This window comes from Strongylocentrotus purpuratus, unplaced genomic scaffold (genome assembly GCF_000002235.5).
Source record: "Strongylocentrotus purpuratus isolate Spur 01 unplaced genomic scaffold, Spur_5.0 spur5_scaffold_11, whole genome shotgun sequence".
Classification (NCBI taxonomy): domain Eukaryota; kingdom Metazoa; phylum Echinodermata; class Echinoidea; order Camarodonta; family Strongylocentrotidae; genus Strongylocentrotus; species Strongylocentrotus purpuratus.
Window position 1 is genome coordinate 8,840,165 of NW_022145596.1, and position 117,401 is coordinate 8,957,565.

Sequence of the window (117,401 nt, forward strand, 5' to 3'; positions counted from 1 at the left end):
TTTTATAAAGATACTTAAGAATTTAATATTTTAATATGGAAGTAGTTTTGTTTATAAATGTACCTTACAATGAAAGAAACATTTCCTTAAAAATATTTGATACAATATGTTCAGTCTGGGGAAAATTGATGTCCATTCTCAGTAATGATGATAGGGGCTGTATTTGTAGGACTATACTTACAATTGATAACTACAAATATATAAAATCATTAAGGAAAAGTATGATTTTCACAGATTCATCATATGATTCTACTTTTTTTTATATAGTAAAATCTCTTGATCAGGGTTTTATCATTAATAGTTTTTTATAATAATTTTTTTAATTTTCACCTCATCAGAATTGTTTCACAACCATATGTTCCCAACCTCCCTTTTGACCTCTTGTTTTTTAATCAGAATTGTTGCACAACCATGGCTATATTTTGATTGAGTAATGCCTTCAGTCTTAGTGCATTGCCATTTTTATTACTTCGTTATTATAGAGCGCTCGTTGCAGTACTGTTAAGGGCATCTGAAATGACGTATATACCCATACTTATGCGCGAGGGTTCAAGTGTTTTATCTAAGACGAAAAGTTAGAAAAATACTCATATTTCTGACTGAAGCATTGAATTGAACACCGGCCTAGGTGCTTGAGATTGCAAATATCATGATCATTTCTTTTTCATTTCATTTCGTTTATTTCCATTTCCAACAAAATAAATAAAGTACATGGGATTGCATCGTGCATAGTAAAACAATGAAACTTAACAATATATTTGTCATTGGTCCACAGTGTACAACAGGCATATAAAACATATGTGAATATGCTTATATACACCATGTACAGGTTGTTAGTTTACTTGTTTTCATTCCCGATTATTAATACAACTGCTGCGGTTAGTGACGTGGTTGAGATTTGATTGTGTATCCAACTCGGTGATTGATTGCTTGTTTCACCGTGCACACTATGCTGGGTATGAATGTTGTGGTAAAAAGAAAGCTAGCAGTGTAGAAAGCCAAATGTAATCATCCATATGGATATATTAAAAGATTTGCACTTGAGCAGGTATCAGTTTCATAATCAACATTGTTGGTTTCTAAGGCTGAGCCATAAACGATATTACATCTCTGTCCAATCTTGTATTTTGATTTAGTCACTAAAAAGTGCATATTTTACTTTTAGAGGGGAATTGTGTGAAATGTAATGTGTCTTATTCTGCTGCGCCAGCTTTTCAAGGTGGTTTAAAGCCCCACTGCACTACTTATAGCTACTTGCCCCCTCTATATAGCAAACAATGCCTAAGCGGTACCCGTTGGTCCCCCATGATCCCCTTTTTCTTATGTTAATTGAGAGCTGATTTGATGAGATATTCAACCACCTGTCAGTGACCTCGCAGGGAGGTATAATCCCTCCTGGTCAAACTAGTACAGAGGGGCTTAAAGCATCATGCAGGCCTTAAATTTCGTCATTTTTAGGGCAAGGCCAGTTTGGCCTCGAGTACCTCATATTTTTAAGGGCACCAAGGCCAAAATATTTTTACAAAAAGGGCATCGAGGCCAAAATATTTTACAAAAAGGGCATCGAGTATGAGGCCAAAAAAATTGATTCTATTTTTGTTAGATGTCATGTGTATTTTATGAAACTTGTGCAGGATCAATTTCCCATGACTTTTAGCACCAGCTTCTTCACAGAATGTATAGAGGTCTACGGTACATACAAACAAGCAGGCGCGTAGCCACATGCCCCCCCTAAAATTTCCAGGATCGGTTGAAATTTTGTAGACCCCTTTTTTTGACCTCGATCGATTACATGTATGTGCCCCCCCAAACACCAAACTCTGGCTACGCGCCTGCAAACAAGGCGGCGGCCCGCAAGCCTTAGATTTAGCAGCCAGGAGCAAGGGGCAATTTTTTTTTCAAGTTGCCCTTTGCCACGGGAATTTACCAGAGCAAGGGGCAAGTTTCCAAAAACAGATAGGCCGCTTATCTAATCATAAGTTCAAAGAGAGTCTACAAATGTTAATTTCATAATGTGAATAGATCGAACGATCAATTTAATAACTTTTTAATCTTAACAATATGAACAGGAAAGATTGATTAAGAACATCAAACTTGCACATTAAACAGTATTTTAAAGTAACTAAAAATATTGATGAGCAAATGAATAAATAAATTGTCAATTTCACAAACATCGAAAGTCAGAAGGACTTAATTGGCAAGTTTACCGGGCCGGGTATTCCAAATCAAAATCGCACCTCACACACAAACCTTCCGCCACTCTCTCGGTAGTAGGAGCAAATTTGAAGAAATTATCTTTTTAACTGTTGGTCTACATAGGCCTAACTAATGAAATAAGATGTAAAAATGTCCTTATAGACATTCGACAGCTGAAAGTGACACGCTCAGCTCAGTTGCGTAACGTGCATTCACGAAACCAAAATCGTTCCTCGCACACACACTCTCGCCACTTTTGGTGGGAAGCTGTCGGGCTGGAAGTTTGCCAGCGAAACCGATGCACCCTCGGAATTTTACCGGGACTCGAAACGTTCGTCTTGGGAAGCTGGCGGGGTAGCTTTTTGAAGCGAGGTCGGCTGGTGGCAAAATGAGAGTAACTACGATCGAGAACATCGTAGGTGTTCTTAACTTATTAATAAGATAATTCTAAATTCTATTTGAGATAAAATAATAAACTAGGCCTACAAACAAACCTCGACAGATCTCTAATGACTATTTGAATGCTTGTTTATTTCTCCATTTGACGATTTGTTTTCTTGATCCTGGCCTTCGACTTGTACGTACGTGCGTGCGTCAGTCAACAGCATGCACCATATGCATATCATGCGATCGCATAATATGAACGTACGTACGTACGTGCGCTAGCGCATTGCCGAAAATTACGAAGCTAGAAGAGAACTCGTGGGCGGCAAACTGTTCGTGATTCGTGTATTTTTACTGTTCTAATAATTTATGGGCGCATTTTCACGGAAAACACTTGCGCCTTGCCGTCTAGTTTTAGATGATTATGGGCGCAATTGGTGGTTTTATGTGCGCAAATTTAAAATAAAAAGGGCACGTCCAGTTGGAAAAAAAGGCACGTCGGCCAGTTTGAAAAAAAGGGCACGGCCTTTTTGGCCGTGAATATATCTTTTTTTGGGAGGGCACCGCGGCCAGTCATAGGGGCATCGACGGCCTGGCCGTCGATGGCCGTCGATTAATTTAAGGCCTGATCATGTCTGAACCTACCTACCTGAAATTCAGTATAAGAGAATGATCTCTGAAGTGTGAACAACCCCATTGTTTAGCTCTTACCTTGAGTACATTTCAAATAAGGCATTCGCATTTGAGGTTATCATTCTCCTCTTACAAATGCGCTCAATCCTCCCTCACTCGTGAGTATCATTTTGTTGTTGCAATTATGAATTCCATTATGATTTCAAGTGGGTGATGCCTTGAAGTTGATGTATACATCAAATCGTCTGTTTGGAGCCAGAAGGGCATTAACTTGTAACATTCTAACAGAGTTAATGCCCTTCTTGCTCAAAATAAACAAAATGAGACACACAGATGATGACTTTTCAATAACTGTATGCATTTGTAAATGAATTGAAAATGTAAAGGTCGTATTATTGATATGAAGCTTTCTGATTGCATTCAAATGTCATAAACATGTATCATATAGTATTATGATATTCTGGAACTGACATCTTATCTGCCACACTTTTATACTTAGCAAGATTTCAAGGAAAATAGGAAAATGTTAGTTTCGCAATTTAAATTTAGTTTCATTAACAATGTAGTCATGTTGAAAATGAAATATCAAGCTGAAATGATAGAAATTGATTGATGATATGCGTAAGAAAATGAATAACAGATTGGGTAAGCTAGAATGTTTTTGTGACCACCAAGGCTTTATGATTTAAAAATGAATTCAACTTCCAAATCCAAATATTATGTTCTTTTAAAATGTTCTACATGTTCTAAAATGATTTGCTGGCACAGTTCAAAATATCAATATTGTATTGCATCTGTAGGGAACTAGAAAGGGATGATATTGTATTGTAAGCAGAGTTCTGTTTAAATCTATCACATATTAATGGCATTGGAATTAATCTCAACCGATTTTGCTACCTTGATTGTTATTGAAATGGAATTTCATCCGCTCAAAGCCAGAAGGCTGTTAACTCTGTGATTAAAGGCAAAATATACAAAAGCCTAGTTTTATATGATTACTTAATAACTAGTTGCCTAAAAGCCACCACTTCATCCTCTTGGATAGTCTCTGTACCCGCCCGCCTGCCATTACACCGAATCCCCCTCCTGCGAGCCTCTAACGAAAGCTGCATTTATCATCTAAAAATAACTCTCAGCTGAGCTGAAAAACAAGTGGATTTTTTCCCCTCCACTTTCCTTCAACACTCGATCTGCCTCTGTCAATCCATTTTCCCCTTTTGCTTTAAAGACGACGTTGTCCAGTGCTGGTCATGTGAGTGCAGTGCGAGGAAAAAAAAAGGCAAAAGGTTAATGAGGAAAGCAGATTATGTACAACATAATAATTTTGTATTTTGAAGGTTTTAGAATCATCAAAATTGTGATACACAGATCTGAGTATGTGGGACAACACTCCCATATGGCTTAATTTTTTTTCTTCCAAAGCTTTAGTTATTTCTAGTTAGCTTTGAAATACAACGGCACTTCATATTTACTGTTTTCACACTACGCAATGGAGCGTATCGCAGCTGGCCAGATGCGAAGTAAGGAGCCCACTGTCCAATCATAACATTCACGATATCCGGGGCTAACGAATTGCAGTGAGAACAGCGTGAATTTTCTTATTCCGCAATAGGCGCTAGTACGGGACTAAAAACAGTGTGTGTGAAAAGCAAAAAAAAATAGTCCGGGGTTAAGGATAGTACGGGGCTAAGCAAAGTACGGGGTTAAGCAAAACCAGTGTGAAAAGAGTAAAGGAATCCTTATATATATATATATATATATATATATATATATATATATATATATGATTGCTTCTATGAAATTCTTCCATATGGAAATAAATAGGATAAGAAATCTGACAACATATTTTTGCACTTTTACCAGAACCCAACCTTCACTTTAAGGAGACTATAAATGCATGTTTTTAGCCAAACTGACGGTGACCTTATAATGGCAGAACCAGGTATCAGTCTTTAGCGCCCGCCGGAGATCAATATTTCATAGAGCTTATCACGCTTTGGCTAAGGCAATGATGAGGATCGAGTCAATGTGACCAAGATTTTTGTTGTTGTTGTTGGCTGTTATCTGTTCCATGTATAGAGGAGATGTGATGTAAATGGAAATTGAGAGTTGGTTTTATTTTAATCTGCTATTCTACTTAGCTGTCGTACCTTTCCCCCTCCGTTCTTGACACTTTCATGGATTTTTTTTTTGGATTTTAAGGGCAAGTGCTAGTGAGCTGAAAGCTGAAGAGCAATAAATGTGATAAATTGATAGATTTTATAAGGCTGCCCAAAAGGCAACAGAGCTGGAGAGAGAGTGAGTAAGAGAGAGAGAGAGAGAGAGATAGAGAGAGAGAGAGAGAGAGAGAGAGAGAAAGAAAGAGACAGAGAGACAGACAGAAAGAGACGGAGAGAAATAGACAGAAAGAGATAGAGAGAGAAAATGAGATAGAGAGAGAGAGAGAGAGATAGAGAAAGGAAGAGAGAGACAGAGACAGAGAGAGAGAGAGAGAGAGAGAGAGAGAGAGAGAGAGAAAGAGGCAGAGGCAGAGGCAGAGGCAGAGAGAAAGAGAGAGAGAGAGACCGAGAGAGACAGACAGACAGTTCCCAATTATAATCAACTTGAGTAGCCTCTCTTTCCATCCATGTGGTGCCATACACATCTTGAGATCACTTTGACGAGCCTTGATTAGTCTAGTGCCCCCTTGTGGTAACATTCAGTAAATCAAGCTGTTAGTTGCCTTTCCAGACAGCACCACTCGAAGAAGGCTAAATGGTCACTTTGATATTAAAAAGGATATGAGTAAATCATTTATATTGTCATTCAGCTTCTGAGAAGTGATTTTCTTCCTGTTGTTGTGAGCTTAGCTTTGGGTTGCCTTCTTATTTGACAATATGCTTTTTTTCCTCCAATTTCACTTTTTATCTTTCTCTTAACATAAGTCATAAAAAAAAAGAAGATGTATCTGTGCTTTTTTTCATTATGTATATATATAGCATGCCTAGCTTATTTAAAATGATGAAATTAGACGTTTGTGGGAGTGACTACGTTAAGCATCAAAACGAAAAGTTCACACATTATTTGGCTTAAAATTAGACCAATTAATATGTTGTCTGTTGAGAGACAAAAGGTCATTAATAACTCCAAATTAATTAGTGCTTGTATGGCCCTCGGCAAAGTGTGACATGCGACCCTCTCTAAAATGGTTTGCTGCCACCACAGTAATTTTATAAAGTTATTGAGATCTTGAAATCGCTAGTAGATCCCATTGGGGATAGTGTGTTAATCAAATATACTGAATGATTATGTATTTTTCAAGGACAAAATGTCAATTTTATCAGCCCCATTAAATGGATTCCTCGTTAATGAGTTTGGCTGGATGGATGGGTGGATTGATATTTTCTTTGTTTAATTGGAAACATAGAGAACAAGGACAATGACAGATGTGTTATTAGTGGGTTAGTGTTCATGCTATAAGTCATTCATCCGAAGAGCAATTAACAAGATTAAAAAGTCAATTTTTGTAATCACCTCCAAATCAATCATTTTTGTATGTGCAAAAAAATTGAAAATCTCACTTATGAGTGAGTTTCTGATCAGAATTTCAAGTGCTCTATAGACAAATGCTCCAGGCTTTATTTTGTATAATGTTAGGGTTACGCTTGGGTTTTAGGTTAGGGTAAGCATTAGGATAAGGCATAGTGTTTGGTCCACAGTTGAAGTTAGGAATTCTGTTGGAGAGCGTGTTGTATATTGACCATCCTCATTACTGGCACATCTGTACAGAACAAATATTTATGTGAGAATGGGGTTATTGTGGCGTCGCTTAGCATGGGAATGTACATGTGGAGACAAGTCATCTTGATTGGGAATCACAAAGGGGACTGGGTAAAATGAATTATGAGAAGTACTTCTCACTCATCAGCAGACAGAGGTCCACATAAAGTCTGTTTGGAGCCAGAAGGGCGTCAACTAATACACTTCTAAACACAGTTAATGCCCTTCTGGCTCCAAACAGATAATAAACAGGTACTGAGAAAAATTGTCATCCCACTCTCCATTTTGTGATATTCCTCTCTTCTCCTCTCTACCTCTCTCCCCCTCTCTGCCTCTCTACCCTCTATCCCTCTCCATCTTTCTCTCTTTGCCTTTTTTCTTTCTCCCTTTTTCCCCTCCTCTCACTTTCTCTATTTCCTATTCTCTTCTCTCTCTTTCTACCTTTCTCGTTCTCTCCCTCCTCTACCCCCACCATTATCTTTGTCTTTCTGTGGTTCTGTTTCATTACATCTTATTAAGAATTTATCATATAGAAAAATGTTGATATTGGTTATTTATAGTGCACTTTGAAATTAATTGCTTTTAAACAAATTGAGCTTTTTTTCCAATCAGATTTTAAAAAGTGAGATTAAACCTGTTGTGTCAACTTTTGTGACATATGTCAACTTTTGTGACGTTTGTCAACTTTTGTGACATTTGTCAGATTTGGGGGCATTCTCCCTAAATGTCAATCAAATGGTTTTGTGTTAGTCTTTGAGGGTCAAGGTCTCAGACTTCATTTCAAATTAACAGCATGTTTAGACTATAGGAAAATTTTTTTATGAACTTGGTACAAAGAAACGTCACATAAAGAATATTGCATACAGACTAGAAAATAACATCTTTAATAAAAACGTCATATAAAGAATAGAGCGTACAGACTAGAAAATAACATCATCTAAAGAATCGTCATATAAAGAATATAGTGTACAGACTAGAAAATAACATCTTTTATAAAAATGTTGTATAAAGTTTTGAAGAGGATTAGCTGACTAATCATCCATCAATGCATACTCACGATATGATTTTCATATGGTTCAATATGTCCCTGATTCTTTTACCTTTATCAAGCTTTAGTTTGATACGATGCTCAACCATGCGTTTTGCTCTGTTTCTTTTTATGAAGTTCAGACGAGAGATAATCACTTACTTATCGTACAGCTATACAATGAAATTGGGTAGACTGAATGCAGGGCAAGTGTTAACTTTTAAAGCCCCACTGCACTACTTGTAGCTACTTGCGCCCTCTACATAGCAAACAATGCCTAATCGGTGCCTGTTGGTCCCCCATGGTCCCCTTTTTCTTATGTAAATTGAGAGCTGATGTGATGAGATAGCCACCTGTCAGTGACTTTCCTGGGTGGTCTAATCCCCCTGGCCAAACTAGTGTAGACAGACTTTAAGTAGGTTCATTATGACTGCACAGTGTGTTGTTAGTCTGGCAGGTAGACTATATTCCTGCATTCAATCAATGTCAAGTTCATCAATCATTACCCTAACAGGTGGATCCCCCTAAATGGGGCACCTTGACCTTTGACATGTCATGACCCTTTGGAGAGAGACTGCTTGGAGTTTCACAGATTAAAGCTCATGGAATCATTTTTGTTTTAATTCCAGGAAGTCACAGAAATATGATATCTATGGGAACAACAATGAAATGAACTGTGGCTAATAAAAAAAAAAATTTGTGAGTTTTATTTGGGATGGATACACTTTGAAAGCATTTTATTAGCTGGTCACACCTCAACGAAATCAATAATAAAATGCATAATCCTCACTGATTTATGCAAAGGAACTAGCGTTCAGCACTGATTTACTGAGATTGAACATTTCCTATAAGGCCAAATAATAAAAATGAAGTGTTTCTCGTCCCTGTACGCCTCCTTTAAAAAAAATACTTTTTACTATTCAGAAGGAAAAACGCCAAAGAAGCCAACAAAAAAAAGAAGCCTGTGATATACATTTTTGCCTTTTCTGCCCCTCCCCCTATTCATATTTTGTATTCTCTTCATCTTTCCTTCCCCCCCCCTCTCACTCCCTCCACTCACACCACCCCTATCACCACCCCTCTCACCTCCCCTCTCACCTCCCCCTCTAATCTGGTCTCTTAGGAAGGGAAGCCTAGATATTGGGGTCATAGGTTCAAAGTCGGAATGCAGGTGGAGAGGTTTTGATTTGAACATGCTCTTTGGCAGAAGAGCCCCCCCCCCCTTCTCTCTCTCTCTCTCTCTCTCTCCCTCCCTCTCTCTCTCTCTCTCTCTCCCCCCTCTCTATGGATTGTCTGTCTTTTAAATAAAATAACAAAATCACCCCCCCCCCCCCGTTTTCCCCATGTCCCCTCTCACTCACGCGAGTGACTCATAATCTCACAAAAGCCCTCTTTACTGCATTTTCTCTTTCTACCTCTATCTCCATATCTCTTTTTTTTTTCTTTCTATTAACTCTTTCTCCCTCTCAAACTTTCTTTCTCCCCCCCCCCCCTCTATTTTCTCTCGAACTCTCACCCCGCAACCCTCTTTTCTTACCTTTCCTTTCTCTTACTCCCTCTCCTGCCTTCTCTTTCTTCCTCCTCTGGTTCATATTTTGGACGCCATCGGTTACAAATCAGATCAATTTAACAATAAATTGTTTGCAGACCTCACATTCCCGTGTTTCTTATTTACTGGGAAATCTGCGATAACTCTATCAAAACACTTCTCCAGTCGTTCTCTTATTTCCTCCCTCATTTTGGGAGACCGCTTGTGAAATGTCACATTCTCATTGCCATGGCAGACATCATTCTGTTATTTGCAAAATGTTCTTGAAATTCAAGTTTTGGGTCAACGTGGGTGGAATGTATTGTTGAAAGATTTAGGACTGTCACTGCTGTTTACAATCAAGACAAAATCAGATGAGAACTTTAACAAAACAAAAAAATGTTTATAATAGGAATGCATTTCTTTACCAGAAATATTTGGAAGAAATATTGTCACTTGTAGTAGTACCCTCTAAAGTCGTTTTTCAAAGTGATTGAATTCCAATTTTAAAAATGATTTGAAAATAATTTTGTGTGTAGCCATTTAAGTTCATGAGATTCTGTCATTGTTAGGGAATGGATACCAGGCAATTGTAAATGTTGTTCACGACAGAAGATAGCACGATTGATATTGTTCTTCTTTGTTCAAGTTACTTTATCAGGTCATGTCACTTTTTCAGGTCATGTTACTTTTTGACAATGCCATATAAGATTTCTAGTGAAATCACTCTTGTATATATTTATTTCCAATATTATTTACTCTAGGATGGCCGCTTCAGTTATCTACCTGCTACATAACAAAGGGTGCTGGGTAAAAATAAACACATAGGCCTGAATGATATACAAAAACAGAAAAACAAAAACAAACCAGTAAAATAATTATTAACCTTATTAGACTTATTTTAGTAATTTTACCCAAAGTTTTGTCTACAGGCCAGAGAGCTGAGACCCTGGATAAATAAATGACAATGGTTTACTTCCGAAAGTTAACCTTTGGTGTATTGATATCTGTCCAAGGATAGATCAGTTGTCACATAATGCTCAGGAGTGAATTTAGCAGCCAGTAACTAATAGATTTCTAACCTAATCACTTCCTAATCAGCAGCCAAACGACCCAGTTTTCACTCAAATGGCGGCATAATGTAAAAGTCATTATCATTATCTGTTTTTGACACAGTTCTGGAGATAATGAACATTTATGTACTTACACCCCCTCCCCTTTCAAATTGTGAAATATACATGTATATATGTGGGATGATAATGTTTCTGTAAATATCACTTGACATTTCTCACTTTTTTATACAATTTTCCTCTCGTGTGAAAGAGACCTTAAACAGAATGGGGATATCGGTCACGATGTTATTATGGAATGATCTATTATCCTTATTTGATAAAGAGATGTGCGATACAGTAGGCAGAAATTGGTAATTCATTCAAAATGATCAATGTGTCTTTACTGCTAATCGAGATAGAAGCCATATTATTCTGGTTTGCCTAATAAATATCCTGTTGATTGAAAAGCATATGATGACATATGATATTTGATCATCTGTTCAGAGCCCGGAAGGGCATTAATTCTGTGTTAAAGGATCTGAATAAATACCCCTCTGCCTCGCAGCAGACATTTTACACATTATTTGCTTGATTGATAAAGCATAACAAAATGTCAAAGCAACCTTTGTCTGGAAAATAAACATATTAGAAAATTTGTATTCATTATGAAAATTGCATATTGTTGAATTTCTCTGTGGGGGAAGGGGGGGGGGGCACCTGAAAGTGCATTGGCCTTGGAAAGGTTGTTCTCATATCATGTTGTCATGAAGATTAGGTGTAGTATGAATATGGATGTATCATCGTCACAGTTTTTTTGCATTGGCCAACAGCCAGCATGTAGACGTGATGACCACAAGGACGTTGTCGGATGAGGGTCGGATCAACATCTCATACTGCGTAATATATCTGCTGTTATCTGCTTGTGAGTGTATGTCATGCTTAGATTTCAGTGAAATTTAAAACTGCGGAGCCGAAACCAGTCTCACTCAAAATGAAATGATCATTATGATGATCATTTTTACTCTCATTTTTCAAAACATGAACATGATAATATCAAGTGACATCCCCCAAATATAATAAACATCCTCTGTTTTAGACTTGAATGTTGCTTTGATTATCAAATAGAAAGTTGAAGAACATGAAAGGTTTTGTTAAACTTGGCAAATAAAGGGGCAGGGTAGGTAGATTAAAAAAGACATAAATTTGGTTCATGCATACTTAGAAGTCATTAAAATGGCACTTCATACACCTGGATATCATTACAAACAAATATTAGATTATTTGTCATTTTGTATTGAGATGTATGGGTGAAGATTAATACATTTATTGATAGAGTCATACGGAGTAGGATCATGAAATCATTAAAGTCTGCCGCATACGGATAGCATTACTCATTAGATATAAACAAGTACACTCTGTGACACACTAACATGATTTTGAGGTTAATATTGATGTCAAATCTGTGAAACGGTACCCAGATTTATATTTGCTTTCCCCTCAAATACATCTGTCCTGTTTGAGGCTGTTTCCTCTTGACGATAAAGCGCTGCGATACTCAAATGGGGTCACTGCATTTTAGAACTACTTTTTTTCCTCTACGGGTAGAGTGCACTTGAGCTTTCCCTTAATGGCACACTGAGTACTCATGATTGCCCAATAATTTCACCCAAAATTAGCCACGGTCAAAATGGGGATGATGGGAGCAGGAGGTAGGTTGAACACTGCCCTCTATGTGACAGTCGTGCTCTCTAGTCTTGTATGATTCAGACTCCATTATAGAAATAATTTAGAACTACTAGAATGACAAAGAAAGTGTTGATTGATTGGCATATATTGGGTTTTGTGGCTGTAAATAATGAAATATCATATCGTATATTGATAATATTGATGATATTTATAAAATTGGTTATATTGATACATTAAACTGAAACTATTGATGATACTATCAAGGCGAAATGAAAACTGATTTCAAATTTAGTAAATGGGGAATCGCCTCATCAAAGAAAATATCTGTATGAAAAACTAGGAATTAATTTTACTTGCCCTGATGTAGTCTTGAATTTACAGCCTTCTCGCATTCAGCAGTCATTTAAATGATTTTTTCTGAAAAGTTTACTGACTACTACTCCACCCTGGAATGAAAAAAGAAAGTTGTAACAAAATATCTTGTATGGTATCTTTTATCTGATATTACTACATTGGATATCAGGTGGAGAAGACAGGATAGGAAGGATGAGGAACAAAGTGAAGAGTTAAAGATAAAAAGAAATTATAGTATTGAAGATGAGCTGCATGAGATTTATGAGAGGGAACGTCTGTCAAAGTGTATACATTACTACACCTGAGTAAAGTGAAGCAATTATATATAAAAAAAATCTTGTATGGTTGCTTATGGCACGTTTGTGATTATATTCCAAGTCTATGGTATTTTTGTTTATCCTGTGAAAGAGTGAAGATTTAAAAAAAGATTAAAATAGCGAGGATGGGATGGCGATGGGAGGGGATGAAAAGGTTGAAGAAGTTGAGATGATGAAGGAGCTGTCACATTGGAAATAGCTATGAGTGGGAGGAAGAGACACAGGTAATCTTGCTCCCAGACTTGAATGTATAATTTGTAAAATGTCATGTTTATTTTCAGGGAAGCTTGTTCCAATCTCTCTTACTCCAGCAAAATAATGCACAGTGATGGTGTGTGATTGTGCTCAGGGTAGCTCTAAAAAGAGCTAGAGTAAAAAAAAAAAAAAAAAAAAGCGACACAATTCACACAAAAAAGCAACCAGAGTAACAAAAAACAACAATAAATGTATAAAAATGGTATTGGAAAAAGAAAAGAAAAATCAAATTTTTCTTTTTCTATTTACATATTCTATAGAACCTTTCTTGAACAAAAAGGAAAGGAGAAATAAAGAAGAAGAACAAATTATTTACTTTGTCTCAATACAATTATTATATAACAACTGTTACCTCTCATTTCAGATGAATTTGTTAATGGCTCATCATTCATGCCCACTCTACTAATAGTTGTGTGCTCTTAGCGCTCATGAATAAAGAAGATGAAATATCATCTTGGAATAAGCTCATTAGGCACGCCGTTAATGCTAGAGAGATGCGCGTGGGTCTACGCCGCAAGCCTAGGGACAACCCTTTCCTGAAAGCTTAATTTCCTGTATGCCTGAGTATAGCCCTCTTGCTCACTTCCGCTTACGTTTCCGTTCTCCTAGCTGCATCTGTGTTCTGCGGTGGCTGGCTGCATCACTCAAGCTCTCTCTGTTTCTGTCTCCGTCTCTGTCGCTCTCTCTCTCTCTGTCTCTTTCTCTGTCTCTTTCTCTTTCTCACTCTCTGTCTGTCTCTTTCTCTCTCTCTCTCTCTCTCTGTCTGTCTGTCTGTCTGTCTCTTTCTCTCTCTGTCTGTCTGTCTCTTTCTCTTTCTCTCTCTCTTTCTTACTCTCCTCCAGATGAACCACCTTGTTGACATGCTATCTCTTCCCTGTTAGTGTCTATTATTTTGTGCTCTGTTATCCCAATCTATTTTTACCTCCTTGTCTCTTCTTTCTCCCTCTCGCTCTCTCCCTTTCTCTCTCTCCCCCTTTCTATCTCTCTCCCTTTCTCTCTCTCTTTCTCTCCCCCTTTCTCTATCTCTAAATATATGTCTTCCCTTTCTCTCCTCTCTCTATCTTTCTCTTTTTAACTTTCTGTTTTTCTCATCTTCCCTCTATTTCTCTTTCTCTTTCTATCCATCTCTATCTGTCTCTCTCTCTGTCTGTCTCTCTGTCTGTCTGTCTCTCTCTCTCTCTCTCCACTTGTGTTATGAAACTGTTGAGATGCATTCACATATTTAGAAACGCCTCCCTAAGAAGTTACACTCCACCAAATCGTACCAATTGTGCTTCTTTGCTGCTTGTTACTGTCTAAGACTTCATTCACACAAGAGGAAACTTAGTCTAGAGTTGATGTAACAAAATATATAAAGGTTCGTATAATTATGATAACCAGATAGAAAAGAATGGCATACATTCGAGATACATACATGTACATGCATCGTACTAACAAACCTGATGTGTAAAGAAGTGCACAGTTGTGTTTAATTCTCATACTTCAATTCATTCATTCACTCAAGAAACTTTCAATTAATTCTCTATAGCTACCGGTATAGGGTTTTTACACAAACATATATCTGAATGGGGAGGGGGACAGGGGTAATATCTTGTCACACTCACTACCGGTACTCTTTTTGTGTGCTGCAGCCTTCATTTCAGGAAATAAACGTTCTGTTTGGACATTGCTTTTGTGACTGTGAGTAGTTTTCCTCTTAATACACAACAACAACTCTTATTGTGTCTAGACAATGATTATCCTGTTTACAAACCAGGTGGGTCTCTGTGCTATGACTCTCCTTTGTATCATGCTGTGAAGAAAAGGCCAGTAGTGTGTACCTTGAGAAACTGCTATTTTCTACCTGACCACAAAGTAAGGAAATATAATAATTAGATGATTGTATTGGCTACTGAGTTTCAGAACCTCACAAGCATGCTATTTTTATATGAAGTAGATTTGCTTGTTGTTAATTTTACGTTGGATCATAAAACACCAGAGAGTGCTGTAGAAAGATTCTACTGTAAATAATGGGTTTTGGTAAAGCAAAAAAACAAAACAACATACAAAATTGGTATGAAATTGTTACACAGCTAAGTTATTTGAAATATTAATTCTATGTTTCGGTTTCAACTAAGGGGCCTACAGCTTTACATCCTATCCAAGGAACTGGTTAATTTTTAATGATACATGTATGTTTCACATGGGTCTTGGATCACTGACTTTGTTCAATTTAGAACCTCCAGGTTTTAAAGCCGATAAACCACTTACCTTTTGGTACCCAAGTCCATCCTCATTCCAAAAGGATTGTCTTGATTTAAATGTACTGAACAATTTTAATGACTATAATAAATCTGAATAGGCATGTCCAAAGTATTTCACATTCCCTTGACGTCAAATGTTATTGATTTTTTTTCCAGCTGATCCATTGTTCAAGTGTGCAAATAATTTTAATGTAGATATATCATCACCTATAGATCTGTGAGATTCAAACATATGGTGGACATGAAACGTCATATCAACATATTCACATAAAAGTTGGCATTGAATTACCCTTTTGGATAAATAAAAGTGTGAACATGGATCTAGACATATTCACAGTAAAAATTGCATTGAATTGCACTTCTGGATAAATAATAGTGTGAACATGGATCTAGACATATTCACATTAAAGATTGCATTGAATTGCTCTTCTGGATAAATAATAGTGTGAACATGGATCTAGACATATTCACATTAAAAATTGCATTGAATTGCACTTCTGGATAAATAATAGTGTGAACATGGATTTAGACATATTCACATTAAAGATTGCATTGAATTGCTCTGCTGGATAAATAATAGTGTGAACATGGATCTAGACATATTCACATTAGAGATTGCATTGAATTGCCCTTCTTGATAAATAATAGTGTGAACATGGATCTAGACATATTCACATTGAAGATTGCATTGAATTGCACTTCTGGATAATCAATTGTGAACATGGCTCTAACAAATGAGATAGCATCTAGACGGGGTCGTTTGCTCCCTCGTTTAAATGTCTGTTTGCTCCCTCTTTTAAACGTCTGTGCCTTGATCATGGCTAAAAGACGTCATGCCTTATCCTCCCTCGCATTGAAAAGCAACAAAATTGGCTATTCTCTAAGCGACGAGGTAGTGACGTAAACTCTACTGTGACCTACGCGTGGCATTTATGGACTCAAGGCGCAATCAATAATTTCACATTTCAATCCTTTGTGTGGAAGAATAGTCAATTTTTAGCTGGTACATTAATTTCATAATTCAGGTATTTATCACACACACTGTTTGTACTGTGTCCCAGTGCCTATAAATATCATTCAGGAGAAACATAGGAGAAAAGATCTTGCATTACTTATGATCTTATATTAAAAGTAGTGATATTATTTTCATTGCCATGGAAATTCAAAGGTATTGATGATCTGAAATGCAGTATGCTCTCAGCTATTCAGTATCAGATGATATTAGAAAATCTTCGATTATGCTAAAATATAACATACACATTATTTTTTTCTTTGTTTGAATTAGATATACAGTATAATATATATATATAATGATAGTACAATAATAGTGTAATATGGTAATAATGGGATAAACAATAATATCATACACTTATGATAATGCACCAGAATTACTCCCTACTCTATATATCAATATCCGCTATCAATTTACCCCATGGCCTTGTATTGGCAGATTTACAATTCTTTTGTCCAAGCGTGATATCAATTTATTCTTAATCGGCATGATGAAAGTTTGTGGATTGTGAAATTGATAAACGGATGATTGATGCTTTGGATATAGGTCCCTGCTCGTCGTTCTGTGTGTCTTTAGATGCCTTTATGATGGTTTGTTGTGATTATTCATGCATATTTGAACAGATGGTTATGGATCTTTCCATGGATTTCCTTGTCTCAGACATGATCAACTTTTGCATATGATCTGTTATTCTGTTTGGAGCCAGATGGGCGTTAATTCTGTGTTCAAAGATATGACTCAATGCCCTTTTTGCTCTGAGCAAAGGATTTTAAGCATAACGTAGTAAGTTGTATCCCAAACGTACAGAGCAATTTTTATTGTAATCTGTGAACAAATAAGAAGGAAACCTGTGATTGGTCTCCTTTAAAGTAATTCTTCATTACGAAACTAATGTGAGTAATAATAGTTGCTTCTTGTAGGTGCTCATATCTAACAATACATCTTGTTAATGGTACTTAACAATGTTATTTTAAACCACACAGTGTGTGATAAATGGATATAGTATAAAATCATATACCTATATACATGTTTAAGTCCTATCCTAGAGACTTCAGAATTTGGGATTAATGCTACATCTAAGAACATTTTAAGCATGTTGACTTGGGTTCTGAATCCACTTGCTACCACTCCCAATCACAAGACCTATGCGCTAGTACCACTGAACCATGAAACTCCCTGACTTTTTATCGTTCAGATGCATAAGACAAGGACATTTATTCATGAATGTAGCAACACTATAGTGAGATAGACGCACTTCCTTAACATATATGATCTTATGCCCTCAGCATCGAGTTGTATTACATTATTACGAGGTTGAGAGGGAAATTTGATACGTTTCTTGCCTGCATATTTCTTCCTGTTAATGTATCATGCATACACATTTATTTTCATTCTCTCTATTGACTTTCACACTGTACATTGACTATTGCGATCCGATTTTCTGACATTGTAGAATTTGCATCTTAAAGGTAAAGACCAGTATTGGAAATGCCCCAATTTCAAAAAATGAAATGGAAGCTCTTAATACCAATCATGTGAAAGAATATGTTTAGAATAATACATGATGATTAAAATTTTGCCGGGAAACCGCCTACTAGTTGATATATTTTGTAAATTAGTTTATCGGTGTGTGAGAGATAAAAACGCACGTGTGCGTAGTCCCATAAACATCTTTCTGTGTACAGTGCTTGTAACTTTATGAAGACTGGGCCAAATTTCTTATCATTTTGACGATTCCAAAACCTTGCAGTACATCTATGCTAGATGATCAACCTTTACTGATCGATTTCACAACGTTTCTTTCACAATGCAATCGCATGACAATAACTGGTCTTTATCTTTAATATTCACAGTAATCGGGCAATAAAAAAACCCTATTTTTTATCACCTTTATTTCATGTCATATACTCTTTTCACACTGGTTTTGCTTAACCCCGTACTTTGCTTAGCCCCGTACTATCCTTAACCCCGGACTATTTTTTTTTGGCTTTTCACACACGCTTTTTTTAGTCCCGTACGAGCGCCTATTCCGGAAAAAGAAAATTCCTACTGTTCTCACTGCATTTCGTTAACCCCGGATATCGTGTATGTTATGATTGGACATACTTCGCATCTGGCCAGCTGCGATACGCTCCATTGCGTAGTACCGGACTATTTTTCGTTTCTGTTCTCATTCATTTGCTTAGCACCGCAATTGCGGGGTTAGCAGGAGTTAGCACCACAATTGCGGAGTTAGCCCTGCTATTTTGCAGGGTTAGTTAACCCCGTACTATAGGTGGGGTTAGCCAACTTTAGCCCACTTTGGTAAAAACCAGTCTGAACAGAAAGTGGAATAGGCTTAACCCCGTACTATAGGTGGGGCTAAGACCCCCCCTTAACCCCACCTATAGTACGGGGTTAAGCAAAATATTGCCAGTGTGAAAACAGTAATAGAGGACTATATGTGTGTGAGTGTTAAGGGGGGGGGGGGGTCTTCCATGTACTGTACAAACTACAATTCCACATCTGTAATGTGACTTAAAATTTAAGTGGTATATTCATCTTCACACAATTGATAATTCAGTTTTAAAGATCATGTTATTGATAAGATGATTGAATAATAATAATAATAATAATAATTGTGATTTATATAGCGCATAATAATCATCCAAGACAATCCTCTACGCCCTTTACAGTAAAACAGTAAATAGGGTCATGCCATGTCAAATCACCCGATGGGTTTCATCCAACAATTTTTTATTTTGGTGTACTTCTTGGGTGTTAACTCACACCACCAAATCTCAAATTGTAGGTCAATCGGGTGAGGGGTTTAGGAGATACTTAATCTTTTCATGATTTTGATAAAATACTTGTGATTTGGAAAATGGATATTGTGTCATGATGGTCATGATGATCATCAAACGTGGAGCTGAGAAGAGAGCATTTTATCGTGACTTCCTCTCTCTACCCGAGGGTAGAGGCATTCCTGGGGTCTGTCCACTCTGTTAGTGGTGGACAGGTGGAAGGCACCAAGAGGAAGTGCTGTAGGGGGTTTGGAATTTGGCTTCTGTTGTGTCACCCCACAGAACTCAGAGGGTGATGACAGGATATCGGTAATGTAATATAGAAAAAATAGAACCCGAAGGCAGGGATATGGAGAGAGAGAGAAAGAGAGAGGAGAGAGAGACAGAGACAGAGTCAGAGAGAGAGATAGAGAGAGAGAGAGAGACAGAGAGACAGAGAGAAAGGGGGGGGGGGGCGTTGATGATGAGTAGGTCACTCAATTATGGCATCTATTTTTATCTTTAGGTGGTCGCAAGAATTGGTTTATATTGGAATAAGGGCAATTATTATTTGAAGTAGGAGTCTGATCCAGTTGGCCGGAAAAATATAATAGCGGAGGTGAAAATGCTGGATAATTTTGCTCAGAGAAAAAAAAATGGAGATTGAGATTTAGTAGGCCGATATATGCAATGAGAGTTAGAGCAAGTAGGTCCATGGTTAGAGAATGGAGGAGAAAAGCATATTTTATTATTTATGCAAGTGTCATTTGATTGAGTTCTAGGTTCCAATTTGCTTTGGGTGATATTTAGGATAAGCCTTTGTTGATGTGCAGCTTGACGGCATAAAAAATATTCATATGAAAACTCCTTTTTATATATTTCTTTATAATAAGGTGTGAGGTTTTGTCATAACAATGTAATAAACAATTAGCTCATGTATAATTCCTGGACTCGTCGTTGGAAATTGTTTGAAGAGAAATGTACCCGGCAATCTCAGGTTCTCCTGCAGCTGGCCAGCCTTGATTGAACAGCCCCTTTCAATTTCACCATATATATTACATATGAACTCAAGACATGGCACCAAGATCAATGAAGTTTTCCTCTTAAAAGCCTAGGTGTATTATAGGGATATAGGTTGGCATTAACATCAACATGATTAAGAAAGAAAGCTAAGGTGTAACATGACATTAAAACTGGAAGGCATCGTGCCAACTTGGCACACAAACAAGCAGTGAGAGAGACTCCTTTTTATAATTAGATTTAGGAGAACATGTCCTTTCTAGCGATTCCAAAAAGAAAGACCTTTTCATTCGGGCGTAACCACTGACTTTTTTCTCTAAATCAACAAGGGTAGAAGTGTACCAGTTCTTTGTCTGTCTGTTTGCAGTGAGCAAACGTTTGGATAATACCCGCCTTTTTGTAAGCTCCACTTTTTCTTAACTTTTCCCAGGGAGTGATTTTTGTTGGGTGTCATTTGTTAGTGTGAAAACGGTGCCAGATGGTATGATGGTGTGTATTGTATTACTGTGAACGGTAATAAATTATTTATGCTCTTTGAGATGAATGTGAATGAGCGGATTGTGTTTGTAGTGGCTAGTGAAAAGATTGTACTTTACACCTCGTTGAGCAGGAGAATTAGAAAAGCTACTATTTACCCTTTTTAATGCCTCTCCTGGATGGTAGCGAATTCATAATTATCTTTTATTAAAATATTGGTAAAAATTACGAGCCCGTATTGAGCACAAGAAAGGCAGCTCAGGAGAGAATTTCATTTTTTTTCTTCTTTGAAATCACAGAGAAAATGTTCTACTTGAGTTAAATGCAATTTATCTACATGATTTAACTTGTGTTTATTTGTTTGTTTGATTTTTGAATTCATCCTACTTCTACTCTCCATTTTGATTCTACTATTGAGAGTACTCCTACCATGTATACATCTTCATACTCTTATGCTATCCTTGTTATATTAATAACCCTTGGTGTCAAATAATTGTCAATGGTGTAATTGAAAAAAAGATAATCACTTGCAACCAAGTAGGCCCGATTATTAATCTTATTTTCATTGTTTCTTATTTCCCCCTTTTATTTACAGTTTGAGTAATGACCTACAGCTGTCGGATGAAGAAAGTGACAATGAGGAGGTAAGCATGCTTAAATAAGATCATATCGAGGGTTCAGTGACTCAAAGACGTAACTCCATATTTTGCCAAAATGAGTATTTGATATCAGAATGTTCAGAAAACTGGGGGCTTTCCAGGAAACACAAAGACTTAACTCTACCCAATCCCCCATTGAAGTCAATGGCTAGTGAAACATTGACTTAATTTAACTCCTTAAGGCCCAAGTGCTCAGTGACACATAAACCACTTTTTCTCAAAATAGCAAAAATGAAGTTACGTCTTTGTGTCACTGATCCCTCGATTTTAGATCATTTTGACAGGGTTGTGCCTGCAAATTAGTGAGCTCATATGGGGTGGGGGGGGGGGGGGTATACTGAGGGGATTTAGGTCACAAGTTTGAAGTAGGTCTCCTTCAAACGGCGGCAGTCTAAATTCAGCAACACTTGTTCACGTCAACCACTTCAAAAACAAATCGACACATGGAAGTGGGCTTAATGAATTAATTGCTTAATCAAATTTAATCCTGATCCTTTGATAGTGTACAACCTTGATACTCTGTCTCCTTTGCACTAAATTCCCTAATTATACAGTGTGATGTCCAAACACAAAGCTTCCTTCCTGTACATTAGGTACATCAAACGTCGGTCACCGGCGTCCATATTAAAGTTCATGGTAAAATTAACAAGTCAGGTACAGTAGTTAAATCAAGCATTACTCTAATAAAATATATCACATGGTGATCCTGTAAATAATTTGCCCGTAAAAGACAACTTCTTAAGCTGTGCATTTCAAAAGTAACAGAATTACAAAATTCCCTCGAAACAATACTGAAGTGAAATCAAATTCATATTTTGTATCTACAATGTGACTTTGTTATTTAGATTTTGGTTCTTGACCATGCATGCCAAACAAAGGATGCTATTTATCGATTAGAATTTTGATGAAGTGATGTTTCACAATCATTTATAATTTTTAAGGCTTATTCATTATCATTTGCACAAAGTAATATCTTTAGTTCTAGTTGTTTTTTTGGAGAACTTTTTGTTATAAGAAAAGTTATGTATTGGAGTGGAGAGCTATGGAAAACTAAAAATAGCTGTGGAAGTAATAAAGAAAATACAACAATGAGGAAATTTCAATTTGTCTGTAGACATTAAAAAAAAAAGAAGATAATAAGGGCTTCCCACATTTTTCCCACTGTTTTTAAGGAAAGGGGGGGGGGGGGGAAGGAGGGGAGGGGTTCCATATTTAACATTTTTAAAGTCTGTATGCATGATCAATTTGTAATATAATTGACATTTGGGCGATCTGGGCCCCCTTGCATAAAACTTACCATTGATGGTAACTTTGCCATCAATGGCAACTGCCATGGGAACCTTGATTTAAATGGCTGTTGAGCCCTGTTACCATGGTAGTTGCCATTGATGGCAGAGTTACCATCAATGGTAAGTTTTATGCAATGGGCCCTGGACTTATATTTTAGGTGACTATATGTCCCAGGCACCTTGTACTAGTGTCAAGCTCTATATACCATTATTAGCGGTGGAAGTTTGTATATTGATCAAACTAAAAAAGATTCTTGATAGGTTGTTACAAAGTACTTCATAATAGCAAGAAATGTGTTCCAGTGAACTACACAGCGGAAGCCATTGATCTGTCACAGATTAAAACTGAAACAATAAAAGGGATTATCGTTTACTTGAAAAAAGCAGAGTAAAAGTAATTATGAGAAAGATCATTTCAAAGCCAAATAAATTGTGATCATCACTTGGAAATTAAGTATTCAAGAGACAGTTAAACGATATTGGGACCCTGAAATGATAATTAACTTAACACCTAAAGGGACTGCCAAGTTAATGGCATTTGGAACAAAATTGTTGGGAAGCCCTTCTTATTAATTATTGATGGTTTTAGTAAATGGCACTGAATTATGCATGGTTGTGCTTTAATCAGCGGAATCCCAACAAAATTTTTAAAAATCTTGTTAAAAATCATGCACACTAGACTACTAGCTAAGAATTATAAAACTCTCTGTATTACTGGTCTCAGGCATTCATGTCGATGTTTCATCAATGTATAAACAGAATTGGTTCAAACTATTTGTCATTTACAATTGTTTGTTATCGAACAGAACACTTTTTTATGGGTGAGGGGGCATGAACATGCTGCTAGAATCTCTATAATTGAAATGGTAAAACCATTTCCCATTATATTGGAGGAGACCAATTAAAAATAATTGTTATAGACACTTGGTATGAAATTGTGCAGGTATAAAATTGTGCAGGTTGTTGTGCACCTTGGCTAGTTGGTAATACTGACTGTGCTTGGCTTTTGTGAAACATTCAGCCCATACACATGGTGATCCATAAGTACTATGGATAAAATAATTGTCATATTATTTAGAATCCCTTTTCATATCAGACTTGGTCTGCACTCAACCTTCTCGTCAAAGCAGGACAAGATTGATAATAATAATAAATAAATAATAATTAAACTGGTGCTTATAAAGTGCTTACCACCGAAGTCTAATAATGTTACATCTATAAGCGCATTTCATTAGTTATAAAGCACATAAACAAGAAATATTCATAGACAAACAAAGAAGAAGTGCAGAGCAAAATGATGCTGATACTGTTCATACATTATTAGCTCTTTAGGCTGCATCAAGTCCAAACCTGACCCTTTTGGCAGTGAGTATGAAATTGGTATCAGAAACGGGTATAAAACAGTCTGATCCCTTAGCCTAGCATGGCTACATAAAATCAGGGTTGGGAGGAAGTTGGATATATGAGGTGGAAGGGGTTTTGACGAGCAAGCGAGCGACTTGCATTTCAGGCCACATTTCCCAAGATTCACCGCAATTTGCACTAATAATTCCTGATTGTGATGTCATCCCGTTCAGATAGGGTTATGCATGCGTAGATATTGATGGAAACAGGCCAGAGCATGTCGTGTACACAAGGGGGAACCTTGTTTTCATATGTTCAGCGTAGTTAAATCATGGAGGAAATTTGTCATCTATCGGGCTGAATAAATTGGCTTTTTCTCTTCAAGTTGGCAACATTTACATGATGCCGTAAATTTAATACTGAACCTTTTTAGTGAACATTTCAATGATTGAGAGTTTAAATGTAATGGAATGAGTGGAAAAACCCAATCAAACTAACAAAACAACAACGTTACAAATTACAATCGAAACTTGGATAGATATTACTTTCAATTAGTGCCTGGTACATTGAAAATGCTTCAAATGATACATGAAGATATATAATGATTGGTTTGGATTGTTGGGATCATTCAAAGAATCGAATAATACTTGTGAGAGTATTTCAATTTATGTAAGAAAAATTTATAATTTTGTGGATGAAATTAAATGGCAAAACAAGAGTGATACAAAGATTCATATTTAGGACTTCTTACATTTTGTTCCCTTTTTGCTGGTAACTATAGATTGCTGAAGAGAGTAATCATTGTGTTTCTTAAAGAATTACAAGTCTTTGCAGGTTTACTTACGGGGTCAAAATCATGTTGAAAGAAAAGTGCATTAGACATCCATCGCTCTTGTCACAAAATGGCTTTACATATTTATATCCTTCATAAAATTGACACAGTCAAATCTGTGGATCATAAATCATTTCACGGGAGTTGATATGAGAGAGGGTTAAACGAGGAATGTCGATGATTAATGCCCGCCTTTCCTGTTTAGTTCCGGATCACAGCAAGTAAGCTAATGCATGATGTAAAAGTAGTAGCATATCCAGGCAGCATGTGTAATCTGTCTGCTTTTGAATAAGAAATGAAATGGTGTAATTTTTTAATGTTAATGGCTTTAGTAGTTTTTTACGACAAAGATATTGACAAAAATATAAGAGAAGCAAGCATTAAATCAAGCTCCCTTCAAACTGATTCATGAATAATTTTCATTCTTTGTTATCACCATGGTAAACAGTGTAACAACAACATAATTAACAACTTGCATGACATTTAATATTCATGGTAAAATTATCTAGATATGGTAAGAAACAGAAATTTACCTGTTGATGAAAAAAAATAATTCTAGGAGTAAAACATAAATGTCTGTTGCAAACTGAATGGGAAATTACCACAGCGCAATATATGTGAATGCCAGCTTAGCTATTAATCATAAGTATGATACTTCGTTTTTATGCTGATGTGTTTTTCATGCATTAATCAAATATATATTTTGACACATCCTGAGTTGGGGTTTTCAAGTGTTTACATGCGTGTTTTTCAATCCTTCCTTATTGTCCAGGCTATGATATGGACCAGATATTTCCTCATCATATTTTGTCAACAAGTAGTGGTGAACTGTCAACCCCCCCCCCCTCTCCCCCCCCCCCTCCATTTGAATGGCATCATTAGGCAATCTTTTTTGTGTGTGTGGGCTAACAATTTCATAGAAAAAATAGATTGTTTTATGTACTTTATTTATTCAAAAACAAGTTTGAGGTAAAAATATAAAAATATTGATTCCTAGAATATTGCCTGGGAACAAGACTGATTTGTTCATGATTAAGCCAAGGGATTATTTAGGAAGAGGGTTGATTTGAAGGGAAATTCCCCAGATTAATTGTCAGAGCCACTGGTATATAATTTTGTCTTTTATTGTGTTTGAAAGAGGAAAGATTATGGTAAATATCCCTTGCAGCAAATGCTTGAAAGCCAATAAAAAGCTTTCTAGAGCGCTACTCTGTACAAGTATTATGAATTTTATTCATTGCCTCTAATTGATAAATTTGGAGAATGCATTTGTGATATAATAATTTTTATGAAGCGAGATTCCCTCAAGTTAAAAAGTTTCTTTTCTTTTTATTGAGTTGATTAATTCAGTTGCAATCCAGGTAACTTTTTTATGTCTTGGATTTGAGGCATCCTCCCCCCTCCCCACCCAACCCCCACCCTACCCCCACCCTACCCCCACCCTACCCCCACCCTACCCCCACCCTACCCCCACCCCACCCATTAATCTCCTACTTCTCTTTGTATGGTTTCAATTTAACAGAACTGCACCAAATAATTACATGATATTGATCCTTTTAGTTTTATGTTAAAGTATAGGGACATTAATTTTGACATCATTTGTAGTTTGACGAACTGAAAAAAACGGTTATTTGATATCGATTTTGTGTAATGCGATATATTTAACATGAAGTAGTGAAACAGATAGCTCTTCAGTAATGCTATGGTAATTTGTAATTATGGTGTTAGAGTGAAGACTACCGGAGACTGGTCAAATTAGCAAGGGCAACTTCTGTATCGAAATAGACCTGTCTCCCCCTTTATGATAGTGGTAATAGCCCACTTACTTGAATCCAGTTGTGTGGGGTGTCTGTGTATGTCTGTGTGTGTCATTGAATATAGAGACACTGGGTGATAAATCTCTGGCTGTGTGTGTGTGTGTGTATGAGAGAGTGTGTATTTTGTAAGTATGGCTGCCATATTATTTGCATACGGGTTGTGTGTGTGTGTGTAACTTGAGGCCAGCCATTAGTGAACCTTATCTCATTGTCCTGTATAGCACTACAAGCCTATACAGCTGAGTGTGTGTGTGTTTGTGTGTCCATAGGCCATCCATCCACCAGCCACCAAAATCAGAGGGGGTGATAAAAGAAATAGGGAAAAAACTCAAGTATGTTGTGAGTGCATGCATGCAAGGCAATGCCCGATCCAGTATATACAGTTGTCGGAACCGAACCTGGCATGTGTTTGTGTGCGTGAAATAGACAGGGGAGAGAAAAATACATCAAGCGCAGGATCATGATTGCATGCCTTCATGCTGCGGCTGTGTACATGGATCCGTCGACGACTATCCATTCATTTGAATGAGATCGAACTAAGCACCAGCTACCTATAAACATGAACGCTCTTCTGTTTTCTGCTACCATGCCGTCCTTTCACTGGATCTCTGCCCCTCTTTGCCTTTCTGAACGGAGTAACCACAATCCTGGACCCTATTACTGGATTTATAATCGGAATTAACCAGATTTAAGCCGGCCTACAGCCTCGTCAGCCTTGCATTGTCTAGAAAATATTACCAGGAACCCTCACGACCCACTTGCATGGGCTGCTAAAGGGGGAAGGGAATAAACAAAACTCGACCCGATCAGGGAGAGAAGCTGTGTTGACATTTTTACAATGACAGAGCTATAATTATATGCAATATATCATACAAACTTCTGTGTCAAGAAAGGCAAAAGGGACAAGAAGTGCTCAGGACCTGCTTTACCTTGGGTACTTAACTCTTTGAATTCCATAAGATAAAGAGTATGTGGAGAAAAAGCGTGTTTACCCAATTGCTAGTAGTATCTGTATTGAATTACAGCATGAATAATAATGCTAATGATGTCTGCTTGTATACGATGTACAGTAAGCGTGTATGTGTGTGGGTGTGTACGTGCGTGCGTTTGTGTGTGTGAGGTCACAACAAGGACTTATGATGTTGCTTTATGTTGTCTCAAGGTCAATAAGATGCTAGATGTCTGAAGCATGATTTGATGTCATTCAACCATTTGTTTTATGATTACTCAAATTTTCTTATTTTATTTTTTATTTTTTTTTAAAAGCCTTGGCATTGTTTCCCGAAACCTTCATTAGTATGAGTTCACCATCATCCCATTGAAGCATGTAAAATTTAGTTATTTATTTCAATGGTTGTCAGCAAACTTGTACTTTGACAGTTTCAGAGATACCAAGCGTGACGTCACACATTTCGAGGGTATGAAAACGCTCTCACGCACGATGCGTGTGCAAGATTTAGAAAAAAAAACGCTATACATACGATATACCCTCGCTCGCGTGCTTAGTCATGGAAATGTCCCGCATAGCTGATCTTTGAACTTGGCGTCTTTGCAGTTTGCCCTGGTGTTTTTTACAATTTGTGGAAAAGGGATAAATGCAATTATTATGTTTCTAATTTTTGTGCAAGGTTTGCTTTAAAACTAAAAGATTTTTTGTTTATTTTAAATAAGACTTTCAATATATTTGGCATGTTTTAGGTATGTAAATCAAGGGGGGGGGGAGGGGGAGGTCTGATGTTAAATATACCCATGACAACATTAATTTTTTTTATTTGGAACAAAAATCTCAACATGAGCAATGGTCGTATCAAAGATATATTTTTATTTTCAAATTTTAAAAAAATGGATAAAAGACTTCACACCAACATTTTCCAGAATCGCAGACAATAATGAAATTCTGTTATATGGTTTCTTGTAATTAATGACTAAATTCACCCTGAATATTACCAGTAGGTTGTTGTTTAACTTGGAAAGATGGATTGAATGACACTGAGCTATGGCTTCACTTCTTGTCACTTTTCCATTATGTTTTTTTAACATTCAGTATGAGTTTCATTTAATTCTGTGACAAGTCATTTCCTTTATTTAGCTACCAAAATTTAAGACTACCATAAGCTTATACCCATCACTTAGGGGGGGGGGGGGGTATATATAGCATAATTGTATACAATCATCTTTGATAAATCTTAAAATGGTGTTATATTGGTTACCGGAGAAGGATTTGGAGGAACATAAAGAATAACATAAGAATTAGCGTGTGGAACTCAGTCAGACTCAGCTTCTTTGCCGGTCATATTCCAATGTAAGCATGTATGGGTGCGTTATGTAGTCTACCCACAAGTCTACCCACAAGTCACTTTTTATAGTTAATTCAAAGTGTATTCAAACAGCAATATCTCTTTATACAGTGCATCCCAGAAAGAAAACGAAACCTGAAAACAAATGGTTTGATTGCATCAATCCACACATGCTTCATCAAGTAACGTTGGTTTTACAATGGCTTGTCAAAATCCATTTATGCCAGATTTTGGTAACACAGTGAAAACTTTAGTATTACATGTCAGAATGACGTTAGGGACATGTAAGCATTGAAAGATAATCATGCAAGATAACCTTTGTGTGATTATATGCATTTTCAAATAGGCAGTTACTAAAAATAGGGGGGAATACCCATTTCAGGGAAGACAGGGGCGTACAAACCTCAGATTTCCCCCAAATCAACAAATGTACCTTGACCAACAAAATAGTGCCCCTTTACTGATTGAAGTTGGTGCCCATCCTAAGAGGAAAATTACATTCCGGTATTCTGATGGATAATTTTCTGCCTCATGTGCCCTTTAGAATGCTAAAAGCACTGTTTATACATGTAATAAGTGCATTCCCAATGAATTAAAAAACATTGCCCTTTTTAGTTTATACTCTCACCATTGAGACACTAGATATCCAAGATATCTTTTGTTTCATAATGATGGCTATAATATTGCCCCCATTAAAAGAAGCACATGAAATCAATCAGTTCATTTGGTTTTAAAGTTTAGGTTTCGTTCAGGTGATGTTCGGCCATGTTCACGTGTGATGCTAACATTTTCAACCATGTTCACTGTTTCACCCAAAATATGGCAAAAATGATTTATTACTCCTACTTTCTGAAAAGCAAAGAATCATATTCATATAGCTCAACTTTATTTTTTCTGGGATGCACTGTAGAAGTTACTACATGTACTTGAACTCTATTTTATTTGTTTTTTGTTTTGTTAAGTGACATTGAGCATACAGAACAAAATATTTTTGATTGGTAGGCTCTAGTAAAAAAAAAAATTGTTGTCACTTGCTAAGGCTTCTATGAGGGTTGGTCAGAGACGGAGATACTTGTATGTTTTTATGACATGCGTCATGTATATTTATTCATGGGTGTAGTGTAAATAGCAAGCCATAAAGTGTAATATTGAGACCTTGTTTCTTATTTCCTGTTATTAAACTCTCTTATTTTTCTGAGCATCACATGATCAAATGGGCATTTCATCACATTGTCAAAAAAATACCCCCCCCCCCCCCAAAAAAAAAAAAGAAGAAGAAAGAAACAATATGGCTGTCTGTTTCTATGATGGGTTTGCCACATTAATATTGGGTCACATAAGTGGGGCAGTAAATCATAATTATTCAGCAAGTTTGTTTTTATACTTTAACATGCATGGCCATGTTCCTTTCAATGACTAAATCTGTGAATGATTAATAACTATAGTGCACATATAAACATCTTGGCAAAGTACATTAGTCATTTACAAATCTGTATTGTTTTCCTTTACAGACGCAAGAAACCAACAACAGGAGTTTGAATTCCTCGAGCGAAGCTTGTGAGGAAACTTCTACACGTAGCTCTCAAAGGTATGTTATCATTTGAATTCAGTGCATTATTAACTATTTCCATTATTGTTGTTTTCTTATTCATTTGCTCTTGTATTGTTCATGTCACCCCATCAGTATTTATAGATTGTGTTGTATAACCCTTTAGTTTCACTTTGAAGGCAAAACAGTTAATTTAGCATGGAAGCCTGACTATCTGTGTTTGTCCGTTGTTGTACCTTTCAACTTTCAGAGACCATCACACTCATCAATCAATGAAAACCAACAGGAAATTCTTTTGTTTCTGAAGGACGGGGATTTTGATCATAATTCATTTCCTTGTGACTTGTCAATAACATTTCTTTGTAAATGAATTGGTTATCGTTTTTCTTGAAATTCACATAATATCCTGGGTAAATTACAGGAAGTTTACTTTGTCAAAAACCGGACTTAATAGGGTTTATTTCAGTGACGGATGCAATCATGCAAGATAAAATGGCAAGTTGTTGTTTTCGTTATTGATTTAGGTTTTAATGTAGCCACATATCATCTGACTTAGCCCTTCATGTAGCTAAAGACAAGTAAAGTCAGTGAAACCACATTAGATTATTCATTTTCCAATAAAAAAAACAACTTCATTTAGAGATTAGTTAAAACATTGTAAACATATATTGTAAAAGGGTGTCAAACAGAACAAAGACAATTAAGATAAAGTTTATAATTACCAATAAAAGTATTTGAATTTATAGATCTAATGTCCATGCACACTGATCATGGTTTGTGTAATAAATTTGACCCTGGCTTCTTTTTCTCTGAAAGTGCTAAGAGCTAGTAGTTAAACTGTTACAAAGTTAGTTCACCTTGCATATTAAACTCTTTAGAAAGAAAACAAATATGTGTAGCCTTATTACACAAGCTGAGCTATTTATGTGAAAGCCTATATGTCTGGAGAGGACAAAAGTACAAATCATATTCAGTGCATTCATTGTGCATTTACAATGCATGAACAAGGACGGCTTGTTCTACCCCTATAGTTTAACCTACTAAGAATCCATTATCCAATTTGTTGCACAGACATACATGTAACCTCTGTGACCCTGTATAACATAGAATCAATGTATGGGCAGTCAATAGTCTGTACATATCTGATTACGCTTCTTTCACTGGAGCCGCTATTGATGGGGAGGACGAAAGGGCCCTCTTATAGGCCAAATAGGCCATCAATAGATTTTCACCTCAAATTCCTGCCAGAATGCGTCACTGAGGCTTAGCAAATCACTTGTATTGTGCCCAGGGAGCGTTTCAATAAAGTCAAAGGGGTGAAGGGGCCTTCTATTATGTAATCTGTGTACCTTTGAAGTGGTAGATTAGGGGGTATGGAGATTGTTAAAAGGACCAATTGCTACTTTTGGCCCTCTCCCCATTTCAACCCCCTTCCTTGAAATTTAAATTCGGCCACACAGTAAACCCTACATGGTATGTATCATTGAGATATATACTGTTTTTCTACCATGTTTTTACTATTCTTTTGATATGGTTCTTTTGTATGCATTTGTATGCATTTAACTCTTTGATGTTGTTGGTTGAATCAATATAGGGTTGCACTTCTAGCCCCTTTTAAATCTTCCAACAAATTCAACACATTTGTTTTCCAATGAACAAAGGAGATTTGCATCTTGGTTGAATAATTGTTGATATCTGGGCATTGACGCCAGCACTAAAATACAGTTCATGTACGCTTATACTTTATAGACTGTACTTTATCCATGTATTGTAAATGAGTCTAAACAGTTGGATTTGAGCAGGTTTAGAATTCTGAATCTTTCTGTGTGGTCAGAAAAAAACTGGAAAAGAAACCGGTTCACACATGGAGGAAGGTCAATGTGTCACGGCAGTCAATGTTCAACCAATTATTTAGGACAGCGGAAATGCACAGAGAGAGAGAGAGAGAGAAAAGAGAGGGGGGGGGGGGGGGTGGAAGATGGGAGTGGAAGGAGGGTGGGAGGGAGGGGAGAGAAGAGACGGAGAGAGAAAGAGAGAGTAAGAGAGAGTAGGCTTGTCATCATCAGCACAAGATTACCAAATAGCCAGCTATTCCTGATTTGGGAAATAAGCCCGAAGTTACAAATCGCGTCTACATCGGATCGAAATTTGAATCTCAAGCTCGAGATACTTTGCTCAGCGTTCGCGCATAGTGCGAGTCTTTGGGCTGGTGGAGACGCACCGGACAAATAATCGGGATATTTTGCAAATAGCCCAAGATATCTTGGGATGATTATCTCGACCAAATACATGTATCCCGCTAATTGCAACTTCAGGCTAATGAAGACGCAAATTAACTGGATAATTTGCGATCGGGATAGTTCAAATAGCGGAATATTTGGCAATCTCAAGCTGATGAAGACAGGTCTAGAGAGAGAAAGAGAGAGAGAGATAGAGCGAGAGAGAGAGAGAGACTGATTGCCATCTCTTGTACGATTAGCCAGGCATAGCTCCCTGAGTAATTCCCACTCCATGTAGACAACCAGACTGGCAGCTAGCTAGCCAGTAGACTTGACTTTATTGGACGAGTTTTATTTTCAGGCCAAAGGTACTGATGACTAGGAAGTCTTAATTAGATAGCAAGTGTCAACACGATGCGATGGCACTTTACATGAACACATGTTATATATGAACTGCACATAGCCGGAGTCTGTCAGACAGTATGTGCTTTATGACTGCTGCATTCTGTCACCTCTAACCTCATTTAATATTAAACACAATGTTGACAACAACTAGCATTAGACTAGTAAGCTGTTGTATAACACTTTGATAATGTTATCATCCCCCAAAAGTTAGTGTGGAGTCTTGCTTACATGTACACTGTACAATATGCCTGGTTTAATATATTTCTTCTGACCTACATGTTGGCTATATTTACATTTTTTTTGTGGCCATGTTGTATCACTTTAGCGTAGTTGGATGGTTACATCGGAAATGTTACACCAGACGGGGCTCAAGAGGAATCTGGCATAGTTGATAAATTTGTTCCTGCGATAAGACACAGATAGGGACTGGAAGGAAGTGAGCAATTATTTGATGCACCACCGCATAAAACAGAAGAGATATCTTGTTATGCTTCCAATTGTGTTTCTCATGTATCAAGTAACTCTTGACAAGGCTACCTATAACATTTTATGGAGATAGGAAGTTGTACATCCTTTTTTGCTTTGTTTGGAGGGTTTTTATTATCATGCATGTTGGTCTTATGATTGCTTGAAATTTAAGATGAAACTGATTACCGATAATTTGTTTCTTTTTAAAAATATCCTTAAAGTGATCCCTTCCAACAATTTTATTTTGTAATGCTGAGTCAATTTATGACTTTCAGATGTACATGTATATATGCATGATAAGTTTTGTATCCCACATTTGTATTGAAACAGTAGATATAGGGTCTATGGAAAAGAAGGATGCAAGAATGCATACTACTCACTATTAATACATGCATTGGTATAAGGTTTTATTTATATTTACGGGGGGGCTGTATGAATGAACAATTCCCATTCATACAAGAAGCAAGTGTCTCCATTTGAAAGGCAATGAAAGATGAAAACTAGGTCATCTTATATAGGCAACTTTTCAAGTATGATAAAACGACAACCCTTTTTATCAATAGGAGCTACAAACACTATTTGTGGGGCTCACAAAACTTTAATTATGAAAGGGAAATCATGCATAGAGCCTCTTATAATATTGTCCTGTTGTAGACACTGCTGGACATTAGTTACAATGGAGGCGACCGACAACCTGAGAGCAAGACTGTGTTTATTATCCTCCCCCGTTCACTGTTGCCAACTAATGACGCCTGGCCTGGCTGGCATGCAGACATGATGCTTGGAGTCAAGTCTCACATAAAGTGTTTGATGGAATGAATGGCGGGCAGGTCAGTCAGGCAGGCAGGCAGGCAGGAAGAAGGTTGCGGGACATACGGGCTTTCCTCCATGACCTTGGTGTTAGTCTTCAAGGTCAGACTAGATTGAACTTGGAAGTACAGGTACCTTCTGGCAAGCTGAAGGAAGCCGCCAATGAGTTACAATTCTTGTGATAATAGAAAAAGAAATCACTCATGATAATGAAGAGATTTGATAATCTAATTTCAGATATTTCTTTAAAATTTATTCTGCTCCTACTTTCGTCCCACCTTTCAAAAACTTGTCAGTGTCAGAGTTAACTCTATTTCCATTTTTGTTTGTTCCTTGATAAACAATTTAGACAAAAAAATTACTGATGAGACACACCATATTTCTATATGGCTTTCATAAGCGATTACAATAGTATTGCTTGTTTGAATGGATGGGGGAGGGGGGGGGGTAGTTATATTTGTAACGAGATCTCGAGTGGTAATGCATCAGAAGTAACCCTTCGTGAAGCAAGCTGACTTTGTAACGTGGGTCTGAAGTTATTCAGACTAGTTGTTGGGTATTGCCAGGAAAGTGATAAGAGAGGTCATCCAAGGTTTGTACAGGTCTACCTACCAATGATTTGATTGCTCTGTGAGCACTAGCTGCTCTGTAATACAGGATGCTGTCATGTTTACATTTCTATCCCCCAGATGTACTACCCAACTAGAATATGGCAAAAATTCCCACCGTTCGTTGAAATAGACCTTCTGGATTCTCGTTATTTTCTCTTTGTCTGTATTAATGATGATGCAATATTCGTTACTTGCTTTTTTATTAATGGGGATGTGTGCATTAGAAAGGTTATAGTGTTGAAATGCATCCGTTTGTGATGATGCAGTGTAGGTCTACTGTACATATAGATTTGTTAAAAATTATTGCAATTGAATTTTTAAGAGTGAAATTTGGGGCCCACATCTTCTGCTTCCTCATTGAATTAGGCTTTCAATTTAATAATTAGCACAATTCATAGAATGTAATCTAGTAGGTATTCTTTTAGAAAGTCAGAAATATTCTTGGGCAGTATTTGCCACATACAGTACATATGTACATGTATATACCATTTAAACTAAGGGTTGAATACACAGTAATTATTGAATTTATTTCCACAGTCATTGTAGGTTTAGAAAATGCATATCACCACTCCAGAGTCCAGACACTTTGCCCAATTATAGAAATAAACAGATCGTAGTCAGCTGATTAAAAAGATAATATCTGTAAATTGTCACAAACATCAATTTTTGTGTGTATACCGATCAAGTGAATGATATTTATAATGAAAATTTGATTAAGAAGTAAAAACAAAAATTATCACAGTTAGTTGGAAATTAGAAATGATGTTTAGAGATATCATTTTTAGTATTCTATTTTTTCAATCATTTATGAAATTAGATTTGAGTAATCTCTTTGTTTTTACCTTTTGTATTGACACTGTACATGAGTGCATAAATCACATCTTTCGCTTTGCATTCTTCAAATACCTTCTGTGTTAGTTTCAGTCTTTTCAATACATAAACATGTAAATTTCTGGTCAAAGGTTATTTTACAAACTGCATGAAAATAACAGTTAAACGGAGCGAGAAATGCTTAACGGTTTTGATGAATGCGGTCGTTAAACCGTCGGTTAAACTCAGGCTCAGGCTTACATGTGTTGTGAACTTGACATGCAAAGTGCGATGCTCTAATTATGCATGCATGTAGTTTCAGCAAAGAGAGTGTTGGTATCTCTTTGGTTTCACTTACAAGTTAAATGAATACACAACTTACAAACTGTTAATGTCTATGATAAACGTTCCACTTTACAATGTACATGCTGAGCTATTATACAATTTGCCATTGATAAGATAGATAAGCACTCAAATTACAGATACATCTAACGTACATGTAAGCCCTAATTATCGACAAGTCTATCTTTTGAATACAGCAAATGATGAAGGTGAACAAAGCTCATGAGTGCGTGCCTTTCATTGTGAGCAAACCAATCTCTAAACCGAAAGTATTTCCATACCAGCTCTCAGCTCCAAAATAGACCTCCCAAATTGAAATTCAGGGCATAGTTGTAAGCAAGCCTTGCTTGTTGATTCAGTTAGAAGGAAAGCATGCACTTTCAAGGGCAGTATGTTTTCATTGCCTGTCAGCTACATGTATGTATACTGTATGATCGTGGAAGGTATGATTGAAATGAATCATGGATATTATTCTGAGTCAACAGCTTCCAAAGCCCAAGGTCTATCCTGGTATTGCTTTGACTTAACCTACAGTACAAACAGCAAAGCACACAAATGAAGTGTAAAGAGCATGTAATAATGACAAGCAGTAATTGATAGAAAGTTAAATATACAGCTTTGGTGTCTACAGGCAGAATTTCCACAGATATGATGCATTACGTTTTTTTTTTTTGGGGGGGGGGGGAGAGCATGTGGTGCCCCCCCCCCAAAAAAAATAAGAGTATGCCTACACTAAGGTAAAATAAAATAGTGTCTCATATGGATTTTTAGAAAATGAAGAGGAGCTGTTGTATGTAATGTGATGTGATGTTTGACACCCCCCCCCCCCTATACATAAATATTATGGAATCGATTTCAGCAAAAATTTCCTTGACAGAATTTCATTGGTCCATACACTGCTAAGGCTCAAAGCAGGGTGAAATTTTTGTATTTGTTCTACAACTTTTGAAATGTGTAGACTTTCCCAGATTCTGCTCCTCATCAGAATATACAATATTATCAAAAACAAGTAATAGAAAAGAAAGAAGAAAAACAAAAAACAAATTCATCATGCCCATATTCTAAAAAACTCTTCCTTTCAATAGAAATCAGATATGTTCAGTACTGAACAAAGAAGCCTTGTGTCATGTATTCTTAAAATAGTAACTCATTCTCTATTGTTCTTGAAACTGATCCCAACTTTGAAAGTATCATACATTATGACAGGTCTTCTCTAAGGCTCAAACTTTGTTTTTCCTTTGTAAACTTTAGATCAAAGTCCAAAAGTCACACCTGTCACTTGAAGATTAATTATTTGGCTTCATGACTAGAAGGCATATTTTTCTGATCAGGGAGAGGGGTTGTTTTGTTGATATTTTACATTAGTTTGGAAAAAAGTCATAATTCATAAGGTTTTGAAGAGCTTCACCAGCACTTGGTACTTTTCATAGGTCTCCAATTCTGATAAAAAAAAGTTTCCCCCTCTTATTCACCATTGTCAAAAGTGCGATGGATTCCACAAAGTTGAGTCATCCATTGTGTGCCTGTAAGGTGATACATACTATTCATTGACGTGCAGCTTAACCGGTTTTCATTTGCCACATATTTCAATTATGAGTCGTATAAAGCTGACCCTAGATTCATATTTATTTCCTTGACGTAAAGGCCTTCATACATTTATTTTTATCATTTGATCAAAAAGAATCCATGCAAGAAAATTTGTCATACATTAGAGTTTAAAAAAGGTTGTGTATGCGAGACTGAGTGTATGCAGTAGGATAGACTACACAGATAATATGTTCATGTAGTTGCCAAGATGGAGTATGAGATAATGAGCTGCTTTTTTGTTCAACTTACCTCAAAAGCAGCTTGTACATTTACAAAATTACAGAAAGCTGCTGCATGTAGTGACCCTCAATCTCCAACAAACACAGTCACACTGCACCAGTTCTTAAAGCACTCCATACATACGGTATTATTTAATTGAAGGATTGATTGTTTTCCTCAGAAATTTAATTTTCATGCCGTATGTTGTTTCTGACAACCATCATTTGTAACTTACCTCAGACCAAGGAGATACCAGCATAATAACTCCTTGCTGAAACCTATTATTTTATAGAATTCTACCATTTTCAATGTAGCAATATTCTCTCATTCTGACTGTAAATCTTTGCTTTATGAAATATATGTATATCAAATAAGAAGCTTGTGGAGAGAGAATATTCTTGAGTTTTATCTCCCCCATCAATTTGGCTAAAGGATCCCCCTGGGAGTAGATATCCAGACAACCTTTGACCTTGACCCTATTCAGGGGTCGTGACCTCGTCAGTTCATCGATCTATAATGCACATGTGAACTCTCCCTCAGTTCTCCAGGGATAGTCTATGATATGTAGTCACCGTCATCCATCAAGCAACCCAATTTTGTCTGGGAAGAATTTCTTTACAATGGGGTTAGGACTGGATGGGATGGATTTAGGGTTAGGATGAGGATTTTCAAAGCTGTATATCTTATTTTAAGATCTATCTATCTGACATTTACGTTGTTGAACTTCATTTGAAGACAACTGATTTGTGAGGAATTTCTTTTAAAATAAAGGTACATTTTGAAAGAGGTTGCTTTTGTAGACTAGGAAAGTGTTTTATTAAATTTTGGGGATGGAATGTGTCAAGTGGTTTTATGTTTGTGTTCAGTTTGAGAGTGATGGTGGCTGACAGACCCAACAAGACAAAACTTTGACCCTGACATATTACAGCAACCCCCCCCCCCCCCCCCCCCCCCCCCCCCCCCCCGGAAATCACCCTCTACAAACGATGGTGATGGGAGGTTGAGATGTACATGTTTCTCATACAACCAGTTTTATTGAATTGAGCAGGAATGTTAGATTGCCTTCACAACATAATAGTTTTATTATTTTGTAAGAGATTCTAATTTTGAGATGCTAAAAGTGTTGCATTTTAGCGCTTGCACAATCATGTCCATGGAATATGCTAAAATATTGCATAATTCCTGTTCAGTTCTCATAACATACATGTACATTTATGTGTAGCACTGTAGGTCGTATCTTTCATTGCAACACCTGAAGCCCTTCATATTCATGATTGTAAATATGTACTTTTTTTTTTTTTTACTTGCTGGTATTTTAAAGGCAGTGATAAAGATGCTTTGTCTGTTCATGCTTGCAAAGTACCTACTGTAAACAAAGCTTCTTTTTTTGGAGGGAAGGGATGCCTAATCAGCAAGCACAGACTCAAATTTTACGCTGGTAGTGGGATTCAGCAGCAGCAAAATCATGTTGACAAGAGATAGGAAATAGGATACAAAATTGATTTCAAGTATAATCAGGAGAGAGAGAGAAGAAGAAAAAAATGCGGCAAAAAAATTATCATGCATTTGAAATTGTTAATTCTTTTGTGTGATATATGATATTGGGTGGAGTATAATTATGAATAATGTAATTGAAGTAGTGTATGGCAACCATTTACTTTGGAATTTGCACACATGGGAAGGTTCCCACACTATAAAGCACAGACAAATTGCTGAATAAGCAGTAATAAAATGCTTTTTTGGGGTTGTTGGCCTAATGCCATAAACGTGTCCCAGTTTGAATTTTTCATTTTGTATAAAACAATTTATAGGGTACTACATCACTGTAGCATTAGAAATCTGTAAACAAACAAACAAACAAAAACAACATACTCCTCAGGCTTGAGGTTCCTGGAATACCTGTAGAATCAATGATGAAGGTGCTCTCTGAAATGGAAGATTGCAGATTCTTTTCCAAGTATTCTTGTTAACTACGGCTATGCTTTGCTACAATATAGGCAAACACTTTCAGGCAAACGCAACAAAGTTTTCTGACAAAGATTTTTCCTGTAAGGGCAAGGGCTTTCCTTTAACAATCACATTTCTTATTGTTGTGGTTTCTGTTGATAGATGACTATCATTGTAGTATCTCCAAGCAAAATGTGCTGTCACCAATTTCATAATAGGCGTGTTGCACACATGCATACATTTACTTAATACGTTTGATTTCATAGGTTGTAGGTGAACGTGTGCATGTATCGAATGCTTAGTGTGAGTGCCATAAATAGTGATAATGAAATTTCAGTTGGTAACACGAGCCACTGTACATCAAGAGGTCTGTTTACATTACCCGCATTCATTACTCTGGTCAGTTGCCTGATGCCATATTCTGACGTCCATACCCTAAATTATGGATGAATATATTTTGCAATTATCGCCTTTTCGTAGTGAATTTAATGGTTGCTTGGTTAACCTTTGATGTGAGCCGTGCTATATTGATGCAATAAATAAATAATCATTGGTAATGACGCTATTGGTGCTGTGTTGCATGAATATTACCTCGTTAATCAATCAGTCATAATACTTGATAGTGAGAACAATAACAATGTCCTCATATGAGACTTAACAGAGATTTCAAATAGTCTTGTTTAATTTCTAATATGAACAACGCCTTTATATACATGTAAGACTTAACAGAGATTACAAACAGTCTTGTTTAATTTCTAATATGAACAACGCCTTCATAAGACTTTACAGAGATTTCAAACAGTCCTGTTTAATTTCTAATATGAACAATGCCTTCATATACATGTAAGACTTACAGAGATTTCAAACAGACCTGTTTAATCTCTAATATGAACAATGCCTTAGTGCTGTTCAAGTTCTGATATGAACAGTGGCTTATTGATCAGTCTTCATATAATAGTGGCTTTATGAGCGCAACGGATAGTCACCTTCTGTTTCGTCTGTAAAACCTCAAATCAGAGCCGGAGCTCTGACGTATTCCGAGAGCTCCGTGACGACATCACTCCTCCCTCGCTCGGTGTTGTTGCTATACAAGATTACCAAGCCAATACTTTTTTGTGGATGACACGTCGTTGTGACTTCCAATATGCAAGTAATAGTGCACTGGATAATGCTAATCTATCAAATCATAATTCCCAGTGCTTTGAATCCGATATACTGTAGGTAGGATTAGGTTTTTCATGAAACCGTTTATAGTCGCTTCAGGAGACATTGCTACGATTGTCACCTTGATTTGTCTATCATTCTACACCTTTAAGTGTTTTTTTTTTATTGTATAAACATTTGCATGACTACTTTTATGCATGGGTGTAGGCCTGTAGGCTCATATCCTGTTTGATTACATGTGTTATTGAGGCTTAACGCTTCTACAGGTACATGTAGCTGAGGGCAAATTGCCTTATAAACTTGAGAAAGACACTTCCATATTAACATAAAATAGGTCAATTACATTCATGTAAAGTATGACCCCATCAAATTCGACGAGTTGTGCTTAAAAGTTGTCCCCTACAGAAGCTTTCAATTAAAATATATTTATTCCTTCCATAACAATAGTATTTGTATTTAAAAATCCATATGAAAGTACATCCAAACACCATACAGCTTGCTTTGTCCTGATTACTTTTTGGACATGAACATGTATGAATTTGATTGTTGATAAAGATACAGGTAAGGAATGGAAAAGAATTGATTTTTCTATCTCACGCATAATGGTTGCACAAGCTTACTGGTAGCCCTGCAATACTCGGTTTAGTTTCCATTGATTGTGCTTAGATCGACCACACTGGGTGTTAGTAACTGTGAGGTATCTGTCTCTTCTATTTTTCTATTGTCACATTTCCAATGGCAGGTATTGATTCGTAGTGAATTCTTTTCTTCTTTTGAGGGGTTGGGGATGGGGTGAAAAGAGGGATCAAGTTTGTGATGGAACTGATGGGATTTATTTTATATCCTGTATTGGCAGTACAGTGCATGAGCAGGTATACACAAAGAAAATGGAAGAAACTTCTTCTATTTTTATGGCCTGAAGTGTACCAGTGGAAGACTGGTACACTGTGTTTCTGTTTCATCACCTTACCCAAACAAGTACAAACTTTAAATTGATAAATATAAATAATATATGTAGATACTATCTTGCACTCTTTGCCAGTTATTTTTTTTTAATCACATTTAATTACCCAAATATATTTAATCTTCAAAAAAACACTTTAAAATGATGTTGTTGCAAACTTTCTTTTTGTACCAGTTTGTATACCTTGCAGGAGTTTTGCAAGTTATACAATCATGGATACTTTTGTCTTGTCATTTTATTATACTGTTTTTCTAATCAGGTACATGTATGTATGTACATTCATATCTAAAAAAATTATAATATTGCAAACACTTTAGTTCAACACAACTGCAGAATCTGAAATTATAAGGTAGACATCTTTATCTTAGTCTGACACTCCCAAAAAAGATAATTCAGTTATATTTATTTACGAGTCTGAAGATGACTATAGAAAGAAATAGATCAATAAATACCGCCTACCCATGATAATTTTCAGTCTCTTGAAGGAGACACATTTTGTTTTAGGAAACAAGTTGTCTTCTTCAGTCCAACCCACTCAATCACACGTCATGTTATCTAACAGAATACTTGGAAAGAGATTGAACAATGACTTTAATCAGATCAATATGTAGTTCGAGGATTTCATCATCAGATACGATATTTATAGATGAAAAATATTTGTTTCCATTTATGGCCGTAAGGACTGAAGTTCATTTTCACATTACACAATAATACACTTATATAAATTGTATTGTTTGTGATGAATAATTCCATGTATTTGTTTGAATAGCCTGTTTAATTAATTGTTTGCTTTTCAAGTGAGACCCTCATGCTGGGACACATGTGATATCAAAGATAAGAATGACATTTGATCTTCATTGTTTGAACAGAGCTTTGACAGGAAATACATAATGACATTCAAGAGCAGAAATAAAATATTCATGGAAGGAACAGAATAAGTTATTGCTGAAATTGAAGTGTGTGAAGGAGACTTTGTGCATTACGTTACATTTTTTATGGTGCCTCTCAACATTCAACGGTTTAGGGAGCGAATTTCAATATAGCTATGTTTTTTCAGTACTCTGTTTCTGATGGTTAATTGTTGTGAAGATTAGTGCTGTAGTCAAACGTTTAACCGTCCGGTATCCGACCGCCCATGGCGGATTCCGTTTTCAATTGGACGGTTTCGTTTTCCCGTTTTTTTTTTTTTTTTTTTTTTTTTTTTAATAATTTTTTTTTTTTTTTTTTTTTTAATTTTTTTTTTTTAAAGTTTCGATTTATGCCCCTCCACCTGGCACTATGCCTGGCAATGTCTTCCAGCTCAGTAATCGGTGTGATGACTTACCACTTGGAAACTAGAACAACACTCCAATTTGTCTGTCATCTTGGTTTGAAAGTAATCTTTGTAATAGATCTCAATATATATTCATCCAAGTTAAACACATGGTGTACCACAAGGTTCTATCCTAGGTCCTCTACTGTTTTTAATTTACTTTAATGATCTTACATATTATTCTAAAACGACATTGTTACTATTATTTGTGACTAGTTCACAAGCACAAATCGGCGCCTTCAGTTAAATCACCTTCCTGCTTTTTCACACGGCCAAAAAAAAAAAAAAAAAAAAAAAAAAACGATTTTTTTTTTTTTTTTTTTTTTTTTTTTTTTTTTTTTTTTTTTAAATAAATCGTTTAACCGAAAACCGTCCGGTTTTGACAGGCGGTTAAACGGAATTGGAGATATCCGTGATGTTACAGCACTAGTGAAGATGACTACAAATCGATTTCTAAATAACTCTACTTTTGATTTTAGTAACCACCGAATTTATTAATGAATTATTTTCCATTCAAAATGAAGAGGAATAAGTTGTATAGAGATTTAGACATTTAGTTGTTGGCGTATTCATACATTCATGCAGCCTTTTTAGAGGAGAAATGCATGGCTGAAAGTGCATGTAAATTGACACAAAGGCAGTTGAGCATATTCTTGGTAGCCAGTGGATCATGTACATGTATGTGGGTGTCCTAAAGTAGTTCTTATACATCTATCTCTGACAGGTAAGAGCCCTCGAAGATGTTGACCTTTCTTTCTTTCAACCCGACTTTTGAAGGAAAAGGGGGCAGAATATGGGGGAGTGAGTGCCCACGTTTTCCTGTGAGGGATGTTTACTATTCAATTGTACATGTAAATATATGATGTCATAATCAAGATATTGTCTGCTAAGAGTAATAACTCATACATGTACATTGTTGTTTGATATACATGTAGAGTTAACACCATTCTGACTCTCAACAGAGGATATGGTATGTTGGAGAAATAAGATGAAGCTTCCTTCTAATGCTAAAAGTTGTCCCTTTTCCGCTAATGTTAATCAACTTTCCTTTTCTTGACTGGAGTCTGCACACTCTTAGGAAAATGTTGATAATAACATTTTATGTTTTATTCTGTTGACTATAAAGAGAAGCATAGGACCTTGCTCCCCATTCTCTTTTGGACTGAGTTTTTCTATGTTTTTAAGTTTTTGATTGAAAATAAGGAAATAGTCACTTCAACATTTTGACTAGAATTTTGCACCTGCAAGAAATATGTAGATGTTTAGAAACAAACAGGCTAATTTTCACCCATGCACCATCCATATTCTCTGTTTTCTCCAACCTCCAGTTTCCCCTTTCCTTTCAGAAGCCGTTTTTCTAGCATATTCATAAAAAGTTTAGAGCTAAAGAAAGGACAATAGTTTGATATTCACCCCAAACAATAGAGCTACCAAAATAATTGTCAAATAACCTATCAATCAATTTCAAAATGATACAATGCCTGCATGGCTCACCAGTCATCCTTGAACTGTATGAGTTGGACAGAATTAATCCCTCTAGAAAAGTCATGTGTTTGGTGCCAGAAGGGCGCTCACTTTGTAGCAGACTACATGAGATAATGCCCTTCTGGCTCCAAACAGACGATATCTAGAACCAGGGGCTTACACTTTTAGAGCTTTTGTGAACAAATTTCTTTTGACTGTCCTCCAAATTCATGCTCTTATTGCTACTTTTCTGCCATTTGTTTGATTAATATTATTGCTTTCAATTGATGTCATTTCTTTTCTATACTTTATTCTCTTTCCTTCTCTCTGTCTTTTAAATGAGTTTCCCTCTTTTGAAATATATATATATATATATATATATTGCTCTTGTTTATCCCTCCCCCTCTCTTTCTCTCTCTCCCTTTTCCTCTCCCCCTCTCTCCCTTTTCCTCATTCTCTCTTTTAATTTTTTTTAATTTTTTTGTTTCTTTCTCTTTATTTTCCACACCTTGTGCACCTAATCCCAGTAACAAGCCTCCCATTCACAGTACCAGATAAATACAGTGAAAATGGGAAGAAAAGGACATAATGTATATAACCTTTGCGCTTTTCATCACAAGCCCCTGTGCAAACAAATGTACCGAAGGAAAAGGGCCTTTTTTCGTGGTGCGAGACAAGTTGGCCTGGTTGGATAAAGCACTGGTCGTTGTGTCTGTGTGTGACCTGCATACTTCAAATTCTATCAGGATATGTAACACTTTGCAGAACAAAATGGGAGGGGAAAGAGCAGGAAATTTGAGCTCTAAATGGCACGTCTGACGATGTGACGTGAGGGTGGGGTATCGGTATGACAACGGAGGGGGAGGGATTCTGTCATTTGTCAATACACGCAGACTTCGTTACCTCTCGCTTGTTGAAATCATAGGAAGTTTAACCAACTGAATAAAAGGATAAAAGTATTATTAAACATTTTGATATGACTGTGAAGCAGTTTTTATTAATTTTTTAGTCTGTTTTCTGAAAGCTGTAGAGGAAAAAATTCAGTGATTAGTGACCCCCCCCCCCCTCCCCGACCCTAGTTTTTCCACCTTCAATAACCATAATAAGCAATCTTAATGGTAGAGCAGTATGAATGATTTTAAAATCGAAGTACAGGATAACCTCAAGGTTTAAGACCTGAACTTTAAGTTAATGGACCATCGTGGTCGTCGTGTGAACCTAACTTGTGACTATAAGGTCAGTTGGAATCTGTAATTGTACTTTATTACTCGATAAGCTAATGCCAATGAGTTGCAGGTTATTTTTACCGGCTTGGAGTGTCTGCACATGATGGTTATGAAGTGGCTGTTGTGTGATTTGATGAATTTCTGCCCGTCATTCAGATTAAAGCCGAGTCACAGTCGTCTGTTCATTCACCCTGTTTCTCTCCAAGGATGTCTCTTTCAGCTGAGAACCAGAAGGGTGTTTATTCAAATCATAATAGAGTAATAATGCCGTTCTGGCTCTCGACAGAACTTGAGAAGATTATGGTCAGTTTACAAGTAGCATCTCCACTGTTTGATGTTCCTATTAATCGTTAGTTAACCAGGTGCGATTTCTTGATATTTGATCATCTGTTGGAAGCCAGAAGGTTGTTAGCCTTGCGTTTAAAGTATATGAGTTATAATACCCTACTGGTTCTCATCAGATGATATAGGCCTGCAGTTTGTCATTCATGAATCTTTTGTCCTTTTAAAGAATTGTTATCCAAGTAGTAGGCCCATGGACATGCACTTTGCAAGTACATGTACAGTCAAACCTGCCTATAAAGGCCAACAAAAGTAGGGGGAGTGGCCACGGTAGACAAGTGGCCCTCCTAGACAGGTTCTGCAATACCAAATTCTTTCTTGAGGGAATATAGTTAGCCACTGTAGACAGATGACCTCTATTTAAAGAGATAGTTATTCAAAGGTTTTGATCGTAATATTTTTTTCTTTCTTCAAAACGATACTCGCCCACTTGTTTTTTCACCATTCTCAATTACAGTTTACACACAGCAGAATGTTTACTGCAGATTCTAATGCCCACTTCTGATAACAGGAAAAGAGGGAGGAAATTGACATGAATGATGAAAGGAAGGCAGAGTGGTGGGGTGCAGGCAGTGCTGTCATAGATCTGCTAAAGGAATCAGCCAAACCTATTTTTAGAGTTTGGGTCAATTATTAATTCAAGTATATGGGGGGGGGGGGGGGGGGGCATAGAAACTCTGCTATGGGCAAACCTCATTAATAAAATTGAAATAAATGGTGAAGAATTTCATCATCTTTCATGGGCCATATATTCTGAAACGATGTAGTTTTTTATGTAAGGAAAAATGATGTAAGTTGTCATAGCACCCCCTAAATGCATGGATCTGAACACTTACTATTGGTGCTTTGCTCATACATATTAAAACCAATGACTTGTCCCAATTTTGATTTGTTATGTCAATTAACATTGTTTTACCAACAATAAAAGAAAACATTGTCGAGATCAGAAAATCACCCGTCACCATGATTCCAGCTTCTTGTTTGGACTGTGTCTTGAGTAGAGCACGCCATGAATATTCATGGTCGTCTCTTGATCAGAAAGATCAACTGATATCCCACTCACTTTCCCCTGTCAGACGGCTTAATACTGCATGTGGGAGGTTTTATTCCTAATTGTGGATTTGTGCATCTCAGTGCAGACTGCGTAATGCCCACAGCCAGATCTTGCTGTTTGTTTGCGGTAGCAGTCCAGTAGCTCCTGCAGGAGAGAGTGAGAGAGTTGTTCCTTGTGTCTTCTTAGAGATGGATATAAGTTTAATGAGGATCCTTCAAGAATCTAAAGCTGTGTAGTTGTCTCACCTTGTTGTCGGGGTAAGAACCATGATTTAGGGGTTGTTGAACCATAAGTTGTACTAGTGCGACTTCTTATGAAAGAGGAAAGTGTGAGGAGTTTGTGTAATACAAATTCATGTGTTCATCTGTTCGTAGAAGTTAGTAGAAGAAATTCTGTCTCAGAGAAAGACTGCCATTTCCCAGCTCTATTGCAGGGGTCAATGACTTTCCTCTGTTCTTTATTGTGTTGTATTCAGATTTGATCAATTGTTGTGATTCCTTAAAAGAGGACTTGTAAGCACCGATCAGTCATTGTAATATGGCTTATCGACAAGGGATGATTTTCCTCAGGGTATCGTTTATTATTCTATCAAAGCGATTTGTAGAGGTGCGCAATTCTATTCCATCTGCTGTTTCATAGCATTGTGATTGATTTATAATTTATATTGAAATACCAACATTTACAAAGTCTTAAGCTCCCAAACTTGTTAGCTCTTTGAAATTCTGAGAGATTGATGAGTCATTTTGTTGGATCACAGTAATCTTTTTGTCCATTGTCTGATTTGTCTGTCCATCTGTCAGTCTATATTTTGCTGTCTGTCTTTCTTTCTGTCCGTCTGTCTGTGTGTCTTTCCATATATTTGTTTGTTTGCGTATGTGTCTTCTGTCTCAGTATACATGTACGGTATGTCTGTCTGTCTCGCCATTGTCTCTGTATTGCTGTTTCTCGACCTAGTTTTACAGCAAAATGGTTCAATATCATCTTTGTTTTGACATATAAAATGCAATGCCCTTTTGGCTCCAAACAGGCAACATGTAGTATCAAGTTCACTGTAACGTTTGTGCATCAATCGCCCCCTTTATGCTACCTTTGTCTGTTCCTGTTCTAGATTTTTGTAACCATCAATTTTCACTCGAGGCATATTCCACCCCCATTAATCTTCCACGTGGGCTGTATTGTAATGTTTTAACTTGTATAAAAGGAGCGTGAATGTTTTAAACATGTCAAGAACCTTTTTTTCTTGCTCATATTGACAACAAGTTTTTAACAGCCTCTTGAATTTATTTCATCTAAAAAGACTTTTATGATTATTTACGTGACTTTGTAGGTGTTTTCTAGGAATGACACCCACGTTTTGAAATGTAATAAAATTGAAAATACATGTACTGCTAATTTTAGTGCTGATGGAAAAGGCTCTTGATAGCTGACAAGGTTTGAACCATAATTTACATGTAGTCTGTCGCCACAAGGTGAAGTATCAAACAGGTATAAATAAGTAAAATCAGCATGTTTTCTTGTTTCCACGAAGAATGATCTGAATTCTACAGTAATTTTTATGAACAATTCTTCCGATATTCTCTACAAATAGGCCCACTTGTGATATAGAAACTGACGTTATTCCTAAGGTCCTACATCATACATGTAGCTTTTGAACATCATAATCATAAGTCACGCATTGCAGTTCATTTGTTGTAGGACTTTGTACTCCTGTAGTACAATCACATTTGTGTTATGTTCTGGAGAGGTCAGTGCACTTTAGTTTGAGTGATTTATAAACACCTTGTGATATATGATATATCATTTATGTGTAATACAATTTTAGAGTGACGAAAACCCCAGACCTCAATGTTTAATTGCATGTTCATGTATGTGAGAACCTGTTGTAATGTTCCATTCAAGCACGAATATGTTCCGTCGAAGACAAGACTTTGCATTTTGCACCCTTTGAAACTTGTAGGCCTACATGTATGAGAACTACTAGTGATGAAGATACTTAAATAGGGTCATGTCATTTATTGCAATTACCAGTGGAGACAAGGCTATATGTCTTGCATTCCTCCTTGAAACTTGTTCTTGTTCATGTAATGATGAAGATATGTTACAAGCAGGGTCATGTTGTAAAGTGCATGTTCCAGGGGAGACAAGACTCTGTGTCTTTCATCTTCCTTGAAACTTGCTAGAGGAACCTAGAGTGCGTTTGAGGCTCATCTTATTCATCACTGTGAAGATGGTTCATAAACCCTCCCACAATACTCTGGGTCCCGTATAACATTGGTAAAGTGTTCCTTGATTCCATCCCAAAATGGAAATTCACTTCATTCCTCTTTCTATTCAACCTTTTCTTGGAATATTTAACAAAGCTAATTAATTTTGTCTTTCTTTTTTGTATCGCCCTCTTACAGACCATCATCTGAGATGAAGCGGTCAGACATCGAGAGCTCCGGCAGCGAGTCGGACGCGGAGAACACGTCGGAGAGCGAGAGTGAGAGCGAAGAGAGTGATATTGATGAGACTCCACCTCCATCTCCTCCTCCTCCTAAGGTAGTGCTTCCTTCTCCTTTTGTGTAGTTGTATCACGCGATGACCCCAGTGACAAACTAACACTGTATGCATTAAGCTGTTATTGTATTTTAGTAGTCAGAATGCATGATACATACCTGATTTGCTGCAATGTTGGGTTAACCTTGGGTTATCACTAGTACCTGAGGGAGCTTTTGATCTGGTCTATGGTCTAGAGTTTTAAGTTGACAGGATCTATTCAGATAAAACCATTATATATTTCATAAGAGAAGGTGCAATACCATACCGATGTGTTTTTACAGAGATGCATAGTAGTTTGGGAAATATTCAATGTTGTTGATCCTGAACGATAGTGGCAAATGGATCACCAGTCACAGTCGACGTTGACCTATCGATACAGTTGGTTTAAGATTTTAAGAAATGAATATGCTTATAAATATTTGTTGTATTGATAGCTGCCTCAAAGTGGTACATTTGTAACCGAAAGCAATATATGCATTACTCAGATTTAACGCCATGAACTGTATCTCTTTATGTTTCAGAAGAAGTCATACAGCTTGATGAACCAGATCCGGAAGGTGCAGAAAGAGATGCCCCAGATGGCACCAAGTACTCCTCCAATCCGTGGACCACCCAGCGTAGAGAACCCACTCTCCAATTCCAGGCTAGATCCAAACGAAGGGTCCAAGCACCCAGAACAGAGCGCAGAAAGCGGGGACGACAACGATAACTTCAGTAAATATAACAACAGCCAGCCTCCCACCTTCACAGATTTCCATCAACTCTCAGAAAGCTCGCACGAATCCAAAGCATCTCCAAGCTCTGTCAAATCAAAAGGAGGTAGCAAATCATCGACGAAGCCGTTGGGCAGTAGTAAACCGACTGTAAAGCGCCCTCAGTCACGGACAGACAACTCAAGTAGCTCCAAAGCGAGCAGTGCGAAAGACACTAGCAGTTCACCCAGAGTTAAACCTGAATCAAATTCTAAAGAGAGCACCAAGGCTAAGAGTAGTAAACAGTCCAGTAAAAGTGCTAGTAGTGGTCAGAACAAAAAGTCCCCTGGACCTGGGGCTGGAGCAAAGTCCAGCAGCAAATCCCAGGAGAAGAAACCTGGACAGAGGGCCAAGACAAGCGAGAAGAAGAAAAATATCAAGCCAATTATCAAGTCAAATCAATTTGTTTCGGACTCTGATTCCGAGGATGAAAGGACTCCATTGCGGCCGTCGTCCAAGGCGGCCATCAACACTAGCACGAGTAGTAGCGGGAGCAGTAGCTCCAGTAACTTGGACACCAGTTACCCTGTCAGGCAAACCAAGGTTGAACCAGACAGCGGCAAGCGCATGCCAGGTGTAAAAAAGGGCGATAATAAATATATTGTGAAACCAGAGCCCCTGGATACCTATGAACATCGGAGACCACCTTTTGATGACTTTGCTCACATGGACCCTATTGTTTCCCCGATAAGGGCAGACTTCATTGATGAGCAGTCGCGTCCTCTTGACCGCCATCCGGAAATCAAGTTTGACAAGGATGGCAAACCGTCGGTGTTTGTCAGGTTAAAGCGGGAGCTCTTTGATCACTTGCCAAAGTCTAGTGTGATCAAGTTTGAACAAAACGTTCCTGGAACTTCAACTCAGAAGCGGAAAGACTCCAACGACCCGCCTGAAAAACCCTCCGCAATCGTAAAGCCTGTCAAAAGGAAACAAACTGAACTTGAAAAGGAGGTTGGTTGTGCCAGCTTGGCTATTTCAAATGTGTTAACCTGACTACTGTTAGAATATCAGTTTGATAGAAACTTTATTATTTTTAAAGGTTTTGATGTTCATGAAATGAAAGACAAATAGAATACTTCCTAAAAAAAGGGTCCAGAATTTTGTTATGACCTTGTTGATTTGTTTCTAGAAAACCATCAGCATTTATTTTGTTGTATGTCGGGCAGAAGGGACAGATGAATGTGTGGACATTTGATGTATACCTCGATAAAAATAAAAAAAAATTAAGTTTGAGCTGCTCTTTGAAAACATCATCACAATACTTTTCTGTCCATACATCGTCCAAATTGTTAATAGTAAAACGATGAATCAAAAGAGTTTGTAGGAAACAAAATACGAAAAGTTGTATTTTCATCCTTCTGCCGACACAATTGTTTAATTTCCTGGTATAAACCAAAGATATCTTGTTTTTGCATGATGAAGCTCTGTATCCCTTGTAATAAATATCTTGTATTTTTGTTTCAGAAATCTGGGAGGCCGGAGAACAAAAGATCAAGAATAGAGAACAAGTCACCGAGGAGGATGAGAGAAGAAGCTCTGAGGGGTGTGAGGGACGAGCCCACCGAGGCCCTAGAGTAAGTCCAGTTTCAGAAGATAGGGAATGGATGCTCCAGGGACAATTGCTTCAGGCATTAATTTTTTACCAAGATCAGGGCTAGGGATACGGTAGTGTTTGGGTATTTAGGTTAGGTTTAGGGTTAAAATTAGGGTTTGGTATGCTGTTATGTCCAGGGTTGAAGTTAGGAGTTTGGTTAGTGTTGGACATTAATGTGGAGCAATTGTTGCAGAAGCTAGTTTTGTACAACCTGGGGTATGGGATAGAAGTGGGGGAGCAGAGGGTCAATTTGCAGATCACCCATTACAACAAAGAAGTTGTAATTTCCCCCTTAGTGAAGGAATAGAAGATAAAGGGGTTTTGATAGGAGGTTGTTTGAAAAGTCAAAATGCAATAGAATGTTGATTCAGTCATACCCTTTGCCCATGTTATGATAAAGATAGTAGTCTGGAGGAGAGTAGAGTCAAACATTGTTTGCTTCTGGCCCTCAACAGATGATATCATTCAAGATGTGCCTCATATCTCTAGTGTATGAACTTAGTATGACCATCAACAAGAAGTAAACTGTGGGATAGTGACACTTTCCGTCATATTACATGACTTGTATTTACAAGTATGTTTGCGTTTGTTTGCACATTTGTAGGCCGTTTGTATCGAGTGAGAGTTCACTAGACAGGCGGCAGTCTTCAGACAGGAGAGGGAGTGTGTCAAGTATGACCAGTCAACAATCCTCACACAGTAGCAGGAGAACCAAGAACGATTGCGACCCCCACCATCCATCCAGCCGCTCCAAGCGGGACAGCAGCCGCAGCCGAGACTTTGCCAGCCAGCGCCTCCACGACTGGACCAGCCCCGAGCGCCATGCTGATAGGTCAGTGGAAATGCCGCACAATGTGGCCCTCGGAGGGGGCGAGGCCGACCCAGCCGCCTCCTCACACCGCAACGGCGGCCTCTCCCACTCTCATTCTCACTCTCTCCCTCCCCACGCCCACCATTCCACCGCTTCTCACCCCCATAGGGGTGTGGAAGGGGAGGACTGGAGGGTGTTCCCTCCTGCAGAGAGCTACCAAGGTTATGGTGAGGAGGCGCAATCCAGGCACAGACTAGAGTTGGACGAAAGGTGAGTGAGTTCGTCGATGCGATTAGCTCGCTTGTCTGTTCCCTTTCGTTCTCTCGTTGTTGTTGTTGTTGTTGAGCCCTTTCTCGATTACCTTGCTTTTGTTGAGATTGAGTGTTCTTTGCTTCATTAACTCATCGCCAGCCTAGAGTCTGTTCACAAGCACAGCAATAAATACAGTTTGAGGTTGATGGTGTGATGTTTGTATTGGGTCTGATCTAGTGCTTCTGGAAGATCATGGCAGTGTGAAATGGTCAGTTTAGCAAAGTATCCTCATCAGGCATGCAAAGCACCTCACAAAGTACAGAGTTCTCGCTCCCTCGCACCTTAAGCCCAAAGGAGAAAAGATCAATGACCGCTGTGCCCTTCAGCAAGGCTGTATTGATATGTCTGACAGCTGGTTGTTGAGTGGTACATGGAAACTCATGAGTGAAGATTGAATCAAGTCATGATTCAGCTCACTGACAAATATACTCCCATGTCATCAAAAGCCCTTCTCACTGCCGTAGTAGACACGTAGTTCAGTGCTTCACGTCCTCAAATTGTATATTAACACATAAGCAGTCATCATCTAATTAGCAGTGCACTAAATATAGGGGCTATGAGAACACTCCCAAATGGATAGATAGTGATGAATATTTAGATCTGTATGGTTTACAGGTTTTGATATTTAATGTGTTTTCTTTCTTGATGGCATATCATATTATATCTTTGACCCTTGTGTAAATTTGTGATCGAGAATATTTCCCATATGTTATAGTTTTGAAGAAAACATTTCTGCCAATGACACACGTCTTTCAAATGTCTTTGTGATTCCTTTATTTTCCAACTTGCATGAAACTGTGGATGTTATTTTACTGGTTTTACCTTTTTAAATGCATGCTCTTGTTTAATTTGACGCTTCAGTTTTACAGGTTTTTGTGTATAAATGCTAAAATTTTGAAGGTTGGATGGATGGAGAGATAGAAGGGGGATGGAGGAGAGGGAGTAAAGGAAGGGATGAAGAAACTAGAGACAAGATGAGATTAGAGGAGAGGTAAAGCAGCAACTATAAAAGAGAAAAAGACACATGAAGAAGGGGGTATTGGGTAAGCTTAAACGGGAGGAATAAATTCAGCAAAGAATGAAGTGGATGATATAATGGCAAAGGGAAGACTTAGAAAGACTAAAGAGAAGAGAAGGGAAGTAAAGAGGAAGTTAGACTACTCAATGAAAGTCTAAGAGAAATAATTTCATTTAAATAATAAGGAAAACAATGGCTGAAAGAAGAAATTGTAGTAGAAGAAGCCATTTGGAAAGATAAAGGAAAGACAATGGACACCTACAATCCTTTCATCTGAAAACAACATGAGAAGTGCTTAAATCCATACAAAAAGGTTGGGATGCAAGATGTACTCTCCTTACGACTTTCCCCCCAAGCTCTCAGGCAGAGCACTCGATAGTATCGGGTTACAGACCGACCCTGCGCAAAATGAGAAAAGAAAGATACACATAATTGGTAGTAGCCACGATGGCTCAGGGTTTTTTCTGGATTACACCCACCGGGGATTCGCCGTGTCTCCGATGGCCCATCAGAATCATCGATCTATCGGTAACTTGAGATTTGTACGGTGGTTGCATTATCACTATTTTTAATGGGATTTAATATCTGGAGAAGAGAAAAGAGATTTCAACATTTGAAATTGGTGAAGAAAATGTACCCAGCTTGTATGTTTGTAACCTGAATCCATAGGGTAGTAACATTAGTAGTGCGCTTCATGAAAAGATGTTTTTGTCTTTGAAAATGGGGAAAAGGATAGTGTTGTAATGGAATAGTTTTCCCTGTAGGAGTATGGAGGCAAGTTTTATGGGCTGCATCCTGTTCAAGTGCATGCCATCTATCATGTTTGTTTCAAGACTTCATGAGATTCGATGCAGAAGGGAGAGAGAGAGAGAGAGAGAGAGAGAGAGAGAGAGAGAGAGGGGGGGGAGGGAGGGAGAGATAGAGAGAGAGAGAGAGAGAGAGAGAAAGAGAGAGAGAGAGAGAAAGAGAAAGAGAAAGAAAAGGGGGAGGGGAGAAGGGGGAGTCATTGACAGAAAGCATAACATTATTTGAGTCATATTTAGTTTTAAGCCAAGAATGAATGGGCAATGGTGATATATAAAATTTGGCACTATGTTGGAGAGAAAAAAAAGTGGGAAATAATCATAATTTATGATGTAGCTGCATATACTGGTAACTTGAGGCAAACTGGATAGCGTGACATGTTTCTACTTTTGACATTGGATGAGAGTTGGTTCAATTTGGTTGATATTTTTCCCTTCTACCGGTACTTTTAAGAATAGTTTCATTGTCTGACTAAAAATTGGTTAAACTGGGCTAATCACTTAATTTGCATTCATGATGTATGGCAATGGTGGAGGTGCTTCCATTATCTATCCATCCTGGGTAGCTGATGAAAAATCACCCCCCCCCCCATCAATATTAATTATTCTCACCAAAATGATATAATTTAAGCCACTTCTGTTTGATATTATTCACTGTCCTCTTAATTGATCATCCTTTTTCATGCATAACTAAGAGATATTGATGAAAGATGACCAATGCATGGCTTTATTAATCGTAATTAATTCTAATGTTCCATTTACTACAAAGGAATTTACTTCCTTGCTTTAATTTGAATTACATGTAGTATTGAAACGGAGCTTGCTAGAGCAGTTTAATTACTAATCACCAGATATTGTAGTATGCAGTTCATCTCAGTAAAATGTAAGTCATATGTAAGTGTCAACTATTGGTGATTATCTATGTGAGCCTGTATGGATGCATCAGCTAGTCTACTCAAAAGTTGCTTTTTTATTTTGTGAGAGTGTATTAAACTTGCAATACCTCTTCATTAGAAGTAATATTTGGTGCTATCTTCAATATAGTATAGTGATATGGACCCCCTAATACCACATAAATATTGCCTGTTTATATTCACAAGGGTGTTAACTCATATACTTTGGCCCCAAACTGACAAATAAAGTCAGTGATATTTATGACCTGTGGTGTTATTAAGAATGAATATATGTACATGCCGGATCTATTGAAGTATTACTTTAGAGAACAAACAGCAACCGGCAGGAGTTAAAATTAACCCCAGAAATTAGACACGGATTCTGACCTCGATCTCTCCGGTCCAGTCATTCCTTGAAGAGAGTCAATTTCTTTGTTTCAGATCACAAATTGATGCCATGCATGATTAATTGAACCAGGGGAACACCTGCGTCCCCCTAATTTGGGATCGCTGGGACGAAAGGGATGATTACTCGCCCCTCTCTCTCTGATGAAGCCGAAAGAGAATGAATGGATAGGATTAGTTGGAATTTAAAGATGGATAGAAGGAAAAAGAGATGGCATAAAATAAATGGATTTTGATAATTCAGTAGCTTTTGAGAAAGCCATACATGAATTCATGTTTACTTGAATTTGTATGAATATGGAAATAGAGAGATAGTTGATGAATGGATAGATAAATAAGAGATTGCGAAAGGATGAATAATAGATGGTGAGAGGATGGATTGATGGATAGCAAGATAGGTAGATAAATAGATTTTCCTAGATAGATAGATGGAAGGATGGATAGATATATAGATAGATAAATACTTGCCAAGCTGTGACACAGCATGAAGCCAATGCATTGGGAAAATAAGGAATGGAGAAGGTATGGATAGATGGATAGAGAGATGGACAGAATAACTACATAGAGGGGCAGACAGAAATGTATTTGTTATTAGGTTAATATCAATAAATAGATACTTGAAGATAGATAGGAAGAGAGAAGAAACCAAGATAAATTGGTAGTTGGTAAATACATGGAGGTTGATTAAGGATTAGAAAGATAGTTTGGTAAAGAAATAGTTATAATTTGTGTATAGATTGAAAAAGGGATAGATAGATAGTTAGTTGGATCAAATAATACATGCGGAGGTGGATATATGAGTAGACATATCAATGTGATAAAAAGGAATTGATAGACTTAATTAATAGTACATATAGGGTGATAATACTTATAGGGTGATATTAAACATAAACAAATATAAGAAGGGGTACTAGGAATTAGACCCACCGCTTAGTTCTTAGAAAAACATATATCGATTCTGCTTGTATTTGCCTTTCTTTGTAACAATAGATACTTTACGATAAAGAATCTTTGAAACCAAACTGCCTAAAAGCACACAGGGCACAAAGATAGTATAAAGGTTGTGATAGAAAAATGATATTGAGGATGAAATTGTGCTTACAAAACCAGGAATTTAATCCTGAAATCAATGCTGGCAATTCCTTTCCTTTAATAGTGCATTTGGGAAGCGGCTATTCAATACATGCATGAGCAATTAAGATGAAGGAATCTGAAAATGACAAAGAATACATAGAAAATCAATAAGGCCTTCATCTGCGGAGAATGAATTGATGAAGTTGTCATTGTTTGGTTGTTAAGAGCAAGAGAGATTCACAAGATTTCTCTCGTAAATAATAAAGCACTCTCCTTTCTGCCTTTTTCCGGCTGGCTCCAGCATGTTGCAGAAATGAATAATATATCGGGTTCGTGGAATGCACCTTCCAATGCATAATGAAGGGATGGAGACACACATCTGCCCTTGCCCGGCTAAGGGGTAGACAGTGTGTGTACAGCGTATGTGTGTGTCGGCTTCTATCCTGGACTGTCTGCCATTTTATTGCAAAGTAGACCTCTAATCACAATATGCCTATTGATTTTTTTTTTCTCTTCCCTTCTCCATCTCTCTTCTTGGACGACAGAAGTGTATTTCATTTTAGTGGCAAGGTTGCCTCACCAGACACTGTTTCTCTAATGCGATGACATAAGCATTACCTGTCTCCCTCGCTAAGAGGGATTGTTTAATCTCTTGTAAAAACAGGGATATATGGAGTGTAGGATAAGATTTTAAGTGCGTACCGTGCGCTAGAAAGGATTTATTTATTTTTAGATGCTAAGGTCTGTATGATATATATGAAACAATCCAAATATGCTTTGCGAATCCATATGTTGCTTTCATTAACGGGAAATTTGTACTTATTAGAGAGAAATAGAAGGAAAATCACATGTACTGTAATTAAAGTTATATTGTTGACCTTCTTTCTCTCTCTCTCTCTCTCTCTCTCTTTCTCTCCCGCTCTTTCTCTCCCTTTCTCTCTCTCTCTCCCTTCCTTTCTCTCTCTCTCTCTCTCCCCCTCCCCCTCTCTCTCTCTTTCTGTATCACTTGAGTAGTAATGTCAGAAAGATTCTGGGATACAATTTTTCTTTGGAAACCTTTCTGTGTTCTAAATTTTTGAAATAAAAATTGAGGTTATAAGCAGGTTCTCTTGCATATTGAATCATGAATTAAAAAACTGAAATTCATTATAATATACTAACCTTGAAATATCATAATCTATTGACTAAAAGAACAACCCAAATGAAAATGTATTTTCCAATTTCATCATGTTCTTTCATTGAGAATACAAAAGGCAATTGGGATGTTCCATGTAGGCTACTCTAAATACATGGATGTTTTGTTGGGTAGAACGATAGAACGGTGGGATTCTGTTTGTCTGGGTGTGTGGCGGGGTGTTTGTCTGGGTGTGTGGCGGGGTGTGTGGCGGCACCAAGTACGTTCACACCAGTGACACCTGGCTTCCTCCATCTAGCTGTCAACAGCTCTCCCGAAAAGAGAAGGGCAAAATATCACTCAGATTTAGTCCCTGAAAAGAAAGAGAGAGAGAGAGAGAGAGAGGAGAGAGAGAGAGAGAGAGGGGGGGGGGGGAGTGAGAGGGAGAGTGATATGTTTGCCTGTGTGTCATTCAATTTCCTGCCAATGTCGAGATTTATCCATGGTGATAGTCACAACACATCTCGTTGCTATCTCAATACTGTAATGCGACAAGTGATGGCTACTCCACCAGCAGGCTCGTTCGCTCCTGAGTTTCATCTGCGGCGGCGAGTCGGTGCAGATGTCTGCGAGGTGAAGGTGGCACGGGATGGGTTAATCGTCTTTGAGCGTCTAGCTGTACGGACGAACAAGCTTGCTTGCTTGGTATTTTGAGATTGATTAGATTCTTGGTATGCTGTCAGAAAGGAAGAATGTCAAATTGAATTTCCTGCATGTCATAAAGGTACGAGCGGGAACATAAAATGTGGCGTGGATTTTCGGTCCGGTGACCTTTAGAGAGGCTTTGGATGCCTCCAGGTTCTGAGATGCTAAGGGACTATGCATTCATCATCAATTACTCGTTGTCCAGATGAGCCATAGATAGGCACTTCTGGCACATAAGATGCTGACAGTGACAGGCATATGAGTTGAATGGTATTGATGTATATTTTTCCCAGTTGGAGAATTGATGCAGTATGTGCATCGGGATGCGATTAGCAGTGTTTCCTTTTTAGTACACAGGTGAAATTGATAGGGCTGTTGCAATAACCCCAATGTGACATTTCTTCTTAAAATGTGGCTTCTTGATGAACTTGCGGTCTTTCTCTCTTTTTATCTCTGTCTCTGTATCTCTCTCTTTCACTGTCTGTTTTGTACATCGGATCTATTGCTGTCTTTCTCCCTGTATTGTCTCTAAATCTTTTTTTTCTTTCCCTTTTCTCTTTCTCGCTCTCTCTATTCCCCCTCTCTTTATCTCACCCAGTTTCTTCCTCTCATTCTTTTCTATCTCACACTTTGATAGTCTTTGTAATATTACCCCTCGTATCTTTTTCTTTTCCATCTACAGTCTGTCTACCTATCCCTCTGTGACTTGCTTTTCCCCGTTTATGTAAGCTGCTTCATGAATAATTTGTTCACCTGTGTCACCTTCCCATCCCATCCCGCTAGTCACCCTGGCGCCCTGTTTTAGGTTGCCACCCTCCCAAATTACCCCACCCCATTGTTCCCCCTCCCATTTATCCTGGCTCCATTGCCTCATTGCCCTCTAATCCCTCTGGCTCCTGCCTTTGTGTCCCCCTCCCCATTGCCCCCTCACTCATTTTGTCATGGCACACACCTTGTCAGCCCTCCCTATTGGTATTGCCCCCTAGTTTGAAGGCTCACCCCCTTGTCAGCCGTTATGTGTAACAGTGTCTGCATTATGAGACTACAACAGGGTCTGTACTTCAGCCACTCCTGTTTTGTTCGACACAACCAGGAACTGACAGATCTAGCCTCTGCTCAAATCTTTATGAATCGTGGTTAAGTATCAAAGTCTGTGCTTGCAGACTAATCCCCCCCCCCCTCCACTCTTCCTCTCATCCAACCATCCTGACCCCACCCACCCCACCCCAACCTACCTTAGTATTCTGCTTACCTACTTGGCACTGATTCTATCTGCAGTCACCTCATGTTCACATGTCAGTCATCAGATGAACACAAGTTAGGGTCTCTGGTTTCAGCCAGATTGGGGCCTCCAGGCCAGGGGGGGGGAAACAAGTCAAGAAATGACGAAAAAGATAATACATTCCGACTTTACTTTCCTCTCCCATAGACTATGTAGTATTTCTTGCTGCGCTGCTTGTTGCACTATTTGCACCCGAGCCCAGTCTGCAAGTACAGACTCTATATTGGTGCATCAATAAATATTCATAGTGGATTAAGATTACTAGTAGCCTACATAAGTGCATAGGATCTGTTCTATCGAAATGTAGTCTACATCTTCAAAACATTGAGTTCAAATCCCTCCACAAACAGTACAGCTAGTAATAATAAGCAATCTTTATCCAGACAGAAAAGAAATAAAGAACAATTCTTTGGTTATTTCAACATTTAGAAATAATATCTCATACATATTACCAAAAATTGATGTACCTAGATTTTTACATCAATGTAGTACAGAACTTCCAGTACCAAACTTACGGACCCATATGGGACAAGCCTGCATTAGTTAGATGATTGCGCTACATGTATGGGAAATAATCATATCAGTTTATATTTAGACCTTAATTGGAGATATGAAATAACCAGTTGCCTTTCAACTTGACACTTCTTGGCAACATCCTGGCTATGATTAAGTTATTTTGAAGCAATGTTTACTGCAATACAAGGTAGTTTGAATCACAGGAATGACAACAGAATTAGTTATGCATCAGTTAATAAAGGGGGCACAGAGGAAAACCATCAGTCACAGGGTTTTGGGTTCAAATCCAGGCGTAAGTTTGTACTTGTGTCTAAAAACCTCAGTCACACCACCAAACTGATTCCATACTGACCGATTCTTGACCATTTGGTGTGTAACTATTGGTTCGATCTATCGTCGGTCTGGTGTTGGTCTTGCCGGTGTAACTGGGGTATTACACAAGGTATTTCATCTGCAGTTGTTGTGCTCGGGTGTCGCTAATTTGTACCTGGTAGGAAGAAATACCTTGAACGTTTTCAACCATTATAGTTTCAGCTTGATTAAAAGCTAGGTAGCCTTTATTGAAAGACATCCTATAATTCCAATTATGATAATTGTCAGCATTCATGTGATTTCCAGTTGATTAAAGGCACAGCTCAGAACCAAATTACTAAGCTCTCCTCCTTCCCTCACCGTCATCAAGGTTAATTACTTATTACATTACATCGTGTCTACCATAAAGTAGAGACAAAAATGTGCCTGGATGTTAATGAACGAAAAAATAATAGATCAGCTCATTAGTGGCAAGCATTTCAAACTGATTAGAATTCATAGAAATAGGGTAGATCCAGGAGGGGGTATTATGCTAGAATTTTACCATGTAGCAATGATCCTGTATGAATAGAACATTTCCCAATCTTGTCAATGTTGATTACCGGTATGTGTTCCATGCACATTATGTTGGCTATAAAGCGGAAATTTTAAAAATGTGCTTTGATGTTAATGAATAGATAGTAGATCAATCCATTAAACCCTGAGCATTTTAAAATGATTATAGTTTGTAGAAGTAGCGCTAGGTGGGGGCATTGAGGTAGATGATAAATGTAGCAGCAGTAAATAGATATCATAATGTAATTAGAAGTTCAGAATGTCTCTTTTGTTCACGCTTTTGAAGGTTAATTAATTACTTTTATGTCGGCTTATTATCGTACCAGCCATAAACAGGTGGGTAAAGAAAAATTGTCCCCGGATGTTCCCCAAGAGATTATAAATCAATCCATTAATCATGAGCAATTAAACATGATCAGTAATTGTAGAAGGAGGGTAGATGTGAATTGTGTTAGATCGTCGACATCTAGAAACACTAATGTGTAAATGTTACATGTCATTGAGACAGAAAGTAAACACTTACAAAGATGATGGTGATAATGATGATGATGAATGATGATGATAAGGAACATTGATATTTAAATGATGAGCATGTCAAGCTAATTAGAATTTTTAAAAGTAGGGTAGATGGAAATTGTGCTAGACCATGAATACTAACAGTAGTGTATAAATAATACACATCGTTGAGACAGACCGTGAATACTACCGATGATGATGATGAATTCATAGTCGACTCCCCTGGGAGGACAAGCCGGATAGGTTCTAGAGATGAGCTTCTTCAGCTCTCCCTCTCCCTCTCCCTCTCTCTCTCTTGACGAAGTAGACGACTAGAGGGACTAGAGAGCTGGAAATTAATCATTTCAAAGTGCCAGGAACAATTTGCGTGCGATTCATCATAGCATGACAGTCGACCCTTTGCATGTTAACCCATAGCTGCTCAGTGATCCCTGTTTAATGAGTAAAATACAAATATTTTGATCTAGAATTCTATGAATTACACATTGTACATGAGCAGGAAGCGCAAACAATGACAGTCTCTAAATTCGCAACATGTTGTGAAATTTGTAATCACTATTTTAATTAACAAATGGGCAATGTTTTGTTGATTTTGGTCTATTTTTATTCACATTTTTATTTAAAAAAAAAATCTGTGAAGGAATGGAAAATCATAATAACTGTTGCCTATTTGAGGAGGTAGAAGTGATTTATTTAGACCTTTAAAATACTGTGAAGTGATATGGGTTAAAGGTATTATTCCCCTGTGCATCAATCGACTGCATGCTGATGAAATGTTCTTGTTAGCATTCTTTCTTCACAGTGATGGAAACATGTCTGGCTTGGATCTCATCCGAAGGAGAAAGCATAAAAGCATTTGAAATTGTTTGCAGGCTTCATTATGTTGTTGGCTTACTCTGCTCCAAGCACTTGATGGGGATGGGATTGAGATGTTTTAGATTATTGATATTCATTTTTGAGAGATTATTGAATGCCGAGAAATGGAGCAAAATCTTTTATAGTAAAAGTCGAATGTTTATTTGAAAAATGATAATAATTACATTTGATAGCTACATATGTAAATAGCAAACCAGATTATGCTATTACCCCTAGCAACCACTCCCTTACTGCAACCATTAGCCCCCTTGACTGACAACTCTCCTTGCCCTTCTTCTTTAAAATTCCAATTCAAACAGTGTATGAATGGCCAAATATACCCCACTTCTCCCTGACACCCCTCCCCAGGTCCTCATGGTTGATTATTATGGAGAATATTGTAAGACCCTAATTTAACAAAATATTCAAATGAAATTTACTATTACTCAAATTCAGCAAAAGTATCATAATACAAAATAAATTGAATCACAACTTCAAATTTACAAAAATGGGGAAAGTTTCTGGCAGTGGAGATGGCCGCCATTAATAGTTTGCCGAAGTTCCTGGTTTCACAATAATCTTGGCTAGCTAGGTCTGAGACATCCTGGAGGTATTTGTGCATTGTTTGAAGACAGGTTTCCGTGTTTGTTTGGGATGGATATTCCCTTGCTGCGCCGTGACCTTATGGAGAGGTTTGACAGTTTGCCAACCTCCTGCCTGCCTGCCTGCTTGGTGTGTTTTCAATACGAGTGAAGAAAAACTTCAAAACAAGGGCATGATTGTATTTATGGGGTTATCGTTATGTGGCATTGCTAGCAATATTATGATATTTACACCCCCCTCCTGCTTTCATTTCTAGTGTAAAGGAACTTCAAATCGAGGGCATGATTGTATTTATGGGGTTATCGTTATGTGGCATTGCTAGCAATATTATGATATTTACACCCCCCCCCCCTCCCTGCTTTCATTTCTAGTGTAAAGGAACTTCAAATCGAGGGCATGAATGTATATTTGGGTTCTATATTTGGGTTCGTTGTGACAGAGTGAGCATGATTCAACGCATGATTATAATATTTAACACCCCCCCCCTCCCCTCCATGTATTTTGTGGTTATAACACTAACAGTAGAGGATAGTAGAACCACTGCTGATTTATTGCATAGAGATACATGTACTGAGAGCCAGAAGGGCAGTAACTGCACTCAGCAGATATGATATTTCATGAATTTTAAATGAAATATAACACAGTGACAGCGAGAGAGTTGTTTTGCTCAGTCGTTTTAGTCACCTTATACCTTACTTACAGTTTTATGCAAACTACTGGAAAATGTTAAATCAAAAATTTGGTATGCATTCTATTGAATAGACTGCAAGTTGAATGAGACCCTTTAAATTTCAATGATGGATATCATATATTACCCTGTATGTAAGTTGTGATCTATTGCCTTACATCAGAAGCAAAGTAGTTATTGATACTATGCAAAGAAGAAATAAGGGTCCAAACCAAATATCCTACTGTTTGTCTAATTGAGATGAAACCTATCGAGTTGCGCTGAGGACATCTGTGCTTTTTGACACGGTGGTCATATTTTCTGGAATGAATTGGAGTAATAGAGATCTACTTCAAATATCATATTGTGTGCGTTCTTTGTATTACCATGTGGTTGCCATAGGAACAGGGCATTCTCACTAGAGGAAATTTACAAAAAAGAAGCGTTTAAAGAATCATCACATACATGAACACTTATGTATCAAGAAATGTTGTGTTGGGGTGGCCAGCTTACATCAAGTTTTAAGTGTAATCATGTAGTGTATATATCATGGACATAGCTCGAGGGTACAGTAACTTGCACTGGTCATTTCAGAGAGCACTCATAGTAAGCCCCACCCAATTATTAGTTTTTAGTTAGATATTATGTTCACAACTTCACATAGGCAGTGAGCCATGATCAAAGTCTTCAAGCTTTTGAACAAAACTGCTGAAATCTCATGTTTCATATGACTGTATGATATTTTACTCGGACCAGAAACAATATTAATTGCATTTTTATTTAACCATGGCTCTTATCATCAAAATAAGTTAAATTCATGGTTTAACTAAACAATGAATTTTGCTGGTGTGAATTGAGGCTAGCAATGAATCAATTGACAGCTGGGGCGGTGAGTTTGAACTTGTGAACCTATCCCATTGGCAAGGATGAGATGAAAACTTATCCATTACCTAGTCTTTGTGATCAGTCACCCTCTCCTGAGTGTGCTATTGTTGTTTGTGATTGATTACTTTCCTTTGATAAATATGCCGCAATTTGACTTCTATCATTTCTACTGCCATGCTTAGAAATACTTGTATCCATTCCATTTTGCACGTTATGAGAAGTACATTAGCCCACTTTATAAAGGAAAATAAACAGAATCATTGAAGGAATTGCGGCATTGTCAAGTTATTTAGAGATTTATGGAAGATACTTATCTTCAAATTCGTTATAAACTGTTTAGGTAAAATAAACTCTTGAAAAGGTATCTGCTTTCTGTTAGAAATAGGTAAAAGCTACCAGTGATTTCTAAGTCTCGGAAGCAAATATCAAAATTTCTTGAGATATTACCAATCTGTCTTTCTGTATTCATCTCTCTCTCTCTCTCTCTTCTGTCCTTTCTGCGTAGGGGGAAAAATAGCTTAAATGCTAGTCTAATGATCTTCTGCCTTATGGTGTATTGATTACCGGTAAATTAGCCATTTCTCTTAAGTTGACTCTATGTTAAAATGGGGTAAACATTCTCTCTGTCGCGTGTGAGGCTACAATTTGTCTCGGAGAAACATAGTAGAATGTTTTAGTCTGTTAGGAGTTTCATGGTCAAAATACAAAAAAATACAATGTTGATTTGATTAGTGAAGCATTAAAAAGAGAATAATAGTTATTTAAAAAGATTACTACATTCATGCAACCCTCCTCATTCTTCAAATCTCTTATCCAAGTCACATGAGCGAAACCTACTTCAAGAAAGGTATTTTTTAAAACTCATTAATGCTCTAATGTAATGCTCTAATGTAACAACTTCAAGCACTTTGGAAGTGCATTGAGATGTTGTATCATAACAGAAGAGTTAGGAAACACTACATGTAATAAGAGAATAATACATAATTATGTTTCCTTATTCTCCAGATCTTGATCTAATTAAGGGAAAACTGAAACCTCCTTTGAGAAAGGCATTTAAGTCTTTATGAATGCACTAATGCATTAAACCATTCTAACATTTTTTCAAGCACTTATGAAGTGCATGCTTAGAGAATATTATCAAAAGTAATCTGTAGGTCTTACGAGATTGCACAAATAAAAACGAGATATTATCACAGCTAATCTTTACTCGAAGACGGTCCAGGATTTTATTAATACATATCAACAAATTTGTAAACTCAATCACATACAATTTGACTCAAGATGATCTTGAAACTATAAATATTATTCATCTAATTATTAAGAGTTATAATTCCTTCCTCCTTTCCAACATCTCTATTCTTTCTTGTCAAGTGTGTGAGGATTATTTGCGCTCAATCCAATTCATGAAGCTAACAAACCACTGGTTGATAAGTGCACGACCAGTCTCGTATCTTGTGTTATCGTCGGCTCATTCTCGATTTCCCCACTTTTAGTCGCTGCCATATTAACTGCAAGATGCATACATAATTCCCTTCTGCAATTCCCAGCTAATATGAGCAGTAGTCTGCCAAGTCTCAGACCCTTTTATTTCTGATTTGGATCAGAATGGGGGTGCAGTCGTGTAGTAGTATTTATCATTTGCAGCTTTGGTTTTCTGTAATCCTTATTCTGAAAAGATGGAGATTATAATTTACCACCAGAATGACCACATGTCCAGTGTGAAAGGCTCATATTATTACCAGACTTATTTTTCACTAGTTATGAAATCAACAAACAAGTAGAAATAAATCAATTGATTAATTGTAAGAAAGAGACATTTACAAGATGAGCTATTCATCACTGTGAAAAAAATGATTTGATGTTTGATATCTTTAATTCAGGGTAATTTTAATTTGTACAAATGTAATTAACAAAAAATATGTAAATGTCAAGAAATATATCTGATATTTTCGTTTTCTTTTGGGGACTATAAGGTCTATACTTTTGCTATCTTTTCTTTGTTATCACCAAATATCTTAAGTATGTAATTACTAGGTTGTCTTTTATGTTGACATTTACAATGAATTGAAGCTTGTTATGATTTTATAAATAGTGGGTACAAAATCTGAGACTACTCTCCATTGCTGAATGCCTGGATGTACATACATACGTGTGTATGTGTGTCACATATTCTCTCTCAGTCAGTCTCAGGGGCCAAATCATGCTAATGAAAGTAATTATGTTACACAAGCTAATGTGACTTGTGGCTGCTACGTGGAGTGATGTTCAGTTGATAACATGCTCCGATGTGCATTATTATGATGATGAGACTCTGATCCGATCAAACCATATTGAGTCACTCACTCACGTATGGTGAAGGAATGAATATGTTTCTCAGAGCCTTTGTGATAAATAATCAGGTGCCAGTTATGAATTATTATTAGAAAAGGGTATGTGCTGGTTTTAATAATGTAATTCTATTCCATATGGAAATGTTAGCATCTAGGGCATGGATTGTATCCAGAGCAATTCATAAAAATATTGGGAGTGTGTAGCCTCCCCCTCTCTGGCAATCTCTCCTTTTCTACCTGTCTGTCTGTCTCTCTTTTTCTCTCTCTCTCTCTCTCTCTCTCTCTCTCTTTCTCTCTCCCTCTCTATCTCTTTTTCTCTCTCTCTCTTTCTCTCTGTATTTTCTTTCCTCTCTACCTCTTTCTAATATATTTTTTTTAATGGAAAGAGTTTTCAGCTTGTGTATTTTTATCTCCTTAAAATTTTAGTTATTTAGGCCTGTATATTATACCATCAGCTATTGAGGAGAGCCTTATAAATAAAGAGACTTGTTTTGTTTTGTTGAATCGTAGGAATTAGCCGCTTCTTTTCATTTGAACATATTGTATTTTGTTTTCTTGTGTTTATAGTCTGTTGACAGGTTTTTACTTCAGTTGGGCAATGTGGAGATCTACATTAAGCATGTCTGCATACAATATAGTCTTCACGTTAATCTGAATTGATGTCTCTTCTGATTCTGTAAAGCATTTCTACCTTTCAAAAGGAAGTTGGCAAAGTAGTGCAGACCTACCCATATGAGATATATACAGATTGTTCAGAGGTTTGGTGTACGTGACTGACGACTATTTGTTCTAAGATTAGCAGCATTCGCACTCTTCATCTTGAATTGGTGCATGTAGTTGTACAGGTATTTCTTTGTGAAGACTGTGTTAGTTGCGGGTGAGCCACCCCTTTCTCAGGTTACCGTTGACTCATTCTTCCTGCCCCCAGTAGAACTTAGACGTTTACAGGCCCTCTAAAGGTCACCTCTTACCTGTGAGTTTACCGGCCATGTCTAAACGGCACCATAGCAGTTGTGTTGATTATATCCCTCTGGTTTATCTCCACTACAGACCATGTTATGATTGTAATTCAAAGTTTGATTTGGGTCCTCATTAACACTCCATGCCCTACCATCATTTTAGTACTTGCTGGAGGCATGTCTAACGCAGCAGCATCTCATGATTGCAACCTGCATCCTCACTATATGACAAGGACATTTCTGATACTAGTATTGTATTGTTCATCGTGAAGTAGGCCTACATGTACCAGGAAAAGGATCCATATGAAGCAAATGTGAACAGCTCAATTTTTGTTTCTATCGAGTCGAGTGTTGGTGGAATCATACCCCATTAGCCCCTTGGATCTTCCTCTACATTACGATAAAGCATGATTGATGAGATATATCATACATCTATTAATTAATGTATGCCTATATAGTATCCAGGCAATATTGAATGGCTTTTAGATGATTGTGTTCTGTCTAGTTCCAGTCCGTGCCGTGGTGTTGTTTAGCTACCGCATGTCTACATGTATATATGATGTCATTGGACTTTGTAAAGATGCATGCCACTTCTGGATCATACATTAATGAATTATATTCTGAGTGTTTTTAAAGTAAATTTACTATCCTTTGCGACTCTTGGAATGCTGTTGCGTTTGTCAGCTCTCGAGCTAGTCTTTACCTTCTGACCCGATTTCCTCACGAGCCTAGAGTGTGCACCCCCTCCCCTCTTCCTGTCCCTGTCCCCTGTACCCCTCCTTTGTACCCCTCCTTTGTACCCCTCCCACCCCTGTACCCCTCCCACCCCTGTACCCCTTGAACATCCCTCATTATTTATTCAAATATTGCTGCTCCAACTCCTTCTTACAGTGTACCTCATTATTATATCCACTTTTAATTGTTTTACAAGTATCCAATGTAGAGAAATTAGCACAACTGCTCCTTAGATTGTAAAAAAATGCAAGCTAAAGCACTTGTTTAACTTAAATTGTAGACTCAGTCACTTGATTTTGTATTTTTAAGTTTTACATTCATCTAGTACCAATGATATATATTTTGTATAAGCTTGTTCTTCCAATATTTGCAGTTATTTGCATTATATATACATTTCTCCCTTCATACTTGTACATGCACTTGATGATTTATCTAGTCAAAGGGGAGAAATTTGAAGCATCTGCAAATGTAGCTAAGAATAAATCAAAGGAGCGACTTCATTTGAATGGACAATGACATTGTATTTTCTGTGCGGACAATTGAAGTATGTTATTCTTTATATTTTGCCTTTTTTTCTCATTACAGACAATTCACAGCAGACGACTACCTAGCTGAGGGCAAGAAACTCAAACACTTAGCTGATACTCAGGTAAGATCGGGTAATCCAGTGAAGAATTCATCATTACATCTATCTATTCATCCAATCCATTAGAAAGGGACAAATCAAATATAACACCAAATTTGGATTTAGGTCAATCTATTGCAAATGTTGATTTGAGGAGGGTGGGGGGTAATAGGCCATTTTTGTAATGTAATCAAGTTTAATGCAAGCACTTTAAATGCCTCATTATCAATCATCCATATATTCATATAGTATTGTGTCTAACTAGTCATAATGCAATTTGTATACATTAGATGTTGCTAGGTTGGCAGCTTGCCCTACCTAACAATATATAATGTGTCCAATTTGCATACTAGCTACTGAAACGGGTGAATGAAATAATTTGTAACAAGATTCACTCTCTATTTACTACGCCATACTTATAGAAGGAATCCACTTTGCTCAAATTTATCCTTGCTATGTCTGGCAAGCTTCAGGAGTTCTCAAAATAATCTTTTGTTCAAGAAGTATGCATAAAATTAGTCTGTAACTTTCCATCCTAACACATTCTAACTCATGACAGCCATGAAATAGCTTAACCGGCATTTTTGTATTTGTTGCTATGTTAGGTGGACAAGCACGCCAAGGCACTTACTTACTTTGAAGCTGTGGTATATCTCACATCCTGTGGCAATGTCTTTGAGTTGGACCCGCTCGTACCGGATGACAAAGCTGTCACCATGTATTCAGATACTTGTGAAATTATCAGGTAAATATTAATGTGGAATTATTTTCTTTCTTGGTCTTAAATGTGATTATTGGCAAGTACTCAAAGTCTGTTCATGATAGCCTTAAGGGCTAGGTGATAATTCAAAATATGATATTGATATCTACATGTACTAGCATTAATCGGCAACTATATACCCGTGTGAAGATTAATGTAAGCAAAACATAAAATGTGTTTGTAATCAACTATTACTGCAACCTACAAACCTTGCAAACTGGTTTCAGAGTGGAATCTTCTTTCTTCTCATTTCTCATAAAAAGCACTTTGAATAGAATAGCAAGTATCGATGGAAAAAAAAGCTGCATGCAACGATGATCCTGTGCATACTCTCATATCTTTGTGTTAAAAGACAAAAAAATATGAAGTGCAGTCAAAGAATGTAAAACCGCAGAATGTGAACGAACTTTAGATTTAATCAATTATTTAGTGTCATGCACTTCACTTAGGATCATTAAGGGTATTCAAAAACTGATGTGTTCCCTTCTGATAAGTATGATTTAATGTAATTTGTTTTAGGTATTCAAAAGGTAATTCCCCACCTACTAACCTACCAGCGGGTCAAAGAGACAGACTCAGATAATGCTTTTTTACAGAGCCAGAAGGACGTTAACTCTTTGTTTAAGGATATGAATTAATGCCCTTCTGGCTCTCGGCTAACAGACAGTATCAGATTGCTGTAAACACTCCATCCGTCATAGATAGTGGTTGCATCAAATGCAGTTCAATTTACAGGGGCAAGAAGGAAAATAGAATCAGATTATCCATCCCATGTGACTCTTTCATCTTGTAAACATGTTTATCTGTCATGCCGTTTTTATGGTAAATCATCAATAGTTGTTTTTAACCCGAGTAGAGTTTTTTTTTCTTCATTTTGTTCTTCAGTTCAGTATTTGCAAAATGTGTTATTGTGTTGCTGATATTTTTTGAGAGGGTAGGTGTTTTTACTCAATAGATGAATTTCTCTTTGTTTATCAATTTTGTTGACCTAAATGTTGGTGAACCCATTCTTCAAACTCAAAATGTTGTTGCAAAAAAGGTGGTGACATGGTTTAAAATATGTTTGTGATATTACCCTGCTGTGATTGTTTGCAGCATCAAATTAATCTATATTTTGTTCCCTACCTCTGTCTCTCGTTCTCTTTCTATATCTTCCTCTTTCTGTTTTCTTTTTGTTCCTCTTTGTCTTTCTCTCCTCTCTCCCTCCATCTCCTCTCCTCTGTCCCCCTCTCCCTATGTCTGTTGGTTTTCTACTCGTATATCTCCCCCACCTTTTCCATCTCTCTCCCCCTTTCTCTTTCTCTCTCTCTCTTCCTCTCTCTCTCTCTCTCTCTCTCTCTTCCTCTTTCTATCCTATTTCTCTCTCTCTCTCCCTTTCTTTCCTTGTCTCTATATCTCCTTCTTATTGATTCACAGATATATTCTAAAGCTTAAAGGTATTCACAATGGCCAGGAGGGGAATAGCAATGATAACAAACTAGCCGTGTTGTGGTGAGTTCATACAACCATTTTCCTGAAATTAATATTCAGGGCAATCCTCTTTGCATAAGTTGAATAAATTATTGAAAATCAGCATTGACATAAATATGAAAAAAATTGACATTCTTTTATATGCTTTTAAATGATGGTAGATGAGTAATTCTATATCTGGCTAACAAATGTAAGAATGATAAATGTCAGAGGTTGCATTTATCAAATTATCTTGTATTTAATATCATAATTGGATATCGTATCAAATTATTGGTTTCTACGATGCTTGTACACTCGTAACTTGAAATTATTGCACCATTCTAAGTGTCTTTGCAGTATCTTGTTCATACCAAAACCAAGATAACTTCAATCAAATCAAATTCACTGCAATCAAATGTGGATGGATATGAAATACTATACTTGACTTTGTTCTTTGCAGCTACAGTAGTGAAGTGCTGCTTAGCATGCTATTATTCAAGCTGAAGAGGCAGTCAGCACAAAATTACAAAATTTAATAAAAACGTTGTTCAGATGTGAAATAACCTGAGAATATACTTTTTTCACTAAGCAGCTACCGTTCCTCAACATGAAATTGTTTTAGAGGCTGTCAGTATGAAATTGAATTTCTGTGAAAACACTGTTTTAAGAAGTGAGATAAGAACAAAACCTGTACATGTATAGTGCATGACTTTTGTATTTTCTCTTTGCAGCTACCGTTGCCAAGCGTTGCTCAACATGCACATGTTCAAGCTGAAGCGACAATCAGCGATGAATCTATCGAGGGCGCTAACTGAGCATCTCAAGGGCACATCATCCAAACCTCAACCTCCGTTACAGCAGAATCCATCTTCATGGAACTCGTCTTCAAGGTACGTACAATAGGAGTGAGCTGACAATTAATGAACTCTCCTCAAGGTATATTCTACAGTGGCCATCTGACATTTTGCTCTGGCCAGAATTGGTTCAGTTTTTGAAGAGTAGAATCGGGGCGTATGTAGATAATCTTTTATTTTTCTCTTATATAGAAATCTGTGTATTTTATGGAATTGCATGAAAGACATTTTTGTTTTTAAAAGCCATTTTGTACTGGATACGGGTGTGTGAGCTGAAGACAGCTGATAAATGATTCAATTATACATTGCCAAGCTAGAGATTTCAAAGGTTATTTTCAGGAAAAGTAAAATTATTCAACAGCATAATCCAGTGCAACAGAATGGGATTTAAATTTACAAGTGATTTTTGGCTCTTTCTGCTCCTGTATTATAAGCAATTCACAGTGCAGATCAAAGGATAATGCAAACTGTCAGTAAAGGTTGACACTGCACCATGTATGGAAATTGGAAAATTATAAAGATTCTAAGGATAGAGAGATGAGGAAGGGAAGGGGTAGATTTAGACTGAGGGGAGAGAAGGTGACAGAGACAGACAGACATGGAGAACCATTTGCAGATGGACAAGCGGGCAGGTTTAATGAACAAGATAAATTTCAAATAATTGTTATGTACATGATGTAGATATTTTTATTAGTATGATTAGAAATAAATTGTAATAAAAAACCCACATAAATTGTACACTTTCGAAGGAGGAAGGTTTCTCTTTATATTTATTGTTTCAATTTATGTTGATTTCTTCATGTTGAGTGGGAGTGTGGGGGAACTAGAGCTCAAAATCTTCAATCTATTTTCATTTAATGCATCTCATTCTGCACACAATATTGAGGGTATCACATTGTCTCCTCCACCAGACCCCTAATCCACAAACACTTATTTGTCTGCCTCAAATCATAAAAAGACTTGGAAAGTGGAGGTATCAAATAAGCAACAAGCCATTAAATACAAAATAGGTTGAGAAGTAGAAGGATAAGCATTCAGTCTGACTTTCAAGCTTGAGTTTGTAATTACATGTGGCAATCTGTGCACCTTTGTGAAGTAGAAAAGGGGTCTGTTTGTATGTAGACTAGCTGCATATGTTACATCACTTAGGCTGGCAAGGAAATTTGATTTTCGTATTTCCCGTTGTGACCGTGATGCAGGCAGGAGGAATCAGCCATGGTATCAGGGTAACTTCAAAAGGTTAATCCAGGCCTCTGCTTAGAGAATTCTTGTCTTGATTTAAAGGAATATACATATGGATGATTCCTTTGTCTCATTTTCCTTTTATTTCACAAAATCCATTGTTTTTTTTTGTTTATTTGTATGGTTTTTTTTAAATCAATTTGTTTGTATGCCCTGTGGGATTTTTTAGACAGATTTTGAAATGTTTTAAAAGGGATACTAATAGGACATGATACACGCTTAAAATTCTATGTTGTATTTTATAGTCTACTGTATTTATGTTCAAAACTTGGCAAGAAACTTTGAATGTATTTTTACTTGGCCTTTTATGTGACAGATTGTAAAGAGCAAGGTATGAGGAATTATAAAGGAGAAGGAGGCAAGTCTGGAATGAGTCCAATTGGCATTTCGTCTGCCCACAAACAAGAGTGATAATTCTGTTCAAATTCTGTTACGGTATATGTATATATATATGCATTCATGTAATTTCATTAATAATAATAATAATAATAATAATAATAATAATAATGATAATAATAATTAGTAACTTCATGCAATCATGTACACTAAGATCTTTAAATAGTTGGTAGCAACTGATAAGGGACAAAATTCCTTGGGAATTGCTGGCATCAAATATCTGTTTATTCTTGAAAGCTCTCATTAACCAATCAACATAACATCCATTTTCTTTATTTACAATCACCCTTACAGGTACACAGGCACCCCGTCCCCCGTCTCTCCCACCCCTTCCGCAGCGGGCAGCGTGGGCTCGGCCTGCAGCATGGGTTCGCAGGGGAGCACGTCCAGCGATCTGGTCCCCTCCCAGACTTCAGGGGGCGGCCCAGCCCCTCCCTCCGGCCCCGGGGCCAAACTGTGCAATGGGCTGAACCCGCAGTCTTCGACGGTAGCCATGCCGCAACACATCGTCCGTATCATGTCCCAGTTCCTCACCTATTCCAACTACAGTCTCTACAGCATACAATACTGGGAGCAGGCTGATATACTCACAGAAGAGAACAAAGGTAAGCTAGTACACCCTCAAGCCATGCATTTTTATCTACAATACGTCTCTCCATCCAGGTGTTGAATGTGTACCTGTTGGGATGTGAATGTCATTGTGGTTTGATCAGTATTGTGCGATTTGCCAAAAGTATTACCGGTAACTTGTTTTGGACTCTCTCATTCTTTTATATATCACCAGCAATTTCCAATGAATATATTGCTTGTGATGTGTTTTCATACTTTAAATAATACTGGCAAAGTGGCAATAGTGTACAACTTTAGACCAAAGTTTGGTACCATATGTTTGTGAAGACCCATGCCCATATATTTGTTTGGGGCTTTCCATTGTTTTAAGTATGATATAGTAAATTTGTTATATAAGTTATTAATAATTTCAAACTTCACATCAAGTAACTCTTCGTCCTTACCCCATAATCAACCAATTAGGTTAACTTCTAGAACATTTTTCCTTTTGACGATGAACTTTTCTTTTTAAAACTTTGCATTACACCACACCTTCCTTGTACCTCTTCCACAGATTTCTTCCGGGATTTGGCGCGAGAGTGCGGGGAGCTTACACTTCACAGCAGTACTCGGGACTTGGTCCACTACGTCCGTAGAGGGCTAACTAACCTCAGACGCTTGTGAGACAGACGCCGCACCAGACTCACGGTGTTAAACACTGGTGTTAAATAAAAGAGCTATCCAAGCAAGCCATGCTATGGAGCTGGTGTATTTAAAATGGACATGGTAACACCATACTTCAGTGCCAATGCCACGAGCACTCTCTTATATGCCATAGAATGGACATCGCGCTACCAAATATATTAAGTAAATGAGTGCTATCGTCAAGAAAAAACCTGTCACCACTGTACACAGTTTCAAGAAATATCATTGTAGTCGGCAGCAGGGGATCAATCGGTCATGAGAAACCCAAGTCTCAACTGAGCTACAGAGTATTGTGCTAAAGTAACACCGAGTACCTTCTACAGATGAACAAAGAAGTCGGTGCTAGTTTCAATCTGAAGAAGAATCCTACAGTCCTGTACTTACTGATGCATTATTAATTCTCATCAATTGAGCTCTGTGGATGAAAACTAATCTGTGATGGACAGCAAAAGCATGCAGCTCAATTTTTCATGATGAAGAAATTTTTTTCTTTCTTCAAACCAGTTACAAAATTGCCTTCATTCCAGCCTTGATGGAAAATTATATTAATCATGGTTGCAGAAATGGGCTTTTATGATTATGGGGAAATAGAAGAATGGTTGTTAGTCCAAATACTAAAAATCATTGCAGGTTAAAGAAGTTATTTTTAAATCTCAAACCACAGATGAGCAGTAAAGTAAAAATAGATATTTGATATTGATTAAAAAAAACCCTGGGGAATATGTGTTTTTGTACACAGTGTTGATAATGTATATGCTAATGACAGATCTTTTTTCTTCATTTCAAGCAATGAAATCTTTCGTGTTCAGAGATCAAAATAATGTTTCATACAAGGCAAAAACAGCTGAATTATAATACGAAATTGGAGTTAATCACCTTTTTTTTCCACCTTATATATCATGGATGATTATGCCTTGGAAACTCGACAAAATTATGAATTCAATTCTTCCAAATGACCATTCTAAATAATCCTAAGAGGATTGTGAGGTCTTAAAATGATTGCATAAAATGAAATGAAGTAGATCCTATTAGGAATTTACAGAAATAAAGGGAAACATTTTTTAGGATATATTTTTATATATGACTGGTTTGGAATAACAAGTTTTGACATATACAGTTTCCCTCTTAATATGAAGCAGAAAAGAAATATTGACGAAGAAGAGCTGTTCTGGATTTTTTTTTCGCCAGTTTTGAATATAAGTAGGACTTCTACTGCACAAACATGTTTACCATTTATTTTTCTAATTTACCTTTTCTTAGAATCTTTATTGAAATATATTTTCTGAATTTGCTCTAAAAACAATGGAATAATCGTTAGAATTTTCAATTTAAATTGTTTTTGAAATTGTTATTACTCCACAATTCAATTATTTTGAAACCTGGTCTTGTTTACTCAAATCCACAGGAATTTTTAGTTTCCAAAACATTATTTTTGTACTTGTTTTTATGACGGAAAGCTAAAAGTTTTCAGTGATGAAAGAAGCCATGTCAAAACATTGTATTTTGTGTTCCGACAGCTATTAAGAGTTCATTGCTTCGTCCCAAGTCAAGAAGCGAATGGCATTATTGTTTTTCTGAATGTAAATCTCGAAGAGACTGTTGATTCAAGGGCCCAAATGCCATCATATCAAGCCATTTTATCCTTTGATAATTGGATTTTATCCTTTGATAATTGGAAGAAGAAAAAAGAAACTAACATGTTCATGAAGTGAACTAGGGCTTCCAGCCACAATTTATCAATTATTACTTCTGGAATCATCTTAATATTTCTCTCCCTCTTTTAAATGAAATATTGCCATTTCTTTAGAAGACTTACTGGAACATGGTGTTTTAATATTTGCTGCCATTACACTTATTTGGTCATGGTACATCTAGCCATACACATGGGTTTCTCATACATATTCCAAAAGAAACTAGATGGTTGCATATTTCATAAAATTTGCATTGTTGAACCAACTGCCTAATTGTTTTCAAAATTGACATTATAGGTGAGAGTTTGAGACCGCTGTAGGCTGCTACTTAAAATTGTGTCGATGCTCAAATTCCGTAGATGAGCCAAAGTTATCCCTAATCGTCTACAAACCAATGAACTGATCAATGTGTGGTACAGACTGTGTCATAGAATCTGCCAAGATAATCAAGTCAACTCGAGGAAAGTGAGGAGGAGAAAATGATCTCGTGATTAGACAAATCGCTGCAAAATATTCCGAGTGTCTCAACTCGCAAAATCATAAAACATGACATAGTCATGCCAGTGTATATTTATATTGTGAATGTCGTACATCGAGTGTGTAGAAAAGATCATTGTCACAAAAGAGAACAGAGTACGCTTTGTAAATGTAGAGATATTACAAAAAAAATCGCTTGTACAATTTTACTGTTGCTATTATTGAATAATGAATGAATGAGTATCTAATGCGCCACTGCTCTCTCAATATTGTACATATTTATTCCACATTTTTTTTAGAGAGAGGAATGGAGGGCAAGTAGTCGTGTGACGGACGGACAGACTATTGCTTCCACATTGTGCTACGTACATACGTGTAACTACTGTATTTATTGCTGTACATGGGTTGTTAATGTCGTCTTTAAAATTGTGATCAGTTCTGTACGATTCTTTCTTTTCTTTTTAAGCTATACAGATTTTTATAGAGCAGTATTTCTGAGGTTGCATTTCTTTTTCCACCTTTTTCATTTCTTGTTTTTTTAGACGCTGGCTGGTTGATGTATACAGTACAGGGTTGATGTGTACCTCTCTATAGTGTCTCTATGTTATGTATGTGCCATGATATTACCCCCTTTAAACTTATCAATCTGAAATCTATATGGACAGTAGTTTTAGTATATATAAAATTTCTGCTGAAAACAAGCAGAAAATGGGTGTTTTTAGAAGGATAGGATCAAACCATTTCTTTAGTGCGAAAGTGATGAAATACAAAGTAAGAGTTCTTCACCCATTCCAATTATTTTTTGGATTTCTGTTCATATATCAGTACATGTAAAGCACAGTACTTCTGCCATAGAATCTACACAAATATAATGAATTGTTTGCAAATTAAGAATATAATAATCACTCTACCATTTTGCATTCTATTTTCCAACTTCAATATAAAATGAACATTTTGGGTGCCTTATCTGGAAATTATCAGTCCAAAATCCTTGCCCATATTAACGACATGTGTATGAACTCTCTGAATAATAGCAATCAGCCGGTTTATGTATTTGTTATTCACTTGACACATGTATCATTCAATACCGAATGAAAAGGGGAATTCCCATTTACCTAACTCGCACTATTGATTAGCATTCAAATGAGATTGATTTTAACGCCAAGTGCACATAAGATTTGCCTGCCTATTAAGTGCCAATATCTGAATTTATACACCTATATACGGATCAAGCAGACATATCACGAAAAAAATTATGTGAAATTTGCTTGTGCTATTTTAAATAAGAAACAAAAATGGTGCCTTTTTATGATTTTACTTGTTGAGGAAGGTGGACAAAAAGTTATCAGCCAGCCAGTGAAATAGATAGATTTATATACGATAGAGTATAGAGATACATAAGAGAGTGTTGTCTATAATACTTAGAGAGTAATACCTAGAGATTTCTGTCTTTATATATGTGTGTGTGTTTTAAGATGTGTAAGGGTAGTAGCGTAGGAAATGTTCTATTGAAGAGTGCTATCGCTTGTTATCAGTTCTCTGTGCTTTGCTATTGGGTTCTTGGGGGTACAAGCCACGCCTGAAGCTGAAACATATTTTGAACTATTTTATTTTTGTGTCTTGGGGTTTTTCCCTATTCAAAGGAGTGATCATGTTCTTTGTTTTCATCTCAATATATATTGATATTCCAAACTTTTGAAAAAAAAGACCCAGCAAAGTTGTTGCCAATTTAAAGATTGTAATATCGTTATTCATACAAAAAGGGATACTGTAGATGCAGAAATTCTTCACATGCTTCGTGTATATTAATTCGTAGCTTTCTCAATGAAAAGTTATTGAACCAAACTGCAAAGTGTGAGTTCTCATCCTCAATCATGCAAAATCCCACAAAATTTACCTCCACTTTTGTTGTGGGGGTCGTGAATGCTTCAAGTGCCAATTATGTATTATTTTCTGTATTAGATATTATTTTTGATCGCCTCGGTCCCCACCTTGTTTGTGTAGTCCTTTCAATCCCTCTATTGAACTACATGATGTAGTCAACCTCATAAGTTTGCAAATTCAATGATTTCAGCAACTTAATGGTTGTGGGATTCTAGGAGTTAGGTGCTATGAGCTGTATTAGGCCTGTTTACTAATGTATTCAAATTTATGTAGGTTTCTTTCTAGAATCCATGGTGACAAGTTATTCAACATTATTTGGATACATTAGTAAACTGGTCTATTCTTCAGAAATGTGTAATTTATGAAAATGTCTAAAGAAAGTGCTGAATTGAAAATGCTGTCAAGAGAATTTGTAAATGTTATGTGGGGCGAGCCTCTGACAAAGCAAAGGGTTGCTACAGATTAATGGTTTCACCAAGAATAAGATGAAAGGCAGAGGGTGCTAGATCATGGATGAAAAAGCATTGCAACATTAACGGTGCATTAGTATCTGGATGATTTCTCTTAAATTTCATGATACAATCCTGTCGTAAATTCATCTCAAAGCCCAATTTTCAAAAATTATAGCATGTTGTAAATAAATCAAAGGTTAAAACTGCCAAATACCAATCAGGCGATCTTTTGAGCAAACATTTGGCGCACGGATGCGACTTATGCTCCTCAGATTGATATTTGGCAGTTTTAACAACGAGCTTTAATTTTTGAAAATTAGAGTGGGCTTTAAGCTCGCACACGTCTATAACAGATTTTATTTGACTAGGAGAATTAATTGAACTAAAATTTTGGTTAATATTATTTTAATCAGGAATTTAATGGTAATGAAGATTTGACAATCTCAGTAAACTAGGATAATTGAATCATACAGTATAGATACGGTGTACATGCTCCTTAATGCCTAGATTTTGTAGACATTTTCTTGCCTGTATTCGAGGTAAATAAAATATTTGGAAATAAACCTTGCAATATGGACGAATATGGAAGGCAGAATTAAAGGGAACTATTTTTGGGCGTATTACCGAGCTTTAATGTCCTGGGGTCGTTATGAGCTCTGTACAAAAACCTGCTGTAAATGTTTTATTCTCTTCTTATATGTAAAACGCAACATTACTGCTTCCTGTATATTTTGATTCTCCCTCCCCTTTATACAGCTTACATTCCGTTTAGGACAAGTGAGTCTAAGAACATGTATTTATAAAAAAAAGCTGTGACATATTTAATTTTCCCCAACATTGTATCTATGAATCTCTTTCTTGCACGTTTATTTGTGACATGTCAACACCTGTGTTTGAAAATATACTTTCACCTTATGACAAAGCACATGATCTTTTATCGTCTTCATTTTCAAACTTGTACACCTGAATGAATTACGGTACTGAGGTCGTACATTTCCTATAATGGCTATATAGAAAATGCGTTCTTGATAAACGACTTCACATGGTACGTCATGTTTTGGTGGGGAATCTTGTAGATTAATTTTTTCATAATGTTTCAGTATAATCTTGATCTATAAACCGGTAGCCATTACAGGAAATGTACGATCTCAGTAATGACCATGAGGGTATTAAACTTTGCCATCAACGGTAAGTTACAATTTCCCATTAATTACGACTTTCCCTCATTAAAAAGTCTTTCCATCAAAGGGCAGGAAAACATTTATTTTTCAGAATACCTACAATTATTTTTTGGGGGAAGGTCTTTTTTTTTTCTTTTCAAATTCTGTCATTTCAGACTGTAATCAGGCATGCATGATATATATTTTTTTTTCCTTTATTTCGGCCTCTATATTTCTGCAATATTTGCATTATATAAATTCATCTATCTAATCCTGAGAGGGTCATATAGTGGAGCTCAAGAGGGGTCATGTACTGGAGCTTGAGAGAGGCCTATGGAACAGTTTATACGTCGTATTCTTATAGACTGAAGGCAGTTCATGCATGCTGATATCCACCTTCTCAAACCCTTCTAAAAAACCATGCTGTATCAACTGAGCCATGCGGACGGTCAGATGAGTGTGCTCGTTTGTCGTAGTGAGCTCGTCCACTGGAGTCCAGGCCGCGTTGGTCAGCTCCGTGGTACAGATGTTGATGTCAAAGGTCAGAGGTTTAAGGCGTGTCACAACGTAGATGTCGGAGCGGCCAAAAGCACTGGGTACCTTGTGTTGCTGACGAAAAGCTAATACTCCCTTAAATTCTGTGACATAGACAAAGACAAATGGTCAGACAATTTTACAATCAACTCTTCTGATTATTTCTTGCATATAAAAATTGTCAATAAACAGGATCCATCATTTGTATTTCACAAACTTTACACCTAAATAGGACGTGTCTTGACACAATAACACTAGTAGTTGGCTGTAAATTCCTCTGCCATTTTAGTCAAATGAAATGTAGAAAATGCACTTTTTTTACAAAAATGGCAAGGGGTTAGTTATCATTTTGGGCAAAAAAAGATGAATTTTCGAAAAAGGCCCATTTTCATTTCTAGAAGGTGTCTATGACCCCTATTCATTCTAATCATGTAATCGGAGATGACTTCATGAAATAAAGAAAAATGCCCCTTCATTTTGGCCAAAAATTATGAATTTCCCAAAAGGCCTATTTTCATATCTTTAGAAAGTGTCTATGACCCTCGTTCATTCGAACATGTAATTTGTAGAAAATGCCCCTTTTTGACAAAAATGGCAAGGGGTTAGCCCCTAATTTTGGACAAAAATTATGAATTTTCAAAAAGGCCTATTTTTATATCTTTTCATCTTAAGGAGTTGTCTATGACCCTTGTTCATTCAAAACATGTAATTGGAGAATGGAGATGATTTCATGAAATGTAGAAAATGCCCCTTTTTGACAAAAATGGCAAGGGGTTAGCCCCTCATTTTCGACAAAAATTATGAATTTCCAAAAAGGCCTATTTTCATATCTTTTCATCTTAAGGAGGTGTCTATGACCCTTGTTCATTCAAAACATGTAATTGGAGATAATTTCATGAAATGTAGAAAATGCCCCTTTTTGACAAAAATGACAAGGGGTTAGCCCCTCATTTTGGACAAAAATTATGAATTTTCAAAAAGGCCTATTTTCATATCTTTTCATCTTAAGGAGGTGTCTCTGACCCTTGTTCATTCAAAACATGTATTTGGAGATGATTTCATGAAATGTAGAAAATGGCCCTTTTTGACAAAAATGGCAAGGGGTTAGCCCCTCATTTTCGACAAAAATTATGAATTTTTCAAAAGGCCTATTTTCATATCTTTTCATCTTAAGGAGGTGTCTCTGACCCTTGTTCATTCAAAACATGTAATTGGAGAATGGAGATGATTTCATGAAATGTAGAAAATGCCCCTTTTTGAAAAATATGGCAAGGGGTTAGCCCCTCATTTTGGACAAAAATTATGAATTTTCAAAAAGGCCTATTTTCATATCTTTTCATCTTAAGGAGGTGTCTATGACCCTTGTTCATTCAAAACATGTAATTGGAGATGATTTCATGAAATGTAGAAAATGCCCCTTTTTGACAAAAATGGCAAGGGGTTAGCCCCTCATTTTGGACAAAAATTATGAATTTTCAAAAAGGCCTATTTTCATATCTTTTCATCTTTAGAAGGTGTCTATGACCCTTATTCATTCACACATGTAATTGGAGATTATTTCATGAAATGTAGAAAATGCCCCTTTTTGACAAAAATGGCAAGGGGTTAGCCCCTCATTTTGGACAAAAATTATGATTTTTCAAAAAGGCCTATTTTCATATCTTTTCATCTTAAGGAGGTGTCTCTGACCCTTGTTCATTCAAAACATGTATTTGGAGATGATTTCATGAAATGTAGAAAATGGCCCTTTTTGACAAAAATGGCAAGGGGTTAGCCCCTCATTTTCGACAAAAATTATGAATTTTTCAAAAGGCCTATTTTCATATCTTTTCATCTTAAGGAGGTGTCTATGACCCTTGTTCATTCAAAACATGTAATTGGAGAATGGAGATGATTTCATGAAATGTAGAAAATGCCCCTTTTTGACAAAAATGGCAAGGGGTTAGCCCCTCATTTTGGACAAAAATTATGAATTTTCAAAAAGGCCTATTTTCATATCTTTTCATCTTAAGGAGGTGTCTATGACCCTTGTTCTTTCAAAACATGTAATTGGAGATAATTTCATGAAATGTAGAAAATGCCCCTTTTTTACAAAAATGGCAAGGGGTTAGCCCCTCATTTTCGACAAAAATTATGAATTTTCAAAAAGGCCTATTTTCATATCTTTTCATCTTAAGGAGGTGTCTATGACCCTTGTTCATTCTAAACATGTAATTAGAGATGATTTCATAAAATGTAGAAAATGCCCCTTTTTGACAAAAATGGCAAGGGGTTAGCCCCTAATTTTGGACAAAAAATATGATTTTTCAAAAAGGCCTATTTTCATATCTTTTCATCTTAAGGAGTTGTTTATAACCCTTGTTCATTCAAAACATGTAATTGGAGATAATTTCATGAAATGTAGAAAATGCCCCTTTTTGACAAAAATGGCAAGGGGTTAGCCCCTCATTTTCGACAAAAATTATTAATTTTTCAAAAGGCCTATTTTCATATCTTTTCATCTTAAGGAGGTGTCTATGACCCTTGTTCATTCAAAACATGTAATTGGAGAATGGAGATGATTTCATGAAATGTAGAAAATGCCCCTTTTTGACAAAAATGGCAAGGGGTTAGCCCCTCATTTTGGACAAAAATTATGAATTTTCAAAAAGGCCTATTTTCATATCTTTTCATCTTAAGGAGGTGCCTATGACCCTTGTTCATTCAAAACATGTAATTGGAGAATGGAGATGATTTCATGAAATGTAGAAAATGCCCCTTTTTGACAAAAATGGCAAGGGGTTAGCCCCTCATTTTGGACAAAAATTATGAATTTTCAAAAAGGCCTATTTTCATATCTTTTCATCTTTAGAAGGTGTCTATGACCCTTATTCATTCACACATGTAATTGGAGATTATTTCATGAAATGTAGAAAATGGCCCTTTTTGACAAAAATGGCAAGGGGTTAGCCCCTCATTTTCGACAAAAATTATGAATTTTCAAAAAGGCCTATTTTCATATCTTTTCATCTTAAGGAGGTGTCTCTGACCCTTGTTCATTCAAAACATGTAATTGGAGAATGGAGATGATTTCATGAAATGTAGAAAATGCCCCTTTTTGACAAAAATGGCAAGGGGTTAGCCCCTCATTTTGGACAAAAATTATGAATTTTCAAAAAGGCCTATTTTCATATCTTTTCATCTTAAGGAGGTGTCTCTGACCCTTGTTCATTCAAAACATGTAATTGGAGATAATTTCATGAAATGTAGAAAATGCCCCTTTTTGACAAAAATGGCAAGGGGTTAGCCCCTCATTTTGGACAAAAATTATGAATTTTCAAAAAGGCCTATTTTCATATCTTTTCATCTTAAGGAGGTGTCTATGACCCTTGGTCATTCAAAACATGTAATTGGAGATAATTTCATGAAATGTAGAAAATGCCCCTTTTTGACAAAAATGGCAAGGGTTAGCCCCTCATTTTGGACAAAAATTATGATTTTTCAAAAAGGCCTATTTTCATATCTTTTCATCTTAAGGAGGTGTCTCTGACCCTTGTTCATTCAAAACATGTATTTGGAGATGATTTCATGAAATGTAGAAAATGGCCCTTTTTGACAAAAATGGCAAGGGGTTAGCCCCTCATTTTCGACAAAAATTATGAATTTTTCAAAAGGCCTATTTTCATATCTTTTCATCTTAAGGAGGTGTCTATGACCCTTGTTCATTCAAAACATGTAATTGGAGAATGGAGATGATTTCATGAAATGTAGAAAATGCCCCTTTTTGACAAAAATGGCAAGGGGTTAGCCCCTCATTTTCGACAAAAATTATGAATTTTCAAAAAGGCCTATTTTCATATCTTTTCATCTTAAGGAGGTGTCTATGACCCTTGTTCATTCTAAACATGTAATTAGAGATGATTTCATAAAATGTAGAAAATGCCCCTTTTTGACAAAAATGGCAAGGGGTTAGCCCCTAATTTTGGACAAAAAATATGATTTTTCAAAAAGGCCTATTTTCATATCTTTTCATCTTAAGGAGTTGTTTATAACCCTTGTTCATTCAAAACATGTAATTGGAGATAATTTCATGAAATGTAGAAAATGCCCCTTTTTGACAAAAATGGCAAGGGGTTAGCCCCTCATTTTCGACAAAAATTATGAATTTTTCAAAAGGCCTATTTTCATATCTTTTCATCTTAAGGAGGTGTCTATGACCCTTGTTCATTCAAAACATGTAATTGGAGAATGGAGATGATTTCATGAAATGTAGAAAATGCCCCTTTTTGACAAAAATGGCAAGGGGTTAGACCCTCATTTTGGACAAAAATTATGAATTTTCAAAAAGGCCTATTTTCATATCTTTTCATCTTAAGGAGGTGCCTATGACCCTTGTTCATTCAAAACATGTAATTGGAGAATGGAGATGATTTCATGAAATGTAGAAAATGCCCCTTTTTGACAAAAATGGCAAGGGGTTAGCCCCTCATTTTGGACAAAAATTATGAATTTTCAAAAAGGCCTATTTTCATATCTTTTCATCTTAAGGAGGTGTCTATGACCCTTGTTCATTCTAAACATGTAATTAGAGATGATTTCATAAAATGTAGAAAATGCCCCTTTTTGACAAAAATGGCAAGGGGTTAGCCCCTAATTTTGGACAAAAAATATGATTTTTCAAAAAGGCCTATTTTCATATCTTTTCATCTTAAGGAGTTGTTTATAACCCTTGTTCATTCAAAACATGTAATTGGAGATAATTTCATGAAATGTAGAAAATGCCCCTTTTTGACAAAAATGGCAAGGGGTTAGCCCCTCATTTTCGACAAAAATTATTAATTTTTCAAAAGGCCTATTTTCATATCTTTTCATCTTAAGGAGGTGTCTATGACCCTTGTTCATTCAAAACATGTAATTGGAGAATGGAGATGATTTCATGAAATGTAGAAAATGCCCCTTTTTGACAAAAATGGCAAGGGGTTAGCCCCTCATTTTGGACAAAAATTATGAATTTTCAAAAAGGCCTATTTTCATATCTTTTCATCTTAAGGAGGTGCCTATGACCCTTGTTCATTCAAAACATGTAATTGGAGAATGGAGATGATTTCATGAAATGTAGAAAATGCCCCTTTTTGACAAAAATGGCAAGGGGTTAGCCCCTCATTTTGGACAAAAATTATGAATTTTCAAAAAGGCCTATTTTCATATCTTTTCATCTTTAGAAGGTGTCTATGACCCTTATTCATTCACACATGTAATTGGAGATTATTTCATGAAATGTAGAAAATGGCCCTTTTTGACAAAAATGGCAAGGGGTTAGCCCCTCATTTTCGACAAAAATTATGAATTTTCAAAAAGGCCTATTTTCATATCTTTTCATCTTAAGGAGGTGTCTCTGACCCTTGTTCATTCAAAACATGTAATTGGAGAATGGAGATGATTTCATGAAATGTAGAAAATGCCCCTTTTTGACAAAAATGGCAAGGGGTTAGCCCCTCATTTTGGACAAAAATTATGAATTTTCAAAAAGGCCTATTTTCATATCTTTTCATCTTAAGGAGGTGTCTCTGACCCTTGTTCATTCAAAACATGTAATTGGAGATAATTTCATGAAATGTAGAAAATGCCCCTTTTTGACAAAAATGGCAAGGGGTTAGCCCCTCATTTTCGACAAAAATTATGAATTTTCAAAAAGGCCTATTTTCATATCTTTTCATCTTAAGGAGGTGTCTATGACCCTTGGTCATTCAAAACATGTAATTGGAGATAATTTCATGAAATGTAGAAAATGCCCCTTTTTGACAAAAATGGCAAGGGGTTAGCCCCTCATTTTGGACAAAAATTATGATTTTTCAAAAAGGCCTATTTTCATATCTTTTCATCTTAAGGAGGTGTCTCTGACCCTTGTTCATTCAAAACATGTATTTGGAGATGATTTCATGAAATGTAGAAAATGGCCCTTTTTGACAAAAATGGCAAGGGGTTAGCCCCTCATTTTCGACAAAAATTATGAATTTTTCAAAAGGCCTATTTTCATATCTTTTCATCTTAAGGAGGTGTCTATGACCCTTGTTCATTCAAAACATGTAATTGGAGAATGGAGATGATTTCATGAAATGTAGAAAATGCCCCTTTTTGACAAAAATGGCAAGGGGTTAGCCCCTCATTTTCGACAAAAATTATGAATTTTCAAAAAGGCCTATTTTCATATCTTTTCATCTTAAGGAGGTGTCTATGACCCTTGTTCATTCTAAACATGTAATTAGAGATGATTTCATAAAATGTAGAAAATGCCCCTTTTTGACAAAAATGGCAAGGGGTTAGCCCCTAATTTTGGACAAAAAATATGATTTTTCAAAAAGGCCTATTTTCATATCTTTTCATCTTAAGGAGTTGTTTATAACCCTTGTTCATTCAAAACATGTAATTGGAGATAATTTCATGAAATGTAGAAAATGCCCCTTTTTGACAAAAATGGCAAGGGGTTAGCCCCTCATTTTCGACAAAAATTATTAATTTTTCAAAAGGCCTATTTTCATATCTTTTCATCTTAAGGAGGTGTCTATGACCCTTGTTCATTCAAAACATGTAATTGGAGAATGGAGATGATTTCATGAAATGTAGAAAATGCCCCTTTTTGACAAAAATGGCAAGGGGTTAGCCCCTCATTTTGGACAAAAATTATGAATTTTCAAAAAGGCCTATTTTCATATCTTTTCATCTTAAGGAGGTGCCTATGACCCTTGTTCATTCAAAACATGTAATTGGAGAATGGAGATGATTTCATGAAATGTAGAAAATGCCCCTTTTTGACAAAAATGGCAAGGGGTTAGCCCCTCATTTTGGACAAAAATTATGAATTTTCAAAAAGGCCTATTTTCATATCTTTTCATCTTTAGAAGGTGTCTATGACCCTTATTCATTCACACATGTAATTGGAGATTATTTCATGAAATGTAGAAAATGGCCCTTTTTGACAAAAATGGCAAGGGGTTAGCCCCTCATTTTCGACAAAAATTATGAATTTTCAAAAAGGCCTATTTTCATATCTTTTCATCTTAAGGAGGTGTCTCTGACCCTTGTTCATTCAAAACATGTAATTGGAGAATGGAGATGATTTCATGAAATGTAGAAAATGCCCCTTTTTGACAAAAATGGCAAGGGGTTAGCCCCTCATTTTGGACAAAAATTATGAATTTTCAAAAAGGCCTATTTTCATATCTTTTCATCTTAAGGAGGTGTCTCTGACCCTTGTTCATTCAAAACATGTAATTGGAGATAATTTCATGAAATGTAGAAAATGCCCCTTTTTGACAAAAATGGCAAGGGGTTAGCCCCTCATTTTCGACAAAAATTATGAATTTTCAAAAAGGCCTATTTTCATATCTTTTCATCTTAAGGAGGTGTCTATGACCCTTGGTCATTCAAAACATGTAATTGGAGATAATTTCATGAAATGTAGAAAATGCCCCTTTTTGACAAAAATGGCAAGGGGTTAGCCCCTCATTTTGGACAAAAATTATGATTTTTCAAAAAGGCCTATTTTCATATCTTTTCATCTTAAGGAGGTGTCTCTGACCCTTGTTCATTCAAAACATGTATTTGGAGATGATTTCATGAAATGTAGAAAATGGCCCTTTTTGACAAAAATGGCAAGGGGTTAGCCCCTCATTTTCGACAAAAATTATGAATTTTTCAAAAGGCCTATTTTCATATCTTTTCATCTTAAGGAGGTGTCTATGACCCTTGTTCATTCAAAACATGTAATTGGAGAATGGAGATGATTTCATGAAATGTAGAAAATGCCCCTTTTTGACAAAAATGGCAAGGGGTTAGCCCCTCATTTTCGACAAAAATTATGAATTTTCAAAAAGGCCTATTTTCATATCTTTTCATCTTAAGGAGGTGTCTATGACCCTTGTTCATTCTAAACATGTAATTAGAGATGATTTCATAAAATGTAGAAAATGCCCCTTTTTGACAAAAATGGCAAGGGGTTAGCCCCTAATTTTGGACAAAAAATATGATTTTTCAAAAAGGCCTATTTTCATATCTTTTCATCTTAAGGAGTTGTTTATAACCCTTGTTCATTCAAAACATGTAATTGGAGAAAATTTCATGAAATGTAGAAAATGCCCCTTTTTGACAAAAATGGCAAGGGGTTAGCCCCTCATTTTCGACAAAAATTATGAATTTTCAAAAAGGCCTATTTTCATATCTTTTCATCTTAAGGAGGTGTCTATGACCCTTGTTCATTCAAAACATGTAATTGGAGAATGGAGATGATTTCATGAAATGTAGAAAATGCCCCTTTTTGACAAAAATGGCAAGGGGTTAGCCCCTCATTTTGGACAAAAATTATGAATTTTCAAAAAGGCCTATTTTCATATCTTTTTATCTAAAGGAGGTGTCTATGACCCTTGTTCTTTCAAAACATGTAATTGGAGATAATTTCATGAAATGTAGAAAATGCCCCTTTTTTACAAAAATGGCAAGGGGTTAGCCCCTCATTTTCGACAAAAATTATGAATTTTCAAAAAGGCCTATTTTCATATCTTTTCATCTTAAGGAGGTGTCTATGACCCTTGTTCATTCAAAACATGTAATTGGAGATAATTTCATGAAATGTAGAAAATGCCCCTTTTTGACAAAAATGGCAAGGGGTTAGCCCCTCATTTTGGACAAAAATTATGAATTTTCAAAAAGGCCTATTTTCATATCTTTTCATCTTAAGGAGGTGTCTCTGACCCTTGTTCATTCAAAACATGTATTTGGAGATGATTTCATGAAATGTAGAAAATGGCCCTTTTTGACAAAAATGGCAAGGGGTTAGCCCCTCATTTTCGACAAAAATTATGAATTTTCAAAAAGGCATATTCAGGTGGGCTGTATAACGTACAGACCACCTTATAATTTCGTTAGAATTGCCTTTATTTATCAGGTGGGCTGTATAACGTACAGACCACCTTATAATTTCGTTAGAATTGCCTTTATTTATTTATCAGGTGGGCTGTATAACGTACAGACCACCTTATAATTTCGTTAGAATTGCCTTTATTTATTTATTTATTAAATATTTTTCTTATTTCTAACCACTTTTTTGTTAGCAAGAAAACTTGAAAATGGCTCAATCAAATGCCTTGAAATTTGGCACACATATGTATAGGCATATATGTACAAAGCACAATAACGTTTTCAACATTGACCTTCACTGATGACGTCATCTAGGCGCCATTTTGTAAAAATCAACTCATGATCATATCTTCATAACCAAAAGCTATTTCTCATTCATATTTATCATGATCGAGGTCAATATCCGTCCGGTCAATTTCAGGTCAAAAAACGCGCACGTGCGCGTACGTCCGCGCGTCAATGCGCGCGCAAAATGTTAAAATGCTCAAAATCGTCTCAAAATCATTTTGCATACGTTTTAGGCCATTCTAAGCATTTTATAAAAAATCGCGCACGAGCGCATGCGCGCGCGTTTTCGCGCGTAAAACTATTACACAACATAGAATCGCCATTTTTTTTCTTTCATAATATTGCACATATTTTTACAAACAAATTGAAACCATGTTTATTTCTTTATGACTATTAATAACGGAATGATCACCCGTTTAACATAAATTTCCGTGCGCGCGAGCTCTTGTAATACATATCATAAATGGGCAAAAAGATGCCTATACAAAATCCATTGTAGCTCTTTAGGATGCAAGGTGACCCCAATTTTTTTCTTCTTATTGTGATAGAATATGAATCAGAGATATGATTTCATGTCTCATTTGACCCTCAATTAACTCATGACGTCATCATAATGGCCTCCGAACTCTAAATTTCAATTTGCCTATTATGACGTCAGCATTTTTTTGGAAAATTGATTGTATCTTTCTAAAAATTGATTAATTTTCTTTAAAATTTTGATATGTTCTAGCTGAGACAATTCTCTACAAATCCAGTTGGCACAATTTTTCATTTTGACAAAGGCATTATGGCGTATTTTTGCGATTAAAGGAGGCAAGCTAATTTTTTCACATTTTGCGTGTATTCTCTATGGGACATGACTTTTTCTCAAAACTTGATTCTACATTCCCGTCTTTCGCGAGCAATATCTACGTCGTTTTAGCTTCATTTACGCTGAACTCCGAATATGTTGTAGCTGAGACAAAAAGCTATTTCAAATGTACCCTTTATTTTGTCTCAATTATTTGTTGGATCAGCCCACCTATACTTGTTCCAAACAAGTATTACAAATCTAGTTATTAAATATTTTTCTTATTTCTAACCACTTTTTTGTTAGCAAGATAACTTGAAAATGGTTCGATTAAATGCCTTGAAATTTGGCACACATATGTATAGGCATATGTACAAAGCACAATAACGTTTTTAACATTGACCTTCACTGATGACGTCATCTAGGCGCCATTTTGTAAAAATCAACTCATGATCATATCTTCATAACCAAAAGCTATTTCTCGTTCATATTTATCATGATCGAGGTCAATATCCGTCCGGTCAATTTCAGGTCAAAAAACGCGCGCGTGCGCGTACGTCCGCGCGTCAATGCGCGCGCAAAATTTTAAAATGCTCAAAATCGTCTCAAAATCATTTTGCATACGTTTTAGGCCATTCTAAGCATTTTATAAAAAATCGCGCACACGCACATGCGCGTGCGTTTTCGCGCGTAAAACTTTTACGCAACATAGAATCGCCATTTTTTTCTTTCATAATATTCCACATATTTTTACAAACAAATTGATACCATGTTTATCTCTTTATGACTATTAATGACGGTATGATCGACCGTTAAACATAAATTTCCGTGCGCGCGAGCTCTTGTAATACATAGCATATATGGGCAAAAATATGCCTATACAAAATCCATTGTAGCTCTTTAGGATGCAAGATGACCTCAATTTGTTTTCATATCTTGATAAAGTATGAGTCGGAGATATGATTTCATGTCTCATTTGACCCTCAATTAACTCATGACCTCATCATAATGGCCTCCGAACTCAAAATTTCAATTTGCATATTATGACGTCATTATATATTTGGAAAATTGATTGTATCTCTGTAAATATTGATCAATTTTCTTTCAAATTTTAATATGTTCTAGCTGAGACAATTTACTACAAAAACATTCAATTCGACAAAGGAATCATGGCGTATTGTTGCGATTAAAGGAGGCATGTCAATTTTTCACTTTTTGTGTGTATTCTCTACGGGACATGACTTTTTCTCAAAACTGGATTCTACATCCCCGTCTTTCGCGAGCAATATCTCCGTCGTTTTAGCTTCGTTAAAAATGAACCATGAGTATGTTGTAGCTGAGACAAAAAGCTATTTCAAATGTACCCTTTATTTTGTCTCAATTATTTGTTGGATCAGCCCACCTATACTTGTTCCAAACAAGTATTACAAATCTAGTTATTAAATATTTTTCTTATTTCTAACCACTTTTTTGTTAGCAAGATAACTTGAAAATGGTTCGATTAAATGCCTTGAAATTTGGCACACATATGTATAGGCATATGTACAAAGCACAATAACGTTTTCAACATTGACCTTTACTGATGACGTCATCTAGGCGCCATTTTGTAAAATTTTCGGAAAATCAACTCATGATCATATCTTCATAACCGAAAGTTATTTCTCATTCATATTTATCGTGATCAAGGTCAATATCCGTCCGGCCAATTTCAGGTCAAAGAACGCGCGCGTGCGCGTACGTCCGCGCGTCAATGCGCGCGCAAAATTTTAAAATGCTCAAAATCGTCTCAAAATCATTTTGCATACGTTTTAGGCCATTCTAAGCATTTTATAAAAAATCGCGCACACGCGCATGCGCGCGCGTTTCCGCGCGTAAAACAATTACACAACATAGAATCGCCATTTTTTTTCTTTCATAATATTTCATATATTTTTACAAACAAATTGATACCATGTTCGTCTCTTTATGACTATTAATAACGGAATGATCGACCGTTTAACATAAGTTTCCGTGCGCGCGAGCTCTTGTAATACATAGCATATATGGGCAAAAACATGCCCATACAAAATCCATTGTAGCTCTTTAAGATGCAAAGTGACCCCAATTTTATTTCAGATTTTAATAGAGTATGATTCGGAGATATTTGTTCATGTCTCATTTGACCCTCAATTAACTCATGACGTCATGATAATGGCCTCCGAACTAAAAATTCCAATTTGCATATTATGACGTCAGCATATTTATGGAAATTGATTGTATCTCTGTAAATATTGATCGATTTTGTTCTAAATTTTGATATGTTTTAGCTGAGACAATTTTTAACAAATAATATAGTCACGATTTTTCATTTTGACAAAGGCAATATGGCGCATATTTGCGATTAAAGGTGGCATGTCAATTTTTCACATTTTGCATGTATTCTCTACGGGACATTACTTTTTCTCAAAACTTGGTTCTACATTTCCGTCTTTCGCGAGCAATATCTCTGTCGTTTTAGATTAGTTTACGCTGAACTTCGAGTATGTTGTAGCTGAGACAATAAGTTATCTTAAATGTGCCCTTGATTTTGTCTCAATTTTAGTTGGATCAGCCCACCTATACTTGTTCCAAACAAGTATTACAAATCTAGTTTCACATCTTTTCATCTTTAGAAGGTGTCTATGACCCTTATTCATTCACACATGTAATTGGAGATTATTTCATGAAATGTAGAAAATGGCCCTTTTTGACAAAAATGGCAAGGGGTTAGCCCCTCATTTTCGACAAAAATTATGAATTTTCAAAAAGGCCTATTTTCATATCTTTTCATCTTAAGGAGGTGTCTCTGACCCTTGTTTATTCAAAACATGTAATTGGAGATAATTTCATGAAATGTAGGAAATGCCCCTTTTTGACAAAAATGGCAAGGGGTTAGCCCCTCATTTTCGACAAAAATTATGAATTTTCAAAAAGGCCTATTTTCATATCTTTTCATCTTAAGGAGGTGTCTATGACCCTTGTTCATTCAAAACATGTAATTGGAGATAATTTCATGAAATGTAGAAAATGCCCTTTTTGACAAAAATGGCAAGGGGTTAGCCCCTCATTTTGGACAAAAATTATGAATTTTCAAAAAGGCCTATTTTCATATCTTTTCATCTTAACCCTTACTGTACTGGGGGGGGGCCTGGGAGGCCCCCCCCCCCTCGACATTTTCGGAGATTGCGCTGCAACCGCTTGGAATTTTGAATTGTCGTTTCATGACTTTTTTCCCTCAAGTCTTACGCACATTTTGATACCATTTTCGTCGAAATCGGATATACCTGTAAGGCGTTACATAACAATTAGTATGCGCATGTCATCAAAAAAAAAAAAAAAAAATGAAAATCGCATCAAAATTTGCATAAATTATCATTATTATTTACATTAAAATAACTTTTTTGTGTTAGAAAAGAAGTTTCATATGAATAATGAGTTTCAACATTCAAAAAGTGTAGTTTGACACGTTTTCGGTAAAATGCATAAAATTAGCGCATTTTGCATAATTAATTAGGCTAACGAGAAAAATTTGCATATTCGGAAAAAACTAATTATACCATCTTGTTCCTTACGTAAATATCTACAAACATGCAAATTTTCGTGTTCATCAGACAATCGACGGCCGAGATCATAGGGGGGGGGGGGCCTCCCAGGCCCCCCCCCCCCCCCAGTCAGTGGGTGCTCAAAATAGCCCAGTACAGTAAGGGTTAAGGAGGTGTATCTGACCCTTGTTCATTCAAAACATGTATTTGGAGATGATTATATGAAATGTAGAAAATGCCCCTTTTTGACAAAAATGGCAAGGGGTTAGCCCCTCATTTTCGACAAAAATTATGAATTTTCAAAAAGGCCTATTTTCATATTTTTCATCTTAAGGAGGTGTCTATGACCCTTGTTCATTCAAAACATGTAATTGGAGATAATTTCATGAAATGTAGAAAATGCCCTTTTTGACAAAAATGGCAAGGGGTTAGCCCCTCATTTTGGACAAAAATTATGAATTTTCAAAAAGGCCTATTTTCATATCTTTTCATCTTAAGGAGGTGTATCTGACCCTTGTTCATTCAAAACATGTATTTGGAGATGATTATATGAAATGTAGAAAATGGCCCTTTTTGACAAAAATGGCAAGGGGTTAGCCCCTCATTTTCGACAAAAATTATGAATTTTTCAAAAGGCCTATTTTCATATTTTTCATCTTAAGGAGGTGTCTCTGACCCTTGTTCATTCAAAACATGTATTTGGAGATGATTTCATGAAATGTAGAAAATGGCCCTTTTTGACAAAAATGGCAAGGGTTAGCCCCTCATTTTGGACAAAAATTATGAATTTTCAAAAAGGCCTATTTTCATATCTTTTCATCTTAAGGAGGTGTCTCTGACCCTTGTTCATTCAAAACATGTATTTGGAGATGATTTCATGAAATGTAGAAAATGGCACTTTTTGACAAAAATGGCAAGGGGTTAGCCCCTCATTTTCGACAAAAATTATGAATTTTTCAAAAGGCCTATTTTCATATCTTTTCATCTTAAGGAGGTGTCTATGACCCTTGTTCATTCTAAACATGTAATTAGAGATGATTTCACAAAATGTAGAAAATGCCCCTTTTTAAGAAAAAAGGCAAGGGATTTGCCCATTATTTTTTGCCTAAAATTAGGAATTTTTAAAAAGGCTTATTTTCACATCTTTTCATCTTTAGAAGGTGTCTATGACCCTTATTCATTCACACATGTAATTGGAGATTATTTCATGAAATGTAGAAAATGCGCCTTTTGGTCAAAAATTATTTAATTTAAATAGAAGGAATATAATAAGTAACATTTCATACAAAAATAAAATAATTTTTTCATTAACCTTCAACAATGTTAACTACTGAAAGACTTTAAAGGGAAAGTCCACCCTGATATATATAAAGTGAGTTTTAATAGGAGAATTTGTTTTTTTAAACGTCAGTGAAAGTTTGAGCAAACTAGATGGAACTTTGACTGAGTGCAGTCGAAAATGATGCATCCGCAATAGAGCGATTTCACAAACCAAAACAGAAGCAATTTTTCAAATTCCTAATTATAATCCATTAACAGGTTCTCAGAATATCATATTCTTTTTCATATAAATGTATGACCCTTTGATCTTTGACCTCATGACCCTAAAATCTAATCAGTTCATTGGCTTTGCAAGATACATACATGTCCTGCGTTTGATGGTAATCCGTCAATCGGTTCTAATGATGTGATCACAAGCTATTTATGCATACATAATGAGCCATGTGACCTTTGACCTTGTGACCCAAAAATCTAATCAATTCATTGGCTCTGCGAGATACATACACGCCCAAAGTTTGGCAGGAATCCATCAATCGGTTCTTGAGATAACGCGATCACGGGAACGGGACGTACAGACGGCCAACCCGAAAACATATAAAAACGATTAAAAGAAGAAAGTTATGAATTTCCAAAGGTGCGATGAATAAAAAAAGATGGCAACTCTGTGACGAATCTTGCGTGCTCCTCTTCATTTGCCCTGTACAAAAAAAAATTTCAATCATACATTCAACCTACTAATTATTGCAAATATGTTTTTTATACAACTCCTGTATAAATAAATCTATTCTGTCACTAAGGAAATGTAAAGTATTAAATTGTCTGTACAGAGCAAATTTTAAAGAGGAGCTTGCAAGTACTTTTGTGCAACACAGTGTTGCGAATTTGTGTTTCACGAACAAAAAACTTCAAAATGAAATAACTTTCCTAAGTTTAATCAGATATTGCTCAAACTAAACCACTAATTTGTTTCCCTCATTTTTCTTCTTTCATTGAAACCATCTTTAATATAAGGGTGGACTTCCCCTTTAAGTCTAAATATTTTAGAAGCATCTTGGATGGGTATTGAACCCTAAACCTTGTGGCTAGCTGACTGACCTGTATGTATGCCTGTCTCCTCCAGCACTTCCCTCATAGCAGTGTCAGGGATGTCTTCCTCTGGAGATGAGAAGCCTCCTGGAAACTTCCATCGAGCAAGCTGAAAAGAAAACAAAATTCAGACGATGTCTTGTGATTGATTGTATCCTTTTCTGGGCCACCGTCAGAGAGTTGGAAATCCTATAGGTTCCAGAATGCTGTAAACCAACTAGCTCATCACTATTTTATTGTAAAATGAAATTTAACATCACCTGCTGTCACTTACACATCCTATCCCAGTTTAGCTTAGATATTGCTTCAGGGATTATCTTGTAAGTACCATGTTGAATAATCTATCATAAATAAATAATATCAGTGAAAATTTGGGGGTAAAAAGTCTATGTACAATAAAACTTAAATCTGGCCACAGATGGATAGGCGATAATGTTTAAAAAAATGAAATAAGAATAACAGCCAATAAATATAACCAGAAAGTAGCACACATGGTGGTAAAGTCCGGCCCGTCAACTTACGTGTAGACATCCAATTAAAGACTAAATTACTAGAACCAGGGGTGATAGTGAGGATTATATACCTCACTTAAGAAATCCAGCCATCTGATTGGTCGAAGTTGCATTCATAAACTTTAACTATTTCTGTAAAATTCCCAATAACCATGGTTAAAACAGTTCTAAAATCCCAGTAACCATGGTTACCGGGAAAATAGTTCAGTCTCCATGGTTACCCCATAGGTTTACACGTTAAAAAATGGTCTGAGCGATCGAGGATACCGTACGTGTGCGAAGAATTGGTCGGTAATTTCAATACAATTGAATCTCGATCGATCTTACCGACAATTTTTATCTTGCATTGTTGACATGAAGACGAAAATAAACTTCCAAAAACAAAAAAACAACATCTGCCGATAGATCTTGATCTAAGTTCGTGCCAATATGCATTGCAAAAGTAAAAGAAGGGCCCGTTTAATGGAGCAGCCGCGAAGCATCCACCACGCGAAGCCGTTTTCAATCCATTTTAATGTATATATTAGAGAAAACTGCTCGGTAAGGTAACAGAACGCCATGGCCGAGCGGTTTAAGGCAGTGATTTTAGTTACATCACCTTCTGTACGCAAGAGATCGAATCCCATCTTCGACAAAAGTTTTTTTTATTTTTTATTTTATTTTTTTCGGCATATAAAAGTATTAATGACTGCTTTAATATTCGAGAAATAGTTGTTTTTTTACGCTCAAGGGAAGGTTAGAATTGTGCTATTGCCCCGAGGCGTAAGCAGTCATTAATACTATACTAAAAAAAAAAAAAAAAATTCTTCCCCAGGCTAAACTAGTAGTACATGCATGTACTTACCCTGTGCTTGTCCTGTATCATTAGTACTTCCTTCTTTTCTTCATTTAAGACAAAACCTGACAGAAAAATCAAAGAGAAAAGAGAGTATCAAGAAATGCAAGTTCTCTCTACTCATACTGTCACGTACATGTAGTACCCTAGCATGAAACTAAAACCACTCACAAGAGTCACAGCAAACATTTGTGTATGTACACATTCTACAAGAGCTATTCCCAGAATGATGGAGGTGCTTCATGAATCTTGTTTCCCTCTTTTGAAAAGAAAACTTCCACCTGTGAGATTGGGCACATAATATATGTCTCTGTGTCTTTGTGAACTGCATGATAGGGCAAGAATGACGTCAAATACTCATGCATTGTTAAAACCACTTGACATGCCTGAGCCTCACTTGACATAGCAACACACAATGTATGCTTCCCTGCATGCTAAGGCTCAACTGACATAGCAACATAGTGTGCATCTATAATAAATTACACATATTAGTCAAAGAAGTCATACAATGCATATGCAGATGCCAGCATGTTTATGCAAAAGATATTTAGGTAAGGTGATGACTTGGACTAACTGTCACCAAAAACCGTTTACAGCGTGTAGGTATACCTATATTCATAAACATAACACTGTAACTCGTGTCGAGAAATAGAAACCACTGAACACTTTATAGCAAAGTGCCCGAAATATTTAATTGAAAGATCCATGCTACTCGCTGAAACAGAATGTATAAATCCCGACGATATTAAGTCTGCGAAGTCGCTCAAAGCCAATTTCCCCGGAAAAGTACCCTCTTGATTTTAAAATTGTTGATCAATTCCTTTCTTCTTTCGAGTTTCCAGATTATTAATGTTTTCCCAAAGGGAGCCCCCTGTCTACACCCGAGAGACAGGACGGTGTCTGGACGGTGTCTTAGAACGGACAGGACTACGCGGTAACCTACGGGATACAAAAATCTACATTTTGTCGTATTTTCATTTTTTTTTCTTCATCTATTTTCTCTTTCATTTCATTTTAAGGGGGAAAAGCAGAAAAAGACTAGATGGAATTTTGACTGCGCGCAGTCGAAAATGATGCCTCCGCCATAGAGCAATTTAAACAAGTTTGGAGTTTAAATCTCCAGTGGTTCTTGAGATATCATGATAACAATCTCAATGTATGGAATTTCATAAGTTGACCTCTGTGACCCTTGACCTTTGACCTACGTGCTCCAAAATCTAATCAGATTGTCTTCCTATGGTGATACATACTATCATTAAGTTTGAAGTTTAAATCTCCAGTGGTTCTTGAGATATTATGATATGGTGATACATACTATCATTAAGTTTGAAGTGAAAATTCTCCAGTGGTTCTTGAGATATCGCGATAACGATCTCAATGTATGGAATTTCATAAGTTGACCTCTGTGACCCTTGACCTTTGACCTACGTGCTCCAAAATCTAATCAGATTGTCTTCCTATGGTGATACACACTATCATTAAGTTTGAAGTTTAAATCTCCAGTGGTTCTTGAGATATTATGATAACAATCTCAATGTATGGAATTTCATAAGTTGACCTCTGTGACCCTTGACCTTTGACATACGTGCTCCAAAATCTAATCAGATCGTTTTCCTATGGTGATACATACTATCCTTAAGTTTGAAGTTTAAATCTCAAATGGTTCTTGAGATATCGCGCTAACAAACTCAATACAAGAAATTTCATGAGCTGACCTCTGCGACCTGTGACCTTTGACCTACGTACTCAAAAATCTAATCAGATCGTCTTCCTATGGTGATAAATACTATTCCTGAGTCTTAAGTTTAAATCTTAAATGGTTCTTGAGATATTGTGATAACGGTCAAACGGGACAAACGTACGGACGGACAACCCGAAAACATGATGCCTCCGGCACCACCTTCGGTGGCAGAGGCATAAAAAATAATATTTTCCTCCAAAATGCTGAACTAAACCGGCCCTTACCATTTCGGCCCGAAAGTTGAGATAACTCAAATTTTTCTATATTTGCCACTACGCCCCTTTCAAAGAGATGTGGGGGTCAGGATCCATCTAATGGCATGTATATACATTCATTGTGGGGAAACTAGCCTATTCAAAAAATATAATTTTTTCCTCCAAAATGCTGAACCACCCCGGCCCTTACAATTTCGGCCCGAAGTTGTGATAATTCAAATTATTACAATATTTGCCCCACGCCCCTTTCAAAGGGATATAGGGTTCAGGATCCATCTAATCGCATGTATGTACATTCATTATGGGGAAACTAGCCAATTAAAAAAAATAATATTTTCCTCCAAAATGCTGAACCACCCCGGCCCTTACAACTTCGGCCCGAAAAGTTGTGATAATTCAAATTTTTACAATATTTGCCCCTACCCCCCTGTCAAAGGGATATGGGGGTCAGGATCCATCTAATGGCATGTATATACATTCATTGTGGGGAAACTAGCCTTTTCAAAAAATATAATTTTTTCCTCCAAAATGCTGAACCACCCCGGCCCTTACAATTTCGGCCCGAAGTTGTGATAATTCAAATTATTACAATATTTGCCCCACGCCCCTTTCAAAGGGATATAGGGTTCAGGATCCATCTAATCGCATGTATGTACATTCATTATGGGGAAACTAGCCAATTAAAAAAAATAATATTTTCCTCCAAAATGCTGAACCACCCCGGCCCTTACAACTTCGGCCCGAAAAGTTGTGATAATTCAAATTTTGACAATATTTGCCCCTACCCCCCTGTCAAAGGGATATGGGGGTCAGGATCCATCTAATGGCATGTATATACATTCATTGTGGGGAAACTAGCCTTTTCAAAAAATATAATATTTTCCTCCAAAATGCTGAACCACCCCGGCCCTTACAATTTCGGCCCGAAAGTTGAGATAACTCAAATTTTTCTATATTTGCCACTACGCCCCTTTCAAAGGGATGTGGGGGTCAGGATCCATCTAATGGCATGTATATACATTCATTGTGGGGAAACTAGCCTATTCAAAAAATATAATTTTTTCCTCCAAAATGCTGAACCACCCCGGCCCTTACCATTTCGGCCCGAAGTTGTGATAATTCAAATTATTACAATATTTGCCCCACGCCCCTTTCAAAGGGATATAGGGTTCAGGATCCATCTAATCGCATGTATGTACATTCATTATGGGGAAACTAGCCAATTAAAAAAAGTAATATTTTCCTCCAAAATGCTGAACCACCCCGGCCCTTACAACTTCGGCCCGAAAAGTTGTGATAATTCAAATTTTTACAATATTTGCCCCTACCCCCCTGTCAAAGGGATATGGGGGTCAGGATCCATCTAATGGCATGTAAATACATTCATTGTGGGGAAACTAGCCTATTCAAAAAATATAATATTTTCCTCCAAAATGCTGAACCACCCCGGCCCTTACAATTTCGGCCCGAAAGTTGTGATAATTCAAATTTTTACAATATTTGCCACTACGCCCCTTTCAAAGGGATATGGGGGTCAGGATCCATCTAATGGCATGTATGTACATTCACTATGGGGAAACTAGCCTAATAAAAAAAAATTATATTTACCTCCAAAATGCTGAACCACCCCGGCCCTTACCATTTTTGCCCGAAAGTTGAGATAACTCAAATTTTTCAATATTTGCCACTATGCCCCTTTCAAAGGGATGTGGGGGTCAGGATCCATCTAATGGCATGTATATACATTCATTGTGGGGAAACTAGCCTAATAAAAAAAATTAATATTTTCCTCCAAAATGCAGAACCACCCCGGCCCTTACCATTTCGGCCCGAAAGTTGTGATAATTCAAATTTTTCAATATTTGCCACTACGCCCCTTTCAAAGGGATATAGGGTTCAGGATCCATCTCATCGGATGTATGCACATTCATTATGGGGAAACTAGCCAATTAAAAAAAAAAAATATTTTCCTCCAAAATGCTGAACCAAACCGGCCCTTACCATTTTGGCCCGAAAGTTGAGATAACTCAAATTTTTCAATATTTGCCACTACGCCCCTTTCAAAGAGATGTGGGGGTCAGGATCCATCTAATGGCATGTATATACATTCATTGTGGGGAAACTAGCCTATTCAAAAAATATAATTTTTTCCTCCAAAATGCTGAACCACCCCGGCCCTTACAAATTTCGGCCCGAAGTTGTGATAATTCAAATTTTTACAATATTTGCCCCACGGCCCTTTCAAAGGGATATAGGGTTCAGGATCCATCTAATCGCATGTATGTACATTCATTATGGGAAACTAGCCAATTAAAAAAATAATATTTTCCTCCAAAATGCTGAACCACCCCGGCCCTTACCATTTCGGCCCGAAAGTTGTGATAACTCAAATTTTTCAATATTTGCCACTACGCCCCTTTCAAAGGGATGTGGGGGTCAGGATCCATCTAAGGGCATGTATGTACATTCACTATGGGGAAACTAGCCTAATCAAAAAAAATAATATTTTCCTCCAAAATGCTGAACCACCCCGGCCCTTACAATTTCAGCCCGAAAAGTTGTGATAATTCAAATGTTTACAATATTTGCCCCTACCCCCCTGTCAAAGGGATATAGGCGTTAGAATCCATCTAATTGCATGTATGTACTTTCATTATGGGGAAACTAGCCAATTTAAAAAAAATAATATTTTCCTCCAAAATGCTGAACCACCCCGGCCCTTACCATTTCGGCCCGAAAGTTGTGATAATTCAAATTTTTCAATATTTGCCACTACGCCCCTTTCAAAGGGATATAGGGTTCAGAATCCATCTCATCGGATGTATGTACATTCATTATGGGAAAACTAGCCAATTAAAAAAAAAATAATATTTTCCTCCAAAATGCTGAACCACCCCGGCCCTTACCATTTCGGCCCGAAAGTTGTGATAACTCAAATTTTTCAATATTTGCCACTACGCCCCTTTCAAAGGGATGTGGGGGTCAGGATCCATCTAATGGCATGTATGTACATTCATTGTGGGGAAACTAGCATAATAAAAAAATTAATATTTTGCTCCAAAATGCTGAACCACCCCGGCCCTTACCATTTCGGCCCGAAAGTTGAGATAACTCAAATTTTTCAATATTTGCCACTACGCCCCTTTCAAAGGGATATGGGGGTCAGGATCCATCTAATGGCATGTATATAATTTCATTGTATGGAAACTAGCCTATTCAAAAAATATAATTTTTTTCCTCAAAATGCTGAACCACCCCGGCCCTTACAATTTCGGCCCGAAAGTTGTGATAATTCAAATTTTTACAATATTTGCCCCACGCCCATTTCAAAGGGATATAGGGTTCAGGATCCATCTAATCGCATTTATGTACATTCATTATGGGGAAACTAGCCAATTAAAAAAAAATAATATTTTCCTCCAAAATGCTGAACCACCCCGGCCCTTACCATTTCGGCCCGAAAGTTGTGATAACTCAAATTTTTCAATATTTGCCACTACGCCCCTTTCAAAGGGATGTGGGGGTCAGGATCCATCTAATGGCATGTATGTACATTCATTGTGGGGAAACTAGCATAATAAAAAAAATAATATTTTGCTCCAAAATGCTGAACCACCCCGGCCCTTACCATTTCGGCCCGAAAGTTGAGATAACTCAAATTTTTCAATATTTGCCACTACGCCCCTTTCAAAGGGATATGGGGGTCAGGATCCATCTAATGGCATGTATATAATTTCATTGTATGGAAACTAGCCTATTCAAAAAATATAATTTTTTTCCTCCAAAATGCTGAACCACACCCCGGCCCTTACAATTTCGGCCCGAAAGTTGTGATAATTCAAATTTTTACAATATTTGCCCCACGCCCATTTCAAAGGGATATAGGGTTCAGGATCCATCTAATCGCATTTATGTACATTCATTATGGGGAAACTAGCCAATTAAAAAAAAATAATATTTTCCTCCATAATGCTGAACCACCCCGGCCCTTACCATTTCGGCCCGAAAGTTGTGATAATTCAAATTTTTCAATATTTGCCACTACGCCCCTTTCAAAGGGATATAGGGTTCAGAATCCATCTCATCGGATGTATGTACATTCATTATGGGAAAACTAGCCAATTAAAAAAAAAATAATATTTTCCTCCAAATGCTGAACCACCCCGGCCCTTACCATTTCGGCCCGAAAGTTGTGATAACTCAAATTTTTCAATATTTGCCACTACGCCCCTTTCAAAGGGATGTGGGGGTCAGGATCCATCTAATGGCATGTATGTACATTCATTGTGGGGAAACTAGCATAATAAAAAAAATTAATATTTTGCTCCAAAATGCTGAACCACCCCGGCCCTTACAACTTCAGCCCGAAAAGTTGTGATAATTCAATTTTTTACGATATTTGCCCCTACCCCCCCTGTCAAAGGGAATGGGGTCAGGATCCATCTAATGGCATGTATATACATTCATTGTAGGGAAACTAGCCAATTAAAAAAAATATATATTTTCCTCCTAAATGCTGAACCACCCCGGCCCTTACCATTTCGGCCCAAAAGTTGTGATAACTCAAATTTTTTAATATTTGCCACTACGCCCCTATCAAAGGGATATAGGGTTCAGGATCCATCTAATCGGATGTATGTACATTCATTATGGGGAAACTAGCCAATTTAAAAAAAATAATATTTTCCTCCAAAATGCTGAACCAAACCGGCCCTTACCATTTCGGCCCGAAGTTGTGATAATTCAAATTTTTACAATATTTGCCCCACGCCCATTTCAAAGGGATATAGGGTTCAGGATCCATCTAATCGCATTTATGTACATTCATTATGGGGAAACTAGCCATTAAAAAAAAATAATATTTTCCTCCAAAATGCTGAACCACCCCGGCCCTTACCATTTCGGCCCGAAAGTTGTGATAATTCAAATTTTTCAATATTTGCCACTACGCCCCTTTCAAAGGGATATAGGGTTCAGAATCCATCTCATCGGATGTATGTACATTCATTATGGGAAAACTAGCCAATTAAAAAAAAATAATATTTTCCTCCAAAATGCTGAACCACCCCGGCCCTTACCATTTCGGCCCGAAAGTTGTGATAACTCAAATTTTTCAATATTTGCCACTACGCCCCTTTCAAAGGGATGTGGGGGTCAGGATCCATCTAATGGCATGTATGTACATTCATTGTGGGGAAACTAGCATAATAAAAAAAATAATATTTTGCTCCAAAATGCTGAACCACCCCGGCCCTTACCATTTCGGCCCGAAAGTTGAGATAACTCAAATTTTTCAATATTTGCCACTACGCCCCTTTCAAAGGGATATGGGGGTCAGGATCCATCTAATGGCATGTATTAATTTCATTGTATGGAAACTAGCCTATTCAAAAAATATAATTTTTTCCTCCAAAATGCTGAACCACCCCGCCCTTACAATTTCGGCCCGAAAGTTGTGATAATTCAAATTTTTACAATATTTGCCCCACGCCCATTTCAAAGGGATATAGGATTCAGGATCCATCTAATCGCATTTATGTACATTCATTATGGGGAAACTAGCCAATTAAAAAAATAATATTTTTCCTCCTAAATGCTGAACCACCCCGGCCCTTACCATTTCGGCCCGAAAGTTGTGATAATTCAAATTTTTCAATATTTGCCACTACGCCCCTTTCAAAGGGATATAGGGTTCAGAATCCATCTCATCGGATGTATGTACATTCATTATGGGAAACTAGCCAATTAAAAAAAAAATAATATTTCCTCCAAAATGCTGAACCAACCCGGCCCTTACCATTTCGGCCCGAAAGTTGTGATAACTCAAATTTTTCAATATTTGCCACTACGCCCCTTTCAAAGGGATGTGGGGGTCAGGATCCATCTAATGGCATGTATGTACATTCATTGTGGGGAAACTAGCATAATAAAAAAAAATAATATTTTGCTCCAAAATGCTGAACCACCCCGGCCCTTACCATTTCGGCCCGAAAGTTGAGATAACTCAAATTTTTCAATATTTGCCACTACGCCCCTTTCAAAGGATATGGGGGTCAGGATCCATCTAATGGCATGTATATAATTTTATTGTATGGAAACTAGCCTATTCAAAAATAATTTTTTCCTCCAAAATGCTGAACCACCCCGGCCCTTACAATTTCGGCCCGAAAGTTGTGATAATTCAAATTTTTACAATATTTGCCCCACGCCCATTTCAAAGGGATATAGGGTTCAGGATCCATCTAATCGCATTTATGTACCATCATTATGGGGAAACTAGCCAATTAAAAAAAATAATATTTTCCTCCAAAATGCTGAACCACCCCGGCCCTTACCATTTCGGCCCGAAAGTTGTGATAATTCAAATTTTTCAATATTTGCCACTACGCCCCTTTCAAAGGGATATAGGGTTCAGAATCCATCTCATCGGATGTATGTACATTCATTATGGGAAAACTAGCCAATTAAAAAAAAAAATATTTTCCTCCAAAATGCTGAACCACCCCGGCCCTTACCATTTCGGCCCGAAAGTTGTGATAACTCAAATTTTTCAATATTTGCCACTACGCCCCTTTCAAAGGGATGTGGGGGTCAGGATCCATCTAATGGCATGTATGTACATTCATTGTGGGGAAACTAGCATAATAAAAAAATATAATATTTTGCTCCAAAATGCTGAACAACCCCGGCCCTTACCATTTCGGCCCGAAAGTTGAGATAACTCAAATTTTTCAATATTTGCCACTACGCCCCTTTCCAAGGGATATGGGGGTCAGGATCCATCTAATGGCATGTATATAATTTCATTGTATGGAAACTAGCCTATTCAAAAAATATAATTTTTTCCTCCAAAATGCTGAACCACCCCGGCCCTTACAATTTCGGCCCGAAAGTTGTGATAATTCAAATTTTTACAATATTTGCCCCACGCCCATTTCAAAGGGATATAGGTTCAGGATCCATCTAATCGCATTTATGTACATTCATTATTGGGAAACTAGCCAATTAAAAAAAAATAATATTTTCCCTCCATAATGCTGAACCACCCCGGCCCTTACCATTTTGGCCCGAAAGTTGTGATAATTCAAATTTTTCAATATTTGCCACTACCCCCTTTCAAAGGGATATGGGGGTCAGGATCCATCTAATGGCATGTATATACATTCATTGTGGGGAAACTAGCCTAATCAAAAAAATAATATTTTCCTCCAAAATGCTGAACCACCCGGCCCTTACAATTTCGGCCCGAAAAGTTGTGATAACTCAAACTTTACAATATTTGCCCCTACCCCCCATTCAAAGGGATATGGGGGTCAGGATCCATCTAATGGCATGTATATACATTCATTGTGGGGAAACTAGCCTAATCAAAAAAATAATATTTTCCTCCAAAATGCTGAACCACCCCGGCCCTTACAACTTCGGCCCGAAAAGTTATGATAATTCAAATTTTTACAATATTTGCCCGTACACCCCTTTCAAAGGGTTTATAGGGTTCAGGATCCATCTAATCGCATGTATGTACATTCATTATGGGGAAACTAGCCAATTAAAAAAAAATATTTTCCTCCAAATTCTGAACCACCCCGGCCCTTACAATTTCGGCCCGAAAGTTGTGATAATTCAAATTTTTACAATATTTGCCCCTACCCCCCTGTCAAAGGGATATAGGCGTTAGAATCCATCTAATTGCATGTATGTACATTCATTATGGGGAAACTAGCCTATTAAAAAAATAAATATTTTCCTCCAAAATGCTGAACCACCCCGGCCCTTACCATTTCGGCCCGAAAAGTTGTGATAATTCAATTTTTCAATATTTGCCACTACGCCCCTTTCAAAGGGATATGGGTTCAGAATCCATCTCATCGGATGTATGTACATTCATTATGGGAAAACTAGCCAATTAAAAAAAAAATAATATTTTCCTCCAAAATGCTGAACCACCCCGGCCCTTACCATTTCGGCCCGAAAGTTGTGATAACTCAAATTTTTCAATATTTGCCACTACGCCCCTTTCAAAGGGATGTGGGGTCAGGATCCATCTAATGGCATGTATGTACATTCATTGTGGGGAAACTAGCATAAAAAAATATAATATTTTGCTCCAAAATGCTGAACAACCCCGGCCCTTACCATTGGCCCGAAAGTTGAGATAACTCAATTTTTCAATATTTGCCACTACGCCCCTTTCCAAGGGATATGGGGGTCAGGATCCATCTAATGGCATGTATATAATTTCATTGTATGGAAACTAGCCTATTCAAAAAATATAATTTTTTTCCTCCAAAATGCTGAACCACCCGGCCCTTACAATTTCGGCCCGAAAGTTGTGATAATTCAAATTTTTACAATATTTGCCCCACGCCCATTTCAAAGGGATATAGGGTTCAGGATCCATCTAATCGCATTTATGTACATTCATTATTGGGAAACTAGCCAATTAAAAAAAAATAATATTTTCCTCCATAATGCTGAACCACCCCGGCCCTTACCATTTCGGCCCGAAAGTTGTGATAATTCAAATTTTTCAATATTTGCCACTACGCCCCTTTCAAAGGGATATGGGGGTCAGGATCCATCTAATGGCATGTATAACATTCATTGTGGGAAACTAGCCTAATCAAAAAAATAATATTTTTCCTCCAAAATGCTGAACCACCCCGGCCCTTACAATTTCGGCCCGAAAAGTTGTGATAACTCAAACTTTACAATATTTGCCCCTACCCCCCATTCAAAGGGATATGGGGGTCAGGATCCATCTAATGGCATGTATATACATTCATTGTGGGGAAACTAGCCTAATCAAAAAAAATAATATTTTCCTCCAAAATGCTGAACCACCCCGGCCCTTACAACTTCGGCCCGAAAAGTTATGATAATTCAAATTTTTACAATATTTGCCCGTACACCCCTTTCAAAGGGTTATAGGGTTCAGGATCCATCTAATCGCATGTATGTACATTCATTATGGGGAAACTAGCCAATTAAAAAAAAAAAATTTTCCTCCAAAATTCTGAACCACCCCGGCCCTTACAATTTCGGCCCGAAAGTTGTGATAATTCAAATTTTTACAATATTTGCCCTACCCCCCTGTCAAGGGATATAGGCGTTAGAATCCATCTAATTGCATGTATGTACATTCATTATGGGGAAACTAGCCTATTAAAAAAATAAATATTTTCCTCCAAAATGCTGAACCACCCCGGCCCTTACCATTTCGGCCCGAAAAGTTGTGATAACTCAAATTTTTCAATATTTTGCCACTACGCCCCTTTCAAAGGGATGTGGGTTTCAGGATCGATCTAATTATATGTATGTACATTCATTATGGGGAAACTAGCCAATTAAAAAAAAATATTTTTCCTCCAAAATGCTGAACCACCCCAGGCCTTACCATTTCGGCCCGAAAAGTTGTGATAACTCAAATTTTTCAATATTTGCCACTACACCCCTTTCAAAGGGATATAGGTTCAGGATCCATCTAATCGCCTGTATGTATATTCATTATGGGGAAACTAGCCAATTAAAAAAAATATATATTTTCCTCCAAAATGCTGAACCACCCCGGCCCTTACCATTTCGGCCCGAAAGTTGTGATAACTCAAATTTTTCAATATTTGCCACTACGCCCCTTTCAAAGGGATGTGGGGGTCAGGATCCATCTAATGGCATGTATGTACATTCATTGTGGGAAACTAGCCTAATAAAAAAATTAATATTTTCCTCCAAAATGCTGAACCACCCCGGCCCTTACATTTCGGCCCGAAAGTTGTGATAATTCAAATTTTTCAATATTTGCCACTACGCCCCTTTCAAAGGGATATAGGGTCAGGATCCATCTCAATCGGATGTATGTACATTCATTATGGGGAAACTAGCCAATTGAAAAAAAAAATATTTTCCTCCAAAATGCTGAACCACCCCGGCCCTTACCATTTCCGCCCGAAAGTTGTGATAACTCAAATGTTTACAATATTTGCCCCTACCCCCCCTGTCAAAGGGATATAGGCGTTAGAATCCATCTAATTGCATGTATGTACATTCATTATGGGGAAACTAGCCTAATAAAAAAAAATAATATTTTGCTCCAAAATGCTGAACCACCCCGGCCCTTACAACTTCGGCCCGAAAGTTGTGATAATTCAAATTTTACAATATTTGCCACTACGCCCCTTTCAATGGATATAGGGTTCTTGAATCCATTTAATCGCATGTATGTACATTCATTATGGGGAAACTAGCCAATTAAAAAAAAATATATATTTCCTCCAAAATGCTGAACCACCCCGGCCCTTACCATTTCGGCCCGAAAAGTTGTGATAACTCAAATTTTTCAATATTTGCCACTACGCCCCTTTCAAAGGATATGGGGTCAGGATCCATCTAATGGCATGTATATACATTCATTGTGGGGAAACTAGCCTAATCAAAAAAATAATATTTTCCTCCAAAATGCTGAACCACCCCGGCCCTTACAATTTCGGCCCGAAAGTTGTGATACTCAAACTTTACAATATTTGCCCCTACCCCCCTTCAAAGGATATGGGGGTCAGGATCCATCTAATGGCATGTATATACATTCATTGTGGGGAAACTAGCCTAATCAAAAAAAATAATATTTTCCTCCAAAATGCTGAACCACCCCGGCCCTTACAACTTCGGCCCGAAAAGTTATGATAATTCAAATTTTTACAATATTTGCCCGTACACCCCTTTCAAAGGGTTATAGGGTTCAGGATCCATCTAATCGCATGTATGTACATCATTATGGGGAAACTAGCCAATTAAAAAAAAAATATTTTCCTCCAAAATTCTGAACCACCCCGGCCCTTACAATTTCGGCCCGAAAGTTGTGATAATTCAATTTTTACAATATTTGCCCCTACCCCCCCTGTCAAAGGGATATAGGCGTTAGAATCCATCTAATTGCATGTATGTACATTCATTATGGGGAAACTAGCCTATTAAAAAAATATAATATTTTCCTCCAAAATGCTGAACCACCCCGGCCCTTACCATTTCGGCCCGAAAGTTGTGATAACTCAAATTTTTCAATATTTGCCACTACGCCCCCTTTCAAAGGGATGTGGGTTTCAGGATCGATCTAATTATATGTATGTACATTCATTATGGGGAAACTAGCCATTAAAAAAAAATATATTTTCCTCCAAAATGCTGAACCACCCCAGGCCTTACCATTTCGGCCCGAAAAGTTTGTGATAATCAAATTTTTCAATATTTGCCACTACACCCCTTTCAAAGGGATATAGGGTTCTTGATCCATTAATCGCCTGTATGTACATTCATTATGGGAAACTAGCCAATTAAAAAAAAAAATATTTTCCTTGAAAAATGCTGAACACCCCGGCCCTTACAACTTCGGCCCGAAAAGTTGTGATAATTCAAATTTTTCAATATTTGCCACTACGCCCCTTTCAAAGGGATATAGGTTCAGGATCCACCTAATCGCCTGTATGTACATTCATTATGGGGAAACTAGCCAATTAAAAAAAAAAATATTTTTCCTCCAAAATGCTGAACCACCCCCGGCCCTTACCATTTAGGCCCAAAAGTTGTGATAACTCAAATTTTTCAATATTTGCCACTCCGCCCCTTTCAAAGGGATATAGGTTCAGGATCCATCTAATCGCCTGTATGTATATTCATTATGGGGAAACTAGCCAATTAAAAAAATATATATTTTCCTTGAAAATGCTGAACCACCCCGGCCCTTACAACTTCGGCCCGAAAAGTTGTGATAATTCAAATTCTACAATATTTGCCACTACGCCCCTTTCAAATGGATAGGGTTCTTGATCCATTTAATCGCATGTATGTACATTCATTATGGGGAAACTAGCCAATTAAAAAAAATATATATTTTCCTCCAAAATGCTGAACCACCCGGCCCTTACCATTTCGGCCCGAAAAGTTGTGATAACTCAAATTTTTCAGTATTTGCCACTACGCCCCTTCAAAGGGATGTGGGTTTCAGGATCGATCTAATTATATGTATGTACATTCATTATGGGGAAACTAGCCTTTTAAAAAAATATAATATTTTCCTCCAAAATGCTGACCACCCCGGCCCTTACAACTTCGCCCGAAAAGTTGTGATAATTCAAATTTTTACAATATTTGCCCCTACCCCCCTTGTCAAAGGTATAGGGGTCAGGATCCATCTAATGGCATGTATATACATTCATTGTGGGGAAACTAGCCTATTCAAAAAATATAATATTTTCCTCCAAAATGCTGAACCACCCCGGCCCTTACAATTTCGGCCCGAAAGTTGAGATAATTCAATTTTTTACAATATTTGCCCGTACACCCCTTTCAAAGGTTATAGGATTCAGGATCCATCTAATCACATGTATGTACATTCATTATGGGGAAACTAGCCAATAAAAAAAATATTTTCCTCCAAAATTCTGAACCACCCCGGCCCTTACCATTTCGGCCCGAAAGTTGTGATAATTCAAATTTTTACAATATTTCCCCTACCCCCCTGTCAAAGGGATATAGGCGTTAGAATCCATCTAATCGCATGTATGTACATTCATTATGGGGAAACAAGCCAATTAAAAAAAATAATATTTTCCTCCAAAATTCTGAACCACCCCGGCCCTTACAACATCAGCCCGAAAGTTGTGATAATTCAATTTTTACAATATTTGCCACTACGCCCCTTTCACAAAGTGATATAGGGTTCTGGATCCATTTAATCGCATGTATGTACATTCATTATGGGGAAACTAGCCAATTAAAAAAAATATATATTTTCCTCCAAAATGCTGAACCACCCCAGCCCTTACATTTCGGCCCGAAAGTTGTGATAACTCAAATTTTTCAATATTTGCCACTACGCCCCTTTCAAAGGGATATAGGGTTCAGGATCCATCTAATCGCATGTATGTACATTCATTATGGGGAAACTAGCCAATTAAAAAGAAATAATATTTTCCTCGAAAATGCTGAACCACCCCGGCCCTTACCATTTCGGCCCGAAAAGTTGTGATAACTCAATTTTTCAATATTTGCCACTACCCCCCTTTCAAAGGGATATGGGGGTCAGATCCATCTAATTGCATGTATATACATTCATTGTGGGAAACTAGCCTAATCAAAAAATAAATATTTTCCTCCAAAATGCTGAACCACCCCGGCCCTTACAATTTCGGCCCGAAAGTTGTGATAACTCAAATTTACAATATTTGCCCCTACCCCCCATTCAAAGGGATATGGGGGTCAGGATCCATCTAATGGCATGTATATACATTCATTGTGGGGAAACTAGCCAATTAAAAAAAAAAAAAAATTCCTCCAAAATTCTGAACCACCCGGCCCTTACAATTTCGGCCCGAAAGTTGTGATAATTCAAATTTTTACAATATTTGCCCCTACCCCCCTGTCAAAGGGATATAGGCGTTAGAATCCATCTAATTGCATGTATGTACATTCATTATGGGGAAACTAGCCTATTAAAAAAATATAATATTTTCCTCCAAAATGCTGACCACCCCGGCCCTTACAATTTCGGCCGAAAAGTTGTGATAACTCAAATTTTTCAATATTTGCCACTACGCCCCTTTCAAAGGGATGTGGGTTTCAGGATCCATCTAATTATGTATGTACATTCATTATGGGGAAACTAGCCAATTAAAAAAAATATATATTTTCCTCCAAAATGCTGAACCACCGCAGGCCTTACCATTTCGGCCCGAAAGTGTGATAACTCAATTTTTCAATATTTGCCACTACCCCCTTTCAAAGGGATATAGGGTTCTTGATCCATATAATCGCCTGTATGTACATTCATTGTGGGGAAACTAGCCTAATCAAAAAAATAAATATTTTCCTCCAAAATGCTGAACCAACCCCGGCCCTTACAACTTCGGCCCGAAAAAGTTATGATAATTCAAATTTTTACAATATTCGCCCCTACCCCCCTGTCAAAGGGATATGGGGTCAGGATCCATCTAATGGCATGTATATACATTCATTGTGGTAAACTAGCCTATTCAAAAAATATGATTTTTCCTCCCAAATGCTGAACAACCCCGGCCCTTACAATTTCGGCCCGAAAGTTGTGATAATTCAATTTTTTACAATATTTGCCCGTACACCCCTTTCAAAGGTTATAGGGTTCAGGATCATTCTAATCGCATGTATGTACATTCATTATGGGAACTAGCCAATTAAAAAAATAATATTTTCCTCCAAAATCTGAACCACCCCGGCCCTTACATTTCGGCCCGAAAGTTGTGATAATTCAAATTTTTTACAATATTTGCCCCTACCCCCCTGTCAAAGGGATATAGGCGTTAGAATCCATCTAATTGCATGTATGTACATTCATTATGGGGAAACTAGCCTATTAAAAAAATATAATGTTTTCCTCCAAAATGCTGAACCACCCCGGCCCTTACCATTTCGGCCCGAAAGTTGTGATAACTCAAATTTTTCAATATTTGCCACTACGCCCCTTTCAAAGGGATGTGGTTTCAGGATCGATCTAATATATGTATGTACATTCATTATGGGGAAACTAGCCAATTAAAAAAAAAAAAATATTTTCTCCAAAATGCTGAACCACCCCAGGCCTTACCATTTCGGCCCGAAAGTTGTGATAACTCAAATTTTTCAATATTTGCCACTACACCCCTTTCAAAGGATATAGGGTTCTTGATCCATATAATCGCATGTATGTACATTCATTATGGGGAACTAGCCAATTAAAAAAAAAAAAATATTTTCCTTGAAAATGCTGAACCACCCCGCCCTTACAACTTCGGCCCGAAAAGTTATGATAATTCAAATTTTTACAATATTTGCCCCTACCCCCTGTCAAAGGGATATGGGGGTCAGGATCCATCTAATGGCATGTATATACATTCATTGTGGGAAACTAGCCTATTAAAAAAATAATGATATTTTCCTCCAAAATGCTGAACCACCCCGGCCCTTACAATTTCGGCCCGTAAGTTGTGATAATTCAATTTTTTACAATATTTGCCCCGTACACCCCTTTCAAAGGGTTATAGGGTTCAGGATCCATCTAATCGCATGTATGTACATTCATTATGGGGAAACTAGCCAATTAAAAAAATATTTTCCTCCAAAATTCTGAACCACCCCGCCCTTACAATTTCGGCCCGAAAGTTGTGATAATTCAAATTTTTACAATATTTGCCCCTACCCCCCTGTCAAAGGGATATAGGCGTTAGAATCCATCTAATTGCATGTATGTACATTCATTATGGGGAAAACTAGCCTATTAAAAAAATATAATATTTTCCTCCAAAATGCTGAACCACCCCGGCCCTTACCATTTCGGCCCGAAAAGTTGTGATAACTCAAATTTTTCAATATTTGCCACTACGCCCCTTTCAAAGGGATTGGGGTTCAGGATCGATTTAATCGCATGTATGTACATTCATTATGGGAAACTAGCCAATTAAAAAAAAAAATATTTTCCTCCAAAATGCTGAACCACCCCAGGCCTTACCATTTCGGCCCGAAAAGTTGTGATAACTCAATTTTTCAATATTTGCCACTACGCCCCTTTCAAAGGGATATGGGTTCAGGATCGATCTAATTGCATGTATGTATATTCATTATGGGGAAACTAGCCTTTTAAAAAAATATAATATTTTCCTCCAAAATGCTGAACCACCCCGGCCCTTACCAACTTCGGCCCGAAAGTTGTGATAATTCAAATTTTTACAATATTTGCCCCTACCCCCC

The 117,401-nt window shown here is 37.0% G+C and overlaps 2 protein-coding genes across 2 annotated transcripts; one reads left to right on the forward strand and one right to left on the reverse strand.

Annotated features, from left to right (window-relative positions):
• The first annotated feature begins 21,275 nt into the window (after positions 1-21,275).
• Positions 21,276-79,024, forward strand: LOC579182 (AF4/FMR2 family member 3). The gene is made up of 12 exons (XM_030980567.1): positions 21,276-21,349; positions 30,455-30,531; positions 49,839-49,977; positions 50,499-51,680; positions 52,194-52,303; positions 52,928-53,404; positions 70,259-70,322; positions 70,904-71,043; positions 72,475-72,549; positions 73,239-73,397; positions 75,294-75,604; positions 76,123-79,024. The coding sequence occupies exons 3-12, from the start codon at positions 49,852-49,854 to the stop codon at positions 76,230-76,232; spliced, it is 2,754 nt and encodes a 917-aa protein (XP_030836427.1). The 5' UTR covers positions 21,276-21,349; positions 30,455-30,531; positions 49,839-49,851; the 3' UTR covers positions 76,233-79,024.
• A 1,375-nt stretch (positions 79,025-80,399) lies between these two features.
• LOC756563 (nucleoside diphosphate-linked moiety X motif 6) lies at positions 80,400-99,863 on the reverse strand. Its single transcript, XM_030980568.1, has 3 exons — positions 99,705-99,863; positions 98,358-98,457; positions 80,400-82,555 (listed from the first exon to the last, which is right to left on the reverse strand). Exons 1-3 carry the CDS (start codon positions 99,723-99,725, stop codon positions 82,224-82,226), a joined length of 453 nt encoding a protein of 150 aa, XP_030836428.1. The 5' UTR covers positions 99,726-99,863; the 3' UTR covers positions 80,400-82,223.
• Positions 99,864-117,401: the final 17,538 nt, after the last annotated feature.

Bases quoted from the DNA above. Each gene is read 5' to 3' on its own strand.
- LOC579182 (XM_030980567.1), top strand. From the start codon at position 49,852: ATGAAGCGGTCAGACATCGAGAGCTCCGGCAGCGAGTCGGACGCGGAG. The intron at 72,550-73,238 runs GTGAGTTCATAC...TTCTCTTTGCAG, and splicing joins AACAAACTAGCCGTGTTGTG to CTACCGTTGCCAAGCGTTGC. The intron at 75,605-76,122 runs GTAAGCTAGTAC...CCTCTTCCACAG, and splicing joins ACTCACAGAAGAGAACAAAG to ATTTCTTCCGGGATTTGGCG.
- LOC756563 (XM_030980568.1), bottom strand. From the start codon at position 99,725: ATGATACAGGACAAGCACAGG. The intron at 98,458-99,704 runs GTAAGTACATGC...TTTTCTTTTCAG, and splicing joins TGATACAGGACAAGCACAGG to CTTGCTCGATGGAAGTTTCC. The intron at 82,556-98,357 runs GTCAGTCAGCTA...TCTATGTCACAG, and splicing joins GGAGACAGGCATACATACAG to AATTTAAGGGAGTATTAGCT.